This window comes from Natator depressus, chromosome 4 (genome assembly GCF_965152275.1).
Source record: "Natator depressus isolate rNatDep1 chromosome 4, rNatDep2.hap1, whole genome shotgun sequence".
Taxonomy (NCBI): domain Eukaryota; kingdom Metazoa; phylum Chordata; order Testudines; family Cheloniidae; genus Natator; species Natator depressus.
In genome coordinates this window covers 78960638-79082826 of record NC_134237.1, presented here as the reverse complement: position 1 = coordinate 79082826, position 122189 = coordinate 78960638, and the positions used below count along the sequence as shown (strand labels likewise).

Genomic DNA, 122189 nt, shown 5'->3' with positions numbered 1-122189 from the left:
CCAGTCCTGCCTGGCCATCTTCAATCAAAGAGACCTGATCAGAACTCTTAACTCAAGTACAGCCCCCCCATTAAATCAGTGGGAGTTTTCCCTGAGTAAGAAGCAATGAAGTGGTTCCAAATTAAATAGCAAAGTAATAAAGAGCCCAAGCACAGGGAATAGCTAACTCTGCACTTTCACCTGACTCATACTTCCTGGCGTCAGGAAGAATCCTGGCGGCAAGGAATAAAGCAGGACACACCAAAGAGGAGGGAGGTTACTTGTTACAGTGGGTGTGCCTGTGTTCCTTTGGAGACAAAACGTTGGCACCACAATATTGAGTTTTTGCAATGAGATTAATTCTGCTTAGATGGCTTGGAGTTGGGAGTCATATAGCTGTCTTAATACCTGAGGCACTTTAGAATTAGTTGGAAACTGGTACACCACTGACTAAGGAAATGTGACATCCACAATAAACTCAGCAACAGCCCACGTGCAAGATTGGTCATAAGAACCTGTTTCATTGGGCGAGGGCGTGTTGTCTCGAACATCAGAGTTATCCGTTACTGACAGTCCTGGAGAGTGATGTTTTCTGTTCACTGAACAGGTATATGAGACGTAAGACCATTATATTCAAACTTGGGTGCCTGCATTTACACACACAAATCAATGGCACTCGCATCCCTGACTTGGAGGGCCCTTTATTTACATATGAAATTCCAAGAAGGACATGGAAGAAAGGGTAGAGACATGAAAAGGTCTTGAAGCTGTAGGGTGATGTAAACTGTACATCATAATATTTTTAAATTATAATGCAAACAGATGAGGCTACAAATGGATTCACTTGCTGGGTAGTTACTGACTGTTTAGAGTCAGCAAAAAAGATGGTTTAGAATTTCCCTATCTTTCCACCATAGAAATAATTTGCGAGGACAAAAAAATGTCCACGTCCATTCAAACCACGTCCTATCTTCTAAGGATGCCAACTAGCATGCCACTGTGTGCCTATTGTAATGGTTGTTTTTGAACTGTCCGCTAGGAACTGGGCTGAGACCAGCAATTCCTTTCACATAGGCTATGTCTACACCTGGAGTGGGGGTGTGATTCCCAGCTCAAGCAGACATACTTGTGCTAGCTCTCATTGAGCTAGTGCACTAAAAATAGTAGTGTAGACATGGTAACACAGGCAGTGGCATCACGGGGTAGCTGTCCTGAGTACAAACCTGCCCAGATCTCCATGGCCCCAGTTCCAAGTGTAGATGTAGCCATAGATAGGATTTTGTTTTAAACTATGCAGCTCTATTCCATTAAAAAGGATCCGATACTTCTGAGTGCTGTATTATTTTAAAATAAACATACTGAATTATGTAAATGACACACCAATTCGCCTAAAGTATGTGCTGCTTGCAAGAGCCTTTGAACACACCTTGAAGCAGATCATGTGCTGAGACCCGAAACCAACTGTATTTTTTATGAAAGCACCACTAGCAATGACAAGACATTGTAAATGAAATGGGGGTATTCTGGCCGTTAATTTTTACGATCACAAGCAAAGAAAGAGCAATAAAATCTTCTCTTCTTTATTTCCTTTTGTGGCTTGTGGGCCAGAGGCATTAGCATGTGGGCCAGAGGCATTAGCATGTGGGCTTCTCTCATCTATCGGCTCAGCCAAGCAAGGGCACGTGCCATATACCTGAGGGCACTCATATGGTTGAGCTGAAGACTCAGAAGTCTGTGTAGGTGAGATCAGAGGTTCGTTCAGGAACTTTGTCATTTAAGGCGGATTTTTTTTTCTTTTCCTTTAGATTCTCTTTCCGTCTGCTGCCCCACCTCAACCATTGCAGCAGCTGCTGCCCCACAGCCGAGGGGCTCTGCCTCCTACTGAACTGCAGAGACATTTTGTCTCTGCTAAGGCTTTGAAGGGGAAGTCCTGAAAATAAATGCTGTGTGCAATGGTAGCATTATCGTCAACACATTGCCCCAACCAGGAAAATTAAATCACAGTAAAATCCAAGTATCTTCTTTAGATTCACTTTCCCACTGCTGCCCATTCACATGATTATTTATGATCTGGATTACAGCAGTACCTCCCGCGCTGCCATATAACAAACCATAAATACTAATATTAGTGGTACACAGAATGGCCCGCAATGGAGTTACGCCCGTGTAAACTGGGAACAACATAGTGGTGAATCAGGCCTACAATGTGGTAAGTGCTTTCTAAATATAAGAGAGTCCCAGGCCCAACCAGCTCACAATTTAAGAAATCAAGCACAATTGTCCATTTCCCCCACTAGCGCTAAATCTAACCAATAATTGTTGGGAATTTCTTGTAGACATCAAAGTAGAAATGAGTCTTGAGGAGGGATTTGAAGGAGGAGAGGGTCATGGCCTTACAGATGAGTTCAGGGAGGATGTTCCATACATATGGGAAGACATGGAAGAAAGGGCAGAGCTGTACCTGAGCAGCAATTCTATCTTTCAGCTGAAGGATCCAAGCAGTGGCTGCCATTGCACTACCTTGGACTTAAGAACATATTCCTGTGACGTAACTGCAGAAGGATTCAAGAATGGATATCCACCTTTTACAAAACGATGTAGTAGCCTCAGCAGAGATCGGATCTATATTTGAAAACAATGCTGTTAATTCATGAGTGCAGGAGCACTGCACAACTAAGGAAAGCTATGGTGCTTCTCTGAAAAGGTTAACCAAGAGCTACAATGACTTTGTGCAGAGCTGGACAAATGCTGCAAAAGTACATGTTTGTTTGACTCAAAACCATAAATTCACTGCTGTGGTATTTGTGACCTACTCCATTCCCTTTCCACTAACATTTACATGAGCCCGTTTGTCTGCAAGAATGTTCGCAGTAAATGAATGTGTCACACAAGCGTTTGTGCAGCTGTTTTGCAAGTTACTTGTGGAATTGGGCATCATCCAATCACAGGATGTAAAAAAAATACCATGTGACTTAGCTGATTTGCATGAATAGCAAATACTCAGAAGTGGGTTTAGTGCACAGATGCTGGTGGTGTTTGTAGCCTGTGATATATAGGAGGTCACAGTAGACGCTCTACTGGCTTCTTCTGGCCTTAATCTCTATGACTGTAGCAGCAACAGAGTATATTTTGCAAGGAATCCATAGGTTAACGTATAAAGAAAAGGAGTACTTGTGGCACCTTAGAGACTAACCAATTTATTTGAGCATAAGCTTTCGTGAGCTACAGCTCACTTCATCGGATGCATACCGTGGAAAATACAGAAGATGTTTTTATACACACAGACCATGAAAAAATGGGTGTTTATCACTACAAAAGGTTTTCTCTCCCCCCACCCCACTCTCCTGCTGGTAATAGCTTATCTAAAGTGATCAGTCTCCTTACAATGTGTATGATAATGAAGGTGGGCCATTTCCAGCACAAATCCAGGTTTTCTCCCCCCCAACCCCTGCCACCACTATTACCAGCAGGAGAGTGGGGTGGGGGGAGAGAAAACCTTTTGTAGTGATAAACACCCATTTTTTCATGGTCTGTGTGTATAAAAACCATCTTCTGTATTTTCCACGGTATGCATCCGATGAAGTGAGCTGTAGCTCACGAAAGCTTATGCTCAAATAAATTGGTTAGTCTCTAAGGTGCCACAAGTACTCCTTTTCTTTTTGCAAATACAGACTAACACGGCTGTTACTCTGAAACCTGCCATAGGTTAGAGTATGTTTGCATTTGCCATTCATTTGAACAACATATTTGAGTTTCTAAGCGTGTTTGTCAGTAAAGTACGGACAGGATGGGGGCTAAATTCAATGAGGGTGAAATACACCCTTGTGCAGCAGGCCAGCACTAGGCCTATCCACCACTTAAGGCCCACTTATCCTCTATCCTGAGGGCTTAAATTGTTTGCTGTGGATAATTGACTGCACTCTAGCTATTGTATGTGCATCTGCCTTTGGAACCTGAAGGCCCAGTTTCCAAAGGAAGATGCACAGACGGGCCAACAGCCTCCTGAGGAAGGCGGACAGGGGGACCTGCTAAGTCTTCTCCACACCAGCTGAGGCCAAACAGGACTCAGTTGGAGTTGAGGGTGCTCACCATCTCCCAGGCGGTACTGACACTTGGAAGATCAGACCCTAAAAGTGTCAAAGGTCTCACTTTCTGTCGAGAAACCAAGGTAATACGTGCCTTAGAAATACCTACGAGAGAGCCAGATGTTGAAAATCCCTTAAAAGATAATTACACTGTTTTTAAAAAAATCCCAAAACTGGTTGCAACATGATACTACCCATCTCCCATTGTCACACTTTTAAAATGGTGATTGACGCTGGAATATCTAAGTGAATACTCATTTGCACAATTTCAGAAATAATTTGCTGGCTTCACAAAGCAATGTTGATTGAAGTTATTCCAGTATTGTTTTTTTACATGTTGGGTGACTTCCAAGTATTCACTAACATTAGGATTACCTTGTTTGCCAGAAATTCTTTAATTTTCACACTCCTATGTTATCTGTTCACTCAAAACAAAGCATCAAGTGTAAAAAAAAAAGGGGGGGGGTCTGATTCTTCTTTACAAGTCCCCTTTGCACCATTGTGGTAGTATAGAAGGGTGTTAAAATGGGTATACATATAATTTAGTCCCACTTTAATACCCTTTTTGTACTGCCAGAGCCAATAAAGGGAGCTTAGTGTAAATGAGAATCAGGCCCCTCGTCTTCTCTACACTGTCTTGCTGCACTAGGATTTATAATATTAATCATTTTAGATTTAATTACACTTTTATTTTATGGAGTGAGGCTATAACTAGATGGCATGAATGGTTCTCATGAATGGCAGCAAAGGATTTAATTCACTTTATTTAAAAGGCTACTTTTAAAGACTGAATATGATGTGGGACTCATTGCAAGGATCTGCACATTATTTAGCTGGCTTCTTTTTTAGCAGTAACTGAGCTCCATCTTGGTTATCTTCACCAGTGATCCTGCTTCTTTCTTATCTTCTTCCTTTGCCTCAGCTTGCCAGGATTATATAGTTATGCTGATGACCCTGGTTGTCATCACTCCCAATATTGAATCAGCTGAGATAATACAGACAATTCCACACTATGTGGTGACAGCCCATTTAAGAATTGTTTATGAAACCTGGAGACTGACAAGCCTATTCTCCACCTAATATTGCCTGGCAGGTATGGACACACCAATGATAACTTTCTTGTCATCATGACAAGAAGGTCAGGAGTCTACATTTGACAGAGAAAACTGTCTTTAGCACTTTGACATTAAAATGAAAATGGAGTATCGAAAATTAAAATCTCTGCAAACCAACTCTGCCAGATCTATGTTTTCCCAGACTCAGTTATCATTGAACTTGAAGAAGAATCAGGAAGGCAAATGCTGCTTTTGGAAGACTCAAAAACATCTGGCAACTCAAAAAACATCTCTCTCAAGACAAAACTGAACATGTACAAAGCAATTGTTTTCTCCATCACAACATATAGCAGTGAGACATGGCAACTTACTAAGAAAGATATGCAAAAGCTGGATGCATTTCATCACAAATGTCTGAGAAGAATATTGGGAATAACATATAGAGATAGGAAGATGAAGGAAGAAGTCAGAAAAATAACTAGACAAGGCACCCTCTCACAAATAATCAACAAAAGAAGACATCAGTGGCTGGGTCATGCACTTTGAATGGAAAAAGAACACTTACCAAATACCGCCCTTGAATGGAAGCCAGAAAACACAAAAAGAGAGGAAGACGCGAATAACATGGAAACAAACAGTTCTGAACGACATCAAGCACCTCAACAAGAAATGGGAAGATTTGGAGAGAAGAGCAGTTGACAGGCAAGGATGGCAAATGTGGGTAGCCCAATGTGCAGCAAAGCATGGGATGGACTAAGGTCTAAGGTTTGTAGCTTCTCTAAAGATTAGCCATAGACCAAACACTGTGCTACACCAGAAAGTTCAGCGTTTGTTCTTTGAACAAACATTAACGTATTGTTGTTTTACAAATTTCAGATATGGGAAGTCGTTGCTATTAATGATGTGTCAAATGCCATAACGAAGACAGTGCTTTACAGAGTTTCCCCTTCAGAGAGCTTGCTGCTTGAGGGCTAATGAGGACAGTCATCCTTTGGTGGTATTTCCCTAGAGGATGAGCCCTTGCTCAAAGCAGTTTATGTATCTTCTTGAAACACTGTATGTTTAGTACAACCTCTCAAACATGCTTCCAGTGTTTCCTATTGGTCACCGTGACGAATCTATAGGATCACATGAATACAGAATATACATCACAAAGAAATGATAACATTAAATACATGCCCTGCTTTTACATGAAGACCATTAATATTATTGACTGGGGTATTTTCCAAATGTTTTTCATGGTTGGTCTTCTAGCATTTATCTCTTACATGCACTCAGTTGTATACCTAAGCTAAAGAAGAATAACATTTTGACTCGAGTGTCCTAATAGAGACATTGTGCTACTTATACATTTAAACATTTATTCATTTAAAACAAAAAGTGTAACCGATTTGTTGAATAAGATCTGGCGAATAAAAATCTTTACAGGACTAGTTCTGTAACAAGGCAAATTATTGTATTGCATTAGGGTAACAGAATGTAACAGTTTATTCCTTTAAGGGTTATTTGCTTTGGCATAGTTTATTCCATTTTGGCATAGTTTCATCATAATGAAACATAGTGTTCCGGTTTCCTACAGAGGTAATTTAATCTTTCAACAGTTTTAGTTCTTTATCAAGTATCAAAGAATATTCTGTTTTTGCTTTACAGTAATCAAATTCTTTCCTCCAGATGAAAAGAGGTATGACTATTTTATCTGATCTCCAGTTCAAAGCTACTCTATAAATTACTCAGATTTAAGACCAAGATCCTCTGATATCCTTATCACAGAGCACAACAATTTCCTCACATAATTCCCATGAAAATATGCCTATTTGGCATAAATCAGTTCTATTTCTTTATCACAGGAACTTTTCACCTCTTTTAAAGCCCTAGACTTTCTTGCTGTCATAACTGGGCTCAACAAACAATTACCAAGCATAGAGCTTTATAACTGGTGTAGTTAATATTTCTTACCCAACCATGACCCTGCATTATAAAATAGTATTTCCTAAAGAATCATTCCTTGGAGAAGGATCATGGAATTGAACAGAAAAACAAGACACTAATTAATTTGTCTGGAATACTTGTTTAAATGGCAGAAGCAACTAGCCAAGTATGACTGGAATGGACAGTTTAACAAAAGCTGTTTTAGGAGATAAAACAAATGGATGTAAAATGACATGTCAATGATTGAGAAACTGAGCTGTAAAATGCCCTTCAAGAATCCCATCTGATTGGTTAGAGTCTTCATTTTGCAGCCCACACAGAAAGAATCCCCTTGGCAGTCTACTGACTTCAATGGGACACCTCACACGAGTGAGAGAGCTGCAGGCCTGGGCCTAGCATTTCACCTTTCAGCCCTTGATGAAATCCTGGCATAACCCTATAGCTAGAAAACTATTGTACAGTAGTTGTTATGGCAGTGAGCAAATGCCTAGTAGTTTATCACATTACTGCCCTGGGCACAGTCTCATTTAGTTCACATGCTAAAATTTCCTCATTTTTTTTTTTACTCAGACTGAGGCTTGAAAGCCACAAGTGGCTCTTTAATGTCTCCCCTGTGGCTCTTTGCAGCACATAGTATTAAAACTAGGACTGTCAATTAATCGCAGTTAGCTCACGCAATTAACTAAAAAAAAATTAATCACAATTAATTGCACTGTTAAACAATAACAATTGAAATTTATTAAATTGTGGATGTTTTTCTACATTTTCAAATATATCGATTTCAATTATAACACAGAATACAAAATGTACAGTGCTCGCTTTATATTGTTTTTGATTACAAATAAACAAAAGATATTTGCACAAACAAAAGAAATAGTATTTTTCAATTCACCTCATACAAGTAAGTGCAATCTCTTTATCATGAAAGTGCAACTTACATATGTCGTTTTTGTTACAAAACTGCACTCCAAAACAAAACAACGTAAAACTTTAGAGCTTACAAAGTCCACTCAGTCCTACTTCTTGTTCAGTCAATCACTAAGCGAAACACGTTTGTTTATATTTATGGGAGATAATGCTGCCCACTTCTGGCGGCACAGGATATTTATGTGCCAGATGCGCTAAAGATTCATATGCATCTTCATGCTTTGGCCATGGTTCCAGAGGACGTGCTTCCATGCTGATGATGCTTGTTAAAAAAAATAATGCGTTAATTAAATTTGAGACTGAACTCCTTGGGGGAGAATTGTATGTCTCCTGTTCTGTTTTACCCACATTCTGCCACATATTTCATGTTATAGCAGTCTCGGATGATGACCCAGCACATGCTGTTCATTTTAAGAACACTTTCACTGCAAATTTGACAAAATGCAAAGAAAATACCAATGTGAAATTTCTAAAGACAGCTACAGCGCTCGACACAAGATTTAAGAATCTGAAGTGCCTTCCAAAATCTGACAGAGATGAGGTGTGGAACATGCTTTCAGAAATCTTAAAAGAGCAACACTGATGTGGAAACTACAGAACACGAACCACCACCAAAAAAAAAAAACCAAACAAAAACACAGCCTTCTGCTGGTGGTATCTGACTCAGATGATGAAAATGAACGTGTGTCGGTACACACTACTTTGGATCGATATCGAGCAAAACCTGTCATCAGCATGGATGCATGTCCTTTGGAATGGTGGTTCAAGCATCAAGGGATATATGGAGTCTTTAGCGCAGCTGGCATGTAAATATCTTGCAACGCCGGCTACAATGGTGTCATGAAAATGCCTGTTCTCACTTTCAGGTGACATTGTAAACAAGAAGCAGGAAGCATTATCTTCTGCAAATGTAAGCAAACTTGTTTGTCTGAGCAATTGGCTGAACAAGAAGTAGGACTGAGTGGACTTGTAGGCACTAAAGTTTTACATTGTTTTGTTTTTGAATGCAGGTTTTTTTGTACATAATTCTGCATTTGTAAGTTCAACTTTCATGATAAAGAGATTGTACTACAGTATTTGTATTAGGTGAATTGAAAAATACTATTTCTTTTGTTTTTTACAGTGCAAATATTTGTAATAAAAAATATAGCGAGCACTGTACACTTTGTATTCTGTGTTGTAATTGAAATCAATATATTTGAAAATATAGAACACATTCCAAAATATTTAAATAAATGGTATTCTATGGTTGTTTAAAAGCGTGATTAATTGTGATAATTTTTTTAGATCACTTGACAGCCCGAATTAAAACACTAATTTAATTATTAACCAGTCAGGATGCTTTTGCTATGTTATTAACCAATTGTAGCTGATAAAATGATAATACTTGATCAGTCATTTTGCTGTGAGTATATATATATATATATATATTAAATGAAACAATGATGTCACACTACTGTGGCTCTTTTGGGTAATGTTGATCACTAATTTGTCTCCTGAACCACTGATGTCCTGAATATCACTGCTCTAGAACATAAGAAAAGCCATGCTTGGTCAGATCAATGGTCCATCTAGCCCAGGATCCTGTTGACAGTGGCCTGTGCCAGTTGCTTCAAAGGAAATGAACTGAACAAGGCAATAATTGAGTGATCCAGCCTGTCGTCCAATCCTAGCTGCTGGCAGTCAGAGGTTTAGGGACACTTGGAGCATGGACCTATCTGCTGATATATTTAATTCTTTTTTTGAACCCAGTAATACTTTTGACCTTCACAACATCCCCTGACAACAAGTTCCACAACTTGACTGTGCATTGTGTGACACACTTCCTTATGTTAGTCTATAATGTGCTGCTATTATTTTCATTGGGTGACACCTGGTTCTTGTCCTATGGGGGAGGGGTAAATAACACTTACCAATTTACTGTCTCCATAATATGCATGATTTTAAAGTCCTCTATCATATCTCCATTTAGTCATCTCTTTTCTAAACCGAACAGTCCTAGTAATTTACATCTGTCCTCAAATGTTAGCTGTTCTTTCATCATTTTTGTTGCTCTTCTCTGTACTTTTTCCAATTCTAATATATCTTATTTGAGATGGGATGACCAGAAATACTTTATTCAAGGTGTGGGTGTACCATGGATTTATATTTATATAGTGGCATTATTATATTTTCTGTCTTATCTATCCCTTTACTAATGGTTCCTGACATTCTGTTCACTTTTTTGACTGTCACTGCACATTGAACAGATATTTTCAGAGTACTATCTACAATGACTCCAAGGTCTCTTGAGTGGTAACAGCTAATTCAGACCCCATCATTTTGTATGTATAGGTGGGATTATGTTTTCCAATGTGCATTTTTTTTGGATATACCAATATTGAATTTTATCTGCCATTTTGTTGCCAAGTTACCCAGTTTTGTGAGATCCCTTTGTTACTCTTCACAGTCAGCTTTAGACTTCACTATTTTGAGTAATTTTGTATTGTCTGCAAACTTTGCTCCTTATCGTTCACCCTTTTTTCTAGATCATTTGTGAATACATTGAACAGCACTAGTCCCAGTACAGATCCTTGCACGATCCTACTACTTCTATTATGAAAACCGACCATTTATTCCTACCCTTTGTTTCCTACCTTTTAACCAGTTACTGATCCGTAAGAGGACCTTCCCTCTTATCCCGTAACTGCTTAGTTTGCTTAAGAACCTTTGGTGAGGGAGCTTGTCAAAGGCTTTCCGAAAGTCCAAGTAAAGTATATCAACTGGATCACCCTTGTCCACATGCTTGTTGACCCCCTCAAAACATTCTAATAGACTAGTGAGGCATGATTTCCCTTTACAAAAGCTATGTTGACTTTTCCCCCAACAAATTGTGTTAATCTAGGTGTCTGATAAATTCTGGTCTTTACTGTAATTTCAATCAATTTGCCTGGTATTGAAGTTAGGCTTACCAACCTGTAATTGCCAGGATTGCCTCTGGAATTTTTTTTTTTAAATAAGTGTTACAATAGGTATCCAACAGTCAGCTGGTACAGAGGCTGATTTAAGCAACAGGTAACATACCACAGTTAGTAGTTCTGCAATTTCATATCTGAGTTCCTTCAGAATTCTTGGGTGAACACTATCTGGTGCTGATGGCTTATTACTATTTATCAATTTGTTCCAAAACCTCCTATTGACACCTCAGTCTAGGACAGTTGCTCACCTTTGTCACCTAAAAAGAATGGCTTGGGTGTTGGGATCTCCTTCACATCCTCTGTAGAGAAGACCAATGCAAAGAATTCATTTAGCTTCTCCACAATGGCCCTGTCCTCCTTGAACATCAGATATCACTGTGATGGTTCTCTGGATACCTAGGACTGTTTGTACCCTACTACCCTCCTGCCTCCAGAGTGAGGGAGACTTGCTTGTGCTTAATGGAGAGTCAGCTCCCTGACACCACAAGCCTGTTAGCCGCTCAAGCACTCTCTTCTGGGGTATGGCAGCCTTTACCTTGCCTCACAGATGAATAGGTCAACCCCAGTCCCCAAGACTCTTTGAAACACTCCCCCTGTAATGTCCAGCCCCTTCACCACTGAAAACTCACAGAAATACCAGGTCTGCTGTCCCTAAGGGAATGATATACGCACCAGCTTGCATCATTCACCTCAGGATCACCTCCTCTCTTAATAACACATCATTGAGATATATTTATAGTGAAATCAAGGATAAATTTATACCAAAAGGTTCGAGAGTGAATAATGATAATGGAAACAAAAGGGTTATGTATAAAACAAAATTATAACACTTTATAAAAAGAGTAAACTTAACTGTTAAACTTCATTAGACAGGAAGTTACTTATCTCACTCAAAGCCTTTTGTAGCATCTTCAATCCAGGCTGGTTGAGATACCATTTTCATGAATATAAACACACTGCTGGTTTACTTCCTATGTTCACAATAATGGAGTGTCTTCTTTGTTCCCCAAATACAGTTCAGCAAACATTGAAGTCTGTCTCAAGAGAAGGTTGTCTTCCTGGGCTGTGTGCTTTTCTCTGTTGACTTCATAGCTCTCTGTTGACTTGGTACGTGTATATGCCTCTATAATGTAAGCTTATAGTGCTTAATTTACATGCTGGCAAAGGGACAGATGAATAAATATCCTTTGTCTGACAGAAAGCCTGTTTCTCCACCTCTGCTGTGATACAGAATCTAAGATAATATTTTCAATATACATACATAACTCCTTACATAGAGTCTGTACAAAGATTTAACAACATTAATGATCGTCGTGGCCCTGCCTTCATTTAAGATTTCACATTAGATTCTTTCATGAACCAGAATGTACATACTAGAATCAGGATATTCTTGTAACCCCTTGCCAGCTGGCATTGAGGGGCTCTTGGGTCACAATCACACACTTCCCTTATACTAAGGACTCATCTGCAGAACACATTTAACCCTTTCCCTGCTAGATCAATACTTGCTAAAAGGGTAGTGTGCCAGCCTCTTACACCTGGTTTCAAAATTCATCTCGGATCAGATACGAAAAGGAGTTTGGCCTTATCCTGGCCCTCTCCACAACATTCCAGTTTGCTTCAACGGGCTCAAGAGAAGCCAGTTGAAACAGTAGGGATTTTGTAGGACCAGACTGGTAATTGTTGGTGGTTCTGTCTGAGAACGCTTGCACAGATCCTATCTACACTACACTGTTATTCCTCCACTTTCATGAGCACTACATTTTACTCACTATTTATTTTTAAGTTTAAAAACATGCTGCATAGATGGTTATGCAGACTTTGCAAGTAAAGTGTTAGGACTGGCACTATCTGAGTTGGTGAGATATAAAGATGTATTCAGAACAAGATCTCTGGATAAAATTAATTTTTTTTAAATCTAAAATTTGGGATCTGTGAAGAGAACCCAGAGCCAGAATGGTTATTGCCTCAGATACCCTTAGAAGATAGAATGAAGGAAACAAGTCCCAAGATGAAAAACAAACTAAATGCCTCCCACTTCACTCTAAAGTATACTAGAACAGTGTTTCTCAAACTGGGAATTGTTTAAAATCAATTTTTATCTATTTAAATTTTAAGTTGCAGGGAATTATGGTGGGGAGGTCAGATAATTATTTAATGGCAGTAGATACTGAGATTCAAAAATCTAAAGCTTTAACTGTTAAAATATCAACTGTCAACATATGTCAAAATATATAAATTAAGTATCCATAAATCTAACTCTTAAAGTTCTCAAGCAGCATTTTCTTACTTTGCTTAAATGAAATTTTGATTGATGGAAATATTTTTGGTTGGTTTGTGTGTGTACAGTGAAATGGATATTCACTGATAAAAATCTAATCCTTCCAAGCTTCCAGTCTGAATCCACCTAAGCATGTGAGTAGTCTCATTGAAGCCCTATGGATTAGTGATTGCCAGAACATGAGGAGCTTCTGCCACTACTTTTTCTACTGCCGCCAATTGCCAACATGTCTTTTTATGTTGCCAGGGTCAGGTGCAGGTAGGATAGAACCAGATACATTGACTATACACCACAAGAAAATCCTAGAACTGGAAGGGACCTCGAGAGGTCTTCTAGTCCAGTCCCCTGCACTCAAGGCAGGACTAAGTATTATCGAGATCATCCCTGACAGGTGTTTGCCTAATCTGCTCTTAAATGTCTCCAATGGTGGAGATTCCACAACCTCCCTAGTCAGTTTATTTCAGTGCTTTACCACCCTCACAGTTAGGAAGTTGTGATGGATTCCCTAGGGTGGAGCCTGGGACTGAACTCTCTCCAGCCTGGGCTGTCTCTCACAATGCCTTGCTAGAGACCGGCAGCAAACCTTTCCAGGTGCTGTTATCACACAGCAAAATGGCATGTGGAGCCCCACACCCAGTTATATTGCATGAATGCTCCCAGAGGCACTTTTGAAACACACAGGGAAAGGCACCAGCCCAATCCCTCCAGCTTCCAGCCTTGCATCTCAAGAATATACTGTCTTGAACTGCTCAAGGTGAGCAATGCTGATTTATTAATTGGTTCACCACTTCATCAATGGAAAGTGGATATACACCAGCATTTGCGAAACCTGAGCAGATTTGCCACACACTTCATACAAACTCATTGGTAAAGATAAACAGTAACACATTTATTGACTACAAAAGATAGATTTTAAGTGACTATAAGTGTTATGCAAAAAGTCAGAGTGGTTACCAAAAGAAATAAAATGTAAACACGCAGTCTAGACTCTCAACCCTATTAGATTGGACAACAACTAGACTAAGCAGTTTTTCTCGCCCCATTGGATATTGCAGTTCATAGTACACTGATTTCACCCTTGAAATTGGGGCCAGTCCCCTCAGTTGGAGTCTTCAGAGCGTCCTTGTTGGTTGCAGTGTAGGTGGGTGAAGGAGAAAGGCCAAGCATGGGCCCCCTGTGTTTGGTTTTATACCCTCAGTCCACGTGCTTGGAAAACACAAGTCCAAGCATGTCTGGTTGGGCATTGCCGAGTCTCCTGGCAAGGTTGAGCAATTCCCCTGATCTGGCCTCATGTAGGTGAGTCATTGCATTGTAGCTCCCTTGCTTGACAATGGTTGTTAATGGGTTGTTTGACACCCTGTTTGGGTGTTGATTACTTTCCTTGCTGTTGCTTCTGGGGAAATAATATCTGGCGGATTCCCCAACTTATATTCCGATAACTTCATATACATTAATGATATACATATATTGACAGAGAAATGATTTCAGCAGATCATAACCTTTCTGCGATACACATAAAGCATGCCTTGTAAGGTAAGATCACAATTGTATAAAAATGAGAAATATGGGGTTTCCAGGATGCTCCCTCAAAGTATAGAACGTCACAGAAGTTTTTCCTAATGTCCAACCTAAACCGCCCTTGCTGCATTTAAGCCGATAGGTTCTTGTCCTACCTCCAGAGATCAAAGAGAACAATTTTGCTCCCTCCTCCTTGTAACAACCTGTTATGTACTTGAAAAAACTTATGTCCCCTCTCAGTCTTCTCTTTGGGCTAAACAAACCCAATTTTTTCAATCTTCCCTCACGGGTTGTGTTTTCTAGACCTTTCATCATTTTTGTTGCTCCAAGTTGTCCACATTTATCCTGAAATGTGGAGCCCAGAACTGGACACAATACTCTAGTTGAGGCCTAATCAGCACAGAGTAGAGTGGAAGAATTATTTCTTGTATCTTGCTTACAACATTCCTGCTAATAGATCCTAGAATTCTTACAACTACAATACCCACCTGCTGAAGTGAAGAAACAGATTGACAGAGCCAGAAGAGTACCCAGAAGTTACCTACTACAGGACAGGCCCAACAAAGAAAATAATAGAACGCCACTAGCTGTCACCTTCAGCCCCCAACTAAAACCTCTCCAACGCATCATCAAGGATCTACAACCTATCCTGAAGGATGACCCATCACTCTCACAGCTCTTGGGAGACAGGCCAGTCCTTGGTTACAGTCAGCCCCCAACCTGAAGCAAATACTCACCAGCAACCACACACCACACAACAAAAAACACTTACCCAGGAACCTATTCTTGCAACAAAGCCCATTGCCAACTGTGTCCACATATCTATTCAGGGGACACCATCATAGGGCCTAATCACATCAGCCACACCATCAGGGGCTCCTTCACCTGCACATCTACTAATGTGATATATGCCATGTGCTAGCAATGCCCCTCTGCCATGTACCTTGGCCAAACTGGACAGTCTCTACGTAAAAGAATAAATGGACACAAATCAGATGTCAAGAATTACAACATTCAAAAAACCAGTCGGAGAACACTTCAAATCTCTTTGGTCACTCGATTACAGACCTAAAAGTGGCAATTCAACAAAAAAACTTCAAACACAGACTCCAACGAGAGACTGCTGAATTGGAATTAATTTGCAAACTGGATACAATTAACTTAGGCTTGAATAAAGACTGGGAGTGGATGGGTCATTACACAAAGTAAAACTATTTCCCCTTGTTTATTTCCCCTCCTACTGTTCTTGTAAAGTGCTGGAAATGGCCCACCTTGATCATCACTACAGAAGGTTCCCCCCCCCCCCCCCCGCTCTCCTGCTGGTAATAGCTCACCTTTCCTGATCACTCTTGTTACAGTCTGTATGGTAACACCCATTGTTTGGTGTTCTCTATGTATATAAAATCTCCTCACTATATTTTCCACTGTATGCATCTGATGAAGTGAGCTGTAGCTCATGAAAGCTTATGCTCTAATAAATCTGTTAGTCTCTAAGGTGCCACAAGTACTCCTTTTCTTTTTACGGATACAGACTAACACGGCTGCTACTCTGAAACCTAGAATTATATCTGACTCCCACTGAGAATCTGGCCATTATGTAATGAAAAAGAGAAATGTGTCAACTGAAATTAAAGCATGACTTTCTGTGGAATCTGCATATCTGGAATATAACAAATACAATTCCTTTCTTACTACCTAAAAAACTCATTCACTGAATTCAATCAATCATTCTTATCAGCATTCCTTTAGCTCCTGTGCAATAAACATTTGAACTAAAAAAACTTCCCAAGTCGAATTCCACCATCAAGATAATACATTAAGGTAGGTAACTGTGATCCTGTCCTCATGGCTTTCACGGTTTAACATTGTGTCAGCTTTAACAGTGGGAGACTTGTTTGTTTTGTTTTTTTAAAAAGGCAACATTCTGTTGACTTGGTTCAATGGATCCTCTGAACCAGATGTTACTGAATCAGGTACCAAAAATGCAGAGTTCAAAGCAGGCTTTTGTGGCTGATATGGATAATGAAGATAAATTATACAGTCTTGTTATAAAGACAGAGGTAGGTCAAAAATTGTATTAAAATACATGTCTTTACCCATTTTGCTCTTAGAAACTTAGGCCCACAGTCTGCAAATGTGCATAGGTTTTTCCTGACTTACATTAGTAACATATTTGAAATCAGAGTCTTTCTTTTGTAGCATAATATACTAGGGTTCAATAAATCAACTTTACAAGAGATTTTCATTGATTTATTTGAGGGAAAGACATTTGCATACATAGCATTTTCATTCATTCCAGGGAAGAATAGTTAATTCACTTTTATTAAAAAAAGAAACACCTGAAACAGAGCAGACAGTATGTTGCAAGATCTTGAATCATTAAATGGCATTTCAGAATATAATATCGTACCAAAACAAAATGAGCATATGCAATTACCACTTTAAGTGTTCTTTACTAAGTGGGTTATAAAGGTTAGATACTGCAAGCATCCTGCACTTTCTGTACAGTAGGGCTGTAAAGCACATTTCTGCAAATTTTATGCAACGTTTGGTTAGGCTATAAAGCATGAATGAGCAATACGTTTTAAAACCCATTTAAGAGCATCTAGTTGCCATGTTTAATTTCAGAATGGAAGGCTGTTAAAAAACGCTGATTCCTTCAGGGCACTAATTCCCCCCCATCAAGAAAAAGAAAAAGGGGGCGGGGGAAAGAAAAAAGTAAAAATTGACCAACAGACCTGAGCTTTCAGTTTCCGCCTTTAGCTCCTGCTCTACCTGGAATCCACCTCTTTTGGCCAATGCAATATCATCTTGTGACAAAGCAAGGACAGCTAAGTGACTGGGAAGCAACTCCTCTTGAAAGCCGTAACAACCACTAAAACGTGTAATTCATCTCCTAAATGGGTATCAACTTTGATCTGCATAAAGTAGGAGTTTTAACATGTAGCCAAACTAGACCTTGTACAAACGTACACAATGTTATGCTTACGACTGCATGTGGAAAGTTACGTTGATAAAAGTGCCTTTTAAAAAGTAGCTTATTTCCCTTTGATGTTACATGCAACTTATAGCAGGTTCCAATTTAAAAAATATATTCAGGTGAGTCTAAAGTTTGAGGCCTCATTCCAGAAGAAATCATAAAAGCTGATTTTGGTAAACTGGGCAAACAAACAATCTGGGGTTTAATATGGGTAATGCTTTTATTTTTGTAGCACAACAGGCATGCCTGGTGCCATATGGGCAAATAAAACAAGACCCTTGCTCTGCGGTGTTTAGTCTGAGTAGAATCAAACAAACCAAAGTGATAACTTTGGAGCGGGAGGGGGAGAAGGGGAAGAGGAAAAAGGAGGAAGGGAGAAAAGAGAAAAATATGAACAATGGGTAGGGAAATACAATCCTTGGGTAGTTTTTCCTACACAGTGTATATTACAAGTTCACATTTCTGGTTAATTTATTACTGTTAACTATATAATGTTCATTATAAATTGTACTTCTGATCTTCAATATACCCTTCCTATAATTTTGCCTAATTTATTTGATTTTATAAGAGATGGTAATCTGCACTGTTCCTAGACATATTTCAAGTTGTTGGAATTGAGAGAAGGTGTTTAAATACCCATGCACATACCCTGTATCCTTTCGAAAGGATACAAGTCATTATAATTTACTATTAGAATGTTACATAGGAAAGGTATCTCAGTTCTCTATTTTATAGCTGTCTAAACACTTTCAGAAAAGGTAGCATAGCATAGAAGCCTCAGCGAAGTTTCTTTCAGCCTGAACTGCAGTTTGAACAAAAAATTTTGTTGGAAACCAAGGACAATCCAAGAGGGCTAAATATGTTTCACTTCTATTTAAAAAAAAAAAAAAAAAAAAAAGATTGAAAGGTGCACTTCTGGACTCAAATGCTGGACACCAGCCACCTGAAAATGCATTTTAACTCCCTTTATTTGACTACAGGATAAAATGCAACTGAAAGCATCAGGGAGAGAAGAGTGAAAGAGACCAATAGGATTTGCAGCCCTCTTCTTCTTCATGCCAATAACCAACAACCTCCCTCCAGCCTCATATGTACGCCACAGAAATGCTATATTCAGCTCTGAGAAGTGGGTGGTATACAACTGCCTTCAATCTCCTACTGCCATTCTAAAATCAGCCATCTAGGGCTAGACCCTGAAGTCCTTACAAGCAAAAACTTTTACTGGGTTCACTATAGTTTTTGTCTGAATAATGTTAAGGGTGGGTCCCCTAAAGCAGGGGTTCCCAAACTGTGTTACTCATACCCCTGGGGGTACGCGAGACATCTTGGGGGGAAGGGTGGTACGCAGGAGAAATTGTGTAACGGTGGCTTTTATTTATGCATTACTTTCTGTATCGCATTTTCATAATAGTCTACTCAGACGAGCTTTACCGCTGTGTGGGAACTCGTTATCTAAAACTCATTATGGTAGTTAATTTACTTCAAGACATAGCAATGAGAACACTGAAACACAGAGCACTGACGTACAGAGCCCTCACCTCCAATCATTGTACAGTGCGGGTTCAGTTGCTCAGCAACAGTCAAGCCTAATCAAACTCAGAACTATGTTAGGGGTTGGTTTTTTTTCGGTTGTATAGGTCACACAATAACTATATCTGTACATAACGGTGAAATATGGACAGATGGCTAAAGACAGGTAGTGTTAAGAAGAACACACCATATCAGTGATGAAAAGGGTAGGGATATGTGGGCAGCTGGTAGATCTGGAAGGAGATATGCAATAAGAAAAGTTTGGGAATCTCTGTCCTAAAGGATACTGAAGGCAGACATAAAAGAGAATCAAGTTCAGAATCTTATCCACTAAGCCACTGGACCACACTAGACAGTTATCCATTACATACAAATCAATATAACTGGGAAATGAACACATTCAGCTCAGTTTCACAAATATTCAGTTACAATAAGTTGTTCAATATAACTTCACTTGGACAATAAATACGATAATTTCCAGGAGATCAAAATTCACTTCTTTAAATTTAACTATTTAGAAAGTTAAACAATGGAAGATTTCACAACATAATTTTTATTTACATGATTTACTGTGAATATTTTAAATACCAGCTTGTGAAGCTACACAAGGATGTACCTCTAAACTGACACAGCAGAATACTGTCAAAACGTTTCTTTAACCTGGAAGCAATGCATTTTTAACAATTCAAACCATTTCAGGTTAATGTTGGATAGTACAACTGTAATTAATGAAGCTGCTCACAAAGACCCCATGTTTTACTGACTAGTCACTGCTGAGTGAAACATTTTGAAGTACAGTTCTCCTGGTAAAAAGAGAGCCTTTTAAATTACTGACTCTGCTTAAAGCATTAGGAAGCCACTCAATGCCAACAGTTCCATCTGTAGTAGTAAGTCATTTATAGATCTGAGAGTCCAGGCTGCTGCACACTGTTCTACCCTCTGAACATAAATGGCAAAAAAATAAGGTTTATCAGATACGATCACTTTCAATGCTGTAAATCCTGATCACAAAAAGCACAGACATTGCACCTCAAGCCATCATTAATGAAGAAAGTGGCACTTCTCTTTTTTGGGCAAGTGAACTTGGTTTTCTTCATTTTCATTCTCAAGACATTCCATATAATACTACTTCTTAAAAGCATTTAACATTCATGAAATTAACTTCAAGAGAAAGAATGTTCATGTTAAACAGAGCACCAACTTATTCCGTATATTTATTCATTAGTGAAATTTTATGAAAAACTAAATGTTTAAACATTAGTTCTGCTGATAGCGCTCATAATTGTAATTTAAAAATAAAAGTTTAATTCGTAAAGTTTGATCAAAGCTATGGTTCAAAGAGCAAAATTTTATACATTCTGTGCAACATCCCATTTCCTTCTAGTGCATAAGTCCATGTCTGCAGTTATGCAGCTGCGATAGAAGTATCATCAGCTTGGCGACCTTGTGGCTTTAAAGAAAGAGAAGAGTCAGTATAAAGATTATATATGATTATGAAATTCATCTAGCAACATCATCATAAATGAACAGGATGCTACAATGTATAATCAGTGCTGTATCTTTCCTAACTTCAAAGTATTTCCAATGGCAGCAAAAAATATTGTGATGTTATCTACATTCAAGTCTTCTAACTCTCCCAACTGCCTCTATAAGCTCTTCAGGGCATCCGATGAAGTGAGCTGTAGCTCACGAAAGCTTATGCTCAAATAAACTGGTTAGTCTCTAAGGTGCCACTAGTACTCCATATCTTTATATATGGCTTACAGCACCTAGCATAGGGCCTGACCCTGACTGGACTCTCTGGATACTGCTGCAATACAAAAAAGTTATATTGATAATGATGCTGATGGTAAATACATGCATGAAACAGGAACAGCCCCAGAAGGTTCTAGAATAAGTTTGAAGCAGGGTCCCTTGGGAAAAGGAGTATTTTAAGAGGAAAAGCATAGCTGTGCACAGGAGCACACAAGAATGAACGTTGGGATTCGGATGACCCCGAAGAAGAGAAGAAAGGAATTAAAAACCTAGGGAGGTTCTCTTGTAAATGCTCAGAACTCCTTTCCCTGGAGGGAGCAGACCTTTGTGTTGACCTAAGAGCAAGTCTTGATGACTGATCTAGGAGACACATTGACTGACAGTGTGTATAAATAATAAATTCCACCCAGCCCTCTTAGCTGCAGTAAAATCGGAGGAATGCAAAGTCTGTTTTCAGGGAACAGAGAGAGGATTATAGATGTTCGAACAAGCCTTTCTCAAAGACACAAAGGAACACTTCAGGCCTCTCACCCACTGCTTATGCTCCAATAGGAAAGGTTAACACAAGATCCTATAAAGGAAAGACACAAGGCTAGCTAGCTAGCATTGTTTTGGGTAAAAAGCTTTAAAGTAAGTGGGAAAGGGCCAGAAAGATTGCATAAAACCTGTTTGGCATGATATGATTGAAAATTGCGTTTCATCCCAAGGTATTCATAATATCTGAGTAGCTGCAACATTGTAGAAAAAAACCACCATAAATTTCATGTGCACTTAGATCTTCTATCTCTAATAGTAACTTAGGTTCAGAAATATTCTGGAACCCCACAAAACCCTAAAACCCATCACATGATGAACACCCACACTTCACTTTCTGCAATCAATTCTCACGTGAGTAATATAAATATAAGATGGGTGGCAGATAATAAATGAAAACTTGGAAATATTCTAACCAAATGCAGCTCCACCAATACTCAAATGCAGACAGAATTTTAATTGAAGCTTTAAATTGAATGACTATTATCCTTCTAGTCACAAGATATTATCCAAATGTTCTGCAAAATGGATAACATCCTGTGACCAGGAGGATAACAGTAATTCTGGATGGTTTTAAGAGCAAAGTGCCTGTTGCTCATATAGAGCCCAGTCCAGCACTGTGTCGTGCCTGAGCAGATTGCTGCACCCACACAGAGCCCCAGCGAAGTCCACGGTCTCCATGTACACACAGCATTGTGTCTGTGCATCTTAAAGCAAGACAAGCCTGCTCTCTAGTTAACTGTCCATTCAGTTAATCGGCTAAGCGTAGAGCTGGGGTTGCAGTTCTCAAAAGCAAAATAAATCCCAAGTAAGTTCTGAAAGAATTCATTCGTTATAAAGGGGCCAAAAGCCTCCATTAGAACCGTACCTTTACAAAAATGTGCGTTGGTATGAATCGTCTGAGCAACTGATTAGTGAAGTTTGGGATCCGCAGCAAGATATTAAGAGATGGTAACTGCTGATATCCAGCCATGAGAGGGTAGAAGTTATATAACATTTCCTGCTGTGTGCCAGGAAGGATTCGCAATCGTATCTAAAATCAAAAATAATTCCAGGAAAGAAAGCTGTTTACATATATTAAACATTTGCACACTCCAAAGTTAAAAATAATTCTTTTAAATATTCGCTTTAATCGGTTTGACTAAAACACACATTATTCAAAATATTACAACTTTCTTTTCTACCCAACTGCACACACTGTATCATATGATCAATATGAATGTTCTTAGCCTATTCAGAAAGGCATAACTAGATACTCCTCAGATGACTTGTTTTCAGTCCTCCTAAGATTAAAAAAAAGCTTTGGACGTGCATGTTCCTCCAGATGTATTGCTCATTCTTCAGTTCACCAGGTCTTAAGGATGAGTATTTACTAAATAACTCTAGGGTAATTTGATCTATAGCAGAGTTGATAGTAAGCTAATAGGCTATCAACAGGTAACAGTTGAAAGTCTACCATTCACTTAGGGTTGCCCATATTTGTTACATAGTGTACTGTGTTTCTTTCTAAGTCACTTGATGTAAATTTCACAAGCCTTGTTTTGGTAGACAGAAATTTAACGGAGCTGGGAGACAGATCTGTTCTGAATACAGTTACAATTAATTTGTTTTTAATATTTATTTTCCGGTTTTACAGTAAAGTTACATTAAAAACATTTAATTTTTAAATACAATTTATACAATCTAAAGCAGTGGTTTTCAACCTGTGGTTGGCGGACTGTGGGAGCTCTGCAGACTATATCTAAAGGGGTCTGCAAAAGGTTGTTGTTACCATAGAAGAGTGGTTTCCAAAACTTGGGGTCCAAAGACTGTCTAAGATTTCCAAAGGGGTCCACACCTCCATTAGAAATTTTTTTTTAGGGGATCACAAATGAAAAAAAGGTTGAAAACCACTAATCTAAAGAGTATGTTGAAGTCTATTAGAATAGTTTAACAGTGGTGTGACAAGTATCATCATGCAGTAGTGACAAAGAGGACAATTTGTACCTGTTTAAGACCTGAAAACATGAAGGCATCGCTTGGCTCCACTGATATTTCCACATCCTGGACTAAACTGGTCTTGTTTTGCAGGTGATATCTGACAGGCAAGGATTCTCTGACTCGACCAAATGATGGCAGATCTTTGGAGACAAAGGGAATGAATATAAAGGTTACATAATCTGAAATGTAAATAAATGTCTTGGTTTCACATACAAAAACCAAATCTGACTCAATAAAAGTAGAAAGGTCTGCAAAAAGTGGCAATTATCTATAGTACAGCTGATCAAATGTTTCAGGAACAAATCATTAAAAATTTTATAAGTTTTCAAATATAACAGAATCAGCTCTAATATTAGAAAGCAATGAAAGATATCAGAAATTACTGTTACAAGACTAGTTCTATGCATCACAATATCACTAATTTGCACTAATTGAGGGGGCGAAGGAGGAGTACAAGTATGGATTAGAATAACTAGAGAAAGGACAGGTAACTGCATGGGCAGGGCTTTCCCTTCCAGCCCTGTTCTTACAGGAGAAATATGGTCATCCCAAGTCTGTGGCAATAAAGGACAAACGTGTGCCTATGTACCAAATTCTGCTCTGAGACGTACTTATGGGGTTTCACGGCCTTGAGTGAACACTCCATGCATGCAGCCCAGGGTTAAATATATTTCATGCATGTTAATATTACCTGCATTAACATGGAGTGGGATGCTCTCTACAATCACATGTGGTAGAGTGATCACAGTACAAACCACAGGTACACTTTCCACAGCTGAACTCCTATCAAAGAAAACAACACATGTAGACTCCACTTATATTCTTGACATTAAGTCACTAAGCCAACAGAATACTGGGATCAAGCAGCAAACTAACAAGCAATAGTTACAGCAATCCCAACAGTTCAAAAAGGTGAAAAGTGTTAGCTGAATGTTTTTATTACAATAATCTTGTAAAAAGATGTTAAAATCTAGAGAAGACAGATGTACCTTACAATATCTGCTCTAAAAACAAACCCACATATTGACTGAGGTGGGAAAAATATTAGGGTCATTTATTTTTTCCATTTGACCATTTAAAACATTACTTTTTTATACAGCTGAAGTGTTCTTTAACTTGTCTTTCTTCCTCCCCTCCCCATATGTGAAGTACTCATTGGCTTTAGAAAACTGAAGAACTAGTGTAGGAGATCACACAATTGAAAACTTAATACAAATTTAAATATCACCATTTAGATGCAATTTCAGCAGTACGCACATTTTTAAAAATGGCTCTTACTGCTTTCACCCAAGATGATGCCACTGTGAGGATCAGTAAGGGAAGAAGAAAAAGCAAAATATATCCTCCCTACCACTCCCACCCTACGAAAAGTCATGAACTGCTTTAAAAATAACCAGACCAGGAATCCCTACCTTTTCCAGGAGATTACATAACGTCCGGTAGCCACTCCACTTTGACCATTAGTAACTTGTGGGCACCGAAGGCAAAAGCATTCACTAGCACTCTCGCCTGTCTGCAAAACAACTATCAGCAATATTCTGTTTAATTTTAAAGTAAAAGACACTGAAAATTAGCACAGAAACCATCCAGATCTGAAAAACTAAAATTAGTAATACATACAGATTATATATAAATTTTAGGAATAAAGGTGTTGTATATATGCAATATATACAATCTGAGGGACCCCCAACTAATTCACAAACTGTACATGAAAACATTAGAGATAATAAGATGCTCAGGCAGCACAGAATTTTTGGGGCCTGCAACATGGTACGCGGTCCCTGTGAGTAGAGCTAGGCCCAGTGCCCATGTAGAGCAAGTGAGCCCAATCCAGCCAATTAAAAGAGGCTGGGCTACACCTGGACCTTTAAAGGCAGGAAATGAGATGGGGAGGAAGAGTGACCGAGACAGGCTGTGCCTGGAGAAGGGAAGCCACAGTGGAGTGGAGGTAACTCCGGTGGTGGGTCCCTGGTGCAAGAGGCCAGGTGCTCTGGGAAGCTCCAGAAAGGGAACAGAGCTAACTAAAGCCTGGTCTACGCTACAAAGTTAGGGTGAGGCAAGGTGCCTTGTGCATGTGTCTACACTTAAATGGGTCTCCCACTGACATAAGTGGCCTCTTATGCTGACATAGTAACACCACCTCCCCGAGCAGCATTGTGCCAAGGTTAATATACAGAGGTCAACATGGCACACAGACACTGCAGTACAGTAACTCCTCACTTAAAGTCGTCCTGGTTAACGTTGTTTCGTTGCTGATCAATCAGGGAACATGCTCGTTTAAAGTTGTGCAATGCTCCCTTATAACGTTGTTTGGCAGCCACCTGCTTTGTCCACGGCTTGCAGGAAGAGCAGCCCGTTGCAGCTAGCTGGTGGGGGCTTGGAACCAGGGTGGACCAGCAGTCCCGCTATCAGTTCCCCACTCCCCTAAGTTCCCTGTGCAGCAGCTGCCCAGCAGGCTACCAACTGCCAGAAGTTCAGCTGTCCCTCCCCCCACTGCCATGTGCTGCTCCTGCCCTCTGCCTTGGAGTTGCTCCCGCAAACCTCCTGCTTGCTGTGCAGGGGAAGGGGGGGGAAGAGGGGGACTAATGTCAGGGTGTCCCCCTCCCCCCGCTCCTGCTCCCCCACTTACCCCTTCGCCATATGGAAGCAGGAGAGACACAAGAGGGCTCAGGACGGAGAGAGCTGGCCGCAGCTGCTATCTCAACTTCCTGATCTTTTTAAAAGGCAATGTACTTAGAGTGTAGTGTCAGCGTACTTAAAGGAGCAATGCGCATCTCTTGCTTTCTCTCTCTCTCTCACACACACACACACACACACACACACACAGAAGATGTGTCTCTGTCTGCCATGCTGTCTCCCCTCCCTGCATTTGAGCTGCCTTGTAGAGTGTGAGGCTACATTAACAACATGTTAACCCTGGAGGGCTCAGCCAATTGCTAGTTCATCATTTAGTAGTAAGGCATTCCCTGGGAAATATCCCACCCTCTTCCACCTTCTGACTCCACCAACTCAACCAAGCTTCACAATCATTGTTGCTGTGTACAGTATTAAATTGTTTAAAACTTAGAGAGAAAATATATATATTATATAGTTTTTTGTCTGGTGAAAAAAATTTCCCTGGAATGTAACCCCGCCCATTTACATTAATTCTTATGGGGAAATTGGATTTGCTTAACATTGATCCTGAAAAATGTGATTTTAAGCGAAACAAACTACAACGTTAAGCGGAGGAGTTCCTGTACCTATGTCGACCCTAACAGTCCTCCAGCAGCTTTCCCACCATGCCCCAGACTGACTGTTTTGTTGCCATCGTGAACTCTACTGCCCAAGAATCACATAGGCCTCCAACCCAGTGGAAAGGTTTCCCCCTTGGCTTCACAAATATTATGCAGGACAGAGCAGGCAGCTATTACCATTGGGATATTTTTCTCACTGAAATCCAATCTTGTGCATAAACAATGATTGACGGGATGCTGGCAACCAAAAGAACATTCAGCAGTCATACTGCACCTGCTGAGCTGGTAGCTGAACTCTTCCCTTGGTGCTGTCTAGGTGGCTGGTGTATGGCTTTATAAGCCCAGCAAGCAACAGGTAGACTGCAGATTACTGTTGGGAATGTTGAAATGCCAATAGTGATCCTGGCATTTCAACATTCCCAACAGTAATTGGCCAGTTGAGAAACAGTTCCTCCTTGCAGCTTTCTGAACAGTCCTGTGTTCTTAAAGATGTAAGCCTTATGCACCTTCCCTGGCCAGCCCACAAGGACATTGGTCAAGCGTCCCCGGTGATCCACCAATGCTTGCATAACCATAGAAAAGTATCCCTTTACATTGATGTACTCTGTTGCAAGGTAATTTTGTGCCAAAATAGGGATACGAATGCCATCTATTGCTTCACCGCAGTTCGTGAACCCCACTGCTGCAAATCTATCCACTATGTCCTTTACATTGCTGAGAATCACAGTCCTGTGCAGCAGGAGGCGATTACTGGCCCTGCACACTTGCATGACAGTGGCTCCCACGGTGGATTTCCCAACTCCAGACTGTTACTGGTCAGTCTGGAATCTATCTGGTGTTTCAAGTTTCCACACTGCAATCACCACTCGCTTATCCACTGTCAGCACAGCTCTTATTTTCGGTCCCTGCACTGGAGGGCTGGGGCAAGCTCAGCCCACAGATCCAGGAATGTTGCCTTGTGCATCTGAAAAGTTTTGCAGCCATTGCTCGTCATCCCAAGCCTGAATGACAACACAATCCCACTAGTCAGTGCTGGTTTCCGAGGCCCAGAAGTGGCGTTTCATCATCCGCAGCTTCTCTGTGAATGCCACCAACAACCTTGAGTTGGTTCTTGCTATGTCCTACAGCAATCTGTCCTACAAGAAATCATTATATTCCCCACTTATTCAGTTCTTCTTGCAGCTCTGAAAATACTGCAGGATCACACGCCCCTGTTTCAACGCTCAGGACAATAGTGCAGAGCTGTGCAAGCTCCATGCTTCTGTTGGAGATAGAGAGCAAGGAGGGCCCCACGGGTTTGTGGGATTTTGAAAAAAGGCATGAAAATTATGGGATACAGATGACATTAGGGGGATGGATACAATAGCAAACTGGAAATTTGACCTCACGCTCCCAGTCACCCCAGTGCAACTCCTTTCAGCCCCACCATGCATTGGGAATACTTCCCAAACGACTGTATGCTAGATGGTCGCAGGTTGCATACTGGGATACCTATCCATGATGCACTACACTGTGCATTAATACAAGAACACCTGGTGAGTACATGCACGCTGACACAACGAGCCAAGCACACATACACACAAGCATACATATACAAAAGCAACGCACTAACTGCAGCAGCTTTATGCCGACGTAACTTGTGTCAATGTAAGTTTGTAGTATAGACATGGCCTAAGATTGGGAAGCTGCCAAAAGCACCAGAGGTCTCTGGGATGAGTGACCCTGAAGTCCGAGGCAAAGGAGTGAGTTAAAAGACTCTTTTGTTTGTTTTAAGAAAAGAAACCTTCTTAAAAGGAGACTGGGCAGTATGTGCTTGGAAGCTGGGGAGAAGCCCTGCTCTGTGACAGGGCCACAGAAATGATGATGATTTGATGGATGATAAAGAACCTTCTGAACCGAACCATGGAATCTCTAATATCTACACAGAGCAAACAGAATCTCAAAGTCACATTCAAAAGAGTAAACCGCACAGTACAGCTAATTAAGACTCAGGAATCCCTTTCTGCTGTAAATGCAAAAAATTTGAAATATTTTTGTTCGGTTTCAGAACCTAAAGTAGAAATTTTGACATTTGCTGCAGAAGGTAAATTGTTTTTTGTTTGTTTTTTTTGAGGGGGGGCTGGGTGGGACGGGACACAAACTGGTTTGTTTTGGAAGTTTCTAACCAAAATTTTAAAAAGGCCTTTTTCATATTTTATCTTATTTTTAAACTGTTTTTTTTTTTAAATTAGTTCAGTTTTATTTTTAAAATTATTAACAGCTGCTGCTATTTAGAGCGCTTATTGTATTTTCTTGTTCAAAGTAAGACATACATTCAGGGTACTAAAAAACAGCAGCTACTTAAAAGTATATAATTTAAAAATAAAATAAAAAGCCACAGGAGCCAGGGCTGCCAGGCTTCCAGGGAAGGTAGCTTCCTTAATTACCTTGGGAGCCAGACAGGGAGTCCTGGCTGAGCTGTGAACCATGGAAGCCACTGCTCTCCAGCAGCCAGCCAAGTGGGCTGTGCGGGGAGCTGGGGAAACCGGTTGGCAGGTGGGCTGGCCTGCCAGCCGGGTTTCTGTTGAAAGTTTCAACATCGATTCCATGAAATCAACGTTTTCCAACCAAAAACTGCAGTCAACATTTTTGAATGCTCTACTGCACAGTCCTCAATTTATCTTTCTGCCTCAGAAGGATGGCGAACATTATTGTTTAACTACAAGATATTCTAATAAGGCAGTATTCAATACAGGATGGAGAAACTTCTTGCATATTCTTCCTAGGCGAGTCTGAATAGATTCACACACTATTTCATTCATGTGTGTAATCCTATGTATGGACTCGTTTACATTTCATTCTATAGAGACATATGTAGTACATGAAAGCCAAAAAAACCTGTCAAATGCCTCTAATCCAATTCAGATCTGCCACTATCTAAATCAGATTTTTCCATGCTTCTCCATACCAAAAATAACCAGGAACAGCTGAATAGGATACAGAGTTTCACCTTTAACTTTAATTTTTTTCCTCTTTGTGAGTTCAGCTCAAAGTGCTAACATTACTTCAAATAACTTAGAGAAACTCCAAATTAATTTGTCAATAAAGGTATTAAAATGTATTTCTTCTCAATTCCCACTCCATCCTCCTCAAAAAAATCTTATTTAAGAAGAAAGAATAATCTAAATTCTCACCATTCTCCACAAAAGATTCCAGTTGGTCTACTGGTACCATAGAAGCCGAAAGTTGCAGCTGGCTATTTATAATAGTGAGAGCCCAAGGTGAAGCACTCAGAATGTCTGTCATCAATAAAAAGGGTATGTCTGCAAAGACTCTGTCTAAATGTTCAAACTACCAAGAGAAGAGAAAGAATGTGTCAATACTTTAGTGGTCAAATTTGGTTTACTCAGATTTTTATGATTCTAAGATACGTTGATCAATTTTCTAAACACATACCTTTGAAGAAACAAATTTAACAGCAACATCAAAGGGAAATACAGTTTCTATAGTTACAGTTTCATCCTGCATGGAGGGGGAAAAGATTGTATTAAATTTCAAATCTAGATATTGACATCAGATTACAGGTAAGAAGTTAATATTACAGGGAACTGCATTCACCACCACCTGCTCCAGCCCTCTCCAGGATATCATCTGCTTTGGCTCTCCCCTAAACGATGGGCAGACAAAGCAACTATGGCTATTGGGGACTGCAGAAGTCAATGCTTTTCCTTTCTTGGATATACTTGTGAAGATGCTCATTCAATGCCTGGGCATTTTATTCCCTTATAAGCTATACAGTTCTAAGAAAAAATTATGCTGATTATTAATTCATTAAATATGTCATGTTTGAAACGGAATTAAATAAAGTGTAAAATAAAATGTTGATACCACACCTATTCTCAATAAAATTCCCTACAATAAATTTAAACACGAAGGGTCACTGTCAACTTAAACAAAAGCAAAACACCGCACTTTGGTCCAAACAGTCCTCCCTCTCCCACAGTAATTATGACAATCTCTTACAAGGAACATCTAAGAGATGAGAGAAACTAATTTATTTTATTTGTACAGTTTTACTCTGAGTACTTAAGACATCAACATGGGAGGAAAAAAGCTTTTCAGAAGTAGGAAAATTGTATTTGAAAACAAAAATTGACAGGTGACTATGGAATAAGAAGCTACTTTTCGCTTTTCCCTGGATTAAAAAAATTTCAGTTCGACAGCGTCCCTCTAAGGTTCAGTGATAGCACCAGTACATGGAACTATTCCAGATATACAACTCTGCTGGTATAACATTAAGTTTAAGGAATAACACATTATTTTATATTCCTCTACACTTGCCAGAAGTTGGATCACCTCAAAAATATTGCTTCTTGTGTCCATTTATTCTTCTTTATCCCTCCAATCCTGCCCCTTAAGCCTTTCCTCTTTCAATGTCAAAAAAGCAACATTTCCACAAGATGGTCCACGTAGACTCCTGGCTTTGTATTGGGAATTATCTGTCAAGGCAACATGGTGTATCCTTCTCTTTACTCAGAAAGCAACCACATCACCCCTGGGCTAAGCATTTCTTCTAGGGCAGAAGCTAAATTATGGGTTTCTCTTTTACACAATCTCATATGAGAGCCCTGTGTGCTGTATTTCCACCTTATTTTGGATATGATGTACATTTTAGGAGTATGAAAGTGAATACATTTTAAATATGTTTGGCAACATTATCTAATTAATCCATTTAGTACTATTCTACAAAGGGTACCATTGAAATTAGGCTTGCTCTTAAAATCACACACAAGTAATCCGAATCCCTTAATCATTTAATATATTAACTAACATGAAATGAAGAGTCATTCCAAAGTGCTGAACTCAATAGATCATACCCTGTGGCACTTGCAGATTATCTCTTTTTCCTCAACAGTAGCACTGATTAAATAGGAAACATAGACCAGAAACATCCTGGTACCAACTGTTCCACAACGAATGTATACTGCTTTTTCCAGCTGTGAAATATAAAGACAAAATTAGTTAAATAGTACTCAAAATGCAACCAGCAGGTCCAGAGCTGCACTTTCATTCATTTAGCGTACCTCAGTTAACACAGACTAGGGGAACCACAATGGACAACAATTGCTTGTCTTCAGCACTGGCTACTGGCAGCATAAAGTGTGACACCAATATAAGAGTAGCACTGCTCTGGCCATTCCACTACTCATGTTCTCCTGCTATTTACAGTAGTAGGCTGGAGCCATTACTAAGCATCATTTGCCATAACAAGCCTATGATTTACTAGCTATTAGTTCAAACTAGGGCTGTCGATTAATCACAGATAACTCACGCGATTAACAAAAAAATTAATCGCCATTAAAAAAAGTTAATTGTGACTAATCGCAGTTTTAATCTTACTCTTAAGCAATAGAATACCAATTGAAATTTATTAAATATTTGGGATTTTTTCTACTTTTTCATATATACTATATTCTGTGTTATAATTGAAATCAAAGCATACATTATTTTTGATTACAAATATTTGCACTGTAAAAATGATAAACAAAAGAAATAGTATTTTTCAATTCACCTCATACAAGTACTGTAGTGCAATCTCTTTGTCCTGAAAGTGCAACTTACAAATGTAGTTTTTTTTTGGTTACATAATTGCCCTCAAAAACAAAGCAAAGTTCACTCAGTCCTACTTCTTGTTCAGCCAGTCGCTAAGACAAAAAAATTTGTTTACATGGAAATAATGCTGCCCTCTTCTTATTTACAATGTCACCAGAAAGTGAGAACAGGCATTTGTATGGCACTTTTGTAGCGACGTTGCAAGGTATTTACGTGTCAAATATGCTAAACATTCGTATGCTTCTTCATTCTTTGGCCACCATTCCAGAGGTCATGCTTCCATGCTGATAACACTTGTTAAAAAAATAATTCTCCTCGGGGGAGAATTGTATGTCCCCTGCTCTGTTTTACTCGCATTCTGCCACGTATTTTATGTTCTAGCAGTCTCGGCTGATGACCCAGCACATGTTCGTTTTAAGAACACTTTCTCTGCAGATTTGACAAAACGCAAAGAAGGTACCAATGTAAGATTTCTAAAAATAGGCACAGCACTCAACCCAAGGTTTAAGAATCTGAAGTGCCTTCCAAAATCTGAGAGGGATGAGGTGTGGAGCATGCTTTCAGAAGTCTTAAAAGAGCAACACTCCAATGCAGAAACTACAGAACCCTGTTAGCCGATGGCCAGGATGTTTGGTGAGGTGCCAGCTACGCCCGTTTATACCATCCGTGACTTTAACCGCTAGGACGCACTGTCCCTTCGCGGCGGGCAGCCCGGGCTAGGCTGACGGATGCCCCAAGGTCCTAACCACCCGTGACTTTAACTGCTAGAGCTCAGAGCTCCTTCGCAGCGGGCAGTCAGGATTGACTGACAGGTGCCCCAAGAGTTTGCCCCGTGGAGGCGGCACAACTCAACGCTAGGCTCTTAGTACTCTCACCTAATGGCCAGGCTTTATAGCCAAAACGGCTGAGGTTCTTTAATTGTGTTGGCTGCTTCACAGTAAACCAGAGAAACAAGTCAGGCTTATGCACAAATGGTTACCAAAATTTATTAAACTAGATTCTAATCATGTGGTTACAAAATTGCTAGTGCCTACTTATTTAAATGTAGAGATGTTACACACACAAACAAGTTACGAAACTGAAGCTACAATCCCAAAGAAAAAAAAAAAAAGTATAGAGCTCTATTTCAAAATATGTGTACACTAAAGATAGGAGATCAGGTGTGGGTGCTTCTTACCCTCCTTGCATCTCTCGATTCCAGCGGTGCCAAGCCAGGATCGGTCACTCAATTCCGCGGAAAGACGAATAAGGGACAAGGCTTAGGGACCCTCTTAGCTGCAGAAGCCTTGGGAGGCTGTCACTTATCTGACCAGCAGATAGATAGTGAAAAGCACTCAAAAATCATGGTGCTGTAAGTCCCCTACTTATACCTCTGTACTCCTTTATTCTCTTTCTCCTTTCTATGCTAAATTGGGGCTGGTCTGTCGGGGTGACGCCAGCTCTCGCAAGAGTAGTTCACACTTGCAAGGGAGAAACAATAAGTTTCGACTACTGGACACTTCTTTTATCAGGGTAAATATTTCCCCACCTAGGATGTTGGTGTGTGTGCATCATGCTGTTTTAGTAGGGGCTAAGAGCCATGTCTGTCACAGCGCCTCTGCCTGCTGTGAGCCTAATCGTTGTATACGTTCCCAGAGGCACATTGTCGCAGCACACCTGTGCTTCTCACAGCTTCAAAGGCTGTGCTGGAGTGCCCTGGTGTTTTGGCTCCCGTGTGTTTCCAGCAATGCTGGTCTGAGGGGGGGGGGGGGGGGGGGGCTGGCTGTCTGGCTACAAACCCGAACCACCAAAAAAGAAAATCAACCTTCTGCTGGTGACAGATGATGAAAATGAACATGCATTGGTCCACACTACTTCGGATTGTTATCGAGCAGAATCCATCATCAGTATGGAAGCATGTCCCCTAGAATGGGGGTGAAGCATGAAGGGACATATGAATCTTTAGCGCATCTGGCACGTAAATATGTTGCAACGCCGGCTACAACAGTGCCAAGAGAATGCCTGTTCTCACTTTCAGATGACACAGTAAACAAGAAGTGGGCAGCCTTATCTCCTGCAAATGTAAACAAACTTGTTTCTCTGAGCAATTGGATGAACAAAAAGTAGGACTGAGTGGACTTGCAGGCTTAAAATTTTACATTGTTTTATTTCTGAATGCAGTTGGTCTTTTGCCCATAATTCTACATTTGTAAGTTCAACTTTCATGATAAAGAGATTGCACTACAGTACTTGTATTAGGTGAATTGAAAAATACAATTTCTTTTTTTTTTAAAGTGCAAATACTTGCAATCAAAAATAAATAAAAAAAAGTGAGCACTGTACACTTTGTATTCTGTAGTGTAATTGAAATCAATATATTTGAAAATGTAGAAAACATCCAAAAATACTTAAATAAATGGTATTCTATTATTGTTTAACAGTGCGATTAATCGCAATTAATTTTTTTAATTGCTTGACAGCCCTAGTTCAAACCACATGAGTTTTAATGTATTGCTGTGTGGAGAAGATGTAGAAAGACAATTACTCTCAGTAGCAGACATCAGCTGCTCTCCGTTTCATGAGCCCAATCCTCCTCTCTTCCTACTACCACCAAAAAATCAGTATGTGTCACTCAACTCTGCATCCTTATGAGATTTAGCACTCAGGCTACTAACAAACTATCAGTACAGTCTACAGTGCTTGCAGTGTGCATTTACAGAAGATAGAGTGACTCTATATTTGAAATCAAAGTCAACCCAAAACCAGAAGAACTAGCGCATCCTGAATTCATTCTCCTCTTTCAAAGTGCGGAATGAAAATTGAGCATTTCCTTTATCCCGTTCCTTCTCTTTAGCTTTATATTACAATATGAAATCCCTCTAATGTCCACTCTCTGCCAACAACCTTAACAATTCTGTGAGACTCTTCAGCATGCTCAGGTACTTAAACTTAACATTAATAAAAAAAATTTGTCTGCCAAAGTTATCTCAACTGTGTATTTGTGTTAAAGGATTCACAGTTCAGATCAGCCTCATTGGATTATATTAATTAGATCTCTTCACCCTCAAACCCACTCCATTGAACTAGCCCATAGAACTAAAATGTAAGGAGGAAGTCAAAGGCTCATCCCTTGAATAAAATGACTGCTGCATTAGATAGAAGTCCAGATACTAGGCATCATCACATCTGAAACTAAAAATTCTGGTCCTTCTGATATCTGTATGAAAAAGTCTTCTTACTAGCCAATGCTCATTTTCAGTTAGTTATTAAACATTTTCCTAATTGGAGTGGGGGTAGCAATTAGATTCACCTTTTCTCCTGGCTGTAAATCTCCTACAGGGATATCAGGAAGCAATGCAGGATAAGAATCATCACAGATTTCTGTTCCATTAAGGGTCACATGAGTTTTCTGAGTCAGATTGGCATCTTGCCCTAGGATACAAACATTCTGTTTTTATACCCACAAAGTTATTCTGTTAATTTATATGTTGTTTATCACTGTGGCAAGCAGGCACTATTTATGAATATTAAAGTATGCATCAAAGAAAACAACCACCACTGCTACCAGACATATATCTCAACCAAATGAGCAACAGCCAGACACAAAACTACAACATGAATGCATCACAGAAGAAATTTTTTTTTTTTTGGTAGTACACCGACTGATGGCCTTTCAGCAACCTATGCCAATGGGTAAACGGGGTTGGTGGGAAATGTACAATTCATAGTCATCGGGGTCAAATTGTGAACAAGATATCCTTTATTTTGCAATACAATAATTTTAAAAGAACAAGTCTTCCATATTTTAAAACACTGAACATATGTAAGACCAAATTTGTAAAAAATGCATGGGAATTTTGTTCAGTTATGGGTTGACTGGGTTTACAAAGACTTATGAAAAAATCTTAGAAGTCACATCCTGTCACATATCATGGATGCCTTGTCACATGGAAAACAGTCTTTCCTATAACAGAAGTATTAAATTTTGATAGTTCTTCTTAAGTAATCAGCAAACCCATAATGACCTTGTGTCTCAAATTTTGAGACTCGAGTGGGGAGGGGGTGGAACATTGATATGTTGTCAGACACCCCATTATGAATCTGATTGAAAAACCACAGTGAAGTTGATCAGTGGGAAGGCTCGCACTTCTATGGTCTTTGGATTAGACTCTGCATGAGCTTGTATTATAATATATAGACAAATGCATTTTAGCAGTTATCCGTACAAAGCAAAGTGTATTTCTCAACCACTACTGTCATCAATAGGTATAACATCAAGAATTCAAAATCCAAACTAACAGCGTGTAACTATGTGAAGCTACCTGGAATATAACTGTTACCCTGTGAGGAACACCGGCCACAATCCTGTGGCCACAATCCTGCTCCCATAATTTCAAATGGGACAAGATTGGTCCCATGTTGTCCAGCAGAAAAATACATTAGATTTAAATGTAATTCTGTCATTAGAACTTGCTAGCAGCTCAGCTGGAAAAATCTACAATCTGTTTGTTGTCAAAAGTAACTTGACAGTATTGTTAGATCACTAGAAAATTCTTTTAAATCCCTCCTTAAAACATGGACTTTTTTGTTGATGCCTACAAAACATTATTGTCCAATATTGGTTAAGCTGGCAACCACCTGCGAATGAGACCTTTGTTACCACACATTTCTTCATACACATCCACTATAGTCCTGTCCACCTCTTAACCCCCATCCTATTTAGCTGTTAATTGACCTATCATGATTTACCTAGATTTAGATTGTGTACTCTCTGTGGCTCTGTGTTAACTCTTTGTACAATAACTAGGACAATAGGACCCTTAAGATGCTACCATGACAGAAATAAATACCTGGTTTTAAACCTGCCGTGAGCTTCACATCTTTGGCAACTGTCTTCTCATGTGACTGGACTGTCACAATCAAACAATACATTTCATTAGTCAAGGCAGGAGGTTCATGCTGGAGCTGAACAGAAATATTTGGCACTCTAGAAATGATCCTTTAATCAAGAAAAAAAAAGAAAAAGGTTAGTTACTCCACATTTCTTGGATGGCTCAATTTTTAGTCCATTTTAATTAGGGTTAAAGTTGCCTGTTGCTCAAGTGAGAACTCCAGAGAAGGTAGACTAGTGAAACAGGATATCTGAAATGCCTGAAAATCAGTGGCACAGAACCCTGGCGCAGATCCTATTAAAAATGACTGGAGGCCCAGTAAGAGTTGGGAGCTCACATTTCTGTAACCAGAGATGCAGAATCCCACATTAAACAGCAAATGTTGTGAAAGTGAAAATTTAATTATTCCGAAAATGTCCAGTTAGTATTAAAGTTAGTAAATAAACTAAAAATTATATCCTTGTATAGCATTTTCAGGTCTCTTTGTGTATTTATATACTGCTGTAAATAACTCTTACTTGTTTGTTTTACCTGGAAAAAAAAATGGGACAGGATGAATAAAAGGGTACTAAAGCCTGTTTGGTCTATCTTTGGGCCATGACAAATGAGATACTGAGATCAACCTCTTCTGTAAGCTCTAGCTCTGTTCTTTAAAAATAAAAATAAATAATAATAATGAAGATTACTGACTGGGGGGGTGGGCAGTAGGTATGTCAGAAAATAAATCCTTAAGAGCTACTTATTTTGTTCAAAAATTTACATTTTACTTTTTATTTATTTTACAAAGATCCAGTACATATGGGAGATATTTTTGATATGCACCATTATGCATTTTAAACTATTACTTACATAGTGTTTGCCTGAATAGTCAGGCTGTCCCAATGAACCTCATTATCTGGAAGTTTAGGTGGCCGTTTGAAGGAGCGAGCTGCCTGCAATGCTTCTTGAGATGAAGCAGCATCTCCTCCTCCTCCACGCCAATTCAGAATCACACATCTGCCAGTTTCGGTGCCCAGGATTAAATCCACAGAGTTGATCTGAAACATGTTTATTCAAATAAAGTTTTTTCCCCCACCATCCTCCAGTCATTTTGCAGCACACACACACTTTATATGTAAACATATCCCTAAAACTGCTTGCAGCACAGGAGATTAAAATCTCAACACACTGGCTCTGCAGTCCAGGCAGTTTCACTTAAGCAACCGTGGCAGTAGGGGATGCATATGTGCAGACATATATTTCTGTAGGCACACACACTCTCCTTCAATATGAAGCTCTTGGCATTTTTCACTCCCTCCTGTCCCTTTTTCTAATCAGTTTTTTGAAGTGGGTGCCAAGAAATCTAAGTTTTTGTGATTTGCTTTGTAGAAACAGTTTTATAAAAAAATACTTCAATTGTTAAATACCAAAAGCAAGCAATGCAATCTTACTCTCAACCTCGTAATGCTATTTACAAAACAAATTACATTTAAATATACACAATACTGTGACATTACGACTAGTAAAGAATTGCAGTCAGCCTTGCAATTTTGAGCTTTAAGAGCCAAACCTGTGAATCTAGATAACTAACCTCAATCTTCTTTCCCACATCTTCACTTTTTGCAACAAATCTGAAAGTGAATTTTCTTGTTTTACCAGGGACTAGGCATACTGGTCCCTGGGATGAATATTCCAGAATATCACTTTTCTGATATGCTTCTTCTACCACACAGTACTGATTGTATTCCTATAGCAAGAGAGAAAAATTAAGTTATCTATATAATGAATGTTGACAATCTGTGTTACTGGACTAAAGTTTCAGAGTAGCTGCCGTGTTAGTCTGTATCCGCAAAAAGAAAGGAGTACTTGTGGCACCTTAGAGACTAAAAAATTTATTTGAGCATAAGCATCCGATGAAGTGAGCTATAACTAAATGCGTTAGTCTCTAAGGTGCCATAAGTACACCTTTTCTTTTTGCGGATACAGACTAACACGGCTGCTACTCTGAAACCTGTCATTATGCAAAGCACTGAATTTAGCCATATGGAGTGGAAATCTATCAACTTCATGAAGGAATGCATCCGATGAAGTGAGCTGTAGCTCACGAAAGCTTATGCTCAAATAAATTTGCTAGTCTCTAAGGTGCCACAAGTCCTCCTTTTCTTTTTATGGACTAAAGTTGAAATCCTGTTAGAGCTCTCTGCTTGTCATACTAGTGAACAATTAGTGTTATGGATCATAAACCTAATGTATTTAGGCAACTGATAGATACAAGTTTATTTAGGATAAAAACTTTCCTCTAACAAGTAGTCTCAATAGTAGTGCATAATTTTACTTTGCAGTAATTAAAGAGCAATTATCCTAGTTAATGTAACATAGAGAAAGTCTTATTTGTAATTCCAGATGATTTTAAATGTGTTTAATTTCAAAAGCGTTGTTTTACAAGTACCAAGGAGAGACAAAGATGTATCGTTGTCTCTACTAAATCACGGATGTTTTTATTAAATCAGTATAGTCCTCAGTAGAAGAGTGACAGAGAAGAGGACACTTTAACAGAAAAATAAAAGGTAAAAAAGTGGTCCTTTTTCAGTAAATTGGAAAAAGTATAATGAAGCTGCAAGGTTATACTAAGACCCATTACGAGACATTAACCTTCCCCTAACAGATGATCATCACATATGGAACATAGTTACCTGGTTATTGAAGCCGACACACAGTTTAGAAAACCTGATTGGATGAGGACAATCAGCTTTCAAGTAAATATCGAACTCAACAGGAACATCAACATGAAAACTTGGAGCAAGAAACTTTGCTTTGCATTGCACTAGAATTTAAAACAAAAAGATCTTTGTTAAGTTGATAAGACCGTGAAGCTGGAAAACTGAACTCCACCATAAACTCCTGCTTCCTGGGTACACCTTGTACATGACACATCTACACAGAACAATCTTTTAGTCCCACCTATTCATAAATATACCAAGGTTAAAATACTGCCCTCCTACATGAAGCTAGGTAATACTGGGGACCTACACAGGGCTTTGAGAGACACAAGGGGACAGAAGTTCAGCAGAACACAGCACACTTTCACTGCAATTATGCAGCTGCTAATGCCTCCCCCACATTCCCCTGTATTTGTGGGGTTTGAGCTAGTACATATCCTTGTTCCCGTCCCTGGGAAGTTCTGTTTCAGAGGTACAGCATCCCCTCTCAGCAGAACTTTCTCTCTTCCACTGTATGTTAGGCCTTCAATGGGCCAGTTGCAGCTCAGAGGATTCTTCCTCAGACAGGGCTCCCAAACTGTTTTTGTCCCAATTACATTTATCCACATCACATCTAGGAGAAGGAGAAAGGGAAAAAATATAATTTGGATTTTCTCACCATCCTCCCACCCCAGTGATGTAGATAAAGAATCAATGGATTTGTTGCCACAAGCTCTAAATGCTGGCAGTTAGAACATGTTTTGCATATTTATTCCTCCTCAGTGGTGTCTACAGCAAATGAGTGCAATTTACAACACCAAAGTATAATTTATTGGGACATAACCATGTTTTAGAAGCTTTGTTACTTACCAAATGGTACAAAATCTTGAACTTCTATTGTAAAAATATTGCTGCCTGCTAGGGAAATGCGGTCAGTCCACAGCTTCTGTGACGTTTTCACAGCAGAAGCATCACAATCAGGTTCAGGATCTGGGCTCTCATTCTATACCCAGACAGAAGATTATAAAATAAAGAATTAATCAGATAATGAAAAATCTTTTGAGCACATTTCAAGCAAGCTAAATTCTACTTGCTTACCATAAGAACTTTAATCAGGTTCTTTTCTATCCGAGACTTCTGGTCCTCTTTTAAAGTGGATGCTAATGAACAAAATTAAGGAAAGCAAACTAAACTACAAAACCAGTAGAATCCTAATCTTTCATCAGTATTAAAAGAAAGTTAGTCCCTGAACTAAGACACCTAAAGCATTAATCTTCAGAAATCTACAACTTTCATGCAACACTTTCCATGAGAACTTTGGTATTTCCAAATACAAATTCCATTACTTAACACTTTCTATGCATTTTAAGTCTTCACTCTTATTCTCACCTCAGCCAATAGGAAGACACTCAATTGTGACAAAATAAATTGTCTCCAAACTCTGGCTACGTGAAGTATTTTAGAGCTTACAAGAAGGAAAAATTCCAAAGAGAATAACGTAATATTCTATGAAGGGAGCAATTTGCTCTCCAAGCATTACCAATGGTTTCATGTAGTTTCTGCTTATAAGTACAAGCAGAGTACTGGAGTAGTGGAAGCAACAGGCTCTGATAAGACTGAAAATGGCAGCTGAAAAGAGATATAAAACAAGTGTATTGACAGCAGAAGGACATTGTCCCTTGAAGTACAGGAAAAGATAGGGAAAAGTTAATGAGATCAAGTTAATATGAAGCAGAAAAACCAGTGTAGCCACCATGTAGCAGTTGGCTAGGAGTTAAAAAGTGACATTTATATACTTTGCTATCGATACTCTTTATTTAAATATTAAAGTTCTCACTTACCCCTCCTGGAGGAGATTGTGCTGTCTTGTTTTTGTGTGGTCAGAGTGAGCCAGGTAAGTGGTCTTAGCTAGGTTATCACAAAGAGAATAAGCCTCTCTCTATGGTTATGTTTTACTATGTTTTTTTCCAACTGTTTAACATCCTTCTGATATTGTATTCTATACACTATTCTAGTTATGGAGTTTTTAGCCTCATCTTAAAAATGTTATATGCATTACATCTTCTCCAACCCCCAGTCACTCCCAAACTTTACAGCGCATTAAACTGAAGAGCAAGATGTGCAAGTTTCTGTGTTAGAGATAAGGAACCAAATTCAGCTCTGGCATAAGATGTTTCAACTCCAAAGTCGATGGAATTGCACCCCTTACACTGGCATGCATTTGACCTAATGTAAGGTATATGACTGGCACAATGATTTGTGACAAGGTTGAAGACTCAAATACTATAATAACTAGTAGGCATGAGATACATTTCTTTAAAGGATACCTCTACCCAACAGCTCTAGAGAATAAGTAATGTAATCTTTTAATTGTGCCATAAGGTAAGAACATTTGAGAGCTGTGGTCAATATGGAAGTAAGGAGAGTCCACCATCCTTCACTACGGTATTCACACATGACGTAATCCAACAGCCTGGAAAAGGAAAAAAGTGGGACAAAGTGTATAATTCAGTAAAGTTATGGGTTATGTACTTGATATCCTCTTATATTGTGAGCAATATTGAAGCCAACTCAAACCTATCTTCCCCTCCCCCCTGAAACTCCCCCGAAAAAGCGTAATCAATTACAGATTTACCAATAGCTTTATTTATTTAGACAAAGCTTTATTCCCCCCCCTTTTCTTTTTATTATAGCTGATCAAGAACCTTCTGTAAAATAGATGTAACATATCCATTGGACAGCGAGCACCATTTTAAAAAAAAGGATGTTTATTTCACTGTATTTACCTTTGCATAGACACAAAATAGTAAACGTTATGGTAAATGTAATACTTGCAGGTAACATTGTTTCGGTTTTTTAATTGGCACTTACTGCACAAACATAAATCAATAGAGAAATATGTACGTCTTGCTAGAATGAACAAAACACTTTGAACAAGAGATTCTCCAATCTCAGTTATCAGGAAGGAAACCAAATCAACAGTAAAAGTTCTCAAATTGCCTCCCTTAACATTAAGCACAGAATTAAAAACAACAGCTGGAAAGAAATTAATTATATCAGTATAACTTGTAAAAACTTTCTTGTGTAGACAAGATCTTCCAGAAAATTGTTTCCAGCCAAGCAGCAGCAGTAAAGACAGGACAAGCTCACTCCTACCCAACCCATACTCCCTTGGAAGATCACATTCTGCTGTACTGACAACTTTAACTGGGAGTATTAAAATACTTAACATTAAGAAGCACAGGCATTAACCCCTCCCACTTAGAAACACAAAATTAAGAAGCTGAATGCACAACACTGATTTCACACAAGATTAAAGTTATATATTTAATTTTAGCACAACTGGAACTCCTAAACTTCCAACAGCTTTCGTTTTTCCTGGATTTTAAATGGTTACCTGCGTAACCTTAAACTTTGCCTTAACAGGGTTTGTTATTTTTAATACATAAAAAACAGCATTTTTTACCTTTTAATATTAAATAGTAGGGCTGTCGATTAAATCGCAGTTAACTCACATGATTACCTCAAAAAAATTAATCGCGAATTAAATCGCACGGTTAAACAACAGAATACCAATTGAAATGTATTAAATATTTTGGATGTTTTTCTACATTTTCAAATATATTGATTTCTATTACAATACAGAATACAAAGTGTACAGTACTCACTTTATATTTTTTTTTTTACAAATATTTGCACTGTAAAACATAAGAAACAGTATTTTTCAATTCACCTCATACAAGGTCTGTAGTGCAATCTCTTTATCGTGAAAGTGTAACCTACAAATGTATATTTTTTTGTTACATAACTGCACTCAAAAAACAAAACAAATGTAAAACTTTAGAGCCTACAAATCCACTCAGTCCTACTTCTTGTTCAGCCTATCGCTCAGACAAACAAGTTTGTTTACATTTATGGGAGATACTGCTGCCTGCTTCTTATTTACAATGTCACCTGAAAGTGAGAACATGGGTTCACATAGCACTTTCAAGTGCACTTTCATGTTATAGGAGTCTCGGATGATGACCCAGCACATGTTCATTTTAAGAATGCTTTCAGAGCAGATTTGACAAAATGTACAGAAGGTACCAATGTGAGATTTCTGAGGATAAATACAGCACTCGACCCGAGATTTAAGAATCTGAAGTGCCTTCCAAATTCTGAGAAGGACGAGGTGCGGAGCATACTTTCAGAAACCTTAAAGGGGCAACACTGATGCAGAAACTACGGAACCCAAACCACCAAAAAAGAAAATCAACCTTCTGCTGGTGGGATTTGACTCAGATGATGAAAATGATCATGCATCGGTCGGCTCTGCTTTGGATCGTTACCAAGCAGAACCTGCCATCACAGCATGGATGCATGTCCTCTGGAATGGTGGTTGTAGCATGAAGGGACATATGAATCTTTAGCGCATCCGGCCCTTAAATATCTTGCGACGCCGGCTACAACAGTGCCATGCGAACATCTGTTCTCACTTTCAGGTGACATTGTAAACAAAAAGAGGGCAGCATTATCTCCTGCAAATAGTAACCAAACTTGTTTGTCTGTCTGAGTGATTGGCTGAAATAGGACTGAGTGGACTCTAAAGTTTCAGATTTTATTTTTGAATGTAGTTTTTTTCGTACATAATTCTACATTTGTAAGTTGATAAAGAGATTGCACTACAATACTTGTATTAGGTGAATTGAAGAATACTATTTATTTTGTTTTTTTACATTGCAAATATTTGTAATAAAAAATATAAAGTGAGCACTGTACACTTTTTACTCTGTGTTGTAATTGAAATCAATTTGAAAAATATAGAAAACATCCAAAAATATTTAAATAAAATAGAATTCTATTATTGTTTAAATAGTGTGATTAATCACGATTAATTTTTTTAACAGCTTGACAGCCCTATTAAATAGAAATAACTACCTTCCCTAATTATTTAAGTAAGTATAGACAAAACATTCTGAAATTTTCTTTTAAGCTTTAGATTTAAACTATTTTTTTTTCTTATGTCTTGAATGCTAAACATCTGAGAGGAGTACGAGTAATTAAATTCTCTGTGCAACTATCAGACAGAATATTCCAAATTGTAGGTGTCTCTTAGTTGTCCCACTGGGTAATCGTTTATTTGTGGACGATTGGCTGAGATTCCTTTCTCTCTCTTTCTCTGTAACTTCTGAAGTGGACCATACAGTGGGTCAGTAAGCGGGAATCAGCAATCTCAAATTCACTCACATCAAGGTAACAGAAGTCTCAAATTAATTTCCAACACCATCTCACAATTGATGAGATCTATGTTCCAGATGAGAAAAATAATGCACTAAGGAATCATTCAAATAATACTTACTTCAGAGCTTTGGTGTAATCTTTAGCATAAAAATATTCTTCACCCATCTGAACCACTGAAAAGAACAAAGTCATATGTCTACAATCCAATACTTAAAATATGGTTGCAAAGATTTTCAAAAAGATTTGTTAGGTAATTGATACTTACTTAAGTGACTCTTCATCCTTGGACATTTGTATTTCTTGAACTGTGCTACAGCATTACTCAGCAAAGTAATTATTAGCTCCTAACAGATAAATTAGCAGTAGTGATATAGCAATATTTATACTGCAAAATAGTGTTAGAAAAATATAGAAATTATTTCTAAGATAAACTTACAGAGTGAGGAACAATTTTCTCTTTTAGTTGCAGGGCTAGAATTCCCACCTTTTCTTTTTCTGGATCAGAAAGATCAAAGCCTGCAAATGATAATGAAAAGTCCATTGAATTGGAATTTTGTCCAGTCCCAAAGGGAATTACTGTTTTTTCACAACAACAAGATAAGTGTACGCAAAGCAAGTTCAAACTCAGGCATATTTAGATTCTTCACATTGTCATCTCTTAGGAGAAAGAATGTTTACGTTTGGAGAACTCCGCTGTATTCTCTGTTCTATAAAGATAATTTTGGAACAAACATTCTTTCAAACCAGCACATTATTAATAATTTAAAAGGGAACTTAGATGTTTTTAAAACAGAGTTTTCAAAAATGCCCAGATCACTGGATAGAATATAATATATTTGTAAGAGTTTAGTATAAGACAAACTATTTGCTAGCTTCTAAGTAATGACTTCACAGTTGTGTTTCTCTACCAATAGTTGGCAACATCAACGCTTAAAAGGAATGCTGCTCCGTTTTTTTTAAAATGCATTTATAAGACTGTCAATTGTTGCAGGAAGACAGAACCCTGAATGGACATCTTAGTAGGAAACAAAGTTTTATCCACTTTTAAACTCCACTGATATTTATAATTTTGATTCAAGACTCAACGTTTTAAATCACACAGTTAACCAACCAATTATATTCTCAATGGCACCACTGTATTATGACTGGTAACACCAGAAGGAGAAAGTTTTAAGGACATCAAAAGTTGCTATGCCTAAAGGTGCATCCAGGTGATCAATGAGAGAAAAACGTTGGATTCGACAGTATGAGCATTTCAAAGGCAAAGTGCATAAACTCAATGCGCAACTGCTGGTGAAAATAGAACATATAGCCTTTCCAACTTTATATCTAGTGATTCAGCTTTTCCCCCTAAATCTATTTTGATAACTCAAAAGGTGTTGCTGGCAGTTCTTGTCTGCCACTGTAAGGTACTATTTACAATGGGATGAGTTTGCAAGCCTGATTCTCATTTACATTAAGGCCTCTTTATGATACTGTGGCCCCTCTGTCTTTCTTGTGTCTCTCTCTCTGCCCCCAGTTTTTGGTTCTTACCCTCTTGTCTAACTTCTTCTTGATTCTTACTTTTAGTCCAAGAGAATTTTTGGGGACATTATGGGGACTTCACACTCTCACTTCTAGCTAGGCCCATCATACTTGCCAGTTTTAGAAAAGACAACATTAACAAAACAAAAAACCATCCACACAAATGCATAATCACAACCAGAGGAATAAAATGTAGAACTGGTATCACTATTTTGCGTACTATTTATTTTGTATTACACCAGTAACTAGTTTAAACACCTCTCTAGTTAGGTACAAGGTATATAGTCATCTACAAAGGAGAAAACTTACAGAAATAAGATTCTAGATGTACACCTTTCTGAATTACACTTCAGATTTATACTGCCAAGTTAAAAGGACAAATGAAGGACCTCGTCCTGTAATTGGTTCTGCAGGGCAGACCACTGCACTACTCAGTCTCACTGAAATCAGTTGACTGTACACAGGTGCAGGGAGTCTGCCAATCCAGAGCTAATTACAGGATCAGGACCTCAATCCCTCAATCCTGACCTCTGTAGGAATTAAAAACAGAAAATGTATTTACTTAGTATTCCCTGACGCCATGATCTCTGTCCATAGAAGTCAAGCACTCCAGTTTGAGTTTCCAGTGGATCCGGATTGGGATAGCTGATAGAAGACTGTAAATTCAGCAAATATAACCTTTAAAAAGGGTTCATATTTCAAAAGTATGAAAGATAACAGTGTTGAAGTACATAAGCAAAAACGTACACATTTAAAAAGAGCAAAAAGAGGAGTATAAAGTTCTTAATGTATTTAACTTTTTCAACCATTTGTGTAAAATATTTACTTACCAGGAAACCACATAAGCAACTGAGAAGTGTAATACTGGAATATGGAATTGAAATGGTCATAGAGGAGTTTTTAAAGTAAAGGATAGGGGAAAGCTGACAGGTATGGAGTAGCACATGGTTTGAACAGAGACATCCTTTGGGGAGGATTAAAGGGGTTTCTCTATATCCTAGCAAACAGAAGAAGATAGAAGTTGATAAAGTACAGGTAGAAACTAAGGAGAAACAGTCAAATGAAAAGGAGTCCCATTCAATTACATCACATGAAGGCATACAACTAAATATTGACACATTTTATAAGTGGTTGTATTCAAATGCTAGAAGGCTAAATACTATGATGCGTGAACTTGAGTGCCTGGTATTAAATGAGGATACTGATATAATAGGCACCATAGAAACTTGTTAGAACAATGATAATTAATAGGCCATGGTAATACCAGGGTGCAAAATTTATAGGAATGACAGAGTAGATCATGCCAGTGGGGGAGTGACACTATATGTGAAAGTAAGTATAGAGTCAAATATAATAAAAATCTTAAATGACTCAAACTGTATCATAGAATCTCTATGGATAGAAATTCCATGCTTGAATAATGAGTGTAGCAGTAGGAATAGACTACCAACCACATGACCAGGATGGCAACTGTGACAGTGAAATGCTCAGAAAGATAGAAAGGCTACCAAAAAAAAAAAAAAAAAAGAGAGAAAACCCAATAATAATGGGGGATTTCAACTACCCCCCCCCCCCCCCAATATACTGACTGGCTACATGTCACCTCAGAATGGGATGTAGAGATAAAATTTCTGGACACGAATAATGACTGCTTCTTGGAGCAGCTAGTCCTGGAACTCACAAGGGCAGAGGCAATTCTTGATTTAGTCCTAAGTGGCGCACAGGATCTGGACCAAGAGGTGAATATAGCTGAATCACTAAGTAATAGCAACCATAATGTAATTAAATTTAATATCCTTGTAGAGAGGAAAATACCAAAGAAACCCCTTTTTAAATGCTACTGTGGTGGGAATGACACAAAAATGAGGAAGGTAGTTAAACAGAAATTAAAAGGAACAGTCACAAGAGTGAAATGAAATGCCTGCAAGCAGCATGTAAACTATTCAAATCATCATAATAGAGGCTCAAACTAAATGTATATTCCAAATAAAAAAAAAAAACAAAAAACCAGCAACAGTAATGACCAAAAACAAGAAAATGCCACTATGGCTAAACAGAGTGAAAGAAATGGTTAGAGGCAAAAAGGCATCTTTATAAATTGGAAGTCAAATCCCACTGAGGAAAACAGAAGCATAAATTCTGGCAAGTCAGCCGTAAAAGTATAATTAGGTAGGCCACAACAAGAATTTGAAGAGCAACAAGACAAAAACTAACAACAATTTTTTTTTTCAGTACATCAAAAGCAGGAAGGCTGCCAAACAATCAGTGGGGCCACTGGACAACCCAAATGCTAAAGGAGCACTCAAGGAAGATAAGGCCGTAGCAGAGAAGCTAAATGAATTATTTGCGTCAATCTTCACTGCAGAGGATGTGAAAGAGATTCCTGCACCTGTGCCATTATTTTTAGGTGATAAATCTAAGGAACTGTCTGACATTGAGGTATAAATAGAGAAGGTTTTGGAACAAATTAATAATTTAAACAGTAATAAGTCACCAGGAGCAGATGGTAGTCACCTATGAGTTCTGAAGGAACTATTGCAGAACTATTAACTGTGGTATGAAACCTATTGCTTAAATCAGCCTCTGCACCAGAAGACTGGAGAATAACTATGTAATACAAATTTTTAAAAAAAGGCTCCAGAGGCAAATCTTGCCAATTACAGGTCAGTAAGCCTAACTTCAGTAACGTGCAAACTGGTTGAAACTGTAGTAAAGAACAGAATTACCAAACACACAGATGAACACAATAAGTTGGGAAAGAGTCAACACTGCTTTTGTAAAGGGAATTATGCCTCACCAATCTATTAGAATTCTCTGAGGGTGTCATAAAGCAGGTGGACAAAGGTGATCCAGTTGATATAGCGTACTGGACTCTTGGAAAGTCTTTGACAAGGTTACTCATCAAAGGATCTTAAGCAAACTAAGCAGTCATGGGATGAGAGAGAAGGTCCTATCATGGATCAGTACCTGGTTAAAAGGTATGAAAGGGTAGGAATAAATGGTCAGTCTTCACAATGGAAAGACGTAAACAATAAGGTCCTGCAAGGATCTGCACTGGAACCAGAGCTGTTCAACATATTCATAAATGATCTGGAAAAAGGGGTGAATGGTGAGGGACAAAGATGGCAGACGATACGATACAAAATTACTCAAGATAGTTAAGTCCAAAACTGACTGAAGAGTTACAAAGGATTTCACAAAACTGGGTGACTGGGCAACAAAGTGTCAGATAAAATTCAATACTGGTATATGTAAAGAAATGCACATTGAAAAACATAATCCCAGCTATACATATAAATTGATGAGATCTAAATTAGCCGTTACCACTCAAGAAAGAGCTCTTGGAGTCATTGTGGATAGAACTCCGAAAACATCTGCTCAATGTGCAGTGGCAGTAAAAATAGCTAACAGAATGTTAGGAACGATTAGAAAAGGGATAGATAATAATAATGCCGCTATATAAATCCATGGCACACCCACAACTTGAATGCTGCATGCAGTTCTCATCACCCCATCTCAAAAAAGATATATTAGAATTGGAAAAGGTACAGAGAACAACAACAAAAATGATGACTGGTATGGAACAGCTTTTATATGAGGAGAGATTAAAATGACTGGAACTGTTTAGTTTAGAAAAGAGATGATTAAGGGAGAGAGATGACACCATAAAATCATGAATGGTATGGAGAAAGTGAATAAGGAAGTGTTATTTACCTCTTCCCATAATACAAGAAGGAGGGGTCACTCAATGACATTAATAGGCGGCAGGTTTAAAACAAATATAAAGAAGTACTTCTTTACACAATACACAGTCAACCTGTGGAACTCATTGCCAGGGGATGTTGTGAAGGTGAAAAGTATAAATGGGTTCAAAAAAGAATTAGATAAGTTCATGGAGAATAGGTCCATCAATGGCTACTAGCCAATATGGTCAGGGATGCAACCACATGCTCTGGGTGTACCTAAGCCTCTGACTGCCAGACGCTGGGACTGGATGATGGGATGGCATTGCCCTGTTGTGTTCATTCCCCCTGAAGCATCTGGCACTTGTCACGGTCGGAAGACAGGATACTGGGCTAGATGCACCATTGGCTGTAGTGGATCAGACCATTCTTACGTTCTCAGTTCAGTCTAACACCACAGCCTATTTGCTTTCATTTGTTTTTAGCATAACTTGTAATTGGTGTAAACTAATTACTTTTCCTTTTAAAGTCTGCACAGTTATAGGCAGTTTTGTATATCCTTTTTAACTGGTGCTTAACAAGATTACCCAGCAGTGACAGGTAAGTAGCATCAGCAGGAATTCAGCATCATATTTTAAATGATTGACACAGGTCAGCGTGAAAGTATAGTTAGGTATAATTACACATAAGTGTTCATAGCGAAGTACAAATTGGCTCCTTTTTCAGACTTTCTGCCAGATAAGTGCTGAAAAATTTATAAAACATTTAGAAAATATTTTACATAAAATCTGCTACATAACTAAAAATTGTTTTTTTTACAGTTGAGGTCATTTGGGATACAGTGATGATTATTTATTCACTCATGGTCAATCCCTCCAAATACCGTACGGGGTATTTCTGTTCCTAGGTTTGCTAATAAAGGCATATTGTTGGATTTGGCTTCATCTATACTACAGTGAAACTTTAATAAATAAAGCTTTAGAACAAAAAGTTAGCTGACTGGTAAACAGTTTGCAACTTACGTCATGGTTACAGAGTACGTTTGCTAGTTGCTTCCGCTCCTGTGCGTAGTATGCCGCTTGCTGGTAATAGAAACCTGGATTCTGAGTCTGAATTGCTGTCAAGCCTAGTTTAATAGCCTCATCAAACAAGTCTCCAAAGGCCTGAAATCTTTAAAAACAACATTTTTTACCTTAATATTTACTATAAAATGTAAGATTAAGCTTTAACTGTATGATATATGTGGCTATGGTTAAGTACAATACACAACAGATTTGAACTAAAGTGTCACTGTAAATTAAATTAAAGCTCCAGTTCATCCAAGGCTTTCATAGGTTTTTGAATCTCAGTGACCCATTCCTACAACTGCATTCATGTGGGTGCAGAACTGCTAGGGTCAGGGCGCAGCTATTTTGAAATATTTGTTATATGTTTTGTAAAATGTGTTGGGTTTTAATTTCCACATGCATTCAGTGCTCATGAGCGATGCTGCCCTGGAGACTGAAGTCCTCCCTTTACATGCAGAATAAATAAAGACTGGGCAATGACAATGAATGCCTCCTAACTCCTCCTCACTAACTTGGGGCAATCCCAACATGCAGAACCCCCCCCCCCCCCCGCCCCCCAGAGGAGAGCAATATTTATAGCTATGGCCTGCTGTCTACTATATGTTTAAAACCCAGTATAATGTTATGATAATATGATGTCTTTGTGAGCTTGGCATACATTATGAAGTTTTAGATTAAATTCCCGCTGAAATCAGTTAGACAAAGCTTCTGTAGGATCAGACTCTAAATCTCACAGTAGGTACCACATGTTGATTCCCACCAGTTATGAATTACTATCAGTTATTAATGCAGAGCACACTGACACAGGACAATTAAACTAATAAATGCATAACTATGATATTATACCTTTTAATATCTATTGCATCTCTTTCATGAAGGAAAATTCAGAATTTCATTGCTTCTCTAGACATAAAAAATTAACTTTGTGAAATACTTATACATGAGCTACAATGGAAGTATTACTTAGTAAAAACATACTGTTTAGACATCCAGGCAGCATGCTCAAAAGCCAACTCTGCACTGCCTATTTTTTTCTTGCACAAGTCAATGTGCTTCCTGAACTGAGCAATTGCATCCAATGGGGTGTTATGCTGAAAACAGAGGCGACAAATCTACAAGAATCAAAACAAAAGAAAGACTTGAAAATCTTTATCAACAGTCTAATCAAAGTTCAAATTTCTAAAAGTATATCTAACATTAGAAACGTAATAGATAAATGATAAGATCCCAAACAATTTAGAAGTAAAAACAATATAAAAATGAAGGTTAGATATAACACCTTATAGCATTTTATATGAAGCAAGCAGGGTTCTGTGCCACATATTATCCCCATGGCCCTCCATATAAATTATGGCAAGAACTGAATGATGAGTCCTCTCCAGGAAAAAAAAAAAAAAAAAATAGATCAAAGGCACAGATCAAACCTCACCTCAGAAGAGAGTGACCACCACTCACACTCCCAAATCCAGCATAGAATTGCTGATCTACTTGGGAGAGGAGGGATGGACAGCGCCAGAAACCCTTTGGAGATCTTCCCCACAGAGGCTATGAAGTCTGCAGTAATCCAAACCTGCTGGATGTCCCTTTCAAGGGCCTGGTTGAGGACCAGCTCCAGTAACATTTTTTTTTTTTTTTTTAAATTGGTAGGTAGGAAGACACTTTGCTGACCCAAGGACCTCTAAAATCTGTTCTTCCAAAGGAAGAGCCATTCTTTTCCTTCTCCACCTTTAGAAACGGGGGGGATCAATAATCTATAGGCGACATGAACTTGTTTCTGTAAAGTGCTGTTTATTCCCACTGACTTCAATTGGGAATTGAGGGGGTGCTAAGCTCTTCATGGGATTGAGCCCCATGTAAGCTCTAGCCCCTTAAAAAAAACAAAAACAGTTTTAAACACCTGAACTCAACTTCTACTGAGAAGGTATTTTCTCCTTGGAATTTGAAGTAACCTCCACAAGCTGGAATTTAGGGGGCCTGCAGTTGGGTAGTAATTTAGAGCTAGATAATGCTCTAAAAGCAATAATATAGGAGATGTATTTTTAAAATTAAATCTTTACAGATTGAGTCCTTCAGCTACCTTCATATTTTAAAATTTACAGGTTTGCTAAAGGTTACAACAAATTTGTTACCTTGTAGTTTATAAATCCTGCCATGGTCTTGATTTCCAACATGTTCGTTTCATGCGCCCTCAATTCATGTACAAGATTATATGCAGTTCTGTAATTTCTAAATATGAACGTTTAGAAGTTAGGTGGGTTGGCATACCAAAACAATTATTCATGAATAGACTATTGAAAAAGAAAATCTGCATTCAATGAAAATATTTTTTTTGGTGAAAAGCTCATTGATAACAGTAACACATACAACTGACTCTGCATTCACAACATCCTCAAGCAAACTTTCTATTTATTGGTCATGACAAAACTTTCCTGCCTTTTTCCAATCAGCAGTTTAAGGGTGATTTAAAAAGAAAAAAACCCCTCAAACTCTGTGCTTTTTTGCTTCATTGATCTCTACAAACAGGCAGACTGAACACAAACTGCAACAGTCAAACGAACACTAGGGTTACATGTTCCCAAAAGAATGTTAAAGACATTTCTGAAATACTAGTAAATCTTCAGATTTCATAAATAGTAGCACACATTCAAGGATGTAGCACAGAAGTCAGAAGCTGACTTTTTTTTGTTAAGCAACAAAATAGTAAATGAGGATATTGTGAAGTTTGGATTGAGTTACAGCTTTTGGTTTACAGGTTTGGTTTTGGAGATACATATAAAAATATCCAAAAGTGAAATTCAGAAATCTTGGCAGAAAGTATCCATGAAATGCTTTTCCTTGGCAAGATATGCTAAGTAATACCACCTCAGGGTCAGCTCTAAGCATGCAACTGACTATGAAGTCTATCCAACAAAAGCAATTAAGCACACGCTCAACTTTAAACATGAGTAAGAAACCAGTCAACTGGTGGACTCTCTTTTTTTTTTTTTATTAAGAAAATACTGACAAATAATAATAGTAAAGATTAGGAGCTTACCTTTCCTATATTCCATTTATCTTAATAGAAATGTGACCCTTAGAGCCCAATTGAGACCATTTAAATGCTGACATTAAGAATAGGCAAATACATGCCTCTCCAAATTTTCATTAAAGAAAGTAAATAAACATGGAATTAGATGCAAAAGTCATTTTAAAGCAACATTTAGGTTGCACAGCTGCACATCATTAAGGAAATGCAACAGTTAAGGCTCCAAGAGCAATTGTGGGGGGAGGGAAGAAAGGGGCGTGTGTGTGGGTATGCGTCTAGAGTATTTTCTATGCACTTTGTCTTAAAGGTAGCGTTTAATTAATTGCTATTTAGGTCTTAATGTACAACACATTCGTTAGTGTTGAAGTTGGAACCTTAACCTTTGTACTTCTAAAAGTTATTTTATATCAATGTAAATTCAGAAACAAAATTTGAAGTATGAAGAAGTTGAACACAAACTCAAGAAAATTCTTTGTATCAACATTTACTCTGAACAAAACAGATTAACAAAACACAAGTCGTTACACTGTAGAATAAGCTCAAAAATATTGACTGCTTGATTTGTTACAATTGCCCAAATATAAATTTAAGTTTTACATTTCACCAACCCTGAAGCTATCATAGTAAGAGAAGTCACTGTGAAAAAAGAAAGTTTACTTACTTTAGAGCATTCTGTGTATCCTGTTTCAGCTCACTGAAGAATGCTATTTTGAACTGATGTCTCACAAATAAAAGCTGAGAAACACAATCAATATTTTAAATGGTCCCAATAATCTAAACGGAGTACATTTACAAAATTGGAATATAATTAATACTCAGAGAAATCACAGATAACTTAGTTGGAAGTATGCAGAATATAAGAAAGTGTATTGATATCACAGAAAACAATTATGAGTAGTTGTTCAATAGCATGACACACAGAGCTCTTTTGCTGAATCCGATTTATTGCTCCCACCCCAAAAGAAAGGGGGACAGCCTTGTACCATCCATCAATGATCTTGAATAGACACCTTAAGGACACATCTCGTGGCTCTGTAGGCAATCTTGTCCTGTTGGAGGACAGTTGGGTGGTTGCAACACAAGTTCGTGTGTCAAAACCAGTATTTGGTGAATTGAAAAGAAACAAATGAGAACCAAGTTAAGCCTGGAAGTCTGTAGTAAGTGCCCTCTACAGCCTGAGTTAGAGCACTGCACAGAAAAACACTAAAGCTTCCTTATAATTTCTCCCCACTTGCAAAGTTTTAAAAATCTGCTTAACACTTCCCGTTTCAGAGAGGATATCCCAAAATACATCAATCCATGACATCCCAAATAGCAGAGATTGCAGCAAGACACCTGGAATTTGGTGTGTTGTTTTCTGGAATACCTTAAGTCAGCCTGAAGCACCAAAAGGATTTCAGCACAGAAATTCTATTTTCAAAAAGTGAGTTGAAAACTTGTTTCTATTCTGAAAAACACTACTACCACAAGTCTGAGAAGTGGGAGTTTTCAGTATATAACTCTGGATTTAATTCCACTGTCATTTTTTATTTGAAGTTCACCTTTAAAAGGTGAATTTCATTTTAGTTGATGTAAGGTAAGAAAAGGGCCATATCTAGGATAAAAGTGAAAAAAGAAAAAAAAGTGTGAAAATAATTGTGTTTTGTTTTAACATTCTGATATTTAAAAATATATATATATATCCTGTGTATCATATATAGGATACGCCAACTATATTTTTAGAATTATCTTATTTAAAAAGGAGTAGCATTACCTGATGTGTTGTTTTATTCAAGAATTCTTTATGAGATTTTACCCTTCTTATTTCTGTATAGTAGTAGGTCTGTGCATGCTCATAAAAAGCATTCTCTAATCTGTAAGAGAGAGAATTGCTCATCATTTTGTAAGCAAATAAAGAAGTTCTTTTAGTATATAGAGAATCTAAAGTACTTTAAATTAGTCTATTTAACACTATTCCGTCTACAGTCACTGTAAGCCGACATTAAAAAAAAAAAAACAAAACCCAAAACATACAAACTTAAGTTATTGGTACCAACAGGAAATCACTAAATTAGAAGTTCGTGTGATATTTGTTTTAACCTACCTTATCTGCCTAGAATATTTTTGAGACAAGGTGGGTGAGGTCATATCTTTTATTGGACCAACTTCTGTTGGTGAGAGATACACTTTTGAGCTGCAAAGAGCGCTTCAGGTTGGGAAAGCTGCTCAGGCTTGGTTTACACCAAGGGTTGGCAACCTTTCAGAAGGTGTGCGCCAAGTCTTCATTTATTCACTCTAATTTAAGGTTTGGCTTGCCAGTAATACATTTTAAAATTTATAGAAAGAGATCTTCTAAAAATGTATAATATATAACTAACCTATTGTTGTATGTTGTAAAGTAAATAAGGTTTTTAAAATGTTTAAGAAGCTTCCTTTAAAATTAAATTAAAATGCAGAGCCCCCCGGACCGGGGGCCAGGACCCAGGCAGGGTTAGTGCCACTGAAAATCAGCTCTTGTGCCACCTTTGGCACACGTGCCATAGGTTGCCTAGCCCTGGTTTACACCAACAAATTAGATCGACATAAGGCAGTTTGTGTCAACCAAATTATGTCAGTGTCTACACTAGAATGCTGTTGCTGACAAAGTAAGTGGCCTGTTACACCGACATAACTCCACCTCCACGAGAGATTTATATTGGTGTAGTTAGGGCGACAATGTCTGTTTAGACACGGTTACTGACATCAGCAGTTGGCTATCATTCTTGTCAGTTTCATGCTGCCTCTGGCTCAGAGCAGCAGCATGGGGCTCACAGCTGAAGCCATGAAACAGACAAGAACATCAATTTCACTGCTGGTACTCTGTCTGGTGTGAAACTGAGCCCAGGCTGGCCTCACAACTCAGGCTGTCATTCCGGGTGGGTGGGGGGCTCCCACCATGAGCCCCGCACAGCTCTCAGTGCCCCACTTCAGACAGTGCAAGTGCTCCTGGGGAGGACACACCACAGCCAGAAGGAGTGTAGCCTGGCCACCAAGAGCCAATTGACTTACTTCAGTGGCTGTAGGTCGACCTACATTAGTTAACCAACATTTTTCACTTACCGGCACCCCCGATTCCCCCAACATGCCAGATAAAACAGCTTGTACTGTACTTGGTGTATACAGAAAAAGAAAGACCCCTAACGAAGGCAGACAAGGAAAAAGCAAACACATGCCAAGGTCTAGACAAGATCTCTATCTTAACATTATGGTAACATAGGTTAGAAAAAACCTAGCAGTAGCTTCAATCTCCCTTAACCAATAGGCCTAGACATACTATACAAGTGTCTAAAAAGACCCAGAGTGAACCAAAGGCAGTCTTTGGGTTTCCTGCCAATATCTCCCAGAAGTCCATATAGTAGCAAGTTTTATGGCCTACTCAGAGGGAAGGTGCCAATCATAACATGACCTTATGGAAAAAGGACAAAGGTTAAAAAAACCCATTGGATTCATCAGGACTCAGCATGATGTGGAGTGTTTCAACGACGGACTAAAATATGAGTAATGTAAGTTTGCAATTGCTCTACAGCTGATGTACGGGAGAGTTGATACCTGCATATCATATGTTCCTTAATAGACTGGAAAAAATGTAATGTAGGAAAAGTCTTTTACCAATTCACTTACCTTATAATATAACCAACCAGATGATCAGTGTGTGGCAGCACAAACAAGGATTTTCCAGAGAGGTCACAAGCATTACATAAAGCTGCTGCTCTTTCTGAAGCAATAACATCTTCCCCTAATTAAATCAAAAGAGCATGCAAACAAGCAGAGCAGTGTCAAATACACTCTTCTCAAAGCTAGACTATCACAAGCTATGGAAAAGGTGATACACCGAAAAATATAGGACTTTCTCTCAGGTCATCTGAAACACCAAGGCTCTGATTAGCAGAATACCGTTGTGGCTGAATAATCCCCAGAAGACCTGAGGAACAGGCTGGGTACTCACAAAACACTTTACAGATGAATTTATGGTACTAGTCATGTGATTTAAAAAAATCCAAAAAACAGTTACTAACAGAAAAAACCTCACACTTCTGTAGCTCTGCACCAGTGACTTTTAGAGGTGTAAAAAAGTAAAAACAAACAAGCTCCATATTCCATGATTTCATGTAATTACAGCTTGGGATAGACTGATTTAAGATGCAACCCCTTCAAATTTCTTTCCTCAATGACTGACATTCAGTCAGACAGTGACGAATTTATCCCTTGCCAAAGTTTGGCAAGAGAGTAAAAATGTACAGTGTACGCTTCATAACAAACACCTCTCACCCCCATTCAAAATGTGGCTCCCATAACAGTTTGAGTGAGCAGAAATAAGTATGGAGAATGATGAAATGCAAGGGCTTAATGAAGAACCTGAAGCATCGTACCTGCTCCAATCTGACATTTTAATAAGGGAAATATTCATCATGACAACTGAATATTCTTACACTAAAATGCTGCAGCTTCAGTGCAGCTTTTAAATCAGCTGCAATTAGAGTTTATTTTTAACTGATCTCAGGTAAGCATTAAGTGACAACTGCTTTGTAGGATAGGCTACAGTCATATTTGCACTAGGCTTGATACACAGTATCAGGAGCTGGACATTAAAAAAAAAAGAGTCATAGTTCTGAGGAACTTAAATTGGTTAAAAAAGGTAATGAAAAAGCACCTGGACTTTTAGGGCCAATTTTTCAGAGCAAAGCATCCATTGTGTACGTGCATGTAATGGGGAGTGAATTTTTGTGCACAAATGATGACCAAGATAAAAAGTCCCTTTGAAAATGTGGTCCTCATACTTGCATACACTGCAGTTTGATTAGCCTTTTAGTACCTGGAGGTAAGGGTGTTTTCTTTTGAATCAAAACCACAGCAACTTTTGTGTTTCTTCCCTGCAAACTTTGCCTGAAATAGAAGAGTTGCAATGACAAGCTCATATTTCATGTTTATACAATGACTTTCAGTCTACTTTTAAAGTCATTAAAAATTGTGTATAAAAGGCACACCACCACCCACGAGATACATATTCTCTCTCCTTTTCTCGGATAGGTCGTAACAACTGCATTTAATCTCACCGATTTTAGAAAACAGGAAGCAAGGGCGGATCCAAAGCAACTTTGCCAATTTACATTCTAAAATAAGACATCTTTAAATCCTCTTAAATATATATTAAATATTCAAAAATACATTTCAAAAATAAAATCAATCTATCGAGCCCCATCAGCCCAGCACAAAATTATGTTTTTAAAACCAAAAAGATGAAATTGCTTTACAGTACGTACAAGTATTTTGAAACCTACACTTAATACAAATACAAGTTAATACTTATAACCTAACAAACAACTGTACCTGACAATTTCAACTCTAGTAGCACATTCTGACTGTTTTTCTTTCCACTGTGGCTCATCCCAGTCCAGTTCATAGAACACCACAACAAGAGCTGGCACCAGATTCAGATGTTTGTTCATCCAGCCAGTCTTCAATATCCCTTTTGGAATGTACCACTCATAGGATGTTCTCTGAAAATATTAATTTAAACTTATTAAAACGAGCTACCAACTATGTTTATTTTTGCTGTGTCACGTGGGGAATGCCATGTGTCCATGATCAGTCCTGAGGACTTGATCTTTCCTCTATCAATCTTGCTCTCAAGTGTCTGCTTCCTAATGCAGAAGATGTGGTGGGATTTTTTTTTTAAACCATCATGCCCCACCATTGGCTCAAGAACCAGATGTACGCCACTGAAACATTATCAAAAATAGATTTCCACAGGTGGGAGGGAAGGGGGTGTCAGAAGGAGGAGAGATTCTGACAGTAAAGAAAAGTCAACTTCAGGAAAAATAAAATACTTTGAACTTACATAGTACCTGTCATCCAATGATCACAACATGCTTTATAAAGTTAAGTAAGTATTACCCGCATTTTACAGAGCGGGAAACTGACAAAGATGCAAGTTACTTGTCCTAAATCACAGACAATTAAAAGCAAAATTAGGGAATAGAATCCAAGTTTCTGTATTTCCAACTCTCCACTATAATAAGTAACCACTGGACTATGCTGCTTATCAAGTGTCACACTAGTTTACATCGGCTCAGTTTCACTGCAGAGATTCAAGTAGACTGCATATACTGTATTTTGCTCTGTCTCACCCACACAGCTGTTTTAAAAAATTTCTGGAACATCTAAAAAATGGATATGTGAAATGAAAACTGTCCAAATTATTGATTTAAGACTGATAGTGCTCCCTTATCATGCAATGTTTCCAGATTTCAATTAACTTTCTAATAGTTAATTTATTCTGACTGAATATTTACACATTATAATCACAAACAGCAAACACTTTACAGTAAGTCATTTTATAGTTTGCATAATATGTTAAATGTATTTTAAGTCTTCATAAGAAAACCCCACAGACTATATACCTTTGTTCTGCATTTTGGATATTCATGGTCACCAGGAAGAACTTTGAAAGAAATTGGTACTCTGTCAGCTCTCCTGTTTGCACAAAAGGCATCCCAAACTGCACGATGAACAGCATTATATACTACATCCAAGCCAGTGAGGGTTACAAAGGCCATAGGTCGACAACATAGTTCCACAGGGAAGTCCCACTGCGTTGGGCTCATCTTGAAGTTTTACAGAATGCCTGAAAAACAAGAATATTTCAAACATGCAATTTCTGATTAGATATAAAAGATATCTTTTTGAGAAAAATGCACTAAACTAGTCTTTTCACTTAAGATGCAAGTTAAATCCAGCCTGCTCACTCACCTTAAAACTTATTTGGGCAAAGGAATACAGGCAATTTTAAGATACAGGGATTTTTAGATAATTTTAAGATACTCCAATAAGAATCAGCCAATAGTGTTTTTTGGAGGGTGGGGAAGAACCAGAAAGGGGGAAAAAAAACCACGCAGTGCATCTCAAGCAAGATCAAACTTTTCTGTTTTTATTCATACTGCTCAGACTCTGGCACTATTAGCGAAGTTGTGAGCCAAAGGGCCACTAACTATAGGCATACAGATAAGCTCATCAAGTACCCTCTTACCCCGAGATGCAGATGGGGCTGCAACTGGAAGTTGAGGAGGTAGGTTGGGGCTGGTTTGAGAACTCTGATGGTCCCAGTCCTGTAGCTGTATCTGCATAAACAAACCTATTAGCTTGCAGAGCGCAGGTTCTACTCAGGCAGAGTCAATTACAGGCTAGGGCTTATATCTGTTATTACTAGAAAAACCAGCCTGCTTAAATAAGGTTTGCATCAGCCACGTACTGTATATAGCAAGAAGCATGTTCTTCCTCACTGTGGCATTGTCATTGCATCCGATGAAGCGAGCTGTAGCTCACGAAAGCTTATGCGCAAATAAATTGGTTAGTCTCTAAGGTGCCACAAGTACTCCTTTTCTTTTTGCGAATACAGACTAACACGGCTGCTACTCTGAAAATTGTCATTTTTAGCACCCTCATGTTTGATGCAAAAACAACAAGGAGTCCTTGTGGCACCTTAGAGACTAACAAAGGTATTTGGGCATAAGCTTTCATGGGCTAAAATCCACTTCACCAGATGAATGGAGTGGAAAATATAATAGGATTATATATACACACACAAAGATGGTCCCTGCTCTGAAAAGCATGATGTCTATAGACATGGTGCATTGGGAAAAATAGAAATAGAACAACAGTATGGATTGTTGTTTAACTTATATAAATTATATTAAGGAATCATGTTTTCACTGAAGGAAAAGTGTGTTTTTTGGGCAGTGGAGCTTGACCCCAGGTATAGCCCAACCTGCCAGTAACGGACATACGCGGGGGCGGGGAGGGACAAAGCGTTTCTTGAAACCTAGCATTATGTGCCAAAAGCTCAGAGAGCGAGTGATGAGCAGGATAACCAGGAGCACCAAGTCCTAACCTCCCCCTCCCCCCCCAAAGACCAGGCTCAGCCCCTACCGCTAGTCCCCCGCCCCCACCCAGCCCCAGCCCCAGCCCCAGCCCCAGCCCCTACCCAGTTCCCATGGGCAGCCCCTCCACCACCTCTGACCCACCGCCAGCGCCCGACCCACGACGACCCGCCTCAACCCCCTTCCCCTGCCCGCCCCGGACCTTGCCCCGCCGGCCGGGCAGCCACACAGTAAACAGCCGCCGGCGCGGCCAGCAGCAGCTCCGTCCTACCACCTCCAGGGAGCGAGCTCTCCGCGGGCCCCTACCCAACGGCGCCGCCCGCACCAGAGGCCGGCGACCAACTACTGAGCAGCAACAGAGATTGAGATTCGCCTCCGGAAGCAAGAGCATGGGGATAGGAGTGACAGTCCATTCCACCAATCAGCGTTGCCTGCTCAACGACAACGTCAAACATTGGGTCTCGAGAACCGTCGTAGGAGCCAATGAGAGAAAGAGAAAAGAGGCTTGGCCACAAAATTTAGCCAATTGATGAGCGGGAGTGATGATGCTATGGAAGAGAGCCCAATCATAGCGCAAGATAGGGAGTCAACACAGCAGTCCCGGCGTGGCTAGGGGAGCCAGTGAGGGTCGTGGTGACGGTCGACTGCGCATGCGCGCTGTGTTCGCGTGTGGTTTCTGGGTCGGGTACCGGTTGCTGCACTCTGTGAGAATCCCTGGGCTGAGGCTGAGGCGGGGGCTGCCGGCCCGGGGCCATGGCGGCGAACGAGGACCAGGAGGTGAGACACCGACCCCGCTTCTCCGCGGCGGCAGCTGCCGCTCAGCCTCACCGCGCTCTGGCTGGGGGGTGGGGGGTTGTCTCTGGGGCTGTTGCCCGCCCTGCCTGGCCCGGTAACGTGGGGGCTGTTGCGGGACGGAGGCTGCCCCCTCGCTCCGCGATCTGCTCGCCTCGCGATCCCGGGCGCCGAGGTCTCCGGCCCGCCCTGCTCGGCCCATCGCGGCGCTGACCGCTCCTCCCGGGATCCCGGGCTCGTTTTTAAAACCTAACTTGGAAAGATGATGCAAAAATAAATCAGTAGCGTTAGCAGAAACCACACCTGTCTCCTCTCAGAGTTTTAGCTAACACGCTCCAAGAAGAGTCAGCCGACGGCCTCCTCTACTAGTAACCTAAAGCGTTCTGGCGTGCACTTTTTCCTTACTCTTTTTTCCCCGAAGAGTCTGTCTGGGAGACTTCAGGTCAGCTTCAGAGCATTTGCACTTTTAACTGAATGCTACATCAATCCAATTGTTTCTTGGGTGGCATAGTCCTATATAGTTATCTTTGTACTTGGTAAATTCTTAAAAATATTTTAATACATTGATCATATGCAATGTACATATCATATGTGATTGTATTAATTCAGCCAACAGCATGTTATATTTTGTTAATGGCAAATACCCTGTAGAAAGTCATTCTGTGATAAGAAAAGGAGTACTGTAGCTCACGAAAGCTTATGCTCAAATAAATTGGTTAGTCTCTAAGGTGCCACTAGTACTCCTTTTCTTTTTGCAAATACAGACTAACACGGCTGCTACTCTGAAACCTGTCATTCTGTGATAGTTACTTGGGGGTTAATAGATATTCTGGGCCCTTCTCACTTATAAAATCCCTTTCTTGTAGTTTTGTAGAAAGTAATATGGGGAGGATGGAAACATTCTTGAAACAGATGTTTGGTATTTTCTTGGGGAAGTTAAGAATAAAGTTTTGTTTTTTTAAAAAGCAGGCTTCTAGAGTTCAGTAAAATGTGCCAAGATGGGTAATGGGTTTGTAGAAAGTAAATTGAATTCAGACTAGCATGCCAGGTTTGCTGAAGTCACGTTCCACTAACCTAAAATAGGATTATTGAACTATCAGACAAGATATCTAGACCAATTATTGCCTAAATTTTAATTTGTTTATTTTTTTAATGAAAAACAAAATGTGGATTTCTGTATATTTTGCTGACGCTCATCTGTTTATACAAAGTTCAGTATCGGATTGAAATTGCTAACCTTTTTCTCCATCTGTTCTTTTCAGATGGAGCTAGAAGCATTACGTTCTATTTATGAAGGAGATGAGTGTTTCAAAGAACTTAGTCCTGTTTCCTTTCAGTATAGGGTAAGACCACATGAAGCTTTAATTAGATGTAATACATCATTCATTTAAAGTTATTCTGCACATTGTCCATTACAAAGCATTTTCTTGAAACAGGTGGTATTTCTTGAAACTACTTAGCAATAAAGGCACTAAGTACCTTTTTACATAATTTCAAAATAACTTGCCATGAGAAACTTAAATGTAATGATAGTTACCTTTTTGAACAGAAGCAAACATCACAATAGCAATCATCAGTAGTAATAGAGGAATAAGTAAAGTATAATTTGTCATGAAAAAACCTGAACAACTGTAATTGAACTTGTAGGGAACTAATACAGATGGACTAAGTAAATAACTTGTGCTCCAGTCCTGCAAACACATATTTCTTTCATTTTACTCACATGAATAGTCCAGCTGACTTTTCTCACAAGAGTATAGTTAAGTATGTCTGTAAGTGTTTGCAGGTTTGGGTCCTTCACTAATTATTATGACACACAAGGTATATTGAAAATAGATCATGACATTTAAAAAAAAATCTTGTGTAACTTTCAAAACTGAAAGTGTCAAGTGAATGCAATAATGTTGCTGAATCTTTACTGAAAGGCAAAGAAAACCAATCCATTATAATAGAAAGAATAATCTGACAGCATCGGATCTGGCTATACTTTTCATTAGGTAGAAAGTCAGTGGAATAGAGTTGAAAGGATTAGTCTGCTGTTCTCTTGAACATAGTTAGTGTACTGCCCAGCACATTGATTAGTTAATTATAAAATAAGACCAAAAGAAGACATGACAAAGATTTCTCAAATAGTGGCAACATGCAACACATCACTCCCGAAAAGCTTACTATGAAGAAATTTGAAACTGAGTCAATGTAAATATAAACTATATTTAATATTGAGTATATTAGGTTCCTACTGCTCACAATCCTCTTTACATAATCTTTTCTGCCCCTTCTCTTGCTCCTTCCACATAGATCCAACAAAGCCAGAGTTAGCCTTGCAGCATGCCCTGAAAAGAATAGGCCTTGTCCACAAGAAAAAAAAAAACTTTCACACTTTTACTTAGTGCTTTTAAAATCAATATAGTTAGGCCAGCGAAAACCCCGGTGGAAGCATGTATAGGAATACACCACAGAAACTGAAATAAGTGGCCACAGAAGGATTTATGCAGGTTTAATGAAATCTGTTTTAAATGACACCTTTAGTTAAAGTAATGCAAGCTTTAAATGTGGACAAGGCTTTCCCTTAGGAGTTGCCTGAGTATGATGAGCTTAGATGAACAATTTTTATTAGCTGGCTTGTTAGTTTGTCTTTATTGCCTCCCATCCCTAGAGACAATTATTGCAATTTAATAAGTCTTAAAAATCTTACCCATTACTTATGACATCAAAGGTCACTAAAACATATGTTTTTTCCCCATCATTATGCTGCTTGGTTTTTATTTAGATTAGACAGTGAAGAGAAAGCAGGTTTCATTTTCTGGTTCTCATGCAGAATGCTAAAATATTTGGATTGCAAACACTGACAGAAAATATTTAAATTTGCACAAGCCTTTTTATAGAAATTTTAAACATCTATTGAGTTTTGTCAAAAGTTTGAGGAGTACAGGTTATGCTATTGTATATCTAAATTTAAAATGACTATCAGTAATGTTTTTTCAAGCATAGTTTGATGGTTAGTTATTGTGAATAGCCATAGCCTTAAACATAACCTGGGTAAACAAAGTCAAATGAAAGATTCACATACTAAACGACACTAAGGTTTGATGCAGTGTTTTTGTATCTGTGTTGGTCCCAGGATATTAGAGAGACAACGCAGGTGAGGTAATATCTTTTATTGCACCAACTTCTGTTGATGAGAGAGACAAGCTTTTGACCTACACAGAAGCTCTTTTTCAGTTCTGAGAGGAAGAGCTTCTGTGTCAGTTGGAAAGCTTGTCTCTCTCATCAACAGAAGTTGGTGCAATAAAAAGACATTACCTCACCCACCTTGTCTCTAAGGTTTGATAACAGACTGAGGCTTCCCATTTTAAAATGTTTTACCTCCTTTCAGATAGGTGAAAATGGCGATCCCAAAGCCTTCCTAATAGAAATTTCATGGCCAGAAACATACCCACAGACAGCTCCAAACATATCCATGAATGCTTTCTTCAACAACACCATGTAAGTATTTCAGTTACTTCCTCTTTCGTTTTACATGTGGTCTTTCTCTTACAAAATTCTTGAATTCTTTGGGCCTGTAATTCGATTTTATGGTCTCTTTTAGATCTTTAGCTATAAAACAAAGTATATTGGATAAATTAATGGAAGAAGTTGAAGTTAATCTTGGAACTGCCATGACATACACACTTTTTGAATATGCCAAAGATAATAAAGAATTGTTCATGGAAAATCAACCCGTTCATATTGTGGTAAGTCTATAACTTGCGTTTTGATCTATTTTAGTTTTATAAATAGTTTCTCTAAATATGAACTTTTTTTAATACAACAAAGGGAATAGAATGTTTAGTTACTATATATTTAAACACCTCACATTGCTACAGAAAACTTCTGGAGCATGTCTGTGAGGTGCAAGCCAGTATGCTATGTCACCAAGATAGTGGCTAGAAAAAAGTAGATGAAAGGAAGTGTAGCACAGCTCTGTGGCTGTAACCTGGAAGTTTATTTGGTGTTCAGCCACCTTACCAAAAAATTTCTGGAAGAGAAATGAGAGAGAAGCAGTGATTAGAAACACTCCCTAATCTAACACAGCCAATTTATATCCAATGGTGACTACAGAACTAGTTCAAGACACAGTTAATGAGAGCCGATGTGGGTTTTGACTTGCAGCATGAAGAAAGTCTCTAGAATGGATAGGCTATGCTTGTGCTCTGAACAATTAAATATTTGACGAGAAGAGTGAGGGAAGGAATAGCAGACACAACCAATCAATGAAATTATTTAGTGATGGAAATAAAAATATTAAATTTTGTTAAATGACACTTCTTGATTCTACTTTAAATGGCTCAGTAGTTTAGAACATGAAGCACATGCCAAGCACATTAACTCTGCTCAAAGTGATTCCATCAAGTTGGCTTGAGTGGGGACCTTCACTTTTAACCCGATCTATTAAAGCAGCATTTCACCTGGAGTGAGAAACTTGATGAAAGTGTTTCTAGAAAGCACTTATGCACCACTTTTTATCTGCTTCATCTATAATTTTTGTTCAGAACTACATTAGAATTATCCTGTCATAGGTGTTCTGACTCCTGAGAGCTTCCACTTGAGCCAGAAAAATTTGAAGCTTTATCCTTCATATTATCCAGCCTCCTATTCAAATTTTCCATGCTCGCTGTTATTCTCTTTTGTATTTGAGAAGCCTCTAGTTTTGGGCCCCCATTGATGTAGTTTTTCTCTGTAGAGGGCCTGGGAAAGCAAGAAGCTAAATGTAGGTAGGAAAGGTTTGAGACTGGGACGAGTGGCTAATGGTATTTGTTATAAGATATTGAACCTTAGCTGCTAGATGACTAGATTTAAATCCACATACTTTAGTAGTGGCCAGAATATAGCGAATTGGTGGTCTCATGATGGTTCCTTTTGGACAAGTGTCAATATTGGAAATACAACTACCACCTTCTGGAAGTAATTCAGATCTTTTATCCACCTTACTGAAGAGGCCAAGGATCAAATGGGCATGAGAACTAAATGGTGCTTTTGTCCTGTACTGTACCTGAGGGTTTTTTTGTGTGTGTTAATAAGAGTTTTCACACTCCATGACTGTCAATCTGTTTTCTTTTTGATGAGCAGTAAATGTACTCTTTTTTGAAAACAAACAAAGGGCCTTTGTTTTTAGGCATCCCAAGAGCCTTGAATTTAACAGAGTTCAAACTCTAAGGTCTACACTACAGACTAAGGGCTGGTCTATACTACGGGGATGGGGATCGATCTAAGTTAAGCAACTTCAGCTATGTGAATAATGTAGTGGAAGGAGACATACTTAGATCTACTTACCACGGTGTCTTCACTGTGGTGTGTCTCCTGTCGATTCCCCTTGCCCTTCTCGTTGAGGTGTAGTACTGGAGTCGATGCTAGAGCGATCGGCAGTTGATTTATCACGTCTATACTAGACATGATAAATCAACCCCCTGCTGGATCAATTGCTGTCCATCGATCTGGCCGGTAGTGTAGACAAGCCCTGTGTTTACACTGCTCAACTTACAACGGCGCAGCTCTGCCGCTGTAACACTGTAAGGTGTGTTGTGTAGTCACCGACAAAATAAAACCACCTCCAACAAGGGGTAGTAGCTTCATTGCCTGGAGTGCGGCTCCCACACCGGAGCTTTCAGTCATTAAAACTTTTGCCATTCAGTGGGGTGCCAGTGTAGACAGAGCCTTGAATTGGTATAACTAAGTCAAGGGTATGAAAAATCCACACTCCAAGTGACACAGTTATACCGACCTAACTTCCGGGATAGACAGTGCTGTGTCAGAGAAAGAGCTTCTCCCATCAACATTTCTATCGCCTCTCGGGAAGGTGGATTACTGTGCAGATGGAAGAGCTCTCTCCCATCAGGATAGAACATCTTCATTAAAGTGTTGCATCAGTATAGCTGTGCCGATGCAGTGTTTTAAGTGTAGACCTGCCCTCGGTTTGAAAATAAACTGACCAAGTTAGTTGAAAAAGTTAGTTTTTGCAGAGTTAGTTCATGTTTGACTTTGAAACTGGAATTTTAGCTCTGCTTAAAGTGACAATGTTTTGCTCAAACACATTACTGAAACCTTCCTTGGAAACGATTGTACAATCATACTGTCTTTCAATGCTAGAATCACACAGGTTCCTTCTGTGGACTCTCTCTCTGCCTTTCCATTTTGGCTCTACTATACAAGCAGCATTATAAATAGCCCTTGTGGCATTGTATATTTGTGCTGTGAATAAAGAATTGTATGAGCATGTAGGGAGTCCGATCCACACTTCTAACTCATTTCACTGATCTTTTAAACTGGTGAGTGGTACTGGCAACACCAACAGGGAACCACTTCTATCCCCACTAAGTAGTAGTCAGGACATATGCAGTTGCAGGGGTTATGGAAGTAATTAGTCTAGCTACCACAGTAAGCACATAAGAAATATTAGTACTACTTTTAAATTATTGCTGAGAACTGTGATCATGGTTGTTGTGTGATAAAGCACAGGTATCTTTCAGTACTAATGTAATTTAAAACATTTGGGAGGTCTCGATAAGAAATCAAACATTTGGAATTTACCCATCAGGGTGATACCTAGGTATCAACTGCCAGCTCAGTCACTATTGGAGAGGCATTTAAATTATACTTTTTATATTTCTCAGACATCTGTAGGCAATAACATCTCAATTGGAACTCATGAAGTAGCTCCATCAAGTAAGAAAAGTCACAAAAAGGAGCAGTTGTCCAAAACCCAGAAACGAAAGCTAGCAGACAAAACAGGTTTGTGCAATATAGTCTTGAAAATGGTACAGTGTGTTTGGGATAGTTTTGTACCTTCAAAGACGGGTTCAGATACAACTTGGGTCATGAGTGAGAATGAATTGGGTCTCACCCCAGTTTTCACTTGCTCAGCTCATAAAGCTACCAAACAATTTTTCACCAGTGACAGCAGCCTGAAGCAGAAACTGACTGGCATAGCTTATTCACCTCAATTCCTGACTGGGGAAGTTTGCAGAGTTGCACACTACACCTGCCTCAAGTTAGGACTGCGAGTTCCTTGCTTTCCATGCATTCTCTTGTTGGATATTGTGTTGGCCAGACCAGTAATATGAGAGTTCAGCTTTTAAAGATATGACATCTTGCTAGAGTCTAGCTGTTGTAGTCTGAGAGCTGAAAATAAACACTGCTTCTTCTATAGATCACAAAGGGGAGCTTCCTCGAGGATGGAACTGGGTGGATGTAATTAAGGTAACATGACTGTTACAGCTGTGAAATTATTGCATAAGAACATTGTTTTTCTGCAGATGTAATGATAAATTATATTTAATCTGTCTTTTTGCTTTTCTTCCTAACAACATTTGGATTTGACTGTGGTCTCTGATGATTTTCTGTATACATCCAGCATGTAAGTATTTTCAAATTTTAGAAATCGTTTTAAAAAAAAATCTGCAAGAATTAGTGATTATGGTTACCCATTTCGCTATAGAGCCTAAGGATAATCCCTTATAAGACTTTAAAAATACATATTTCTTCTGAAACTTAAGATATATCCCATGTGAAAGCATTAACTGTCTTACATTCCTCCTTTAAACTCAGAGTTTATCTTTTGAGCATTTCAAATGAAGTTTTTGAGGTGAGAACTTTCAGTATGTAATTTAGCTGTGAATTCCAGAATGCGCTGAATGTGCTGACTTCACATGGGCAACTAATAGGGATGCAGCCAGGATTTTCAGGGACCTGGATAAATAGAAGCAAGGAGCCACTTCAGCAACTGCGTTTCTCCTAAGCACTAGCCCCACGTTGTCTCCTGCATGCCTGCACCTTCTGCCTTCCTCTCCCCACAAAGAACTTTTTTCCCCGGCCTAATCAATATCAATTATTTATTTGTACTACTGGAGCACCTAGGATCAGAATCCCACTGTGCTAGGGGATGTACTAACAGAACAAAAAAAAAAGATAGTCCCTGCCCCAAAGAGCTTATAATCTAACTATAAGACAAGAGACAGATGGATACAGGCAGAATGGGGAGTACAAGGAAACAGACAATATTGGTCTGTTAGTTCCTCCGTTTGTCATTAGTCTGTTAGTTCCTCCATTGGCCATTTCCACCATTCTTCTGCGGAATATAAATTAACATTGCTATTTTTAACAAGTTCTACTTTATAACAAAACATATTTGATTGAACACTGGTATGACCTATTGTGAGCATACCTCCGAGCATAGTGTTGAAACTACAGCAAATGGGCCCTATCAAGGTTTTTAAACTCTAAATAATCCACTCATGACAATTTGTTGCAGAAATGTGTGGGATACTTTTAAGAACTGAATCTGTTTTACTTTTCAAAATGTGTTTGTGGACTGGTATCAGCCTTTTCTTATTAAATGGAAACATTCATAACTTCACCTAATGTCTTTAATGAAGCTTAAACTGGTTCTAAGATTAACTACACTGGTTCTAAGATTAACTGTAGAATATACCGTTTTGGATGTAAAATAGTTCATAAAAATGGGAAAGCAGAGTCTTAAATTCAGATGACAATGAGTCAAATGTATAAAAGCTATAAACGATTAGTTTTATGAGTCATTTGAACTTTTTGATGCATTAGGTTGATGAGTTTGTGCTAACTGAATAGGACCTGTATGTAGTGTAAAATAGAAATATAGTTCCTGATTCCTAATAAATGCAATGTGTCTGAACATTTTTTCTTTGTCTTTTATAGTTAAGCAAAACGGGTTCTAAAGATGATGAATAATGGACTTTGATACATGGAAACTTCACCTTTTAATACAGTGCAATTTGGGTCAACATCTTTCTCTTAATAGCTTTTTCCTCTTGTCAGAGTGGAACATTTTATGAAAGGACAATTTCCTAACTATTAAACGTGAGCACAGATGTTTATCCAGAGATTATTCTGGTATTACATTTTTCTTCACAAACAAAAACTTGCCTTAAAGGGAAGATAAGAGTGACTTTTCTATATTGAACTTTTAAAAAGCCTATTTGGTTTCTAACTGTCGAATGCTGAAAAGAATAGTGAAATATGCAGTGTTAATTTATATTGTTTTACTCTACAGTAAGAATATAGTAAAATTCTGTTAGTGAATCCTCTGATATTGTGACCATTTCCTGAAGTTCTCATTCCAATGGAATAAAAATATTAAAAGTGGTTAATCACTTGACAGCATAGTTCATTTAAAATAAACTCCCTTTAAATAAAGCCTTCTTGATTTGTTCGTCTACAAATGCAGAAAGGGAACATAACACAATTATATCAAAGGATTTGTCTAGACCTAGGCTATGTCTACACTGCACACCTTACAACGGTATGGCTGTGCTGCTACAACCGCGCTGTTGTAAGGTAAGCAGTGTAGCTGCTCTTTGTCGCCAGGAGAGAGCTATGTCTACACTATTGACCTTATAGCTGCACAGCTGTACTGCTGCTGCACTGCTGTAAGAGCATAGCCACTCTATGATGATGGGAGAGAGCTCTCTCGCTGGCATAATTAACTCACCCCCACGAGCAGCGGTAGCTATGTTGGCAGGAGAGCGTCCCACAGACATAGCGCTGTCCACACCGGTGCTTTTGTTGGTAAAACTTATGTTGGTCAGGGGTTTGGGTTTTATTCCACATCCCTGACCAACAAAAGTTTTACCAGCAGAAGTGCTAGTGGAGACAAAGCCTGAGGCTTTTGGTCCTGTTTTAACTCGAGTTAAACAGCCTGCATGTGGTGGTGATGCAGCTGAGTTTCTATAGGCTTGCTAGTAACACTATTGCCTGAAATCAGAGTAAGTTTCTGGCTCTGTGATTTTGACTAACTAGCTCAAAGTTAAGGGTAGAGAAGGTAGCAACACGTGACGCTTGTAAATGATAGTGCAAAAAGGACTACACACCTAGTCTAGACAAATTCAAAGTGAAAGAACAAGTGGTTACAATACCAGTATGTGTTCTCAGTTCAGCCCGGTGTGCGTCTGTTGTAGTCCTCCTCGTGTATATCTTTACAGGAGATCAGGGTGTTTGCGTGGAGCTCTCCTACTGATAGTGACTTTCTGAATGTTATGGCTTGTTGGCGTTTACCATGTGGATTTTATTGTATGAATTACGGGACATTGGGGGAAAAAAACAAGCCACTCTCCCATGTTGGAAAACATTTTTTGTACAGGTTTGTGGTCTTGTATCAAAGAAAAAAATCCTCTTTACTGTACTATAAACGGTAACTGAATACTAAATGCCTTAATGTCATTTAATATTTGAGATTTTGATCTTAATAAATGCTATTTATCTGCCATGGTGTGAGGCTTTTCTTGCATAATGCCTGTTATGCATATAGTTGTATATTTAGGTTTGCATCAAATTCCTCTCATTATGAAGAAAGATTCTTAAAGTTGTCAAGAGAATTCTTTTTTCTTCAGTAGGTGCACTGTATACTTTTCAGGATAATTGTTGCAGTTCCCTTCTTTGGGACTCGGTCTGTCACGCTTTTGGGTGTGCAGCAATTAGATACACATTTGCTGAGCTGCATGTCATGCTCAAGTATGCATGCAGCAACCACAGTTCATTTAAAAAGTGTACCCTGTTGCATGTAATAATCACAGCATTTAGTGTTAAGGATGCAGACTGGGTGTCTCTAGAAGACTTGGACTGAGTCATGCGTCTGAGCAGCCAAGTACTAGAGAGGTCCCCTGTAAAGACAGTAGCATAAATTAACTTCACATTTTCAGCCAATGGGCTTGTTTGATTATTGGAAGGTATAGGTTATTGATATGCCACTAGAGGGCTTATAAACTGCAAACATGATTGCAGTTGCAAATTCCAACAAACTACTTACACGCACGCATGCTCTCCAGGAGGGTGGAATAAATTCACTTAAAATTACAGCTGTACTTGCTTCTGAAAAAGCAGTGGTATGAAACACCATTAAGTCTGCAGAAGAAAAGTCTGCTGGAAGTCATTGCTCTCTGCTTACAAGTTTTTCTGAAGAGAGGGAGGTCCAGGAGACCTATAAAAGAGTGGGATCTGACAAGTCCCTGTTCAAATAATGATTTAAGGTGTACTTTGTATTGGAATGATATATAGGTCAGTGCAAACCAAAAGTGAACCGGATTTGAATGTGCAGGGTCTTTTAATAAAGGAACCACCAACCATTAGTTCTGATGGAATTTTAATCATCAGAAAATGTGGTTTTTCAGTTTTGAACCACAGTTATCAAAAATTTAAATAGACTAGATAAGATTACATCATCTGGAGAAAGCTAAGTGTTTGCAGCCATAAGTGTTCAGTTTGTCAAATATATTGGTTGCCTTCTTAAACTAATAATACTTTTATATAAGAAATCAAGCTAAGAACACCAGGAAGGCAATAACACCTTAGGAGAAGGTCCCTTAGGTGGGCTGGTATATTTCAGAGGAGATAAAAAAAACACTGCAACTTAAATCTCTCCCAGGCTCAGATGGGATTTGGCTTTTTTATTCAAAAGCTCCCTGAGCGTGCTGTTCGTTTCCTTGGTGTATGAATTTAGTAACCATGACAATTTATCTGAATAGATCAGTTGTGGGGAGGCGGGGGGACAAACAGGAACCAAAACCTCCTGCCTCTTCCTTTCCTATTGCTGCACAGAAAGGCAAGCAAGTGTAGTAGAGCATGTGGCTCTGAACTGCTTGATCATCAGCTGCCTGGGCTGACTTCTAGGGTGTGGGCCGTTCTGAAGTTATCCCAGCACTTCATACCCCAAGGAGATCTGCGACTGCAAAACAACCTATCTTCCAGCTCTATTCTTTCTACTAATTTAGTAGATGTAGCAAGCCTGTCTCCAAGACAATAGTCTGGATAAGCAACAATTCAGCCCTGTACACTTGCTGGTTTCTTGGGGGAGCTGGAAAGGTAATGTTGTTTGTTCTAATAGAAAATGGTTTATCATGGGGCTTGGAGGGAGGGGGAAGGAAAATGTATTATACAAGAGCTAAACTTTTATAACAGAAAAAGAAGCTCTGGTACCTCCTGCTGGAAAGATAGTCACTGAAAATAAGGGATCTCTGCTACTGGCAGCTGAACTAAAACCTTGTTGAAGGAAGAGTACCTTTTAAGACACTTGGTAAACCAGTAGCATTACTGGCAGCAGGAATAGGGTGGTCATGCAACCCGAGAATTTGCTGGGGTAATGGTTTCTTGAGTGTAGGGCCATAATATCTGGTAAAGTTGGAGTGGTTTTTTTGCAGTGGAGTGAAAGAGGAGGATGAGTGAGGAATGCCAGAGAAAAGAAGCTGCAATATCCAATGTGCAGAACGATCAAAAGCTCCAGTGAGGGTTTTATCAGATAGAATGAAGAGGAAAGAGTGGATTTATGTAGTTTTGTGACATACAGAGCACAGTTGAAAGCAATATTAAAAAGAATTTTTACAACTTAGTAAAATATGAACTATAAACAGCAGTTACTTGGATTCTCATACATATTTTTTATTAGTACTCTTTCCTTAATAGAAACTATGCACAATAGTTGTTTTTACTCTTTTAGGCAAGATACGTATTGCCACAACCACACCTTAAACCAAATTCTCATTTCTTCTCTTAATTTTATAATGCTTTGAAGAGCAGAAATTTGATAGATTCATTCTCTTGGGTGGAAGGGTTGGGGTTGGTTTTTGTTTTTGTCTTTTATTTTTTTAGTACCATATTTGTGTGTTAGAGAAAAAATACTTCACATGAAAATTGTTTTCTGAACACTAAAATGCATCCCTATTCTAGTAGCTTGCTTGGTGAGCCACCTTTGTCCATGATAAACTTTCAGAATAATTCCATTTATCCCCTAGTACTAGGTGAAGTTATTTTAGCTGATGCACACTAAAATTGGAACAGAGTTTTATACATTAAAACTTACTGCATTTTCTATCTAGAAAAATAAGCAAAACATCTCAGCATCAGGTCACATTTTTTTCCCTTCTCTGCTATGTCCCTTTCCCTTCATCCCTTGCCATGTTGCTAGGTGCACTTCCCAGCCCCTCCATGGCAGCAGGCAGCTGCACAGCTCACGTATATCCTTTGCTTTGGGATGATTGTGTCTCGACAAACCCAGAACATCCACTTTGTCAGGATCTGTCTGGATGTTCCTGTCAGTTATACATGTTTTGTCCTGGATTTTTGTGAACTGTATAGCCAGATTACCTGCACTAGCTGCCAAGAAGCAGAATTACTGCAGGTTAGTCAAATTCAGAGCCTTACTCTGATTTCAGGAAGTAGTAGTGTTGCTGGCAAGCCTATAGGAACTCAACTGCATCAGCACCACATTCAGGCAGTGATTGTGCCCATGCTGCTGACATTAGCATTTGGAGAGACACAGGAGGATGGGAAACAATAGAAAGCCTGGTCACTAGGTCACAGAACCATTCTTTTCTCAACGTAGCTGTGTCTACAGCAGGAGTTAGTTTGGCATAGCTACAGCACTAAGGCATGGGAGATTTGTACACCTCTGAGCCATGTAAGTACGTCAATCTAAATTTCAAGCGTAAACCAGCCCTAAAACCAAACAAGAGGGTGAATAGGGGCAGCGGAGAGAGTGAGGAGGAAATGTTTGTACAGCATGTAAAGCGTATAAAGGTTAAGTAACTAAATATTAGAAGCGTGAGAATTACGGATGGAAGAAGGGAGCATTAGAGGAGATTAGAGTAGAAAATGAGCAAAAGACAAATGCACAGAATATAGCACAAAAAACTCAGAAGGAATGAGGACAATAAATCTGCATTGCTACAGAATCTTAAAATAAAAGCTGGGCCTCCCGCTATGGAGCTGAAACTTCAGTAATGATGTTGGGATGGGACAAAAGATTGAAGCGTAGATATTGTTTCCTACCATTCTAACATATTCCTTTTCTGTAGTTCTTGGCTCCAGATTTATTTTGAAATGGGGGAGGATTTGTGGTGAAGGGAGATCTGGATGTTACATGGCTGAGGAGGGATGAGTGGGCACCCTTTACACTGCTCTTCCCACTGTTATAAATGCTCCTGTGCTGGCCTCCCTGACTGCACCAAAATAGACTATCCTAGCTGTCAGTTTTTCAGTTTGAAAATCTAGAGTCTCACACTCATCAACATGCTCCTTAAGCCTCATAAGAACAGCTAGAGGGAATATTTATTTTGGCTGAGGCACTGGTAAGCATGTTAAGAGATTTAATGAAAATGACAGAAACAACAAACTGCATCCACTGTGTACCAGTGCCCAAAACAGGTCACATGACAGTCTAAATCTAATCACTGATTGGCTCAGAAGGTCTTTTTAAAACTCAAAGGGCTTCCTACAACTCCCATATACCTTAGAGCAGGGGTCTCAAACATGCGGCCCGCAGAGTTATTTCCTGTGGCCCGCCACAGACGCTGACTCCACCGGCAGCCAAACTCCCTTCACCCCCAGCGCTCCGTGTCCCCACTCCTCTGCCTACCTCCCAGCGCTTTCCACTGCCAAACAGCTGTTTGGCGGTGCTTAGGACTTTCCAGGAAGGAGGGGGGAGGAGCGGGGACATGGTGCGCTCGGGAGGAGACGGAGAAGGGGCAGGAATTTGAGGAAGGGGTTGGAATAGGGGCAGGGAGGGGGCAGAGTTGGGGTGGGGACTTTGGAGGAAGGGGTTGGAATTTGGGCAGAGAAGGGGTGGGAAGAGGTGGGGCAGGGGCGGGGTCTCATGGAAGGGGCGGGCCGGGGCGGGACAGAGGTGTGGGGAGCTTTTATATTGTATGAAAAGGTTTCAGTGATGTGGCCCTCAGGCCAATGTACTAGTCCTCATGTGGCCCTCATGGTGATTTGAGTTTGAGATCCCTGCCTTAGAGGTTATACACTGGTACTGCACATCACCATAGTATAAGAGCACCCATGTTGGCAGCATGTGTGAGGTCAAGTGCTTGATACACAAATTTGTCCAAGTCCCCAAATTTCTGACAGATTTGGATTTCTCTCTCATCTGAGTGTGGATCCTATGCTGCCTGGGTTGTGAGAGCTGATAAGGTCACAGCATTAGAAGGTATGGCAGAGACAGCAGGCCAAATTATAACTGCATCACCTTACTGGAGACTAAGAGGGCTGTGCAGGTGTCTGAGGGCATAATTTTGTCTGCAGCCTCTATTACTGGTAATAAGCAGTGACAGAGTTCAACATGACTTTCACGGTGAGTTTGCAGAGTATCATTCAGAATAGATCATCTTTTTCTCATAAGCCAAGTATCTGTTATGGCGTCATTGAGAGACAACCCCTATGATACATCTTGTGTAGACTCACTTTTAAGAGTAGACTTTTAGTTTAAATGAAATAAGTATCTGTGTCAATAATACATTTTATGATTTCCTGCAAGGAAAATAAGAATGTGAAAAATATTTTCATCTAGTGAGATACAATCTCCAGCATAGGTTTCAGAGTAGCAGCCGTGTTAGTCTGTATTCGCAAAAAGAAAAGGAGGACTTGTGGCACCTTAGAGACTAACCAATTTATTTGAGCATGAGCTTCTCAAATAAATTGGTTAGTCTCTAAGGTGCCACAAGTCCTCCTTTTCTTTTTGCGAATCTCCAGCATAGGGAGCTGTTTAGTCTCTACTAATTGGAAGATTGTTGGTCCCTTGACCTCGAAGAGGTGTTATAACAGCAAAGGGGAACATATCAGATTTTCATGAGTGGGCTAAGTACATGGACTCCGTAGCTGCCTCACAAGATGTAGTATTAGTTTTATTTTTTTCTCCAATGAATACTGGCACAAGAGTACTACAAGTTTTCAGCTAAACTACTGATCTACACCATGGTTTTGTTTGCATGTTTCCCCCACATCCTATATCTTTTCCTTATAACATCCCATATAATCTCACATACAAAAAAAATCTAGTGCTAAGGTTGCAAAGTCAATCACTCAAAAGTGAGGAAATGCCAGAATGAAGGTTGCCCTCTTGTGCACGTACACTGTGATAGTATGTGATCATGTAATTAGAGACTATTTCCCCCACCGCACGAGGATTCCTGCCTCATGCAGTGCTTGGGATGGATGGTGCTAGGCAAATGAACTAAGGTCATGTAGTGAATGAGGTTGTTTACTGGATTGGGTTGAATATAGTTCCTCAGGGCAAATACTACATTGAGTAAGCAGGTTAACACATTTTACAAATACAAAATTCACTTTTTTAAAAATATTTTTCCAAAAGAGTTCAGATTTTTTAAGAACAAACACACACTGCAAGTTGTCACATATATCCCAGTACACATGACTAACGGTTTGTAATTAATGTGCATGTTTTGTAAATATTGGCACAGATTCTAATAGATTAATGAACTCATGTGACCTCTTTACTTCTCATTGAAAGATACTGGCTGAAGGACAGTTCAGCATATGGAGCCTATTCCGAGAATTTATACAGCAGACTTCTCTGGAGGGAGAGAAATCAAAACACATGTTTTTCAAAAGTGCTGGAATGGCCTGATTAGCAGAAATTACAAATGGTCTGGAAGAGTTAAAAAGGTATTGTTTTAAAATCAGAAACATTGTGTTTGTGTTTCTTATACTTCTGTACATTTTTGATTGTTGGCAGTTCCAAGATCATATTTTCTTTATTTTAATGTTTAAAAATATTCAGTGTTAAGGTGAGCTGCTTGTGATATGAGGAGACAAATATCTAATTACCTTATTTATGTATATGCTTGTGTAAATGTTCAATTAGGCCAGTTTAAGAGCTTAATTTGGGAGACGTCTTCTCAGTTGATAAGGTATACAACATCTTGGGATGGGTTTTTGGAACAAGTAGAAAAGGTACTGTTCCCAGTTAGTCTGTGTCCTAATATAGGACTATCTTTTACCCTGAGCTCAGTTCATGCTGGAACGGAAGTCTGCCCAGTGCTATGAGGATACTCAAGCAATACAGTCACAAGTGATGCTTGTAGTTATGTACTTCAATATAGAGTCTCAGCGTGCTGGTTTAACAAGCTCCCAGTAACCAGGGACACTGCTTTTCACTTTAGATTTAGAGAAGTGGTGGGCAGGCTGGGGGCCTTGGTGGAAGGGGCGAGGGGGTCCTTAACGGACGGGGCAGAGAGGCATGAGCAGTGAGTGGATGGGGGTACTCGGGGGAGAGGGCAGAGGGGCACGAGTGGCGGGCCTTGGGGGAGGAGGCCAAACGGGGCCTGGGGCGGAGTGGGGGTAGACCATGGGCAGAGTCTTAGGATAGAGGGTGGGGCCATGATCTGGGCGCCAATTCCTCTTCCCACCCACCCCCCTTCTAGGGAGCTTCCAGCACTCATGTCCAGCCTCCCCAAATGCAGAAGTCATGTGCTGCTCATGGTCATAAGGCTAAATTCTGGCTCACATCACTGTTCCTCTCAGAGCAGACTAATGTCTGCAGATACAGAGCTCATTTAGGGCCATGGAACCTTTGCTGACTAGTGGCCTGAGGCGACTTTGTACTGTACTCTAAAAGTTGGAGTAAGAACAAAAGCTCTGCCTCTTTTTAAATTTTAATTATGCTTCTGTGAAACAATTGCACAAAACATTTGTAGCTGTTCTGATGCTGAGATACTGAGGTGATCGGACCCTTATATGTACCTAATAGAGACAGATTGTCCTAAAAAAAAGTAGACGTTTTATCAGAAAAACAAAAACGAAAAAAATCTGTCTCACAGAGGGAAAGGTGACTTGTGGAATTGAGTAGTACAATAAAATATTAGTCTTCTAATGCCTCTCCCCTTCTGGAGAAGTAAATCAGAAGTTTTTTTCTTGTTGAGCTGTTGAATGGTTTGTTATGAATCCTGGCAGCAGTAATGTTTGCATATGAGCTGAGAGTGTGTTGAAAGGGTGGATATAATTAGAAGAGAAACTCCTTGTGTGTGGAAGGCACAAACCACCCAAACAGGTAGAACAAGAGGACGTTGCTATGGACTAGAGCTACTTAGGAGCCAGTAAACTCAACCTCCTAAAGGGTCAGAAGGACTTGAGGGGAAATGGATGAATATTTTCTCTTTGCTGCATGAGGAGAATCTATGAGAGGGCAACACCATCTCCCCATTTCATGGGCACTTTGGAAATAAGTGCTGCTGCTCTTGTTTTCTGGGCAAAATTCAGGAAGGTGGAACATTGAAAGGCTGTAATACTCTGACATTCATTCATTTAAATGAGAGGACCTTGAATGTGTTTTGTCAGCTTCCTTTACTATTACCCTGTTACTAATTTTATTTTCTTGAAGGGTGTTTAAGAAGCTGCTCAGAAGAGAGTTTTGCCTAAAACTGTATGGTTTCCTAGTTGAAAATAGCTAGTGAAACTGGCAATACACAAAGAAGTGGAACATCATCCCCTTTTTCATAATTTAGTCAGGTTAATGTATTTAAAAATCTGCAAAAACAGCATGTGGTCAGCTTATGCAAAGGAGATTTTTCCTCAGAAACCTCAGCACAGAGTAAGTAATATTTGAGCAGCTTTCATATGAATACTTGATCACTTATATTTTAATTATGTTTTCAGCTTATGCTTCTTATTAATTCTAACATGCGGAAACCTTCATATTTATATCAGTCATTGAGTGGAGGGGCCTTAGCTAAGGACTTTCTTTTCACTGCCACAATGTAATGGTTTTATTTTATATATGTGTTGGTATTTATGCTAAAAGTCTAAAGTAGGTGAGCCCATAATTGCACAAGACTTAAGAAAAGAACAAAGTCTATCAGTGTGGTTAAATCAGGCTTGTTAAAAGGACATGAATGTTTTCCAAACGAGGCACAAAATCTGCTTGCCCAGCTGTACCACAGTGATGAGAAAAAAATAGTTTACTTGCCTCAGGTGAATATGACGTTGCAAGGTTGGGATATAACATTTTAGATTGTACTGTTTTCCTTCAGGGATATAAAGAAACAACTGCTTTCCCTTCAATTTCCAAGAAGTCCCTGAAAAAAACACAAAAAGTGTAAGTATTTGAATAATGTATTTGTCAGGCTCCCTTTAAAAGCAGTTTGTGATGCTCCTACAAGGGCTATAAACCAGAACATAATCTTATGCATAGGTACTAAAGTGTAACTAAAATTAACACAAAGAAAAAGTTGTCTGACTCTTTGGACCAAGCTTTGCTTTGGTACATTCTCGGATGGCTTCAGCTGATTTGAAAGGGAGCTGTGTGTTAGGATATAGATATTCAGGCCTGTCTGCAAAGGCCTGTACTTTAAGAATTTAGGTGTATTCTTATCACTTGGCTAGTTAGAGGTATAAAAGAAAGAATCAAAATCACTGTCTGCCAGTGTAAGGTCCTTCTCTTACTGTGACAGTCTGAGGCCCTGTTCTTAGGCTAAGGCCTTTGGCTAAGCAGCAGAGGCAGCCACAAGCTGGGAAGTGACCGGTCACATCCTCACATTCCAAACTAGTCACATTGAAAGAAGGTGCTATTGGGCTGTTAGGAATACAGTCCTGTCCTGATAGTGCCTATCACCTCCAGAGAAAGGGAAGCGCCTAGAAGATGTAAAAGGAAATTTAGGTTGATAGTTTTCTGTCTGGTAAGAACTCACTTATCAATAAAAAGGAGGACTTGTGGCACCTTAGAGACTAACCAATTTATCTGAGCAAAGCTCATGCTCAAATAAATTGGTTAGTCTCTAAGGTGCCACAAGTCCTCCTTTTCTTTTTGCGAATACAGACTAACACGGCTGCTACTCTGACACTTATCAATAGACACAGCTGGGAAACCCTTATGTCTTTATAGATGTAGTTGTGAAATCCTCACTTCTGTATTGTTTTGTCGTTATAGTTCCCACTTTGCTATTGTTTATTGGCATGGTCTCTGTCTGGTTCTGTGATTGTTTCTGTCTGCTGTATAATTAATTTTGCTGGGTGTAAACTAATTAAGGTGGTGGGATATAACTGGTTAGCTAATCATGTTACAATATGTTAGGATTGGTTAGTTAAATTTCAGTAGAATGATTGGTTAAGGTATAGCTAAGAATATTACTATATAAATTAGGGGCAAACAGGAAGTAAGTTGGGATTCGAAAATAAGGAAAAAGGAACTTGGATTTAAGCTTGCTGGAAGTTCACCCCAATAAACATCATATTGTTTGCACCTTCGGACTTCGGGTATTGTTGCTCTCTGTTCATGCGAGAAGGACCAAGGAAGTGGGAGAGTGAAGGAATAAGCTCTCTAACATCTGGATAGGATACTGTTTCTGTGGGGGAGAGTCCCCTCCCTCCATGCTGCCCCTACCACAATCCAGGTTATCCTTAGCCCACACATGGATATGTTCCCACCCAGCCGGGGGTGGTGGGAGGGCATGTGCCGCTTTAATGGTCATAGTGGCTCTTCCCATGGGAATGGTATAGCCCTGACCATCCTGCATTTGCCCCAGTAAACACACCCAATTGGCTAAATCCAGTACAAGTCCCAGTTTGTGTAAATCTCCTGCCCCCAACAGATTAAGCATATCATTACAACCCCACATAATCTCCCCTTCCCCCCAGATTCCTTTGATTTGTCCCCGCCTCAGGGTTAATTGTGTCTCCCCTCCCATTGCCCCTACAATTGTCACAGTCCCTTCTGAGGGTCTCCCCTGCCCCCATGTGGTTAAACTGATGGCTGCTCCAGTGTCTATCAAAAAATCCCTCATGGGACTCCCTTCGATTGCCCCCTGGAGTGGTGGGGCGACCAGATGCATCCCGTCCTAAACTGTGAATATGGACAGGACGCCTCCCAGGGCACCCCTAAGTTGCAGCACCCACCTCTGTCCCTCCCACTGGTTCACAGGGGGACCGGGGGTCCACCGAACACATTCCTGTCTCCACGCAAAATTGTGTGTCTGGCATTTCAGGCAGTCCCAATCCCTTGGCCCAGACAGAGACCATGCCAATAAACAATAGCAAAGTGGGAACTATAACGACAAAACAATACAGAAGTGAGGATTTCACAACTACATCTATAAAGACATAAGGGTTTCCCAGCTGTGTCTATTGATAAGTGTCAGAGTAACAGTCGTGTTAGTCTGTATTCGCAAAAAGAAAAGGAGGACTTGTGGCACCTTAGAGACTAACCAATTTATTTGAGCATGAGCTTTGCTCAGATAAATTGGTTAGTCTCTAAGGTGCCACAAGTCCTCCTTTTTATTGATAAGTGAGTTCTTACCAGACAGAAAACTATCAACCTAAATTTCCTTTTACATCTTCTAGGCGCTTCCCTTTCTCTGGAGGTGATAGGCACTATCAGGACAGGACTGTATTCCTAACAGCCCAATAGCACCTTCTTTCAATGTGACTAGTTTGGAATGTGAGGATGTGACCGGTCACTTCCCAGCTTGTGGCTGCCTCTGCTGCTTAGCCAAAGGCCTTAGCCTAAGAACAGGGCCTCAGACTGTCACAGTAAGAGAAGGACCTTACACTGGCAGACAGTGATTTTGATTCTTTCTTTTATACCTCTAACTAGCCAAGTGATAAGAATACACCTAAATTCTTAAAGTACAGGCCTTTGCAGACAGGCCTGAATATCTATATCCTAACACTGTGCATTTGCCTTGAGTAAGGAATTTGGCTCGTTCAGTTAAAATCTGTCATTGGTACTTATGTCCCCTGTTACCATAGTCTCTGAGTGCTTCACAGACAGTCTTTAATGCATTTATCATCATGATGTCCCTGTGAGGTAAGGAAGTACTGTTATCCTCATTTTTCAAATGGAGAACTGAGGCACTGAGAGGTTAAGTGACTAGCCTATACAGGCAATCTGTGGGGGAGCAGGAATTGAACCCAAGGTCACACAAATTCCAGAGTAGCAGCCTGAACACTGGCCCAGATGACTGAAAGATCAGCTCTTTTGAGTGTAAAATGTGACTCACCAGCTGGTATGCCCTCTTGTGGCTGGGCAGGCATAATAACCTCACCTCCATTGGTGCCCGCTGTGGTGGTCTGCTTTTTCTTGTGCCTCACTGGCCAGGTCACTTTGGGTATGTATACACTGCCACTGGGAGTGAGCGTCCCAGCTCAGGTAGGCAAACTCGTACTAGTGTAGATGGGGCTCAAGCTTATGTGCTAAAAATAGCACTGTGGCCATTGCAGCTTGGGCAATCAAGCCCACCAACCCCCTAGGCTTGAGGGGCCAATCCAGAATGTCCACGCTGCTATTTTTGGTGCATTAATTTGAGCCCCACACATGCTACCATGAGTCTGCTGACCTGAGCTGGGAAGCTCGGGCCCAGCTGTAGTGTAGACATACCATATGATCCCACCCCTTCCTCACCTTTGGGTTCTGGTCCAGGGACCCTTGATTAGGCACTCAAGGTTTGTCTGCACAGACCCATTGCTGCCTCCCTGGACCACTATATTTCGTAGGCTCACGGCAGAGCTCCTTGGCACATTCAGCCATTCACTCCCCTCACAGGGCAGTCCCTGAACCTGCAGAATTCTTCCTGCTCCCTGAAGGCCTCTCTGCCAGCATAGAGAACCCTGGGCAGATGCTCCCCAGCTTTGTTTCACAACTGTGTGGTGCTCCCCATTGCAGGTTTACCTTTCCTTCAGGGAGATTCTGTCTGCTAGCCATCCAACTCAGCTCCCTGACTCCAGCCAGGTGTCTCTCACAGAGAGAGAGAGCACCAGCCATCTGCTCTCCTTCCTGACTAGCCCCCAGCTGAGCCCTGTTCAGCCCTTTTAATTCCTCCCTCCAAGCTTGACACCCCCCCCCCCTCCCCGCAGGTATAGCAGATTGATCACACAGGCTGTCATTAATCCCCTTCTGGGCCTTGTGGGAGTTTGTACACCACATCATATATGTCAGGGGTGGCCAAACTGCAGTTTGCGAACCGCTAGTGGCTCTTCTACAGTTAAAGTGCAGCTCTCGCAGCCCCCTCTCCCCCTCCCATTTTCTACCTACCAGTCTGGGGGTGGGGACCTCAGGGCTTCTGCCCTGTGGCAGAGTGATGGGGTTAGGGGCTTCTGCCTTGCGGGGAGGGGGGTCTTGGGCCTTCAGCCCTGCGGGAGGCACCTGCTGGAGCTCGGGGCTTCAGCAGGAGCAGGGCTGAAACCCCAATCCCCAGCAAGTGTGCCCTGCAGGGCTGAAGCCCCGAGCCCCAGCAGGTGGACCCAGCTCTTGAACTTCTGAAGATTATCATATGCAGCTCGGAGGGTCAGTAAGTTTGGCCATCCCTGATATATGTAATCAGACATTACAAAGCTGCTTTCCTCTACAAATAAATGAGAAAGATGATATACCAATCACTCAATTTAAACAATCACTTTTCAACTTGTTTCATTGTGGTGTCACACTGTAGTATCTCTGGTAGGTAGAGTTTGGTCGTAGACAGAGCTTTGAAGAGAACCTCTACTTTTTCTCCATCAGTTTAACCCCTGCCTGCTGTTCGTAAATGCATGTTGCTTTGGTATATACCTCGCACCTTGGTACTCTACAAACTGTAAAGACAAATTGTGTTATACTCTGAAATTATTACTTTAGTAGAAGGTCCATAATAACAGTTTATTCAAACTCAATGAACCAAATTGTGTCCCTAAAATTTAAGTCTGGAGAAAAATTTTTAATTTTTAATAAAAAGTTTCTCTGTATTTTCAGCAGCACAGTAATTTAAACAGCCAGACATCATCCAAAACCCTTCAGGAATTGTTCTTCTCCCCACAGATTTCATGTTCCCAGCAATCTCTGTACAAAGCTGTCAGCTCTAAGTGCGCTGGGGTGAGTTAACTTCTTGAGTTATGGAAACAAATCTAAAGTATTTCCGAAAAATAGTGAATAAAGACAATGAAAACATTTTAACTGCAGGAATGTGTTTTCTTCCTTGCTCAATTTAAAATCATAGAATTTCAAGAAATGTACCAACTAATAACACAATTAAGCAATAGAAAGTAGAGTAAAGCAAGCAAGACTGGGCCCTAACTAATGTAAATATTTCCATTACTGTAGATCGAGAGCTCTCAGTCTGGGGATTGTGAGCCCCAGAGGAAGTGTGAACCATACTGTAGTTGACTTATTCATGCTAGTCTTTATATTGATGTCAGTGGAACTATTCATGTAAGTAAGGCAATCAGGATTTGGCCCTTAATATGTGTTAGGTATCTAGCAGTCCTGTATATTCTTATCTGAGAAATGGGTTTCTCAGGAATGGCTCAATTATCATCATTTTAAGATCATTTGTCAACAAAACTGATACCTTATTACAAATCTTCAGAAATTACCTTTACATTGTGACTCTTCAGAAGGAGGCTTGAACTAGCGTTTGAATTTAACTCATTGACTATTTTTTTGGTTTTAGCTATGGATATATCCTCTCAAGTTTTTTCTTAAAAAACAACAACAGAACTTTCTGGAGTAAGTGTAAATGTACTGTTAAGGAACCTCTTAATTTTTGTTTGTGATATCTAGAGACAATATTGGCATGTACCCAGTACAAAAATAAGTGGAGAAATGGACATACAAGTGAAGTCCCATTTAAAGGTATGTATTAACTTCCCTTGTTTTCAGATTGCTTGGAATAGCTGAAAATTAAAGTTTGCTATTTCATCTCTTATGCATGTTTCTAGCATCATTTGGAGCATCGCCTTGCTTGAAGGCTGAAGCAGTCTGTTGGACATCAGGCAGCACTTGAGGATGAAAGTCGAGCTGCCTTGAGAAATACAGAGGCTTTTACTCTGAGGGTAAGAATCAGTGAAAAACATCAGACCAATTGTCCAGCCATAGACTTACAGTAGAGCTGTACTTTAAATGTGTGTCAGTAAGGTTTCAAATGAAGACATGCTGCATCTGATTCTGTTGGGGAATGATGGAAGCCCAAAAAGTGTGTGTAGGGAATGAGGTCATCAGCTGCGACTCTTTTGATCTCCCCCATCCTATGTAGTGAAGGGAGTTTTCCAACAGGTCCTTGGGCAGGGCATTTTCTCAGTATCTTTTTCTTCCCTCCCATGCTTTGTGGGCAAATTATTGATATCATTGCATTCTTCCATACAAGGAGGGATTAACAGGATTAATACCAGTGAGTATGGAAAAGAGATGTGGAAGAGGAGAAAGCACAAAATAATCAAAAATAATATGTAAAGTGAGCACTCTACACTTTGTATTCTGTGTTGTAATTGAAATCAATATATTTGAAAATGTAGAAAAGCATCCAAAAATATTTATAATAAATTTAAATTGGTATTCTATTCTTGTTTAATAGTGCGATTAAAACTGTGATTAATCATGATTAATTATTTTAATTGTTTGACAGCCCTAATCCTGACATTTGAGAGTTCTATCACAAGATCATGAGTCAGACTTAATTTTACTTAGAAATCGTGTCTCTCACGATCAATTCGCGAGAGTTGGCATGTCTGCCAGGCTCTAGCTGTGGCACATAATGGTTCAGTCTCCTGTGGACTGTAACACTTTGGTCTAATGTCAGTTGCTGGGTTTAGCATGCAGGTGCTGGGAGATATTGGTGGCCTCTGATATAAAGGAGGTTACAAAGGAGGCCTTCTAGTTTTAAACTCTATGACTCTAAGAGGAGAGAAAGGCAAGGTGATTGGGGAAAAGTGTAGGAAATGACATGGGAAGCAGAAGGAAATGAAAACAACTATTCTGGTGCGGGGAAGATTATGTAGAACCCTGCAGATGAGGAACAGGAGCTTACATTTGATGTAGTAAGAGACAAGAAGTAAAATGGGAGAGTCTAGAGGGTTTTCCATTTAGCAACACGAGGCCCTCCCTTTGGCACATAGGTTTGATGTGCTGTCTGCGCCACTCCCACAAGAGACGAACACTCAAATTTAGGTCTTTCACATGACAATGCTGAACTCTACCACTGGGCCGCTAGTTCACCCCCTGCAGTCCATACAGATATGTAACTCCCACTGAAGTTGGTGACAATTGTGTGTGAATTTGTGTTGCAGTATTTGGCCCTAGTCTGTACATATTTTGACATGGTGCTGCAGTAAGGTTTCTTATGTGAAAATTTTATTTCTCTTCAGTCCAAAGAAAAAACTGCAGATCAGGCCAGAAGTCACCATGCAAATTCCAGTGCACTTTCAGATGGATTTCCACAGAAGGATAAAACCTGTTTGTCAGAAGAGGAGTTATTCTTCAAAAGGCACATGACAGCAATAAAGAGAAGGGTAAATGTAAATATTTGGGTCCTACCAACACTGAGAACAGATGAAATACCTCCCTTGAAGAGCCCCAAGATTAGTGATGACAAGGGAGACAACAGAGCGATGACAGACTCATTGAAGAGTGCTTTGTTAGAAACTGTTGCTTTAGCTGAAAATGAGCATTCCAGTCAGGATAATGGAGGAGACAGACCTGTCTACAGTGAATCCTCATCACAAAGTACAGTTCAGCTGGAGCCCTAGTCTGCGAGCAGGGCTGAAAAAACAAAGTCTTCTACTCCTTTAAAAAAGAAAAGGAATACTAGTGGCACCTTAGAGACTAACCAATTTATTTGAGCATAAGCTTTCGTGAGCTACAGCTCACTTCATCGGATGGCATCCGATGAAGTGAGCTGTAGCTCACGAAAGCTTATGCTCAAATAAATTGGTTAGTCTCTAAGGTGCCACTAGTACTCCTTTTCTTTTTGAGAATACAGAGTAACACGGCTGCTACTCTGTAACCTTCTACTCCTTTGTTACTGAGGAGCTGGGAGGTGCCTGCTAATCTGGGAGAAGATAAACAACGGGACCCTCCTGATAGTGACACAGACAGGACTATAATTAGGGGACACATCAATATACCATATTCAGCTGGAAAGAAAGTCTTTATGGTCTACATTTGCAGAGGTTATCAAGGTAGAGCAATTAGAAACCAGCCCCATTCCCACCTCAGACACTCCCACACCTTGAGATTCCTGGACCATCATGTATCACATCTGGGCTAATTATTATTATTCACTATTTATATAGTACCCACAATTTTGCTAGGAAATCTAGTTTGGGGGAAAGAGCATAAGACTGGGAGTCAGGAGGTTGTTCTAAATCTGACTCCCTTTGACTCACTGTTTGGCCTACAGCAAGTTGCTTCATTTATTGTCTCAGTTTCCCCATCTGTAAAGTAAGAATAATAATATGTACCTACCTGTCTACTTCCTGGGGTTAATGTGTTATTGTTTGTACAGTGCTCTAAACATATGAAGTGCTATGCACATGTAAAATGGGATGGCAGGTGGGAAGACAGACAGGTAGCTGCCCTGAAAGACTTGCCATCCAAATAGACATCATTTAGGGGGGGGGGGAAAAAAAAAAAAAAAAAGGTGTGTGTTAGTGGAAATGTCAGTCATCACTAGATTTCTTTTACAATTAAATAAGAGTTCCAGGACCCTAGCATGTGAAATGTCAAATGAATATGAACAAGTCAGTCTATTAAAAAAGAAACGCACATTAAAATTTTCACATGATGTCAGCACGAAAATACTCCCAATCTGCCATACCCAACCCAACCTTTCAGAAGAAGTCTGGATACATTTCCTTTTTCCTAACAGTGGTGTGGAGGTTCCAGTAACTGTGCATTTGGGCTGTCTATATAAAGGGTGTGAATTCTCCCATGTCCCTTTAAAAATACAGCTGTCAAGCATTCTGCATTTTGGTATTTATACCTAATACGTTTAAAAGATGACAAAAAAGAGTTTTTAAAAGATGCTAATAATAAAATGCATGTAAAGATGGGAGGGGAAACCACCCTACAAAGGTTGCACACAGGAACAAATCTGCAGTGAGGTTTGTGTACTTTATGCAAGTGCAGTTCCCAGCATGTAAAGAGATGGTGATCAACTCCCAAAATTTCCTTCAACTTTTCATCCTAACATTCAGGGGCGCTATAGTCTTGGGGTTTGGCAGTCCAATTTTAGAGAAAGGAGCTACTTACAAAATTTGCATCTAGACTGTGAACATCCAGAGGGTTGGGAGTGTTTAAATCTTTAGTTACAGTGTACAACACCCTATGAGCAAGACAGCTAGAATGTGATTGGGAAGATGGGTGCAGATGGTGATCATAAACAGTGCACCTTAGGTGACTGTATTATATGTAGTACCATCTGGTCATGAATGAAAGAGCATATCAAACCATGAAATAATCTCTAAACATCTCTTTTATTTGGGAAATATTTATCCCATTGCCGCATTTAAATCTTTGCAGTAGCATGAAATGCTGCAAAGCTGTATTTTATACCACTATAACCATTTAGCCTCAGTATGCTTGTTTTTTGAGCCAGATTCAAAGGCAGAAAGAAATGCATTAATGGAAAAGTCATACCCTCGTCTGTATGATTACTGTAAACAAAGAGGTTACAACTTTCGGATGCTGGACCTAAGATGGGGGCTAAAAGATGGTGTCAGCAACGATCACCACATGGTTTTATCTCACTTGAAAATACTGAAGTGCCAGGAGTTGGGACACCAAACCTTCTTTATAAGTTTGGGTTTAATTTGGTATGATTAATTTCTAGTATATTTTCTAGGGATTGTTTGTTTTACTTTCTGAACAATGCACATCTTACAGATCTAGTGTATTGAGGTAATTGGTAAATACTCCACTGAGTTACACCCTGTGGAATCTTAATACCTTGATTTTTGCACAAAGTGTATACCAGGGCTGTATTGTGTCCCCTTTATATGGCTGTTTACTCTATTTTCTCATTGTTCTGTTTTCAGGTTTTCATTGGATAAAAGCATGACAATCCTGTCATCCCAGAAATCATATCAAAGGAAAACTTAAACGCAATTAAAGACACAATTGAAAGCATAAAACTGGTTGCAATAAAGCCAAAGCAGAATATGCTGAGTGGCGTACTACATGGTGGATCAAAAGAGGCAGCTCTGACTGAGAAAATAGAACAGGTAGAGGATCATCAGGCCGGTGTTACACAAAATTTTCTGGGAACTGACAAGTCATCAAAAGAAAAGACAGTTGAGACCCACCCCAATAAAGAACCGGAATCAAATATTTCAGATGAGCAGGATTTGGCTCATGCATCTCTACTCATACAACATAAACCTGCAGTTGAATATGAGAAAGAACTGCAGCTTCTTAACCAATGGTACAAACTGGATGAAAATTATGACCCAAGAGTTTACAGGCTTCTACCCATCAGGTTCATGTTTTGTCAATTCTCTTTGGAAGTCCTTTGGTTAAGGAATATAAATGTTTTTCATTCCAAACCAGCAGACTAAATTCAGTGATGAATCCTGGTCACATGCCACCTGAGGCTCGTTGTGCATACGCTAAGAAGAAGATTCCAAACCATTTAAGAGATTCATTTGTTCTCCATTCATTTTAAATGGAATCAATGGGGGGAAAAAAAAAAAATCAGTGGAAAGGTCCATTTCTAAACAGCTATATGAAAGAAACATTTCAGCCTGTAGAGTTGCAGAGGGGGTGAGACTCAGTGATCCAGGCAGTTCCGTTCAAAACCATCATCTACGAACTAAAGTTATCACTGTTTAAATGAACAGCACTTCTCCCTTTATAGGGAGAATGCACCAGCAGAAGGTATTGCTTAATAATGATGCTAATAATTCTGACATCTGCAGATCTTGAAGGCAGATAGGTATTTTGTTATCCCCTGTTCCAGACGTGGGGTAACTGAGGCTTAATGAGACCCAGTCAGGAAGTCAATGGCAGAGTCAGGACTAGAATTAATGTCTCCTGACTCCTAGCAGCATGCTCAATTACTAGGCCCCTGCTGTCCTCTCCTGAAGTTAACTTGCTTGTTTCTCAAATCACATTTTGAGCTTAGAGCAGCTTCTTAGTTTTCACACATCTTCTCTTTCACACGTCTGTGGGTCTCTCATTCTTCCACACAGCACCTTTTACCAGGATATTTTCAGTAAGGATCCTGTACACAAACAACAAGCTAAGAGCAAATGGCTGAGCTCTTTCCAGAAACTGCGTAAGATATTTCAGGAACATGCTCCAGTTGCTCTCGGCCAAGAGACTGCCACTGCACTACTTAAAACAGGCGAGACTGGAATCCAGAAGTAGAAAATGTGTCAGTTAGAGTGATCAATACACTGTTTTTAGGAGAAACAAATTAAACAGTTTGTTCTAGTCAGTAGGGATGGACAAATCGATTGTGGGAGCTACAGACATCTACATGCCTAGCATGGTTCAGAAGCCTGTAAGTGCCTGGATATTTGATTATTAGAGCACCATAAATACCCAAGAGATTAAATTACTTTCCCTCAATAACCCTAAGTGCCTGTCTCTGTTCAATGTATGGTTGGATTAGCATATGTAATGCCTTCCGCAGTCTGCAGGCTTATTATTTGGGCTTTACTAGAGGAGCAAGCAGCCTGGGTTTGGACAGGCAAAATAAAATATGCACTGTGAAATACTGTTAATAACACTCAGTGCAAAGTACAAAGTGATATCTGACTTTTGCTGCAGGATTAGTGTAAAAATAATTTAGCACTAATACAGCACTTTTCATTGTGAAATCAAAAAGTTGTTTTCAAGGGAGGAAAATGATGGGTATCCCTATTTTTCAGATGGAGAAACACAAGGAGGTTAAATGACTCCCTCATGCTCAGAATATACCCCAACACTCTAATTCTCAGTCTGGCAGCCTCTCCACAAAATAGCATGTTCATGAACAGTTGACTCGCTTAGAAAGAATATAATGTAGTTAGAACACAATCCAGCAAAGAGAGTGAGGCCCTGATACTTAAGAAAATAGAGATCTCATCCTATGACTGGTATTCTTTCTTCTGACTAGGGAAGTTAGTGTCTCATGCTTCATGAGTCTTTCTTGAAGATTTTCTGTCTTCAAACAACACTGGACTTACAGAATAAAAGGGTAACGGTTAAAATCTCGGGTGTGTAGGTGCTTCCTTGATTTAAATAAACCCTAAAGTTAACAGAGGCTATAATAGAAGTTATCCACAGGCGTAAGTGTGTTTTGGGAGGAATTATACCTTACCTTACGATCACCAAAGCCCTGGCAAGAGCATTTTTACTTGCCATCACAGGTCAGGAAGTTTTCCCTTATATTCAGCCTAAAATGTTCACCATCTTGATACTTACTCTTAATTATTCCCCATTTACCACACTGAAATCCTCTAAACCTTTGGCATTAATATCCTTTGATATATTTGCAGACTGTTATCATTTCTCCTGTAGGTTATTGTTTAGACAAGTTGTATGCATTAAGTTCTTCCGCATTCCTCCTATGTCAGTCCTTCCAGTCCCCCATTCTGTTTTGTTACTCTTCTCTGAACTCTCTCCTGTTTGTCAATACCTTTCTGTTAAGGTTCTAGAATTGGTTGTGGTATTCCAGGTGTGACCACACCTGGAACCAAATGGAGCCAGGCTATTACTGCCTAAGAAGAACACTTTGAGCTTGCAACCCAAAATTGCACGGGCCTTTTATTACATCCATATCACTTTGCAAATTCTGGAATGACTTGCTGTCCACTATCATTTCTAGGTCTTTTTCATAGTGTTATTGTCTTCTAGATTTCTCCCTGCCATTTGCTATGTTAACCATGCAATTTATAGAAAATTCATAAAATCAAACAATTATGTGTAATTCAGCACAGTTTACTAGATCTCATTAGAATCTACAGGGTTTGTGATGCTGACAAAACACAATGCTCATATCTTTATTGCTGTCCTAGTAGCTATCATATTCTCTAAGCCATTCTTCCAGCATGCCATTTATTTTTGTAAGCGTTCTAAGATTAAGTTTAAAAAAATGCATTAAGAATCAGAACATATTTCCCCTTTGTAAGTTTTGCAGCAAGAGATTGATCAAGGATTCCAGGTCCAGGGCTCTCCAGAAGATCACTGTCATTGCTTCAAGAGAAACATCAGACACATACAATACTACCTGTCAAGCAAACAGGCTTCAAAATGTATTGATATCCACCAACTGAGACCGGTGGTCAATGCAAGACTGTATGAAGCACACCAGAACTTCATAGACAGCATCCATGCCAGAGTATGCTAATAGTCCTTTTCCATTATTTTGGTTCTTATCACCATGTCAAAGGATCTCTTTACATTATGCATTAGTCCAGTGGCCAGGGAAAGACGAAGAAAACCATAGAGCTTTTTCATCTTCACTTTCCCTCACCATTTGTGCCTTTTTATACTGCTCCTTACAGCTGCAACAACATCCCTGTTCCTGAAAGCCAAGTGTCCTCCTCTTCCTTCAAATCCCTTCTCCAAAGCCACTTCTTTCATCTTGCTTATCCCCCACTGACCTTCATTCCTGTGTTATTTACTTCTTTCTTACCCCATCTCAGTCTTCTAAGATTCACTCACTGTCTAATATTACTCCCATTTATTTTGACCTTTATCCCTCTTTTCCCTAACCCCTTGTTTTGTCTGTTCTCTTTATGTTCAGTATTCCTGGCAGGCTCTCTGGGAGAGGCCATATCTTTTTACAGTCCTTAAAGTGCAAAATTATGATGCTATATAAATCTCAAATTATACCACCCTTAATTCACCTTGATTTCACCTATTCCATAAGTAGTCCTATTGAAATCAATGGGCCTAATCATGGAGTAATATGCTGCTCATTGTGAGCTGAGAATTTGAACATGAATGTTTAATACTAGTATTAAGTTAATTAATATTTAATTAACAGTATATGGTCATTTACTGTTATCCATTTCTTGTACCAGAAGCACTTAAAGCATGCCATGAGGGCCAAAAAAGCAGCCCATGAAGTATTAAAATCTGGCCTATGGCTACCCATCTTTCTATAACTGTAGCATAAGAACTTAGCTGACTAATTCCAATTTATTTTTGTTTGGGGGCCAGTTAACTCTCAGACCAAACAATTTGTATTCATCTGTCAAAAAATAAAATGCAAACACAAACATTACACGCACATAATTTTTGGCTTCTCTTTACCTTTTTTCTTTTTAAGCCCTTTTTCCAGCTTTCTCCTCCTCTGCATCCATCTCTGCACAGGATTGTGCAAATTTTAAAAACAAAATTAACATCAAACAAGAACATGCTGTCTATGTTCTTCCCTTCTCCACTACTAGCTCTCTGCCCCCACTCCTTCATTTCAGTCTGACTTTATCTGTCTAATCTTTCAACTCTTCCCCTTGAAGATTTCTCTTTTTCCACCTTCTGGCATCTTCTTTCCCATTTCCCTGATCTTTAGCCTCTCTTTCATTTGTCTCATTTCTCTCTACAAGCCTAAAACTGTAATGTAAAAACATTAAAGTACAAATTATCTTACAGGGTTGTTATAACTTAAACCTTGCAATATCTTGTGGCAAAAAGTCACACCCAATGACAATGTTATTGCACATTTTATAACCCAGAAATGATTTTATTATGAGAACAGTCATCCTGGAATCCTTTCCAAGATTTGTTAAGTAAGCTGCTATAGCTCTGTTCTTTCTTTACAGCTTCGTCACACTAATATCTATGAAACGAGTGTTAGCTGAGGGAAAGGATAGAATCAACCCCATCAGCAACAGATCCCATGCCTGCTACCTTGAACGCCTGTGCAGTGACTTTCAGAAAATTGTCATCACCCACTTCAACAGGTGAGTTACATAGTGATGTCTATGAAGATGACCCCATAAGAGGGGAAGAAATAAGTAGCACAGAGAGTAAGAGTTAGTGCCATTATGCTGGGCTCCAGCTGCATTGAAAAGTTATAGTGAAGAATCCTCTTGTGTTGGGGTTAGTCGCAAACCAGGCTTTTCCTTAACAAAAGCTGGAGCAAATTGGGATAAAGCAGATGATGAGTTTTTGGTCAGTTGACAGATTACTTTTGTTCAAAGTTTGCTCATTACTTAGCATGTCAGAGCTGCAAATACATCCAGTTCTTTGGTGCATTAGTACATGTTCTGATCTAAAAGAATTCCAAAAGAATGTGGAAATAATGCAGTTCAACAGAATACAAGATTTTGACGATACAAGGACTTCAGGTTAAATTCTGCCTTCAGTGATAATTCTGCAAGCCCACTGTCTTCGTGTGACGTGTATAAAAACCTTATCCTGCACTGTTAAATATACATACCAAATGGAGTCTAGGTTAAGTGTAGTGTTAGGGACTTAAGCATATAAAATTGCACACACAAAAGCATAGAGTTTTTTTTCAGAAGTGCCATTGAGTTGGGTAATTCAAACTGAAGATCATTCTAAGTTTTGCACACCCTCATGAAGGCCTGCCTCGTCCATTTCTCAAAATATGCAGATCACTCAGCTATGTCTAGGAGCACAATTGTCACTTAAAAAATAACTTTCAAGCGTTCTTTATATATCTTCATGAAGCAAAAACAGTTCACCTTTAAAGGAAAACTATTCATTTCCTGTTAACAAGACTACTGGTATCTTTTCATGCAAAAAACTCCTGTGTTTAACTCTACCAAAGGCTTTTTTCCTGCTTTTCCTTTACTAGAATGACCTGTTCAAAGAATTTCCCTGAAGGGCTGGATGCAAGGAAAAGAAAGCAAGTGTATAGCACTTATACTGATGAGGAGATTCTGGAGCACGTCCAGCATTGTCAGGCACTGTGAGTTCAGCAATTAGTTTACATAATTCATGCTTCTAGACAAAGACAAATAGAATAGTTCACCTGATTTAAATGTTGCCGAGGTTTTTCCTTTCAAGTGTGGGTATTGCCTTATTTTCTCCCCAACCACGTAAAGGGTTTCTACAGTAACACCCTAAGCTGGGCTGCTTCTTTTTTAAAAATAGTTTACAAGTAAAATTTTAGATTAAATTCTCATTCCCTTCCCTATCCCCACCTGTCTCCATTTTCCAGATGAGGCAGAGCATACCAGGGCACTGTTTAGATGAACTGAAAGGCCAGTTAGAGGAGCTCCCAGGCTACAAATTCTGGGACTTACTGTGGCTAAGGTTTATCTTTGCCTTTCTCCTTCTCAGGGTCTAGTATAGGGGAGCATCATCTTCTGGGAGCTGGGGTGGGTCACCGGAGATCAGCCATTTGTGGGGGATGGGATGGAGGAGGAGAAAAAGCTCTGCAGCTGGTAAGTCAGGGCCAGGTCTTTTCTGAAGCATGATAATGTGCATTATGATCCAGTGTAAATTCATGATCATGCATTAACTTAGATACACATTAGCATCAAGGGTCTCAGGAGAAACTCTAGTCTGTGGTATCATTTAATTATTCCAGAAATAACACATGATCAAGTAACAAAAGAGTGGGTTATAATAAATGCTCACAAGCAGCTAGAGTTATGGTTGCAATAGTATGTGAATAAACTGAGAAAAAGGTTCATATTTCAACCAGTAGGACAGCAGTATAAATATTAATTGAGAAAAGGAACAAGATAGGAAGAGTGTTGACTTACCTCTGCCACAGGGTCTCTATAACCGGCAATGCACTATTCATTAGGTAGCAGAACCTTAGGATGAGAAGGGATGTGGGCACAACTGTATCTCTGATAGCAGTCCTAGCAAACCTCAGAATCTTTCATGGGTTCCATCAAAGTGGATGCCAGAATGTTTCTTGTCATTGTTGCATTTCATATGTATGTTTGGAAGTTAGTGAGTGTAGTGATTATAGCACAGCACCGGGAGTTCTATTCCTCTCTCCACTCTGGGCTCACTGAGTGACCCTGGGCTAGAGACCTTTAACCAGTTTGTGCCTCTGCTTCCCCATCTGTAAAATTAGGATAATAGTATGTACACTGTGGTAAGGCACTTTGAGAACTACACATAAAGGTGCTGTATTGTAAGGAACCAGGGTGTAGGCAGTCTGGCCTAGTGGTCATAGCTGGGCTGGGCATCACACATCAGGGATAGTAGTTGGTGACCTAAGGTCAGAGGAATCACTAGAGCCAGGTTCAATAAGCAAGAGTCAGGGTAAAAGTCAAGCCAGGGTCAGAGATGGGAGATCAGAGGTAGTACCAGGCTGGAATCAGAGACTGGGGATCATAGGTAGTAACAGACTAGAATTTGGATGCAAGAGTCAGGGTCGGAATTAGGCTAGGATCAGAGGACGGGGATCAGGTGAAGGCTGTGGGGTTGCCTGGGGCACCCTACAGGATTAAGTAGGGTGTTTGGCCAATCAGAGGGCTTCAAGGTACTGTTGCTTTGGGTCTCTTGGGCAGTACTTCTTGTGGCGCCTACTCTCCACAGTGCTCCTGGGCATGGCTCTGTATGGCCTCCTGATAGCACTGTGGGAACATCGACTGTCCCAGGCTCTGCAGACCTGGGTTATAGTACCCAGATCCTTACATGTAGAAGTGCAAAGGATCTGTATACCAGCTCTCTACCTTTGTTTAATCCTGGTCTTCACCTCAAGTTCTGTCCACTCCACTTAGTTAACAAAAAGCAGATTTTATAATAAAAAACTGCTTTTCAACACTGTTAACCCTGCTTCCCCTTCATCTAGGCAGCTATGACCAGCCAGGCCCAAAGAAATGTAACACAATCACCCACCTAAGCTGATGGTGTTCAAGAGGGTTCCACCCTTCTTTTGTCCTGTTGGCCAATAATTTGGTCGTATTAGTATGGATTCTGAGACAAAGAAGCGACAGATACCGCTTCCTGCAAGGCTTGTTATTTTATTATCTCCTAGTCCAAGTCCAACAGCATGCTAAACTCCTTGGCCCAGGGAATGGAAATGGAAAGCGTATAAGAGTTTGCAACAGTTCTTCATTGGATTTGTCCAGATAGGCAACCTAGAGGCTTGTAGGTGAAGTCTCACTTCCTCTATCCTCTGTTTCCTCAATGGAATATCAATCAATCAGTGAGCAAGTAGGTTAGTTTGATCTGGTAGTGTCAGTTCAGAAATAACGTGGCATTGAGATATTTGATAAGCTAATTGTATAACAGATAGTTACATTATGACACAGCAGCCTAGAAAAGTTTCCCTTGTACTTAGCATAAGGACAGACACCTTCATGCATAAAAGATGAATTCATGGAAAAAACAGTACATATAAAAATGAAGTTACAACCAAGAAAGGGTGTAAAAGGGGATTTCAGGGAGGGATTACTTTAGCATGGGTAAAGTTGTGTCTTTGATTTACCATAGCAAACATGGTGAGAGTTTTGTCTGATTATACATCTGGGTGTGGTGAGAAACTGAACTCTCGTTTGTGACAGAGAACTAGCGTCAGGATGGTAGATTATCTTGACTTTCTTCTCCAAACTTTTATCAGTGCCCCTGTTCCTCTCCCTGTCGTCTCCTCCGATATAGGGTTACCTGTGTTGTAGGAAGAGAAACTTGTGTGACCTGAAGAATCAGATTCTATCTTTCAACAGAAGACTGCTTATAGTACATGGTGAGGCTGGATGTGGAAAAAGCGTCAGCATCTTTAGCTTCTAACTGGATACCAGGGTGAGGATCGCTCAGATTCATTAAGGAGAGAGAATTTATACAGCTACAGGGGACAGAAGTTCTCTCTGTCCCTGAGTCACCACCAGCAATAGCTAGTGCCATCTAATGGAAACTACTAACATCACTAAAGCCTCTTTCTCAGGTTTGCTGCTTTGTCCACTTTAAATGTTTAAGGTTCCAGTTGAATTAATTTTGCTGTTGAAGCCTTATTTTTGGTATTTTCTGACTTTTTAATTTGGCTATGTAATCTTAATGTTTAATTAGCTTAGGGATTTCTGCATTCAAATAAATTATATACTATTATATACTGTATAATGTTAATTAATATAAAAGAGATAAATATGTGGAAGTGTGGAACAAGCACAGAGGTTGAAACGAGAAGTGGGGGGGGAGAAGGAACAAAATAATTTTAGAGGAACTTTGTGGGAAATTTTTGGAATTCCAAGGAAGAAAAACTGGAAGTCAGTGAAAAGTTCTGCATATGGAGGGCTTGCAAGATGTTCATTATTTGTAAATGAAGATTGGATAAAGATTTCACTACTAGGAGAAACATTAATTTAAGAGAAGAAGTGCCTTTTGTAAATTAGCCAGGTTCTTTCAAAAGAAAAATAGAGGTGCAAGACATATATTGTTGCAATTTAACCTTCTTGAATGGGTTTGTCTTTGCAGTTATATTGCTGATATCATAAGCCATTTAACAAATGAAAAAATTACAAACCTGGTTCAATGGGCACTGTGTGAGAAAAATGTGGAATGCATCATCTTAAGAACTTCAGTTTACAGACATTAATGGAATGCCATTAATGAAATACTATCTAGAAATTATCACTATTTTGGAAAGAGATGGTTGTCATTCTGCCAACAAACCAATTACCAGCTCCTACTTGAGATCAAGTAAGCTTCTGAGCAAAAAAAGTACTTCAATTATTTCTTTTATCACAGGGACCTCAGAGCTATTATTCGATTTGTTGGCATCGCTGGTGAAAGCAGAAATATCTGATTGGCTCTCTTAAGGCTTTGCTACCAGATTGCTGATATTTACAATGTCTCCATCAATTTATCTGAGGTAACAAAAATACATCTCATTTCTCCTTTTTCAGTTCAGGGATCAATTATCTATATGGTGACCTCACACTATCACCACCAAATCACATAGGCACTGCACTAATAAAGTATAACACATGACTGTGTACAATATCATTCCTGTGGGAGCAATGGATTTTTATGATAAAGCAGCTGAATATAAAGCACTCTTTAATTTTCACAGTCCTCTTTTTATGGACAATCCTGTATAGATGTGCATCTTTGTAGTCCATTGGGAGGGAGTGGCCAATTCTCCCCACTATGTCTCCGGAGGTCACCTGACAGGGAATCAGGGGGGTGACGGGAGATATGAGCTCGGGCCTGTGATTAGGGCTGAACAAACACAGTTACGGAGCCGGAGCCGCAGCCCCTGGTCAGAATGGGGCAGCAAAGAGTCTCTGGCTCAGGCCTGTTCTCAGGCTGGGCAGCAAACAGACTTCCTAGCTCTGGTGGAGGGCTGACAAGTGCAGGCTTCTTGCCTAAGAGAGGGGGAGACTGCCAGCCATAGACTGGGGTGGCAGGGGGGATGCAGTGCCTACCCACTCCACTGTGTCACAGCCCAGGGCCCTAGCAGTGGCAGAGTGGTCTGCCACTGGGTCAGCGGGGATCCTGACCTAAACACGCTGACTCACTCGCTGTCAGCATTGCAGCCAAACAGGGGTTGGCTACCCCTGGGCAACTTCCCAACTCCCCCTCGGGGCATACCTGGCTCTGTAGAGGGTTGTGCTGGTCCTCAGGGAGGAAGGCCTCTGTCAGCGCTTGCAGCTCCTCCATGCTCAGGTCTGCACATGGCTCTGGCTAGTCCTCAGCTCCCTTGGGGTCTGCAGTAGCTTCCCAGCTCAGGAACTCACAGGGGACATCTCACTCCTCCAGCAGCTACCTCCCAACTGAGTTCTCCAGCCCGCCTTTTGTACTTCCGGCCCCGCCCACTAACTTCCAGCAGGAGGGTTGAGTGTGGCATGGCTCTGCCCACCAGAGTTCAATGAGGGGCTCCTCCCCCTCCAGGTCTGTGGGCCGCCAATCCACCCCATTACAGTCTTATAAATAGAAGGGGAGAGATTTAGAAGTTTTACTTTATTTCTCCACTGCAAGAATGTGTCTTCTACTTTTGGTTTCAAGCAACTTGTTACCTTCCATTGTATCAGCTTTTTAAAATCAATCAGGAAAATGTACTACTCCAATCACAAAATATACTTGCCCGCTGCAAGATTATGTGCGCCGTAGCAAGATCCAGGCAAGCGGGGTCTGGGCAAGGTTCCAGCCAGAATCTCTACAATGAAGCAGATTGAGGCAGATCCTCAGGTTATCAGCTGAATGCAATTTCCATGAGCTGAGAATCTGCCCCAGTCACTTTAGGGATAATACTGCTTTCTTTATTCTAATAAAGTTATTTATTTAGAGTTAGAAGAACATAACTCTTTCTACAATTTTTCACCCCAGTCATATGACCTGGCCCCTTACTATAATCAAGATGATGATAAACTAGCCGATTCTGTTTTGCTTCTTCATTTAAAAAAAATGCCATCCCCCTGGAAAATGGGCATGTCAGATTATTTTTATTGTTAGTACTAATATTTTCATAATGTGCTGCAACTGCACTTCACAAAACAACCTGCTAAACATAAAGCAATGCCCCTTCCCTGTAGAGCTTAAAATCCGGAAGAATGAATAACGATACCTGTAACAAACAAGAAATCTTTGTGGTATGTATTTATGCAATGAAGAAATTGTCTTAATGCTGGAAAAATGCATTAAGACGACACATCAGACTTGAGACTTCAGTGCACATGTTAAGAATGGAAAAGTTGCTTTCTCTTAAAAGAAATATTGTTTAACCAGTTCTTTATATTTTGTTTTAACGAATGCCAAGTGTTGTAAATAGAGATGAGCTTGAACCAAAAGCCCAGCTCTGAATACCCGCTCCTGAATTTTGGGGGAGTTCAGATCTGCACCCAAACGGTGCAGCTTAGGCCCATCCTTACTTTTTAAAGGGTCTCTGTCAAAAAGTTTGAGAAAAATTTGATCAAAATTAGAATTCCTACATTCTGAGAATAGTTTCTGAATTTTAGGTATGTACTTCTTAAAAAAAAAATCAGTCTCAATATTTTTTTAAAGACACCTGATTAGTACCTGCTGTTTTCTGTGGTGTCCTGCTGTGTAACCAGCAGAGGAAGCTGAAATCAAGTACTAAACAAACAGGCTAACCCTGCAAGTCCACCACATGCAGAACTCCTATTGACTTCAATGGGAACTGTGCACATGAGTACTCCTGGGGGAATTCTGCGCCACTGCACATGCGCAGAATTTATGTCCCCTGCAGATTTTGTTACTTCCTCACAGAAAAATGATTTTCTGACAGGGAAGCAAAGGGAAGCCACAAGAGCAGTCACACAGCCCTCCCCAGCAGTATGTTTTGTGTGCTCAGAGCAGCTGGCAGAGTGGTAAATCACTGTGAGGCATGGGGCGGGACTGGGGAAGACCTGGCTGGTGGCCCCTACCCTGCGCCAGGCTCAGCTGCTAGTCCCAGCTGGGCTGGGGAGGACGGGACTTCCTCTTCCCCTTCATGGCATATGGGGCTGGGTCAGACCCACCCCCAGATTTCTCCCCCAGCTGCAGAAAGCTCTGCAAACTTCCCCCTGCCCCCGCTTCCCGTGCCCATCATTCCCCAGCTGCAGGGGGAGGTATCCCTGTAATGGGAGGTGCTCCCCCATCCACCCAACCCCTGTGCATCCAGATCCCCTCATACCCAGACCCTCCCGCTGAGCCTCACCCCCCGCCGCACTCAGAACCCCCCCATGAGTCCCACTCCCCATGCGCCTGGACCACCCCGTAGAGCCACCCACACCCCAATCCCCACCCCACTAAGCCCCAATCAACTGTACCTGGATTCCCACCCCACTGAGCCCCACTTTTCCAGCATCTGGACCACCCACTAAGCCCCCCACAGCCAGACCCCCTGCTGAGCTCTATCCCCCCCCTACACTCAGACCCCCTCCCCCAAGTGCAACCACCTTCAGCTGGACTCCCCTGCAGAGTCCCATCACCATTACACCCAGACCCCCCAACAAGCCCCAGTGTACCCAGATTCCCCCCACACACACACACACACACACCTGGATCCCCTACTAGCCACCCAAACCCAGATTGCTCCACACAGATCCCTCTCAACCCAAACCTGGATCCCCCCACACTAAGCCTCTCCACTCTTGGATCCTGCCTTGCTGAGCCCACACCTGGTGCACCTGGCATGGAGGGGCAGAGCCCTGGCGTGTTTCTGGGGCAGGCCCGGTCCTTGAGCAGTGTCAGCGTTGGGTGCAGCCTCACTGCTGAGTCCATGTCCTGGGTGGGAGCTGCACAGTGATCTCCCACTTCTGTGCAGCCAGTGGCCTGTGCTCCCCAGTGCCATCCTGGAGCCTCCACATTTATTTGACAAATAAAATTTGCAGAATCTTAAAATACTGTGCCAGAATTTTTAGGTGCAGAATGCCCTCAGGAGTAATATGACGGACTTTCTGGGTGTCTTTGGTACTTAATAGTCAATCCCTGCATGTTCTGCAGCAGAACTCCTATTGGCTTATGTGTTTGGATAGCTTGCAGGACAGAGCCCAAAGAGTCTTTTCGGGTGGCGATGGTGGCACACAAATAAGGATTCATAAAGTCTAAGACCAGAAGGGATCACTTTTAGGTTTATGTACATAAATCTAAATTGATGTCAATTTCATGCTCAGTTAGAAACGGGGAAAGAGAAATCAATATTTCTCCAATAGCAAACGCCAACACTGGGAAGGAAAAAAAACACATTACTTTTTAAAAAACAGGAGTACTTGTGGCACCTTAGAGACTAACAAATTTATTTGAGCATAAGCTTTCGTGGGAGGCTGCATGCTTCCGATGAAGTGGGCTGTAGCCCACGAAAGCTTATGCTCAAATAAATTTGTTAGTCTCTAAGGTGCCACAAGTACTGTTCTTTTTGTGGACACAGACTAACACGGTTTCTACTCTGAAACCTGACATTACTTTTTAAATCATTCTCCAAATGATGGAAATATAAAAGAAAACTGCCTTTAAACAAGTTCTGGACAGTAATCCTTTAACATGAAAGGGGCTAAATCATGCTGTTACTCTGCAGGGTCCAGGAAGAGGATGTAGGAACCCATGTTAGAATCTCTCCATAATGCTCACAACAACATTGGGAAAGAGGCTGATCCAAGCCCCAGCAATGAAGACTCCCTTTGATTTCAGTGAGCTTTGGATCAGGACCCATGTCTTCAAGTAGGCATGGGAGAAGAATAAGGGTGTTTGTGAAACCTACTAAGAACCTTGCTATGCTGATCTAACTTTTCTGATTAGCCCTTAGATACTACAGTGATGGCAGTTTCAGAAACCCCCTAAAATAGGTATATTGTGTCTGCATCAAGCTCTGAGCAGTAACAGGTAGAGATATACTTTACTGCTGCTCAGAGAAGCAGCAAAATGCACTCAGCAGCTCAGATCCATTGCTATTACGAATCTGTGCTGGCTATATTTTGCAGAGGATACCATGGGCAGCAGCATATCTGTTTCTCCTTGCTACAGTAGACAGACACACGTTAAAAAAATGAGGATGATTTGTGCGGGGAACTCCAGGCAGTGGGGGTGCAGTGGAGGAGAGGAGGGACTCACCTGGAAGCGGTGGGTGGTGGGAGCCTTGGGGAATGGGCAGAGCAGGGAGGGGAAGAGGTGGAACACAGGCAGGGCCACCACAGCCCAGGTGTCCAGCAGGGGGTTGGCGGTGGCTACCGCCTGTGCTTGTAAACGAGATTTTGCTGGATCATATCCTTAATCTGTAAATATCCAATCCTGCAATGACCTGAGAGTCCTCAACTCCTATTGATTTAGGCCCCAGTACTGGAGTCAGACCCATGTGATCAGACCCCCCTGCATTGTTCAGAGCTCCACTGGAGTTAGTGGAGATGTATGGGACCCACAGGCCTGCCAGAAAAGACCTGTTGCAGGATTGGAACAACAGGCATTAGCGTTGTCACAACTGTAGCAGGAGAAACCCAGAATTATGGGGGCCTCAATTCTCAACTGGTAGGTGAAAGAGACAATGATTTTGAACAAATTTAAAAAAAAAAAAAATATCTGATTTGTAATTTTTAACCACACACACACACACACACGTTAAAAAAATGAGGACGATTTGTGGCACCTTAGAGACTAACACATTTATTTGGACATAAGCTTTTGTGGGCTAAAACCCACTTCATCGGATGCATGCAGTAGAAAATACAGTAGGAAGAGAGATATACACAGAGAACATGAAAAAAAATGGGTGTTGCCACACCAATTAAGGTGCCACAAGTACTCCTCGGTTTTTTTTGCCGATACAGACTAACACGGCTACCACTCTGAAATATTCTGTTAGTTATCTAGATTGTTAAACAGGTAATACCAATTTATGACCATTACAAACCAATTTTAACAGGCATTTTTGTGGAATTTTAGGTTTTGGACGTACTAGAAATAGATGTGATATAAAAATATTAAAATGCAATGCAGATTTTTATGATTATGCTCTATAAAAATGTTCAATGTGTATCAGAACAATAACTAGAATAAATGTAGTGTATGTCTATTGTATGCCATGACAGAGCTGCAATGCAGATGTTGCAAATCAAGTTTGTCTTTGGTATTTTGTTTAGACACAGAGTATACAACCCAATACATGGTTTGGCTTCTTATTGAAGGTGAACTGCAAAGCAAAAATGAAAGTGGAGTTAAGCAAAGATTGTCTGCCATCCCAAATTAGATTGTGGCTGGCATTCAGCATAGAAGTAAGTTTCAACTTAACTACTGTTTAAAAGAAAAAAAAAAAAAAGCCCTTTGTGAAAATATCTTGGTTTTCCCAGTTTACAGAACATATCCAGAATGTCACGTCACAAATACCAGTAGCCTTACTAATTATACAGAAGTTTTAGTAATTAATTGAAACCACAATGTGTGTAATGTCATAGAATTATGCATTCTGAAATATTGTCAGTGAAGCTAAAAATACCAAAAGGATTAATGCAGGGTTAGTTGACATTTGTTTTGGTGCTGAATTCTCTTTCATAGCCAATTTGGTGGGGACATTCAGTACATAAATTTGGGCTAGATTATCGTGCTAGCCACAGCACTGTGTAAGGGATGGCAATTAAGAAAGAGTGAAACCACCTAATTAGGGTCAGTTTTTGGAGAGGACATCACCACTGAAATCTCTCACACAACCTGTTTTGTTTTAATTAATTTAGAATTATTTCATTTCTGCAGAAAATTACAGTGGAACAAAATGTTCTACAAATACCTCATCTCACACCTACAGAGATAAATGAAATGATCACTTACTGGTTGGAAAGGGACCGTCGAAGACTCTCAAGTTACCAACAGCAACTTTTAATGAAGGCTTGTGCAGCCTGCCCATTGCCACTCTATGTGTTTTGTGCCTATAAAGAGTCATATTTGTAGGCATCCTTCACCCCAGAGACAGAGGTGTATCTCCTGCCAGACCTTTCTAAAATGTACTCACGGTTACTGGACAGAATGGAAAAAAACCATGGGGAGCAAGTCCTCAAAAGAATGGCAGCTTACATCACCCTATCAAGAAATGGTATAGCACTGGAAGAACTTTGTCTCTGGATGATGCAGTAATTCAGGAAATAAAATACCAAAAGGTGTCCATTTCAGTGTTCCCCCTAGTGTTATGGATGAAACTTCAAGATGATCTTGGAGAACATCTGATAGAACAAAGGACTGATAACACTTATGTTTTCAACTGGGCTCATTCATCTTTGAAGCATATCTGTATGGAGATATATGAAAGCGTATGATTCACAGCTGTCTTTTTATGCTGCCTTTGCAGATTACTACCTAGGGTGCAGGCTTCCTCATGGTCTTGGGAAGCATGGTGAAGTGATCACTTCCCAGCCTCTGGCCTGGGTTTTGAAGAACGAATTCAAAGTCAATTATGTTTTCAGTCTTCGTAAACTTTTTGGAACTTCGTATCACCTGATCAGATCTAACAATATCTCCTTGCTAACAACAGAATGTCTGTTTAATTATGAATTTCTCTTGCATAAAGCATGGGCTTCATCAGTTATCAGTATAGAAGAGGATTTAAAAGCAGCTACCAGTGCTGGGAGGTGAGTTCACAGCAATACCTAATAAAAGCAATAATAATGGATCTGGAAAACTAGTGAATCCTGAGCCTCCTTTCTCATCCATCCCCATCCATGATTCCAGCATCACATATAGTAGATCTGTACAACAGTATGACATGTTAGCATGGACCAGTCTATTTCACTTTAACAAATTCATTTTTTCATCACTATAACTAGACTTTCACAATTGGAAATTCTGGTAACACACTAAGTATTCCAGTAGTTCTGGATTTGTTGTACAACCTTTTCCAGTTAGTCGTTTTTTTAACTATGTATAGGTAATAATTAATAGTTATTTAGCACCTGTCATCTCAAAACATTTCAGAAACTGTCTAGGGAGACAACCAGCAGCTGCAGAGCAACACTGCACATCACAGGGGAGGAGATATTTTGGCCAATGACTTCTCTTACTTAACACAATGGATCTCCACTGTCTTCACACAGCAGGCAGTTTGTAAGAGATCTCATGATTCAGATCGTTTCATATCTATACTCTGGTTATTTATAAAAAGAGGGGTTATTTGAGTATGTAATGCTACAAGTGGGATGAATAAAAATTGTGCCATATTGTATGCCGGCCCTGACATTTTTCATGAAAAATTGCTTATCCCTGGCTCAAAAATCTACCTGCCCACTTTTGCCATGGTGATTGATGGTAATGAAAAATAATGATATCTTACTCACCCATAAAAAAATTATTTGTCATGGGTGAGTAGACTTAGCAAGGCTGCTGCCTGCATAATGTACTTCCAAAATCTATTGTACAGAAAAGCTAAAGCCAAGAAAGAAAGCTATCATGGTACTGGAGACTAGACTGATAGGGATCCCCCCCCCCCCCCCATCACACTGGAATTCAGAACTAGAAAGCTAAAAGGAACAAAAAAATTTCAGATAAAGCCATTTCTTCTGACATCTAGTTTCAAAATACCCCAAAATGAAATGTCTCTCTGAATCTACCTGGTTTGAAGGAATTGTGCAAATGCACAGCCTAAAATGGAGGTAGGCTGGAAATGTTACTGTGTTAAACATTGTTCCAGTGAAAAGTGAAAGTGATTTGCTGGATTATGTTTTTATTAGGCTTTTTAGCCCCTTTAACCTCCAGACCAGCAGGTAAATGCTAGAGGACATTGTGTTACACTCTTTAGTTACTGAGTTACAGCAAAAGGATAAGGTGCACTCATCTGGGTTAACCTTAGGTACCAGTATTACCTACAACCACATACACCCCACTCTTCATTTCTATGAAAGTGGGGCTTATAATGGCTATAATTTTCATGATCTTCAAGATAGTTTGAGGTCCCTAGTTCAGTTTATTATGGGGACCCATACAATTTCAAATAAGTAGGACTGATTGTAATTTTGACAATTTTTTTTTGAAAAGTGTCTGCTTTTTGCTGAAAGTTTCAACTTTTCATTCAAAACAACAACCACCAAACCCTAAAACCAAAAAGTTTGTTCAAACACCAAAACATTTTGATTTAGAAATGGCACCACAGGGCTTTGCTGTAGTTTGTGTGCCTTGTGCCCTGCTTTCATCTATAGGTTGAGTTCTCCAGCTGTATCACATCTCCCATGATGCACTGCAGTGACTCAGCAAAAGAGAGACTGTGGTGAATCATGGAAGATATAATCCCAAGGAGCCTGGCCCATTGGGGAGAACAGGGGCATGAAGCACCAGAACAACTCCTTTGAGCAAATACAGTGGCATTTCTGAACTGAAATTTTCAGTTTTCAGTCAACAGTTGCTACTTTTATTTTTAAGTTGGCTTTATTTAATAATAAAATAATTCTGACCAGCTCTACAAGTAAGCCATCACTCACATAGTTGTAGTTAATACATAATAAAGGCCAGATTCTGATACCTTACGCTGAGTAGTACCTTACCTCTTGGGTAAACCCACTGAAATCAATATCTAGCTCTAAGGGCCAGACTGTCATATCCTTACTCATATTAAGAGGCACCTTACTCCCCGAGTGGTCCCATTGATTCCAGTGGGGCTGTTTGTGAAGTAAGGCAGATGGCAGTACTCAGTGTGAGCAAGGCTGTCACAGTCTGGCTTTGTGTGCGCATTAGTTACTGTGCCTTATGATTTTAGCATAAACTTTATTTGAAAGCATCTCCAATATAAATGTTCTCCGATTTGGTTGTGGGTTTTTTTAAAGTTGTGTGTATTCATTATTTAATAAATAATCATGATCTCTGTTGGGTACTTGGTTAGATAGCAAAAATAATTATTCATCCCATTTGCAGTTAAAGAAGTGTTGGCCTCTTTTCTTACAATTTTGTCAAAAACTGCAAAGCTGAGTGCAGCTTTGATACCCTAAGAATGGGTCTTTCAGCCTCAGTCCAACTTTATTCCCAGCAAACAGCAAGAATGGAAAACAATGAAAACTGACCTCTTTAAAAGAAAGACTAGAAGTGCCCAGGCCCCATACTGACTTTATATATAAAAGCAATATGGTATTTGATAGGTTTTTCATCCACAGAACAATATTTGATTTGAATCTATTAGGTGAAGCGCTCAAGTTATCCAAGAAAGTTTTACTGAAGGACCCTTGTCAGCTGGCTTCACAGCTTATAGGCCGTCTACATCAAATTGTAGCTGCAGATAAACCAGTGGCACCAGGTACCATATATGTATATATTATTTTTCAGTTTAACTTTCATGACTATTGAATCCGAATCTGGTATTCTCTGCTGAGGAAGTGGATTTTAAACTGCTTATACTTTAAAAACAGGTTTAAAAATAATGAATTTAAAAAAATAAACATCAAAGTAACTGAGTCAATAAAGACATTTTTATACAAACTGAGATTCAGTGTATAACAATATACAATGTTGCTAAATATTATCTTGCAAACCACTTATCTGAAGTTCTAGAGGTGGTGATAAAAAGTTGTTATAACAGAACCAGTGAGCTACTGGTTATTGTCTCACTGCAAGTATACTATTGAAAGATGTTAGGAAACCCAGTATACTAGAAGACTTGACTCATTCTCAGCAATATCTCTTCTAATAGACATTGCAGCATGATAAATGCAGACATTGATATTTCCATTGTTTTTAATGGTATGCAATATAAAACTGTGCTCTATAGAAACATTTTATGTTAATTAAGGTGATCCTAAAAAATACCTTCACCTGCCAGTCCTGCTATCCCAGTGCCAAGAGTCTTCCATCTCTGTTCTTTTGCCTTCAACATCTTGTCTAGCCCCTGGTGGCTCTCTCTGTGACCTTCTGTCAGGTAGGAGGGAACTACGTTTGTAAACAACTTTGTAAAGACTTTAGGGCTAAAATCCATAGTCCTTACTCAATGGCCTGACTTCAGTAAGAGTAAAAGCTGTAGGATTGGGACCTTTGTCAGCAATCTGAGGTTCTGAAAATGGCTACAGGCTGTACATTCCCACACATAACATTACTAAAAATGTTATAGTTTAAAATAATCTAACCTGAAATCTTTCCCCACCAGCCCCTCTTTCCCAATTTAGCAAAAGAATCCTGTTGCTCAAAGTGAGGACTATGAACAAAGACGTGGCATTTTTAGACTGACTTTTTACAAAAAAAGTTTCATTTTTGTTTGCTATTTGATATCTTTTATCAAACGCAACAGGACAAGTCTTTACTTTGGATATTCATGAATTACCTCTATGCTATCAACATCAACAATTTCCTTTTTCACGTTATGTGTTGAGATCAAAAGAAATACATTTGCCAATAGTTCCGTTTTACTGGGTAGTAATAAAATAAAATGACCATCTCTGCCTGTTGAGCCCTTCACAGGCAAGCAGCTTACAGACTGTGAGGCAAACGGACAAAAAAGCTTAGGGAAGATGAAAAAGAGAAGCTAGAAAACAGCCACTGGATAGTGGCTATCATATCTCTCAACCTGTCCAAGGCCCAAAGGTTGGGGGACAAAAATCTAAAATGAGACTAACAAAAAATATTTACACAGGAAACTTAACATACTCTGGGAATCATTCCAAATAAATCTTTCTATAATCTCAGTTTCACAATTCTGTGTTTCTGTTGTAAATAATTTTTAACTGTAAAAGTGAGGGGACACTAGAATTGTGTAGAAGGTAGGTGAATTTGGGACTAAGATGTGTGATGTTCCTAGAAAAAAAAAAAACAAACAAAAACAACCACCAAGGGACAGAAAATAGGAAGAGAGGGTGGTCTATCCTGCTTTCCTCATATTAAAGGATACACACTAAAGGTTATTTCTGTTACACCTTTAGAACAGATTTTTTATTGAGCACTACAAGCTGATCAGGAAATTATTTTTTTATGGAAAATGCAGTTCCTGCAAAATAGAAATTTTGATCCAGTTCACTACATCAAAACGAAATGTTTGGATTTGGGAATGTTCAAACAAAATGTTTTGACTGAAAATGTTCAAACAAAATGGTTTTGACATATCTAAATCTAAGGCAAAATGGTATTTTGATTTTTTGGTGCCAATTTGGGATGAAAACAAATGTTGAAATACCAGAATTTCCTGCAGGATGTAAATTCCAATTTTCACTCAGCTCTGCTTATTACAATTATGTTAGGGTTTTTATGTTTTCAAGTAGGATCATGAGCCCTTTTTGAACTAATCAACAAAAGGCTGTTAAAGCTCAAGCTATTTTTTGAATTATTTGGAACAAAATACAGAATGCTTTAAAACTGTAATTTTCCATGCTAGATTGAGTTGGCTAAGAGCCTGAGAAGTCCCATTAATAAACAGTTCTGTTTAATTACTGAAGTATAAAGGGGTCTAATTCTCCAATGGATGCATGGAGGATTTATGTGTTAGCTCCCATTAGCACTATTACTCTCGTACATTTTTTTCCACATGAATGAGAAAATAGGTCCCAAAAGGTATAAAGCTTGCAAGCACACTTTAATGGCCCTACTAAGCAATCAATCAATGTTGAACTGAATGATGTGAGGGATGAATAAGTAAAATGCAACTTTAACAGAGGAACCTCTAGAGCAGATGTATGAAAGGGAGTTCATATATTGAGCAGAGCTAATGGGTTTTCTTTGCTGTTTCCATAAGACCTGACGTCAGACCAATAATTAATTGTATTTTGTAAGCTAAAGTGATGGACCCTTTTTTGCTCCAAAGTATACTGGGGTAAATCTGCCTATTAACTATGGATTTTCTCCAGTATAAGTGTCTTGACCATGATTAAAATATCTAAGTTGTATAAAATCTTATATTCTGATTTTTTTTCAGTTGCTCATAACTTTAAGTTTCTTTTGGGTTGAAATTTGCTGTGCTTGGTTGCAGACCAGAGATGATTTCTTTTGAAAAGTTTGAGCAAAATCATTGATCCAATTCAGTGTTGTGAACATTAGGTTGCGGGGAAGAGGGTGAGGGAAGGGTACACTTTGCATTACAGTCAGATTCCATACTGCTGAAGCGAGAAAGTTCGTATCACATCATTATTGTGTGCCTCTTCTTGAATGCTAAGTAATGAGCCTGGTTTGAGGAAAGTTGTTTGAGTAGTTTTGAAGTTAGGATTGTTTCAATTTTAAAATTTGAGGAGTAATAGTAGAATTTTGCTCTCTGATTTTTGATTAAGCAGGAATTTGAGGCAGCCCATAGTTTGAAGTTAACTAGTTTTTTCAATCTGTAACTTACTATATGCATGGCTGGATCAGTCTTTCCAGTTTGTATTACTCATTTTATGTATTTATGGTATTAGTTGACAAATACATAATCCTCCTTCCAGATGATGTCATGGTAGCCTCTTGCACTGAGGATACGCCTCCAGGGGGCGGATACGCCTCCTGTGACGTTGCACTCTATATGATTTTATGAAAATATGCTAATGAGTGTGAATATAATGTAACAAATATGCTTCATGCAAAATGTCTCTTGTAAGGTATCATTACAAAATTTATAATCTACTGAGTGTGATCATCCTATTTGTACAAACGTATCACTCTTGTATCTGAAACAAGAAATATAACTCTGAGGTCCTATTGTAATTATGCAAAGTGAGGGCCATTGATGGTGGTTTGGAATCTTGATGGCTCCCATCAACTAGGGCAATTGACTGTAGATGGCTCTGTTTACTTGTAAGTCTTCCTGTATGCCTGTGTGCTGGCAAGTGGGTAATGAAGTCTTACAGTGACATGTGATCATGTCACCTGAACTGGAATCCATCTTTAACCTGGTGCTTTTCCATTTAGAAGGAGAGGTGGGAATCCAGAGAGGGACAAAGGATTCCCACCTTGTGCAAAAGGTATATAAGGGGGTGGAACAGAACAAGGGGGGTGGCAGTCATGAGAAATCCCCTAGCTACCACCTGAGCTGGAAAAAGGGCTATATCAGGGGAAAGGATTGTGCCCAGACTAGGAAGGTGTCCAGTCTGTGATAGAAGCTTATTGAAACATCTGAGGGTGAGACTTTATCTGTATTCAGTTTTCTTACTGTATTAGGGTTAGACTTGCATGTTTTATTTTATTTTGCTTGGCAATTTACTTTGTTCTGTCTGTTATTACCTGGAACCACTTAAATCCTACTTTCTGTATTTAATAAAATCACTTTTTACTTATTAAATTAACCCAGAGGACGTATTAATACCTGGAGGGGGCAAACAGCTGTGCATATCTCTATCAGTGTTAGAGAGGGTGAACGATTTATGCATTTACCCTGTATAAGCTTTATACAGGGTAAAATGGATTTATTTGGGGTTTGGACCCCATTGGGAGTTGGGTATCTGAGTGCTGGAGACAGGAGCACTTCTTAAGCTGTTTTCAGTTAAGCCTGCAGCTTTCTGGGGGATGTTGTTCAAACCTGGGGTCTGTGTTTTTACCAGGCTAGTGTGTCTGGCACAACCAGGCAGGGCACTGAAGTCCCAGGCTGGCAGGGTAAACAGGCTCAGAGGTTATCTCAGCACATCAGGTGGCAGTCCCAATGGGGGTTTCTGTGATCCAACCCATCACAACGCCATTTATTAGAAAGAGACAGTTAATAGTAATGGGGGATTAGATTACCAGAAATATAGGTAGTTTGGTTTGTTGAGTTGGTGAGTTGCCTGTCAGGTGCGAAGGTTGCAGATATCTCAAGACAGCTAGATAGATTTATGTGCAGTCCTAGGGAGGTGCCAGTGATTGTGGTTCCAGTGACATAGGGAAAGATAGGAGAGAGATCCTGGAGGATAAATTTAGGCTGCTAAGTAAGAGATTAAACTCCAGGACCTCCATGGTAGCATTCTCTGAAATGCTCCCAGTTCCACATGCATTGCCAGTTAAACAGGCAGAACTGCAGGGTCTCGATTCATGGCTGAGATGGTGTTTGGAGGAGGGATTTAGTTATATTAGAAACTGGGGAAATGTTTGGGAAAGGAGGAGCCTGTACAGGAAGGATAGGCTCCACCTAAACCAAAATGGAGCCAGACTGCTGGCATGTAAAATTAAAAAGGTCATAGAGGATTTTTTAAACAAAGGACTGGGGAAAGCCAACATGCATCTTTGTATTTAGACTTCTAGCATTTGAATACAACCACTTATAAAATGTGTCACTATTTAGATGCATGAAGTTGAGTGCCTGGTATTAAATGAGGATATTGATAGAATAGGCATCACAGAAACTTGGTAGAATGATTATAATCAATGGGACATGGTAATACCACATGAAAGTATATAGAGGTGACTGAGTAGGTTGTGCTACTGGAGTTGTGGCATATGTGAAAGTTAAATATAGTAAAAATCTTAAATGAATCACACTGTATCATAGAATTTCTAAGGATAGAAATTCCATGCTTGAATAATAAGAGTGTAGCAGTAGGAATATACTACCGACCACCTGACTAGGATGCTGACAGAAATTGTGAAATGCTGAGGGAGATTAGAGAGAGAGACTACAAAAAACAGGAAATTCAATAATAATGGGGGATTTCAACTACCCCCATATTGCCTGAATATGTCACCTCACGATGGGATGCACAGATAAAATTTCTCGGCACCATTAATGACTGTTTCTTTTAGAAGTTAATTGTGGACCCCACAAGCGGAGAGGCAATTCTTGATTTAGTCGTAAGTAGCACACAGGATCTGGTCCAAGAGGTGAATATAGCTGAACTTCTCAGTAATAGCAACCAGAATGTAATTAAATTTAAACATTCTTGGGGGCGGGGGGCGGGAAATACCAAAGAAACACACCACAATAGCATTTAACTTCCAAAAGGGGAAGTACAGAAAAATGAGGAATCTAGTTAAATGGAATTAAATAGGAACAGTCACAAGAATGAAATGCCTGCAAGCTGCATGGAAAAACACCATAATAAAGGGTCAAACTAAGTGTGTACCCCCCCCCCCAAAAAAAAAAAAAAAAAAAAGCAGTGAGAGGACCAAAAAATGCCACCATAGCTAAACAGAGGAATGGTAGTTAGAGACAAAAAGGCATCCTTTAAAAATTGGAAGTCAAATCCTACTGAGGAAAACAGAATGGAGCATAAACTCTGGCAAGTCAAGTATAATTAGGCAGGCCAAAAAAAGAATTTGAACAGCAACAAAATTTTTCAGCACCTAAGAAGCAGAAAGTCTTCCAAACAATCAGTGGGGCCACTGGAAAATTGAGATGCTAAAGGAGTACTCAAAGAAAACAAGGCCATTGTGGAGAAGCTAAATTAATTCTTTGCATTGGTCTTCACTATTGAGGATTTGAGGAAGTCCCCACACCATTTTTTTTTAGGTGACAGATCTGAGGGACTTTCCCAGATTGAGATGTCAAAAGAGGTTTTAGAATAAATTGATAAATTTAACAGTAATAAGTCACCAGGACCAGATGGTATTCACACAAGAGTTCTGAAGGAACTCAGGTATGAAATTGCAGAAGTACTGACTGTGGTATGTAACTTATTGCTTAAAATCAGCCTCTGCACCAGATGAGTGGAGGCTCGCCAATAAAACACTCATTTTTAAAAAGGGACCAGAAGGAATCCTGGCAATTAAAGGCTAGTAAGCCGAGCTTCATTTGCAGGCAAAAAAGTTGATATTAAAGTAAAAAACAGAATTATCAGATTCATAGATGAACAAAATATGTTGGGGGAAGTCAACATGGCTTTCGTAAAGGAAAAATCATTCTTTACCAATCTATAAGAATTCTTTGAGGGTGTCAAGCATGTGCACAAGGGTGATCCAGTTGATATAGTGAATTTGGACTTTCAGAAAGCCTTTAATAAGGTCCCTCACCAAAGGCTCTTAAGAAAAGTACGCTGTCATGGGATAAGAGGAAAGGTCCTCTCATGGATCAGTAACTGGTTTAAAGATAGGAAACAAAGGTTAGGAATAAATGGTCAGTTTTCACAGCGGGGAGAGGGAAATAGCGAGGTCCCCCAAGGATCTCTACTGGGACTGGTGCTGTTTAACATATTCATAAATGATCTGGAGAAAGGAGAAACAGTGAGGTGGCAAAGTGTGCAGACAATACAAAATTATTCAAGATAGTTAATGCAGCGTTGTAGGCATGTTGATGTCAGGATATTAAGAGACAAGGTGGGTGAGGTAACATTTATTGGATCAACTTCTGTTGGTGAGAGAGACTTATATAGTTTGGATAGCTAAGTCCAAAGTAGACACTGAAGGGTTACAAAGGAATCTCACAAAACTGCGTGACTTGGCAACAAAATGGCAGATGAAATTCAGCGTAGATAAATGCAAGGTAAAGCAGCACACTGGAAAACGTAATCCCAACTATACATACAAAATGATGGCAATTAAATTAGCTGTTACTACTCAAGAAAGATCTTGGAGTCATTGTGGTGAATAATTCTCTGAAAACATCTGCTCAATGTGCAGTGGCAGTCAAAAAAGCTAGCAGAATGTTAGGAACCATTAGAAAAGGGATAAATAATAAGACAGAAAATAACTTAATGCCACAATATAAATCCATGGAATGCCTACATCTTGAATACTGCATGCAGTTCTGGTCACCCCATTTAAAAAAAAAAAAAGATATTAGAACTGGAAAAAGTAAAGGGAAGGGGAAGAAAATGTATTAGGGGGCATGGAACCACTTCCAGATAAGGAGAGATTAGAAAGACAGGGACAGTTCAGCTTTGAAAAAAAAGACAGCTAAGGGGCATATGATCAAGGTCTATAAAAGCATGACTGGTGTGGAGAAAGTGAATAAGGAAGTGTAATTTACCCCCAACCATAACACAAGAACCAGGGTTCACTGGCACTAGCCACTGTCAGAAGACAGGATACTGGGCTAGATGGACCATTGGTCTGACCCAGTATGGCTGTTCTTATTGAACTTTTCAGACTTAACTCTGCATTTCCTGAATTCTGAGCAGTTGATTTCTCAATCCCAATGTTGAATTGATGGTAGTTTTTTGCTGAGAATATTCATATATTTGAGTAGAAATCCATGAGGGAACACAAACATAGTTAATAATAGGAACCTCATCATGACCTAATGTGCTGCAAATACAAAATGAGCTATAGTTATTAATAAAATAATAATTTTGACATATTGGAATGTATACTACTAATTAAATCATTTTGAACCTCTCACTGCTATGAACTTCTAGGTCACATGGACAAAGTCACCGCAGTTGCAGAAATACAGAAGGATCTCACAATTGTGAGAACGTCTCAGGATGGTACTTTGAAATTCTGGGATTTGAGTGCTGGCAAAGCCACCTTTACTCTGCATGGTGTTGGGAAAAATATTGATTTAATTGTTGTATGCCTGGAGAATAGGCTGGTGGCAGTGACTGAAAACAAGTCCTTTACAGTCTGGGACCTTTCCTTGGAAAAAGTGATCTATACAGCTGGTGGTTTTTCTGGACACGCCAATACTGACATCTACAATCAATGGACAATTCCTTTTAATGGCAGCCAGTTAGTCAAGGTGAGATTTTTTTTTTTAAATGTTCTTTGAATGAAAGATAAGGACAGCTTGTATTTCAGGAACACTTAACAAGCATTCCCTAGGCATTTTACAGAAAGTATTTGTTCAGGCAGTAACAAAGAACATTAACATTTTTAAATAACATGCCAATGGTTTTCCAGCTGTTGTCTGTGGACCACAAGTCATCTAGATGATCCTTTCCTGGTAGTCCAGAGAATAAAACATTTTGAGAGTGATGAAAGATTGGCATGTCTGCAAGTGGTATGAGCATGGGACCATCTTTTTCTTATTAAGTGGTCCACAGAATGAAAAATCTGAACGCCTGTAATGGATGAACTATAGTTTTTAAAAAAAGAAAAGCTAAAAATATGTATACTAAACTTTAAGCTTGATATTGCTCTATGTATTCAAGAAAGTGAGAGCTCCTTGAAATGATTTAGAAGGCATTTTGGAGATCCTCTTGAAAACTTGTAGGCATTCAGAGAAGTTACAATATTTATTCAGAACTGACAAGTCAATGGAAAGTGTGAATGAGTTGACAACAGAGTGTACATATTTTTAGAATTTAGACTCTCCTGTAAGTGTTGGGATGCTTATCAACAATAGTTAAAAGTAAATTTGAATAAAATAGACATATAGCACATGGACTGGAAGATGGATGGACAGTTAGATAATCTTAATGGAAAGAAACTGTAAGCCACTGTAATTCAGACAAAATGTAAATTTGAGAGGTGCAGGAGTCTGTGCTGACAGGTTCTCTGAGGTAGCCCTTGACAGGCATAGGTAAATGTTGGCGTGACAGTATAATACCTCATCACTATTATGGCACTGTTCATCTTCAGTACACCTTAAATTATTAGCTAAATTAATCTTCTTAATATTCCTATGAAGTGGAGGAAAGTTGAGGTGGAAAAGTTAATGACTTGCCCAGACAGAACCTACATATACTTGCTACAGTAACCCTGATCATAGGAAAAGAACTCTCTGAACAAACCTGCAACATTTATAATAGAATTCAAAATCCCTACATGAGAACATAAAAATGGCCATACTGGGTCAGACCAATGGTCCAACTAGCCCAGTATCCTGTCTTCAAACAGTGGCCAGTCCCAGATGCATCAGAGGGAATGACAGAACAGGGTAATTTGTCAAGTGATCCATCCCCTGTCATCTAGTCCCAGCTTCTGGCAATCAGAGGCTTAGGGATACCCAAAGCATGGTGTTGTATCTCTGACCATCTTGGCTAGTAGCCATTGATGGACCTATTTTCCATGAACTTATCTAATTCTCTTTTTTACCCAGTTATACTTCTGGCCTTCACAACATCCCCTGACAACAATTTCTACCGGTTGACTGTGTGTTGTGTGAAGTGGTATTTCCTTGTGTGTTTTAAACCTGCTGCCTATTAATTTCCTTGTGTGACCCCAGGTTGCTGGATTTTTTTTGTGGGAAGGGATGAACAACAGTCCCTTATTCACTTTCTTTACACCATTCATGATTTTTTGATCATATCCCACTTTGGCTGTCTCTTTACTAAGATCAACAGTCTGTCTTTTTAATTTCCCCTCATATGGAAGCTGTTCCATACCCATAATCATTTTTGTTCTCTGTGTCTGTACTTTTTCCAATTCTAATATATATATATTTTTTTAGATGGGGAACCAGAACTGCGTGCAGTATTCAGGGTGTGGGCATACTAAGGATTTATATAATGGCATTATGATATTTTCTGTCTTACTATCTATCCCTTTCCTACTGGTTCCTAACATTCTGTTAGCTTTTTTGACTGCTGCTGCACATTGAGCAGCTGTTTTTAGAGAACTATCCATGATGACTCAAAGATCTCTTTCTTGAGTGGTTACAGCTAATTGAGACCCTGTCATTTTGTATGTATAATTGGGATTAGGCTTTCCAGCGCGCATTACCTTGCATTTATCAACATTGAATTTCATCTGCCATTTTGTTGGCCAGTCACTCAGTTTTGCAAGATCCCTCTGTAACTCTTCGTAGTCAGCTTTAGGCTTAACTATCTTGAGTAATTTTGTATTGTCTGCAACCATTGCCACCTCACTGTTTACCCCGATTTCCAGATCATTTATGAAATATGTTGAACAGCACTGGTCCCATTGCAGATCCTTGGGGACACCACTGTTTACCTCTGTCCACTGTGAAAACTGACCATTTAGTCCTGTCCTTTGTTTCCTATTTTTTAACCAGTTACTGATCCATGAGAGGACCTTTCCTCTTGACTGCTTATTTTACTTAAGAGTCTTTGGTGAGGGAGCTTGTCAAAGGCTTTCTGAAAGCCCGAGTACACTAGGTCAACTGGAACACACCTGTCCACATGTTTGTTGACTCCCTGCATATGAGAACACAGTCATTGCCATAGTTTATGAACAGGAGTATATGATGGGGTTGCCTGGACTCAGTGATCCAGGAGGACCTTTTCAATCCTATGTTCCAGACCAGAGACCAATCTAATCCAGTATCATCTCTCTGACAGCAGCTGGTGCCAGATGCTTCAGAGGAAGGTGCAAAAATCCCCATAATGGAATAACTTGCTCATAGGTGAAGTTCCTTCCTAACCCCATCAGTTAGTAGTTGTCTTATATTCTGAAGCATAAGGTTTTAATATCCCTTATAAAAATGTTTTATCCCATCTAATGGAATCCTATGGATGTTCTCAGTATCAATATTTCAAAATTTTAGGGAGGAAGATTTATTTCTAAATTTAATTTATCAATCAAGTTAACAGCCCCAGTTAAGTAAAGG

The 122189-nt window shown here is 39.6% G+C and overlaps 2 protein-coding genes and 2 long non-coding RNA genes across 7 annotated transcripts; 3 read left to right on the top strand and 1 right to left on the bottom strand.

The window, feature by feature from the left end:
• Window positions 1-16059: 16059 nt before the first annotated feature.
• Window positions 16060-62695, bottom strand: TRAPPC11 (trafficking protein particle complex subunit 11). Of its 4 annotated transcripts, none has more exons than XM_074951222.1 (30): window positions 62507-62695; window positions 60829-61052; window positions 59756-59925; window positions 59241-59311; window positions 58049-58163; window positions 56163-56262; window positions 55071-55144; window positions 53514-53610; window positions 52363-52496; window positions 51340-51487; window positions 47197-47290; window positions 45547-45626; window positions 45376-45454; window positions 45229-45283; window positions 42215-42360; window positions 40986-41047; window positions 40758-40890; window positions 39882-40012; window positions 38780-38935; window positions 38059-38246; window positions 37168-37316; window positions 35628-35749; window positions 31603-31722; window positions 30182-30247; window positions 29920-30076; window positions 24923-25034; window positions 24202-24293; window positions 23517-23650; window positions 22399-22563; window positions 16060-20691 (listed from the first exon to the last, which is right to left on the bottom strand). In XM_074951222.1, the coding sequence occupies exons 2-30, from the start codon at window positions 61030-61032 to the stop codon at window positions 20647-20649; spliced, it is 3399 nt and encodes a 1132-aa protein (XP_074807323.1). In that variant the 5' UTR covers window positions 61033-61052; window positions 62507-62695; the 3' UTR covers window positions 16060-20646. The 4 variants fall into 4 exon arrangements, with proteins under 4 accessions (XP_074807323.1, XP_074807324.1, XP_074807325.1 ...); XM_074951223.1 differs by having other exon boundaries at window positions 62579-62664; XM_074951224.1 differs by having other exon boundaries at window positions 62576-62593.
• Window positions 62696-62908: 213 nt separating this feature from the next.
• RWDD4 (RWD domain containing 4) lies at window positions 62909-73341 on the top strand. The gene is made up of 7 exons (XM_074950079.1): window positions 62909-63081; window positions 64359-64439; window positions 66473-66582; window positions 66686-66830; window positions 69747-69864; window positions 70283-70489; window positions 71806-73341. Exons 1-6 carry the CDS (start codon window positions 63058-63060, stop codon window positions 70339-70341), a joined length of 537 nt encoding a protein of 178 aa, XP_074806180.1. The 5' UTR covers window positions 62909-63057; the 3' UTR covers window positions 70342-70489; window positions 71806-73341.
• Window positions 73342-87438: 14097 nt separating this feature from the next.
• On the top strand, window positions 87439-93174 carry LOC141985898 (uncharacterized). The gene is made up of 4 exons (XR_012639055.1): window positions 87439-87490; window positions 87577-87690; window positions 88999-89142; window positions 91669-93174. It is a non-coding gene; the product is annotated as an uncharacterized LOC141985898 (long non-coding RNA).
• A 15264-nt stretch (window positions 93175-108438) lies between these two features.
• Window positions 108439-119135, top strand: LOC141985897 (uncharacterized). Its single transcript, XR_012639054.1, has 3 exons — window positions 108439-108540; window positions 111072-111185; window positions 119095-119135. It is a non-coding gene; the product is annotated as an uncharacterized LOC141985897 (long non-coding RNA).
• The last annotated feature ends 3054 nt before the right edge of the window (window positions 119136-122189 follow it).

Bases quoted from the DNA above. Each gene is read 5' to 3' on its own strand.
- RWDD4 (XM_074950079.1), top strand. From the start codon at position 63,058: ATGGCGGCGAACGAGGACCAGGAG. The intron at 66,831-69,746 runs GTAAGTCTATAA...TATATTTCTCAG, and splicing joins ATCAACCCGTTCATATTGTG to ACATCTGTAGGCAATAACAT. The intron at 69,865-70,282 runs GTTTGTGCAATA...CTTCTTCTATAG, and splicing joins AAAGCTAGCAGACAAAACAG to ATCACAAAGGGGAGCTTCCT.
- TRAPPC11 (XM_074951222.1), bottom strand. From the start codon at position 61,032: ATGAGCCCAACGCAGTGGGACTTCCCTGTGGAACTATGTTGTCGACCT. The intron at 38,936-39,881 runs GTAACTATGTTC...CTCTTGCTATAG, and splicing joins GTGTCGGCTTCAATAACCAG to GAATACAATCAGTACTGTGT. The intron at 22,564-23,516 runs GTACAAATTGTC...TTTTGATTTTAG, and splicing joins TGTTTTCAGGTCTTAAACAG to ATACGATTGCGAATCCTTCC.